This window comes from Ostrinia furnacalis, unplaced genomic scaffold (genome assembly GCF_004193835.3).
Source record: "Ostrinia furnacalis isolate ACB-3 unplaced genomic scaffold, ASM419383v2 OfSCF4654, whole genome shotgun sequence".
NCBI classification, from domain to species: Eukaryota; Metazoa; Arthropoda; class Insecta; order Lepidoptera; family Crambidae; genus Ostrinia; species Ostrinia furnacalis.
The window spans coordinates 72,947-185,683 of NW_021134893.1; the positions used below are offsets into that span (position 1 = coordinate 72,947).

The following is a 112,737-nucleotide window of genomic DNA, read 5'->3' on the forward strand; positions in this document are numbered from 1 at the left end:
CCACCTAAAATTAGCAAAGTGAGAGTTGGATCACTACATGCCCAGACATACATACCTACATGCCTATCAATAGATCATAATTAAAACAAGCAAATTAGGGTTGTGGGCATGGCCACAGTGCCCACAACGGTGGATCCGCGCCTGACGCACAGAGTTGAATGGAGCTCTGTATATTCGTATGTGTCACTCCGCCACTCAAGTATTCTCTAAGAATATGTTTTGGGACCCTGTGCGTCTAAGCGCACTGTGAGACCTCATAGTAATTGTGAATACGGGTGTTATTGGCTACCTCGGGTGTCACGAAGTATTTGACGCTGACTGCATGTACCTAGAAGCTGTGGTATGTAGGTAGACCCGTCTAGATGCTGGGGCGGTCGGACGTCCTTGGCTGGTGATATCCCTATCACCAGCCAAGGTTTATGCCAAGAAAATTTTCTGGATAATGTATAAGATTCGATAAGATACTTACACCTGTATTTAAAAACGATGCTTGCTTAAGTGAAGCCGCAAATCGAAGGCACAGCTCTGTGATTGGTTCGTGTGTGTCATTCCGCCACTCAAGTAATTGTTTATTCAATAGATTTTTGGGACCCAGTGGGTCCAAGTGCACTGTGAGACCTCATAGTAATTGTGAACACGGGTGTTATTGGCTACCTCGGGTGTCACGAAGTATTTGACGCTGACTGTACGTACCTACCTAGAGGCTGCGGTGTGTAGGTAGTTATGCATCCGTCAGCNAGGGTAGGTAATTAGGTATACTTAACATTGATGAAACAAACGCTGGCTGTAACAGCGTATTACACTTGAAAATTTCGACGGGTTCATCCAGTGTCTAAGTAGCTCAGTTGGAAGAGCAGTCGCCCGGCAAGCGGAAGGTCGTGGGTTCAATTCCCGCCTTAGGCAGTTCGATTTTTTCAAGTTATTTATAATTTTCAAATTAGTCTGTAAGTTACTTCAAACGAATATTATAAATGCGAAAGTAGCTCTGTCTGTCTGTCATATTTTTCTCGCCTTAACAGCTGTACCAATTTTGGTACAAAAATAAATGAGACCTAAGAGAAGGACATGGGCAATCTTTTGTCATTATTTAAACGGGTGAAAAAGATTATATATAGAGAAACTATTATCTTTAATTAGGTAGTGTTTTGATTGGAAAACTCAAGTGCGATGACTTTATACAGTGTGAGTCACGTTAAAGTGTACATATGAAAATAGATGAAACTAGACCTATTTTCAACCGACTTCCGTGGAAAATTGGGGATGAACTTTTTTATACGCAATATCTCCGCCGATTATAAACCAATTTGAACGATTATTTTTTTGTTGAATAGGTATTATCAAAAGGGTGGTTTCATGCGAATTTGAAGAAAATATTTCACCCCCAAGGGTGGAAAATTGGGGATGAACTTTTTTATACGCAATATCTCCGCCGATTATGAACCAATTTTTTTTGGTCTCAGTGTACTGCCTACCTTCAGTGGTAACATCAAGGTAATAATTAGTTAACTAAAAAGCAAGAAATAAGTAAAATTTTATAAAAAAAAATAAAACCGACTCCAAAAAACCTACACTAAAACGTAGAAAAATAATTACTAATTACCTACTTATTTATTAGGACGAATTATTAATATTTATGTAGATATACCATGATTAATACTTTTGGAGTCGGTGCAGGCAAACTTTACATGTTTCATAATCTTGGCACCGACTCCAGAAGTATCAATCATGGTATACCTACATAAATATTAATAATTCGTCCTAATAAATAAGTAGGTAATTAGTAATTATTTTTCTACGTTTTAGTGTAGGTTTTTTGGAGTCGGTTTTATTTTTTTTTTATAAAATTTTACTTATTTTTATCGACAAAAAAGAGGTCAAAAATTTTTTGAGATTTATTTTTATTTTTTTATAGATTTTTTTTTTCTTCCAATTACTTGTTGTAAAGAAAACGTAATAACTTTTAAACTAAGCGGTAGATCCTGATAAAATAAAAACAGTAATAATGCTAAATAACAGGCAATACTAAAAAAATACATAAAATACACAAAAAAGGAAAACAAATAATAAAAATAATAAAAAATGATACTTTTTGAAAAAAATCTGCTTAAAAATTCGTGTTTTTTTGGTTATTTGATAAATTTCTCAAAAAAATGCCCCTATAACCGGTAGTGTTTATTACTTTGTATTATTCTCTATCGATTACATTCGTAAAACCAAAAATCTCATGTCTCTATCCCTATCACAACGTTTGCAATGATCGTTTGAACTAAGCCTCTCCGGGCGCGCCATTCAACGCTTCGATAACAACAAAACTGAAAATGGCTCTAGATTTGTAATTTTGATAAAGACAAGTAAGATTTCAAATAAAAACAAAAGATTTCGAAGTAAAATAAGCATTTTAGTTAAAATTAAAATTGTCTCTACCTGTAGCGGAGAATAATGTTGTGGCAGGCCTTTGTTCAAACGATCATAGCAAATGTTGTGATAGGGATAGAGACATGCGATTTTTGGTTTTACAAAGATAATACGATAGAAAACAATAAAAAGTAATAAAAACTACCGGTTATACGGGCATTTTTTGGAGAAATTTATCAAATAACCAAAAAGACACGAATTTTTAAGCAGATTTTTTTTCAAAACGTATCATTTTTTATTATTTGTTGGCCTTTTTTGTGTATTTTATGTATTTTTTAGTATTGCCTGTTATTTAGCATTATTACTGTTTTTATTTTATGAGGATCTACCGCTTAGTTTAAAAGTTATTACGTTTTCTTTACAATAAGTAATTGGAAGAAAAAAAATTCTATAATTTTTTTTAAAAAAATCTCAAAAATTTTTTGACCTCTTTTTTGTCGATAAAAACAGGTCTAGTTTCATCTATTTTCATATGTACACTTTAACGTGACTCACACTGTATTACAAACCACAATGACGCAAATATATCCGGCTCACGCCATTCTCTGCGCACGAGACAGATGCGTTCATCCCACGCATTCGGAGTGCGCGACAATTGCCCCATTTTTCCTAATTGGTGTCATCTTGTATCCGGGAGATTTGCCCCGGTCTTCCATCACACATAGAACACAAGGCAATAATAAACCTGCAAGCGTTGTGATTTATTTGTGTCATTTTTCTGGTACCTTTCCTCTTAGATTTTGTAACTACTCGTACAAAAAAGACAAAATGTTCATAAAATAGGGACGTCACCGCTATTTTTTTTTATTGGCAGCACTTGAGGTCAGTCATGATCACTGTATGACTAATTGATGGATATCAAAATAAAATCGCGTTACTAACTGCGTAGATGCCCTTGTGTGCTTACAAAAATAAACACTTAAGTAATAATCGTTGATTACTCGGCTGAAGTGTTAAGCTGCCATTCCAATGATGGCTCCCATGTTCCTTACACATTAAAACGGCCTCGTTTTCTAACATTAATTTTGAGTGCGGGCCACTGACGTGCTATTAACAGCATAAGGCGCTGACTACACGACCCTGTTTGGGGATAATAGCGCCTAAATGAAATAAATAAATAATACATAATACCTACAAGTCTTCATATTACAGACCTAGCTTTGACCTAAAATATTTACGCTAACAAAACAAATTACAACTATACTAACTAATTAATATAATGAATGCGAAAGCTACAATAGACCTATTTGTTCACCTTTTCACGCCAAACCATTATTACACTCATTTAATAAACGTTGAAAGGTATAGAGGTAGGTAAATGAAACCTTGGAAAAGATTATAATCTTTGTTTGTTAAAGGTTCTACTTTGTACTGGATGTTACTTTGAAAATTCATTTGAACAGGGTGAGATAGGGGATGAAAGTTACTTTTAGGCAATGAAGCTTTTATAAGTTGACGATTATGCCAATTGTGTAAATCATTTTCAAACGCACGCGGTCTGTGACAAACCAAAACCGTAGTGGGGAAGCTACAGACAAAAAGTATTATCAATTTATCAGCTACACGAGCCGTGTGGCAGCCACCTAATGTTTACGGATCGGGGTAATGTAGCGTGTTTTTTTTTTGGGAGAAAAACGGACGAAGGTCGGCGCTGGCTGAAAAAGAACATTATAAAATTATCGGGTCACGTGGGTGCGATAACGGTATTAATGTGAATCGTTATGGATACTGATAAATGCGTAGTCCGACGTTATTGTGACCTGCCAGTAATATGATGACCAAGAAATATTTCATTTGTTATGAAGCTTAGGTATTACGTGCGGGGATTTCACACCACAAGAAAGGTTGCCTAAGTTATTGCAACTACATGCCTTGAGTTTCTATACACATTTTTCATATTTAACCACGACTTAGCAACATTTCTCACAATGATTGGGTAAAATCAATCATTTTTGTGATAGCCACATCATGTCACCTCGTGAACGATGATGATATCATGACTGAATGATTCATTTGGGAAAGAAACTCTAGTAAATTTAAAAGGAGGTAATAAAAAATATTAAGTTTCTTTCAACAACTGAGTAGTTTGAGTGTACAAACACAAGTAAATTATACATGTTTGATGCAGTGTGCAATCGAAAATTGTGAAATTCCAAGCATTTGCAAGCGGGAGTGCGGTGACATTCTTCGACAATTCTCACCTGAATAACCGCATACATTTCTGTCCAGCATCCAAATTATTTCCAACGTTCAATTCTGTCCCACTTCTTGTTATTTATGCTTGGATATTCAATTCCAGATAGTCGAGCGACATTCTGTGATGCAATAGGAAATATAATCGTACAGTAGAGACCAATGCGCGCGATATATTAGTTCAAGTAATTGTTAAAATACACAAACACACTATGGAAATTGAGTTACAACAAACACAAATGTCCTAACTTTCCGGTCTTCTTTACGGTATAGGTATAACTATCAGCAAATTGGGTATCGATTTCCTAGTATTTACTTTCCAAAGCAACAGGCTTTTCCCAAAAGTACTTTGGCGTTTATATCGGTAATTATGTTCTAAATAAAAATAGCTGAAGTCACTAGGGGAATAGAATCGTCTTTCAACGCGTCGCGGAACCTAACTTCTAATGGGTATATCAATACAAGATACATACAATAGGAAACCCCACACCTCTGTGAAAGGAACTGAGTAAGGTTTCTCTGAGGACTTTATAAAGAAAACGAATAAAGTGGGTCGATTAAATCCTCAATAATGCTACCATCAAATACTATAAAATACTTGATTTTGCCCGCGGTTTAGCTCATGTTAACTTTGATCTGTAACAAGACTTTATCGCGCACGTGTTTTTCTTTCAAAAACTATCAATTTTTTTTTCTCTATATCTCCAACTAACTTCTTCAAAATCTTGTCTAAATCGTCAATTCCCAATTTCGTAGTTGAAGCGTGGAAATTAACAGACAGTGTTACTTTTACCTTTACGATACAAAAACGGGTTCTCCTTTTTTCGAAGCCGCATAAAATATTCCAAAAAGCTAACTTTGAAAATATGTTTGAGAACCGCTGCGCTTTGTAATCGAAAGATGAGACGACTGAGTGGTCACGTAGCTCACGTACGAGACAGCCGCGGGACTTGCCGATGGCTGTCTTTCCCAGAACATAATTAATCCCAATTAATCTATCGATCAATTCAACGAACTTATGAAATTGTCTACAACTCTACACAATTTGACCCGAAGTTATTTATACTCTGGTACCTAGCTTAATAATTTACTAATATTGTTGTTGTTTCAATGTTATACCAATAAGCCGCCAGCTTAAAGTACTTCTAGATATTATTAAATATTAAATAATTATTTATTTCAATCACATTGGGATCATATTAATTTAGGTTAGCGACCTGAAAAAAGCTGATAGTTCATACACACAGCGGTTTAAAGGCTCATCTTCATTTTTAAAATTTTTCATAAACATAATTATTTTGAAAATATATTCATTTAGACCATGCGAAAGGTGCCGCAACAGATCGGAGTGGAAATTCTTATTGTTGGAAGTCAAGATCCACTTTGAGTGACAAAAATAAAACAATTTTGAATTTTTTTTTAGATATGCCATTATACCGCTATGTGTGACTTACGCCAGTGTACTCAAGAACATGCGACAAAGACTTATACGAGTATACTCAACGTAAGAACATACAGTAAAACTCCCACACCTTGCATCTCGTATACATTCGGGAGTTCCCCATTATCAGCACGTGCTTTATCGGAGGCATAAATCCGTTCACTACAGCGCATTAAGCTGATTTACACCCGGCGGTAGCTTGAATAGCACAGATCTCGCGATTACTATGACTAATGTATTCAGAATGGCGATAAGAGGCTGTACTGTGCAGGCGAGAGATTTTTGTTCATTGTTCATTGAAAGTATGATCATTTTGGGCTTATTCGTACTTCTTCTTAACACTTGCCAAATGTTTGTCTCGAAGCGCTGGTAGGGCAAAAAAAGGATGAGACACATACGCTCCTTAAGAGCATTTGACTATTTGTAAGTACTAATTTAATTAGTCTAAACAAATAAAGATAATATTGATTTTGATTTTTAGCATCAAAAACTTATAACTTTTCAGCGTAGATAAAATAAACCACACTCTAAACTAGAACTACAATTTGATTCGGAGACAATTTTGGAAAGCGATTAGTTCAAATAACAGCTTTGTTGATTTGTAGAAAATAGTTCGAATTCACGTTGAGTAAGAAATTAGGTAGGTACGGTGTTCTTTTTATACACCTACGTCATAATGATCGGCTGACGTTGCAGTTTTATGTATTTCGTCAGCACTGCAGCGGCCCACATCAATTTTATGTGTCCCGGACTATTCCAGAAAATAGACTGTTGACCAAATAACATGCGCTCTAGAATTTCTTTTTAGGGTTCCGTAGCCATATGTCAAGAAACGGAACCCTATTCTTACTATTTTAATAAATTGTTATCTTATTGTTACTCGAGTATTTAACTATCTATTTACTAGGTATATGTTTTATAATGAAAATTAATTATAAAGCCAACTCGGTCATACCAGGACTTTGAACCGAGGTTTCTGCTAACCGCCGCTGGCGATTTTCCAACTAAGGGGTAGGGACTTACCCCGTTACTGCGAAATTGGCTTCCAAGTGTGATTACTCGCACTCATTACACTTTTTCAGCAGAAACATCTGTCTCTGTCTGTTCTTTAATTTAATGGGTCATGAACCCTAATGTTTAGTAAAATATTACATTACCTAACTAACCTTCTGACAGATCCTTTGGGTGATAATAGTACTTAACCAGCTCTATAACTTATTTACGCGAACCCTAATTAAACTACGAAATTTAGGTCCATTTAAATCGAGCCTGGTTTATGAAATTATACTGGGACATGTAAAAGCTAAATACAGACCTAAATTCAGCATTACTTTAACGTATTCCACGCAGGTACGATGGGAATGATCCCGCCAATTCAAATGAGTATCGCTCGAAAAACGATTAACATTAGTTAATTGCTACGTGAGGACGCGTAAACACTGGCAGCGAGGATTTTGTCAACGTGTAATTGAAATATGGACGGTAGACTCACGCACATAGGTAGACTCAAACTCTATAAGCCTATAAACTCTATAATTTTGACAATAGCCGAACGGTAAAGGTGTCGGATTAGCCGACTTGAGATCCGCGAAACGCGATCCGAAACCCGCCGCCACTGGACTATGCAGTGAAACCACTCGTAACACAAGCATATTTAGCTTAGTACGAGAGGTTGACGGGACTAGAAATATGTAGGTATTCTATAGTTCACAAGCCCTTAAGTAAGAAAACCGCGCTCCTTAGGCTTCAACAGGCCTATTTACATAAGCTTACGTTTCATAGTCAGAAGATTTAGACCCAGTCTGCAAAATTAGGCATACAACATATTTTACGGTGTAGCTCACCTTAAGCCACATAATAAGCTAGATTATTAAGCCCCGAGTAAGACTAAAGCAAGTTTCCTTCTGTGTGATGTTGAGGCCCTTAAGTATTGTTAATTATGAAAAATCTAAAACGTTAAAATAACGGTATCGTTGTGGCCAATGAGATGCTGTCATAGTGACATTGACAATACGTCAATGTCACACGAGAATCAAACGTCAGAATAGCGGGACGCGCGGAGACGACTCCGCGCGCTTTTATGCTAAGTGATGAACTGTATCTAAAATAAGGCAATATACTGTGAAAGTTAAGTATCCAGTGTGTTATTTATGAGAATAGATCTACCGGCCTCTAATGGTATGTATTTAATATTTAAACTACCAAAGATGAACAAGCCTTTATTGTAGACCATTACACATTATCCCTACGCTTTAAGGAATCGAAACATCAATGAATGGGGTTACTGTAGTTACCGTAATTTTCATTGAACAACCTGTACGGGGCAAATTATCCGCCCCCGCGAACACGGCGCAATTTATTTGGCAATTTGTAAATTAAGATCACATGGGACTGTACACAGGTGTATCAGTTCAATTAGGATGATTTAAAATAATACTCGTAGCTTTCTTATGAGACAGCTATGGGCTGGAATTCGTTGCCTGCTGCTGTCTTTCCCGAAGACTATAATCTAGGCGTTTTTAAGACGAGAGTGAATAGGGACTTACAGGGCAGATATTATTATGTACAGTCACGGAATGAAAAGGTTCGTCAGTTTTCAAATTGATTCCTTCAACGAATCGCGAGCACATATTACCTTTTGAAACTATGTTACAGAATAATCTCGAGTTAGAGAAAATAATCTTTAACTGTTCGTCAGTAAAGTTCAAAATTATTCAGATCAAAGTTGTTTGATGATTTATCTTGTCAAGAAGATTGTTATGATTGATAAACTAAAACCTTCTTATTGATTCAACCTGCCATTATTATTTCTATTAAATAAAAAAAAACTATTGTCAATTGGTCAATGTCATCATTGCATTGCACTGATGAGATAGAAAAATAAACAAGCAAAACCTTATTCGTTAGCAAACGTCATATTTATTTAAATGTTAGCAGCACTGTTTCTTGCACTGCTATGTTGGCAGGTTTGACTCTTACAGTACCTAGTGCAAGCGAAAACCGACACTAAGGTGACGAACCTTTTCATTCCGCGACTGTACCATTGTACCATCCTAGACTGCATCCCACTTAACATCAGGTGCGATTATGGTCAAATATCTGCCTTGTTATGCATAAAAAACAATCTCTATATATAAAAATAAAAAAGTCTAGAATTGAGAAGGCCATCTATTGATACGTACTACCACAGATGGTACCAATACCGTATATCCAAAGTACTAAGTTCGCTAATCAAGAAGAAAAATAGTACTTATTGTGATAACAAAGTGGAAATCGATGTTAAAATATGTAAATGTCTCATAACTGATTTACCTACAATTACATGACATATTCTCAAGCAAATTCTGCAAATAGTATAAACAAATAGTACAAGCCAGTTGATTTGTAAACGGAACTAGCTTAACTCCGAGCTAACAAACTAGCTCAAATAGACATTGTACACGTAACAAACAGCCAAAGCAACCAGCTCGCTCACATTTGCTTATTACCCTTATTTTCATAAACCTAGTCTGTGGATTTTACGTTACATTCTTTCATAACAAAACTACTGTTGTAGAAACGTAAAAATGTAGAGTTATTTTACATTATTTGGATTCCAATTTACATGCTCATTTAAAATAAAATTATGCGAATTGTCTGAAAGATATAATTATATTACGAGTCTTTCCAATTTATTTGGAATACAATAAACCGACCTAAATATCTGCAGACTAACAGAAATTCAGTAATGTAGGTCTGATTTTTAAAATTAGTTTACAGTCGTGATTTTGTTTAGGCTCAAGTTTTTTGCTATCAAGTTCAGGGACAAATTGTATCCACCCATTGACATTAACAGCAAAAATCCTCGCCTCCTCCGCAAACTCAGAGGACAGAGGACCGGCGAAATTTGAATAATGAAAATGTTTACCTCCATTAAGACGAAATAAAGAAATACAAAATCCTCCAGCGAGCCGTCCGCGTCCGCGCGAAATCTTTTAGCGACGAACGTTTCACTGGATTCCTTATAAAAGCATCCTCTTAAAAATACACGTTCCGTCGAATATTTTGTCTAGTTTTCAAAAATAAATGTTGAATAAATTACGAGATAAAACTTTCCCATCAAAATGTATGCCTGAAAACTTTGCGGGTTCTGTTGAGGTATTTCTTAACAATGTAGCCGAACTGGCCGGTTTACACGGTAAAAAGCTATGAAGACTTGCCTTTTTTAATTAACCTTTTTTGAAAAAGTTCTAAAGTATCGTGAGTTAAGAAAGGATTAAGTATATATTTTACTTCATTTCTTTGCAGCTTATTTTAAACCAATAAGCTATCAATGCAAATCATTAGGTACACTACTTACTAAAGTTATTGACAGTGTATAACTAAGCACCTGTAACTAAAACACAATCAAATATCTAAACAACGAAATGAAATATTAATTAAAATCTTCATAACTGACAAAGGCAAATAATAAACTAATTTGTACACAACTTTGTCATCTTTGATCTCCTTTAGAGCAAAGTTTACGAGGTTTCCCGTTGTAAACTAACTGACAGCTCAATTTTACCCGACATTCGTACCGCAGGGTAAATATTTAACGAGTTGAACGGACGCATCGCATAATCCTGTTCGACGAAACATATATTATTCAGCATCATCCCTAAATCGGGAGGGGTATTCATAAAGCCATTACAAATTGATCGCCTTTGTTCTAATTCCCACTGCATCTGGAAAACGAAGATGAGAAAAATTGCGCGCGGTTTGAAATAGAGTAAAACGCGGTAAAACATGCAGAGATATAACTGAATAATACTCAGTAGGCACACGCCTAAACGAATAAAGGTCATAGCAGACTTATCAACTCGGAAAGGGATCAACACCGTATCGCCTTTCGCGTGCTGTCTACCACGAGGCGAGGCGTTTACGTTACGGTGCCGATAACTGTGCGTTGCAGTATGGAGTTTCATACAAATAATACCGACCGCCTCGAATTGATACGGTCACGATCCCTTTCCTGGTTGATAAGTGTGCTACGTCCTTAATGCGTCATAAATTCTCCACGCACGTTAAATTTCTCGGTATTAAGCGCGTAAACGCGAATTTAAAATAGTATTTTGTTCACGCACTGCCTTAAGCACTCAACGATCAAAGAACTACGAAGAATACCTCTAACTATGTAGGTAGTTTAGTTGTAGGTTATTTGGAAGTAAGTGGAGCGGATAACACTTAATACCTATCAAAATAGTTTATACGGTAGGGGGGACTAAAGCCTTTTACGTTTATCCTATTAATTTTCAGAGTAAAATTGCTTATATCTCATTTCCATTTACCATTAGATGAAATTGAGGTCAAAAACAAGCTTAATTTACAAGTGTAATGATTTATTAAAAGTAGAGACCGAGACGTTTATATGACCTGTTTATGATATCACGGTGTCTAGCCCTTTAGAAAGCCTCATCATCATCATCATTTCAGCCATAGGACGTCCACTGCTGAACATAAGCCTCCCCCAATGATTTCCATGTTGACCAGTTGGTAGCGTCCAGCGCCTTCCTGCTACTTTTATGATGCATTTAGCAAGCCTACTCTCTCTTATTAGATTCAAGTCGAGTCTGATATAAGAAAGTGGTTTGCGAATACAATCAAGATTTCAATAGCTTTTAGCGTTCTACTTACATACTTTTTCTTATTAAATAAATGGATACCAGAGTGCCCTTGGGAAAATCAACCGGGTTTCTGCTCCAGTTATTTAGTTAACTTAGTTAATCTTAAAATAGTGCTGTTGCAATGTTATGACAATAATAATGTTGCCTCTATGACAACTAAACATGAAATATTTACAGTATTTTTTAAACCAAAATATTGCATTCGGTGACAATCCTTAGGTATAACAATAAACTAATTGACTGATAATGTTGATATAGCTAAAAAGAAATAATGTAGGTATGTATCGTTGAAAAGTCTTGCAAGTTGTCAAGGAAGAACACTTGAAACATGTTTATTTTGGAGAAGAGTACTAGCGAAAACCAAGTTTCCAGCAACAATTTTAAAAGCACACAGACAAAATTAAATACGGAAAATGTGTGAGATAAAATCGCGCACATTTTGCAATCGAATAAGACACATACGAACGCCTCCAGCCCCAGCACAATGGGACTTGGATTAAACTTTTCCAGTTTTCCAATAATTGTACAACTCTGTAACTACATTCCACTATTTAATAAAGAAAAAGAGAAATTGTAGATATAGTGTTCAGTGTTCACGGTACAAAATAACTTTATCAAAGACAGAAACTTTGGTATTAGATAAATAAATAAAAGTTTATTCAGAAAGTGTTTAAGTTGAACCTTCCTTTCGTAACGTAAAATTTACAACTTTTAGATAACAATAGCCCAACTGTTATAATATTAAATATCTAAATGAATACATAATCTTACTGCCAAAGTAGGTACATATTATTAATGTCCTAATACAAAACCTGCATATATAAAAATATGAAATGGTAAAATGATTTTTGAAATCGACTAGTGTCTGAGGTTGTCTTCCAAAATTTCTTCCAAAGTATGTAGATTTGTATTATCCACCCTGATCCTAAGCCTAATTCATAAAACAGGATGACATGGTTACAGAAGCACCTGTGAAGTCCCATGCATCGGCTAACTAGTTTCCCCAAAGAAAGTAGGCTTTAATTAGACCTAAGCATAATTGGAATGAATAATTACAAGGTGCCTCGAATGAATATTTTAATTGCTTTCGTCCACTGTTTCTCAACTTCAGGACTTTACTACTTATTTAATTTACTGGTATAAAATATTGGAAGGACTAAATACCTGAAGCAAAATATTTTTAGTTAGATGCTCATGTTTTTTCTTTCGTATTAAAACATTTTGATTTCAAATAAAATCACGAGTAGAGTACCTAGATAGGTACAGGACAAAAATCTGACAAATAAAATTTTAATTTTAATTTGAAAGAATCTAAGTTCATCATTTAGAAACCCTTCCAAAAACAACTCGCTTTCTTTCAAATGCCCCAACAATGACTATTAAAATTTTTAATAAGATACCGGACGAAATTAAACAATTGCCTTATAATAATTTCAAAGCAACTATTAGAAAATGGCTTTTGGTGAATGCTTTTTACACTATTGACGAATTTATGAAGTATAACAAATGAGTGCACTGCTTGATAGGACACAGATTGACTGACTTTGAATTTATGTACCTATTATAGTATAAGTGACGACCATCTGGGATTTAATCATTGTATTCTGTTTTATTATAATTAATCTTGAATGCTGACATTAATTTATGAATGAAACAATTAATTGAAATGTAATTTAATTTAATGTAATTTATTAAAAACTGGTATTATCAATATTTGCATGCTATGACTTATGGCTGAACAGCCACTGACACTTCGAAACATGAAAATGTAAAAGACCCATTGTAACCCTGTTTTATGCAAATAAATAAATTTGAATTTGAATAAAAAAAATTGAATTTGAATAAATGCACATTGCACATTGTCATCATCTAGATATTATGTTCAGCAGTATCATTATTTCAGCCATAAGACGTCCACTGCTGAATATCCCCATGATTTCCATAATGACTCCATATTGGAAGCGGCCTGCATACAGCGCTTTCCTGCTACCTCGTTCGTCGGTCCACCTTGCGAGTGAATCTAACTTAGGTCTATTTAGGTAATTGTCTCTTCAAGAAAAGATTGGGAAACTCTGTACTACACGCTGTAAAAGTGGAGTTTCGCTACAAAGGTGAGAGGACGAAATAAAACGAGCTAGATGGGTGCTTAATTCGAATCGCCTCGGGTGGCATACTCGAGAATAAACGTGTGGGTTCCGTTGTAAATGATGCTTTAAAATTACACTTCATGATCTGTCGTGTGGGTTGAACAAATTGAGGCCACAAATCTGGTGGCAAACATGATAAGCCGCTTTAGGTGTCTGATGTCTCAATCGAACCTACAAGATTTTAAGTGCTCTCGCTTTATGAAGCACGGAATCATATTTCTTTACAGAGAAACAGGTTAATTCAGACCAGGGACCTCCATGATTCAAACCCTAATATTCCTAAACTGATTTAAACTCATAAAAACTCAATTATTTATGCAAGTAGGCTTTTAAAGCACGTTTACACGTCCAAGTATTAAACCCTACCACTGCTTCAGGACAATAAACGGGCCAGTGCTGAAAAGAAGCAGCGCAAGAAACTCAGTCACTACATAGATGAAGATTAAATAAATAAATAATGTATGTATTGCCTTCTAACCATTATACATAGGTAAGTATATAGGTATAGATTAGCCTGAAATTACGAGTTTATACGTGAGACTAACAATAACTAACTTTTCACTCAATTAATGAATACTTTATTACATCTAGGATTTTCTTCAGAATAAATAAAAGTTCTAGTCTTGGATTACACCTTGATCAGAAGTTCACGGCACAAATTAAAATTTAATGAGACATGAAGTCATGAAATATTAAAACTAAACCCAGACTGACAATAATCCAGCCACTTCTGAACTTCTCAAAGTATTGATTTATAAGTCTGTTACTAGAAACTTTGACTGTACTAAGAAAACAATTTCTCCTTTTTATTTAAATATGGTATACTTAGGCTGAGTTGCACCACATAACTTTAACGGTAACTATGACAATAATCGGTGCTTTTTGTATGGAGTTTGACAGATTTTTGACGTTTGTAAGATGGTGCAACCAGCCTTAATAATTTTGCCAATTTATAGTATGTTAGTCTAATTTCATATACGACTACGTGTATTAATTTTACAGTGAAATTCAATATCTCTTGTTATTGACGTCACAAGTTATTGAACGTCCTGGGCAGCCAGGATTGACTGACATGTCACTCTCATGTTGACGGCTTTGAACGGCGGCGTAGCAGCGCGAACGTTGGCTACGAATCTTAGCTAAAGTTTACGTAAAATATTAAATATCAGCATCAAAACTTTTTTTTAAAACCCCTTGGTTACAACAGTGCAATGTAACTTTTAAACATTAAAACCTGATGTTACTAAAACAGTTTTGACTTCACATTTGTACTTTAGTAAACCACATAGAAAAGCTCGCGGTTAATTGTATAAATTTTACGGTTTTCAGAACACACGCGATGGATCCCAAAAAGTAATTTGGATTTGATTACCTTTTCCCCTCTAAGTGTTTTATGTGTTTTTAAACAAAGAGACCCGTTAGTCTCTTTCAGAGAATAATATTGTGCATGAAAATTAATTAAAAATTCACTTTGTGTTTGTTTACTTTTCGCTTATGAAACATGAAAGAAATTCCACGTAAGTAGAATTAAAAAGATTTATAAAACATTTTTTAATTAACGTCTGGGGAATCTTTTATAATCAAATTATTTTTTTTATTTTTATATCGAATTAAGATTTACATACTTTTTTTAATAATGCAACATCTTTAAATCCTGGGCCCAGACCACCGATTTTAGTTGGCCGATAGTTAGGCCCGATTTCAATTTGTATGAAGAATCGGCCAATAGCAAATCGGTGTAATGTGCGCACTTTCATACATCTCCATACTGATTAACAGTCCGACCCAACTATCGGGCAACTAAAAAGGTCTGCGCAAAATGTTGACTCTTTTAAGACAAATGTCAAATCTGATCTCTATCTTTTGTGATAAAAAGATGATATTTATTAAATTTCAGAAAAAGTCACTGAACTTTCTTTTCTTCTTTTCAGCCAAATGACGTCCACTGCTGGATAAAGGCCTCCCCCAAGGTTTTCCACAATGAACGGTCCTGCGCTGCCCGCATCCAGGCTCTTCCCGCGACCTTTACCAGATCGTCGGTCCACCTAGAACTTTCTTTTACTGCCTACACAAAAATCCATTTGCCTACTGGGTATTAATACGTATAACAGATCCGATATTAAAGATTCCCTTGACAGATATTGAGGTCGCTCCAAATAGCTTTCCTATTTAATCCCAGGTGCTCCTTTGCTACAAATATCTAACATCAAGACGAAAATTAATGGTGTTGAAACGATCCTTCACATGGATATAGTTATGATGGTAATTAAAAGTTATAATTGCCAGCGGCGAACTTATTGCCTCACACAGCTAATATAACGGAGGAGCGGATATTTACCTCCGAGTTCCGAACTCCTACATCTCGAGGGAAACCTTGCGAGAATCCAATGGCAGTTTTTGTCCGAAGTAGTATAAAATATATGAGGCATTGTTCATACAATCCCGTAAATTCTTGAAGATTTCTTCAAGATGAATGAGGTTCTGTTAGAACTGTTTTTGAAATGCCTTACAAACCAACAACACGTGTTAAATCTAAAACTAAAAATACGGTAACTAATAAGGCCCCGATTGGCAGTGGACAGTTCTTAGGAGCTTTATAGACGTTTAACTGCCTGAAACTCTATAATTTCATAGTTTTGTATAAAGGCTTTGTTTGTGTTTTTTTAAGATGAGAAATAAAAATTTAATAAATAACAACTAGCACTGACTCTAGAACGCTAGGCATGATTGAGGTCAAAAGTCCCTCAGGCCAATTAGGCCTCCGTATCCTTGTAAGGGCCTGTCAGACACTCGCGGCAGGCCGTAAAGGTCCCCAGAGGCGACTATTTACCGTCGTTATGGTCACGAATGCTCGCTATCAACGGAAAAGATATCAGAGGAAACTACTAAAATATACTTTGACACAGTTTTCTAAATTAGCCAAGTATAAACATATTTTATATTAGCCCTCGCGGCCAAGAAATCGCTAAAACAGCCTAGTAAGACTAAGGCTGAATTCATCATCTTACCTTCTCAGTAACTATAACCATAACCGGTTATTTTTGTTTGGAGTTTTACAGGCTTTGACGTTTGATAAAGTAAGATTTCAGTTACTAATATATTAATTAATACATTATGGTAGATACTTACACTTAAATCTCGTCACGATATAAGCTTCAAATACGAGTATCTCAATATATGTATTTTAACCTATGTTAAAATATAAACACAGCTTATTCTTTTCCCTATTTAAGTATAGTCGTAGTTATGACAACTCAAATCACGTGCCATGCCGATAACTATGTTGATTAAAATTAATTTATGATACCTATACCGTCATTATTATTTAGGACATCCATATTTATAAGGCAATTAGGCTTAGGCGCGAAATATAATTTTATTGATAGTTAAGTAAAGAAATTTTAATATTTATAGGCCTCCAATTAAATCAATTTCATCTTTTGTCACGTACTTAGAAACAATTAATTAAGCGTTCGAGAGACGTGGAGCAATGTTGAATATTTAATTTTTCGGATGGTTTCGTTTATTTTTAAACAAATTGAAAAAAATTAACTGTCTAAAGTGGTAATCGAACCCAGGACGGTGGTGGGGACGGAAATCGTTTAACCAATCTCCACCTATGTCAATATACGTTGATAATGGTAGGTATTAGTAAAAACTTTTAATATGCTAGATTTCTATTGAAATTGTCCTATAGTGTTGTGCAATGTGCACGATAATTTTCAAATAACTATAATGCTTTATGAAAATACAAACTCGTATGTAATTTGTAAATAAGTAGGTACTTGTATTTTTTTATAATGGTACAACAATTAATCTATTATATTTCTGCCAACTACGAGTAATTATCAAAATTAATAACTAGATTGGTTACATTACTAATAATAACATTAGAGTTAATGAATTTCATATCAAATGTCATTTCAAAATGGTACTTTGACGGTTCCCTGGAAGTTTAAATGGTTGGTGGGGAGAGCAATAATCCGAATCCATTGTCGTTGGAAAGTCACCTTTAGAATAGGTACGTACCTACTTGTCCTTTTGGATTGTAATAAATTTTAATTGTTATTAAAAATAAAGCATTCAACATTAAAAGTTTATTGTAAAATTTATACGGATGTTTGTGCAATATTTATTTAACAAACTCTAGTTTCGAGCTAGGTAATTAATGTACCTAGAAGTAAAAACAATTATTCATAATCATAAAAGCCTAAAAGTGAACAACTTAAAACGACTTTATCAATTTATGATATTTTTAGCAAAGAAACGGCTATATTGAGCTTCTGAGGTTTCATAAAACAACGCAAGTAATCAAAAGTGTGTTATGTACTCGTAACTTTGTTGAAGAACTTATTAAATTACACATCCACACGTACAGACGAAAATAGAAACAAAACGAATGTACATATAATAACGAACAAACATCGACAGTGGTATGGTAAGTATTATTTCCGTTAAAATTATAACATTAAGCTCCAATCTACACCGCAAGGAATTAAATTTCGTTTCGGATTCCAAAATAGAGGTACCTCCCGTGACTACCCAATTTTCTTAGTAGAATATGCCTTTCGACCAAGCAGACGTACATAGAGATCCTAACTACTAATAGGAGTTTCGGCGGATAACATTTCCGATTAGAATAATTAGGACTTTGATAAGCAAAATCTCTTTAAAAAAACAGTTCTTTCGTTCGTTTGTTTCAGCCGAAAGGCGTCAACTGCTAGACAACGGCCTCCTCCAAGCATTTCTACAAAGACCGGTCCTGAAGAAAACAGCCATACAGATTATAACAAGAGAACCTTTTACTTGGGTCGCCGTCTCATTTCATCTTTCATTTCATTTCAAAGTCACAACTTTGAAAATCCAGTGCCTAATATTGCATGTCCTGAAGAAAAAATGAATCTTTCCATTAAATAAACACAGGCAAATAGCAGGCATTATGTAAAAGAAACCTATTCTTTTCATCATAAATACTTACGGAAAAACTAGAAAAACCTGTAGCCTATACTTACAAATAAGAACCTTGTTCCCGAAAAAAGGCTCGAGGGCAAATATCAACAATCATATCATTCTATCTACCTGCTCTCAATTTCTCGTAACATCGTACTTAATTCTGTTTATCCTGAAACAGAATCTATTAAGTTCCGAGATATTAATCGTTAAGAGCTCTTCGCGAATGTTTGAGGCTTATCAAAGGCGCCGGATTCGGACTCAATATTGATAAGGCTGGATATTTGCATTGCATTCTATTGAAATTTCCTATTAGGGATGAAGATTTTTTACGATTTTAATACTATCGAATAGCAAAATAGATCGAATGACGAATTACGTTCTCAGAAAGAATACCTTTCGTATAGTTTTTGATTTCCCACGAATAACCTAGCTAAAAAATAGTATTTATAATTTGAAATCGATTGATGTAAACATCAAAATTAACACCCAAATCGATTACATATTTAAACTTAACTTGTATTCGAAGTTATTACAATCCAAGTTTCTTGTTGTTGCATTAAATCAACTCGGTAATGGCATATCGATTGCAAATCTAGACTGCATCTTACTTAACACCAGGTGCGATTGCGGTCCAATACCTGCCTTGTCTAACATAAAAAAAAAGATTTGTATATTCAAAAAAAATCGAGTTTCTCAGCACATCCCTGCCTACGTTCCGATCCTTGTGATCATCGAGGAAATTGGAAGGAATAAATTCAGTAAAGTAGGATATGAACCGATCCCAACCCACTCCGGCACCGTCGCCGGGAGATTAGAATGTTTAATTAAGGTTTGGAAATGTCTTTTATGTCCAGGAATGAAGTTTGATCGCGAATAATGCGGCTGCAGGATTCCATTCTTTGAGAGTTCCAGATAAGACCCGAATTTTATTTGAAGATGATTTTGTACAGATCAATATCAAATTAAAATATCAATCTAAAAACTGTGTAATTTAACGTAGTTTAATAGGAACGTTTTAACGAAAATGTTAGAATCTATCAGTGTGCTTATCATGAGTTTACGTTAGGTGTGCTCGCTAGCGAGTACGTGAAAAAAATCTATTAAGATTTTATTTCTAGGGGCGCTGCACAATATGTCATAAATTTAATGTCATTTATTTATTGATTTACGCAGTCGCTACCGAGCACACCTAACGTAAACGGTAGCACACAGATTTGCCATTGACTACACAGTCGTACCAAAGCCACTTATTTATAGCCAATCCAAATTCGATTTGGCACTTAAACCAATGCTACTTGTGGGTGTTAATTAAGTAACTTACTACCTACTACTGCCAATCATCAAAAAACATTATAAAATGCTTAAAACTCTGACTACGTTTAACGACGAATACCTAGTACCCAATATATTTTTAACCTTGAAGATAGCTTTTATTGGCTTTAGTTACGAATTGAAACAATAACTCAAAGTGAAACTAGACAAAATGTTACATCAATATTGGAAGTTGGAACGTCCTTGACGAATGTCAACGTATCGGTCCCTGGGCTATTTATTTGACTAATGATTGATAGTCGACGCGTGACGGCGGTGAATGTACATATTGCCTTTTGTGAATAACATTTCACCCTTTCCTCAGTTGTTTAAGATCTAGGAGAATATTTGCTGAGCATCGAGTTCTTATTTCTACGTGCGTTCGTCGTCGTAGCTACGTTATTTTTTTCGTAGTATTGTTTCTACGTTCGTTGTTTGTCGTAGTAGCATGTGCTACGTATTTTTTTTCGTAGCATTGCTACAACGTGCGTAATCCGTAGTATGCTTCGTGTCAAGTTTTTCGTAGCATTTACGTCGTAACTTTGGGCCGCTTGATTCATGCATCATGTTTTAAAAATACTTCAAATAAATAAATACACTAGAGGACAAAGACTTTAAATGTCATTGCCACTACTCCACGGGAAACAGTAAATCCCATTGGGCATGTCAAAAAACTTTGCTAATGTCGTTTCGAGTCCCACGAGTGGCGAGTTTTCCTCGCGGCTATTCGATTAGTTAAGTTTGATTAGGAAACTATAGTTGAATAAACACAGGGAGGACGTTATTTATTATGTTGCGAAAATGCATGGAATTGAATTCTTTGTTATATAAAAACATATTTAGAAATTTTGTGACCATAAAAATAACGATTATTTGAGAACTAAAATGATGTTAAGGCCGGGTAACAGAGAAAATGGCGAAAATGAGGTTTTCATTTTTCATTTTTGAGGTACTAAACAGTAAAATAAAAGGCTAAGATTTTTTTTGGGCATAGTTGAGGATATTTTCTAGGGCTATTAACGGATGGAAACACGATTTGATGAAGTTGACTCGATAGAATAAATTCCCAAAGTTACCTCTATTCGTTTTCTAATTATGGTTTTATTTTTAAAATAAGCGATTTGAGATTGTGAATCTTTTACTAAATTAAAGTTCAGAAATAACTTGAGGGCTTTTAACGGATGAAATTTTTATATTGCGTCTTATTTAGTTACTATGTTAAAAAATGTGGAAAAAATCGCCCATGACGGCTTGGACAATCTCAATCAGTCGCGCGGTGGCGCTTACGGAGGACGGACGCGTGNTTACAGGTCGTTCTTACGCTACTTGGTACATAGGTAGAACACATACGGAGATACCGTACCACAAAATAATTAGGTAGTTTTAGTCATTGCATATTTATCTACTAATTAAAAAACAAACACAAATTAAATTACAATAATACGCATATTTTCATATGAACCGACGCGACGCGATATTTTAATACATCAGAATAATTTATAAAACTCCAAATTAAAAACCAAAAATAAATCTCTAAGCAATTTCACTTACCTGTCTTTGCATTGTTGTTGTTGGTGGTGCCCGAAGCCTGGCTGAAGAGAGAGGCGCCGGTGAGGCGAGCTCGACGCAAGATCCACCACATCTTCAACAAATCACCTTCCTTCTCCTCTTATAAACAGCAAAAACCACTGACACCCAAACCCGAAGGTGACAGACAAGCAAACAACTCAGTTATGCACTTGTCAAAGTTGAATACAAACTCTTTGCACGTAAACAAACACGCGGCGTTCAAAATTCAAAAAAGTTTAGAACATTCCTTTTTCAAACCCGTGTCACTTCAAATCGGCCACAGATTACAGAAAGAACAATACACTTCGAGTGACTGGAAACTTTTCAGACAAGAAAAGTAATTTCCGAAGTAGAAATCGCGCGAAAGTGGGACTGTAGGGGTGGAAACGTCCCCTCTAGACCGGCTCCTGAGCGATACTAGCCGGCGGCTCGTACAAACACCACATGCGCAGAGGGCAATGTGAACAGGTGTATTTGGGTGAGTGCGGGTTAATTGTTAACCCGTGCGATCAACTAAGAGCGGCAGACCACACAATTTTGTCTAAACGCTAACTTTGGGCGCAGTTGGAAATGTATTTTTGAACTTTACCGACTAAACGGAGCTTCCCTGAATTCTGTGAACGAATTTCTCGCGAATTCATATAACAATATTAGGCATTTATTATTTATGTATTCCGTTCTGACCCGTCTGGCCAGCGTGGGATTGTGCACGTGTGGGAAATACTCAATTTGCCTCTGGTAAGTTAGAGGGTCGTACTCCGATGGCGGCTAAATAACTTAATGATGATGATGACTCGGTGTTCGTACCAGTGAAGATAATATAAGATATTATCTAGAAGAATATTTTCACTTTATAGGTACAAGTACATACTACAAAATATTGTGTACTTAAAATTCTGAATTAGTAAAACTCTTGCGGGATCAAGCCCTAAGGGCAAAAAGAATTTAGATGCTGATATGTTTTCACGATTCGATAAAGTTCTTAAGAAAGGTTTATGTAAGCAATAACAAGACACTGTAACCTACGCGCGCGGATGAAAAGTGTTAATACAGTAATCCCATAAAAATACACAGAAATAGGCCCCTCTCCCACCCCAGGAGGAAAACAGCTTACTGTTTATAAAAAGAACAAGCAAAGTAAATATAAGGCCGGGTGACAAATGTTTACAATGCCTGTTTGTCGATGGGGATTACGGGTAATCCGCACGCCCGTGCTCTTCCAAAGCTATTTTGATAAGCGATGTATCCACTCTGGTTTGGAACTAGCCCGGAGTTAAATAATTGATCATTTAGGCTGAGTTGCACCACCAAACTTTGACCGTAACTGTAACTATAATGACGAGCCTTAGTGTTGAGTTCAGTGTTAGAAACTCAACTCAGCTAAAAACAAAGTCAATGTATTTTTTTTTTCAATCTTCGAAGTACATAATATCATATTACTTTTTATGGAGTTACACTTAGTTACAACGGTAAATTCAAACAGCTTCTGACCTACAGACACTTTAATCCTGTCCCAATAAAATTTAAATACCAAAAAGAACATAAATGAAATCACTGGTAACTCCAGCTAAAGGTTAAGTCTATTTTAATATTTTCAAATAGCAATGCCATTCAAGTTTATTAAAAAGTAAATTATCTTTTCGTTTAAAAGTTAATGTAAGTTTCTGCTGTCTCGGCATTTCACAAAGGGTTAAACCATTAGAACACGCTGGAAAATAAAATCTGTTTTGCTTTAGTTGGCATGACTCCCTAGAATATTTTCTCAGTAATATATTCTATCAATTTCATTGAAACTAAATTACGATTTACGACGATGTGAACAAAATGATTTAGTTCGATTGAAAACTCATGTTATGAGTTTGGAGTATCGAACGGAAATGCACCGTACTTAGTGTGACTGCGCGCTTAAAAAGAGTTTTTATGTTCCACATTTTGTATTAAACTCTACTAAATACAAGTTGACCGACGACCTCATAAAGGTAGCGGGAAGGCGCTGGACGCAGGCCGCCACCAACCGGCCATTGTGGAAATCATTGGGGGAGGCCTATGTTCAACAGTGGTCGTCCTGTGGCTGAAATGATGATGATGATTATGATGATGATGAAATACAAGTGCTTATTACCTCAAGGTTTGTCTTTTAATCTTTCTTACCTGTAACAAAACCAAAACAGAGATTAAGAAACAAGTTTTTCAAGTAACATTTCCTAGTAATTTCCCGTGCCCCTATTAATTTTCCGTCAATCTTCTACATTACGCTGCTCACCTAATTAATTCTATTAAGCAACAGTTTCGTTACCGAATTGGCTTTGAAGAACAAAAGCTTTATACTGCGTCTTATTTTCCCAACGTTTCCGCAAGTTTAAAGGTGAGCCGTGGGCTGTGTGTGCGAATTCCGCGAACCACAACATTCGCTCACAATTAATTAATCGACGAATATTTAACGAGGCAACGTACAATGCTCGGCGGGACTGTTATACGACTTAGGCTGCTTTCCCACCGTAGCTGCTATGAGAATTTTAGAGCATTAGTTGTTATTGTGTGACTGTGGTAAAAAAAACTTATCTTAAACTCGTAGCAAAATCATTTTCTCAATCCACTCAGTTAGCCAAGTTTAAGCATTCTATTTTTATTTAATTTTATTTTACTTTATTATGAAAACGAACAGCGCGAGAAGTAATATGCGAGGCTGTAATTTACAAAAGGCATTTATAATCCTTTTTCTCGTCACATTTATATCCATCGCATTTATCAAGTGTTTTTATAATCGGGCATCAAATAACGTCACTTCTACATAAATACCTACATGAAACGCGGGGCTTATTTTTACAAACTTGATGTAAAAAATCATATCTTATTTATCGTTCATCTAAAGTGTAAATGCGTCTTTACAAGGCTTTTATACCTCTTCTGATGGTTCAGTAACAAACGGCCTCTACCTGTCGTGTTCGTCACGGGCTTACGAAAACGTAGCAGATAGCTAAGGATTAAACCAGCTTTGAATGTAGGCTAGCTCTGCTTTGTAGATAACACAGTGCACCTACCATGAGTTTACGTTAGGTGTGCTCGCTAGCGAGTACGTCAAAAATCTCTATGAAGATTTTGTTTCTTGAAAGTAGCCGCTAGGGGCGCTGCACAATATGTCATACAATTAATGTCATTTTTTTACGTAGTCGCTAGCGAGCACACCTAACGTAAACTCATGGTAAGCACACTGATCACAGAAACTAAAGGGAGATGTGACAAGGGGGCGGGGCCGGTGTCGCAGCAATATGCCCAAAAACAGAACACATTGCCCGTGAAGCAACGATGACAGCAGCGACGTCATAATGTAAACAGTTTACATTGCTTGCGTAGTATAAAGATTATTCGAACGTTGAGTACTGATACCGCAGTGGATAATGAGCACATATTTTTATTTCTTTGTGTGTGTGAATTTCTAATGTGACACTGAGTTTCGAACTCCGCGCATTAGTTGGCATCTCTCTATATCTCTATGGTAGATAACGACAGCTCGTGAATAGACAATTTCAGTCTGCCGGCAAACACTCGGTGTAGTCTCTCTAAGAGTAGGCGCACACCGTTGATTTTTAGTTGGCCGATAGTTGTGCCCGATTTTAATTTGTATGAAGAATCGGCCAAATCGAATTGGCGTAGTGTGCGCACTCCCATACATGCCCATACTGATCAACTGCCCGACTAAACTGTCGGCCGACGAAAAATCAACGGTGTGCGCCTACTCTAATCGGTGGACTTTGTAGACACGATGGCTTTAACAAAACTTGATAGAAGCGCAGATTATGACTTTAATCTTACTGTATGCTGGTGCAATGGCTAAGTAACTGAAAACTTTCACTCAATACTTATATCACGGTTGATATAAATATGTATTTATTTTACTAGTAGTCTCGCCGATTTTTAATAGCAATTATTATGGAGAAAAATTTAATCTCTATCGTCATTTTTATGTTAGAAAAAACAAATCACCAAATAACAAGCATATACGAGCATTCTTTCTTGATGTAATATCTAAAAATATATCAATTTTGTATCACGTGGCATAGATTCTGTGACTGAAAGAACTATTCTGTCGCCTGTTCTTTGCATAACATCACGTGGTAGACAATAATCTATTTTACAAGTGACACGGCCAAAACTACGTTATTTGATGGCCGATTATGAAAACACTCGATAAATACTATTTATGTTTTTGATGAAAAAGATTTAATAAATACATATTGATATGATGATTAAATCGTTAAAACCTAACACTGATGTACAAATAATAAAAGTACCTACCTACCATTATCCATATTTTTTCAAATCTATACTTATTATAAATCTGTAGAGAGGTCAATTCTGTACATGAAATATATTTTCAAAATAACTATCAGGGGGTGATTAGTGATCGATACTGATGCCAAAAATGCAATCAGTACAATTTTTGTCTGTCTGTCTGTCTGTCTGTATGTTCCTTTAGAAACATAAACTACTCGACGGATTTTAACGAAACATGGTAGAATTATTTTTCATACTCCTGGGCAGGTTATAGTATACTTAAGAATTCCCACGGGAACGGGGAAAATCCTTTTGTATGAAAAATCTAAACCGCTTAAGTTAGACGCTTGTTAAGTTGGACATTGTCAGAAACCGCCTAAAAAACCGCCCAAAAACATTAACCCATCATAATTATTTTCTATTTTTTTTAATANGGGAACGGGAGTTAGCGGGAAAAAACATTTGTATGAAAAAATCTAAACCGCGTAAGATAGATGAAGGGTAAAACGGGATCCACGCGTACGAAGTCGCGGGCGGCCGCTAGTACTAAATATTTTTTCTCTTCATTGAAATGTAGGTACTCGTAAATGTTAATTACTCGTATTCTGTCTTAATCATAGAACAAGTTCTGAATTTAATTACTGTTTTTCTCTAATGGGACCCACTCGCAGCTGTTGTTGAGGCAACTTTAAAGTTCACGAAGTTTTTACGTTAATATTCAGCCGAAATAAACTTATTAAATTCGAGGATTCAGGAGTTAAGCCACGCTGTCTGGCTGGTATTATGTTTAACTAACTAATTAATATTTCAAGTCTACATTTTTACATAAAATAATAGTTTTTTGTAAAATTATCAAATGCTTAAAAGACTTATTTTGGTATTTAATTATAGAGATAATTTGTGTACCAAACTTATCAATAAGGAACCATGACAGAAATAGCTTAAAATCTTTTAATAGATTTGATATTCATAATGATTCTGCCAGTACCCTCCTCAACTGAAACGACATATCAAGATCGTAACAGTAATATCATTTATTTTTACGCAAGCAACAGAATATATTTACCAGATTGCTGTAAGCCGAGCGACTGACAACCCACACGCAGGTCAGAAAAATTACGTCTAACAAATAACATCCTAAAGCCGTTGGATGACACATAATTCAAACCGAATCAGTATACAGAGAAATTAATATGTTAGCTTCGTTCGTTCGTTTCATTGATTACAGCATTCGGAAGCTATTACCACAAACTGTTGTAGAATTGCCCATTCATAAATTTAAAGCACATATCAAAAGCACCTTAATGAAAAAGGGATACTATAAAGTTGATGATTATATAAAAGATAAAAATGTTTGGAATGTTTAACTACCTAGCTCGCATCAATACTTATAACTATAATTTGTATATTTTAAAGACTGTAAAACCTTGAAAAGGAGGCTGACTATAGTGACTGAGTTTCTTGCGCTGCTTCTTCTCAGCACTGGCCCATTTATTGTCCCGAAGCAGTGGTAGGGTTAATATTGAGACATGTAAAAGCGCTTTTTAAACGCCTATTTGCAAAAATAAATGAATTTTATGAATTTTTAATTTTTATTTTATTTGATTTTCTATTAGATCGTTTGCATAACACACACACACACATATTAAATTACAAAAATATTTTATGTGAAGCCAATTATACAGGCTAAGAGCATCCTCGTTGAGAATAAAAAAGCCACTTTTACCACATTTGCAAAGAACTGTTTCACAACTTTTGCATTACCTACTTTTATTACATTCAATTGAACCCAGTGGAAATCATTGGAGGAGGCCTATGTTCATCAGTGGACGTTCTGTGGCTGAAATTATGATGACGATAAACCCATTCGAAATGAAAATTCAGTTTAATAAAAATACATAATATTTCGTGCAGTTCCATAGTCGGACCCCGGCTAACAAACTTGCTCGGAAACTGATCGTGACGGGCAAGGAAGCGTGGCGGGCCCCGGCGGCGTCTCGCGTACATTTCGGGAGATTACTCGCAGCGGGGGCTGTACGTACCGTGGGTAGTAGACACATCACTCTACCGCATAATCGAATTACCTCAATGGATTTTGAGCAATATTTCTTCAGTATATTGATGTTTCTACATGCTACAGAAAATAGCAAGAAGATGAAAATAACTGGACTTAATTTAAACCTATGTTCAGTTAGCAATAGAAAATGTGTTCGAAGTTTATATACATATATTTTAACTAGCGGCCGCCCGCGACTTCGTACGCGTGGATCCCGGTTTACCCACTTAGGGATGGAGTTTGATAGAATCCTTTCTTAGCGGATGCCTACGTCATAACATCTACCTGCATGCCAAATTTCAGCCCGATCCGTCCAGTTATTTGGGCTGTGCGTTGATAGATCGCTATGTCAGTCACCTTTGAGTTTGTATATTTAGATGAAGACACCATAAATACATTATATGCCATAAAAAAGAAATTATTACCTGTAAATTAACGGTCTTTCCAGTTGCCGCTTCTGCAGTCGACTTAATGATGTTCACTTGCTTCCATTGTTAACTTTACACGCTTCTCTGTGGACAAAGAATTAAACAACTCACTAAGCTTCATATATAATGGCTGTATGAGCTAACAGTTTTAAGTGTAAAACATTTTCCCCACTTTCTAGTGTCTTTATAAGTTTATTTTATTTTCTCGGCGGTTAATACACTGGCTACGCGACGCGCTAATCACAGACATTTAGTTAAAAGTAATGTAGAGCTAAGTGCAGTCCATGCTCATGGACTTTAGCAATAATACTTGCGTTAATAGTCGTAAGATAAATGGTAACTTAAATAGAAAGACACGGGTCTTAACGCCACATTTATTAATGAGTTACATTATGTACTCACGGCTTGACGTTTCGGCTGCTATGCTTCAGCCGTCGTCACAAGCAGACTCCATGCACACAAGCAGATAAAATGGTAACTTAGCAAACACGTTGTAAAATTATTCGGGCAGATTTTAAAAGATTACTGAAGTTTATCGACGAATTTCCCTTATAAAATATTTTTGGGTTAACGTTTCATTTTGTTTAATGTGATGTCGACTGTATCAACTTTCACTATAAACCTTCAGTACTAATATCATTAAAACATATAGCCTAATTTGCGGTTAAAAGTATAAAACTTAGTTATTGCACCGTACTAGCTTTATTTCTAGAGAATATCACCACATAATACCAAAAATGTCACAGTAATATGGAGCTATAATATTATTTTGCAAATGAAAAACGAAAATGAAGCCCAGCAATAATAAAACGAGGTCAACAAAACATCTTATTATGTTTAACCTTTAAATTGAAAACAGTTTTCTCTGTGACCTTCGCCTCTTGTCACGTGTATCTGAAAAAAGCTTCAAGGACGAATTATTACAAACTAAACACAGGATGTCAGTGTTATATACAGGATGAAAAAATTGTTGGCATCCTTTTAAAATAAGACTCTACTCATGATAATTATATTAGTACACTACTTAGCGGCCGCCCGCGACTTCGTATACGTGGATCCCGTTTTACCCCCTTAGGGGTAGAGTTTCGTAAAATCCTTTCTTAGCGGATGCCTACGTCATAACATCTACCTGCATACCAAATTTCAGCCCGATCCGTCCAGTGTCCAGTTGATAGATCACTGTCAGTCAGTCAGTCACCTTTGAGTTGAATGAGAATGAGACAAGTCCAATGAGTTTAAATGGCAATAATTTTATTAAAACCTTGTACAGACAAAAGCACATCAAGCTTAACACTGTAGCATTTTATTTTGTTGTAATAGACGTTTATTTTGCAACAAAATGTTCAAAAAAAAGGAATCAGATTATTTGGGGAATGAGTAGTCTTATTTTTTAAAAAGGATGCCAAAGATTTCAATTTCACCCTGTATAATTGTAATAGATGTGACTTCATCAAATTAAACTTTACTAAGACAGTCGCCATTTCCAAGTAACTACCACATTAAGTAGATTGAAGCTCATCCAACAATGGGATGGTCTGATCAATCAGTTACGAAAGATACGTTTAATTTGTAAAAAGGTTGGCGAAGACAACTTTTCTTTTCAAAATCTATTTCATATAGTTTCAATACAAATGCCATTACAATATAAATAAATTGTAATTTTTTCATTCAATCAATCAATTGGTTGAAATGTTTGTTTTTAATCTATCGCTGGGAAAAGTACATAAAGTACCAACTTATAAGTAAGCAGATAGTATTGTATTGTGCGGAGATCCAACGTTGACCTTCTCTGTCGTAATAAGCTCGATACACGTGCCATCAGAAAGAGGTAAAAACCTTTAATAGTTACGTTAGTTAAAGTACGGACTTAAACGTAGAGTTCTAAGCTATCTAATTAAATCTTGTTATCACTCGAAACACAACTTGTTTAGAGCGTGTCTAATTTTGTCCCGTTCACTGAAATATGTCATCCTGGCGTTTCCAATTTCCAGCACTGGCATAAGCTCCAAGGCATAATTGGAGTTTCGGAAATGGGAAATCCAAATGTGTACACAATAGAGCTGGGCAAAGCAGGCTCGTTCTTTATTAGAATCTCACCAACACTAGTGTTGACTCGATTGGGTGCAAGACGTCCTGTAGGCCTAAGATGCGCGCCGCGATAAGCGGTTATCACGCCATTTTGTCGATTTTGCCCATACATTTTGACGTTGATAAAAGTTATCACGACGCGCAACTTAGGCCTACAGGAGTGTTGTGGAATAACGTATCTGTCTCCTACCTAATAAATTCACGTAACTGTCCTGGAATCTATTAAGATCTGATCATTTTATGTTTTACACTTGCTGCTAAAAGATAGCAAGGCTTAATTGAAGCAAAGGTGTTAAAATATTATAAAATTACTTAGTTCAGTTAGCAAGGAAAATATATATTTCCACGAAGCTTATTATCTTTCTTTTAAGCCTACTTTAATACATATTCACTGTGTATAGTCTGTTTATGATTTAACGGTACAATATCAGTTCGATACTGACAACAGCGCGTTTAAATAATAACCTGAATTTTATTTAGTTCAAGCACGTGTAACGTACATGACAACTTTTTACAGTATTTTTTTTTTCATCTCTGAAAGATACGAACCACCACTAGGTTTAAAAAACAATTAACAAAGCCTTAATCTCTAATTTACCGATATACGATAATCCATAATTACCGTGTACGACAAGGATCCATCAATACCCAAAAAGACATTTCATCGCCCAAATACATACAAACATGAAATAGAACGTAAGTCCTTCCCGTCGACAAGTACGGAACAATACATCAATCCTGTCAGGCTCCTGTCACTCCTAATGAAAGGCTATTTCGGCTTCAGCACAAGCTTCAAGGTTTCCCATAACTCAGCCTAAAGTTACTTTCTCCGAGGATCTCTCCAAAAACTATTTGAAATCAGATTAAAGAGAGGGTCTTAAATTAAGAGCCTTTCGTAGTAAAACTTTAATATCATTAAAAGGATTCCCTAGATTACAAGGGCCTAAATATAGCGTACTGCTTTAAATGTCTGTTTATAAATCTTAGGTAAGATAAGTAGGTACCTTCACACTAATATTTGAGAAACAACAACAACAAAGTATTTTTAGACTTAATTTTCCGTCATAGACATTGTACACAGACGATTATGGCATACTTATACGAAACTAAGTAGTTAGTCTAGCCCAGGGATTCTCAAATTGGGGTACGTGAACCCCTAGGGGTTCGCCAGATTTACGTAATGATGGCAGAATTAAGGTTGAAATATTGTCCAAAATGACTCACAAAATTGACTCCATTTGCAACAAGAAACAGGCACACACATCACATATTAAAAAGATATTTCTTTGGCACTTTATTTGATACCTTTAATTGAAATTAAGATCTTATTTTTCTTCAATAGTCAATTTCATTATTTCCTTTATTTTTTTCGTAAGTCCTCCCTTACATAGCTAGCTAAGGGGTTCGCTATCCCCTGGAAACTTTAACAAGGGGTCGTGGAGCCGAAAGTTTGAGAAACCCTGGTCTAGGCTAATAATAAACTTATTATAAGTATTTTTTAATATCAAGTAATTATGGATTCTGCGTAATTGTTTACTGTTTACTTAGTATAAGCATACCTATATAATAACCTTTAGTGAGATAGTTAGAATACTTCGAGCTAAACACTTTGATGTTTTTTGCTACAAATGTGTTAAGAAACCTGAAAGTTTTTCTTCTTGTGTAAGTAAAGCTTGTCTAATAAATTTGGCAATAACTAAAAATAAGGAGGGAAATCTTAAAGATAATAGAGAATGATAATATTTGTGACAAACGCTTCAGATTTTAAGACCTTTAAGGTACGTTAAACGCTTTAATTAAACTAATGATTAAAATCGAGGATAAATATTTCTTAGGCGTGATGACAAACAATTTGTGTTATGGTCCCGGGGAGACCATAGAAGCAATCTCGTTAAGTTCCCAAAATCTAACTAATATTATAAAGCTGAAGAGTTTGTTTGCTTGAACGCGCGAAGTAATCTCGGGAACTACTGGTGCGATTTGGAAAATTATTTTTGTGTTGGATAGCCCATTTATTGAGGAAGGCTTTAGGTTATATAACATCACTAGCTTTCCACCCGCGGCTTCGCCCGGAATGGAATTTGTCTGTCACAGAAAAACTTTATCGCGCGCGTCCCTGTTTCAAAAACCGGGATAAAAACTATCCTATGTCCTTTCCCGGGACTCAAACTATCTCTATACCAAATATCATCAAAATAGGTTCAGTGGTTTAAGCGTGAAAGCGAGACAGACACAGTTACTTTCGCATTTATAATATTAGTATAGATAGTATAGATTCTACAGCCAATAGCGGCGGAGCAGTAAAGAAATATCTTGCAAAAACGAGAAATATTATTCAAACTATTTTCACGCGTACTAAATCGCGGGCACAGCTAGTGTTTAAGCCGAGTTCTAAGAAAATATGGGCTCGTTTAAAATGTTAAGGTATGACTATTATCGTAACATAATATTAAGTTAGTATTCTGTAAAATAATAAGATTTACAGACAAAGGCAGTGAATTATTGATTTAATTGGTGTGACTTTACAACAAAAATGTGACTGTGCCTCTCTGTAAATTCTCAGTGTGTCGCCATGGCATATTTATGTATAAACTTGTGTCCCTATAAGATATACGCCCGTATTCAGAAACGATACTTGCTTAAATGAAACGCACAGCGTTGAATAGAGCTCTGTGATTGGTTATTGTGTCGCCCTGTGCGTCCACACGCACAGTCCTCTTATTAATGTTTGTAAATACGGGCGAATAAAAAACGCCACAACTCTCAAATAATTTGCTAAAACAGTATAATGGGAAACTGATTTTCATATCCAAATGTTAAAAAATACAACTCAAAGCCTATTATTATTGTTACTGTAATCAGATATCCTTCATATACATACCAAGTCAAAAGGCTGGTAACAGTTCGATTTCAAACGTTTCTCGTTGCCAAAGGGCGACCTTGAGGCACTCGAAAATGAGCCTTGTTTCAGGTGGGTAGGTACCTCTAATTACCCCGATTCCCTCAAAGTGTTAATTGAATAAGTGCCCTGAGGTAATTTAAAACGGACTAAACACAAGGTTAGCTAACGTTGCCTCGTACATCCACGATAAAACAATGTCGGTAAGAGGAAAAGGTACGTTCGTAAATTTGGAGAGTAGCGCCCCCGAGAGGGTATTTCGCTGGCCTATAGTGGGTACACTAATAAGCCGACGAGAATGATATTGATAGTTTGTTAGAGATATGCCGCTAGTAACAGAAACTAGGCGTGGGGAGACAAGATTTGTTTTCAAATATAGAACTCTGCAAATCTCTAGATAGAAGAACTAGCTAAAATGCTTTTGGAGTTGAAAACCGCAATATGCTACGTATTGAAAGTTTGTAATATTATAATGTATCAGCAATACTTTTGATTTAAAAATGAAACGAAAGATTTATTTTTCTCGTAATCTCGAATAGATAGAATCGATAAATCGTATCTACCCATCGACCCCAAATGAACGCACCTAAGCGTATTGCTTACAAAAGCTTGAATAAAATCACAAAACATTCGCCTGAAAAACGGATTCATTGCTTACACGATTCAACATTGAGAAACATTCTGATAATCAATTTATAAATAAAGTGGCTTATTACTGAAGGGCTTGTCTCGCTGACTTGGCCACACTGAAGCCGTCTGGCGGATGTCGAGTGGCTTGTTATGATCTGAAGCCTTCGTGAGATGCTGTTGATGTATCAGTCTCTCTCACTCACCACAATATGCTGGCAGCAAGAGGAAGAACAAACAGAGACGAATATACTGACATCGTATTACAAAGTAGGCCTCCTGAGTCGACAGAAAACTAAATCAATCCATGTTTATCTGATTTGCACAATAGATGTTTTATAATGCCAAAAAATCGGGTTTGTTTATATGAATTTTTCACTGACAGCCATTTTTGTTTCAGCCTTACAACGCAAAATTGTGACGCATTTAGATCCTTTAGAGAGCAACATTTTATTTTGTCTTCATTTTAATTTGGATAAAGAGAAAATGTTTAACATTAACTATTGTAGATGTTATTATATTTAAACTTTTTGCTTGACTAGATTAACATAAGGGTGAATGACCGAGAACATCTGCTTCATTCAAATGCCAAACAAAAATAAGAATTCTAAAAACGTAATTTCCATTTTCTCTAGCTTAACCATAATGGTTTGATGGATTAAGGAATACGGTGTCAGCTACAAATCTACAATATTAAAATATATTTTAGAATATTTATATAATGTACCTTTGCTTACTTGAAATTATTGACTTCACAAATAAAATAGTGAGACCACAGACCACATAATACACCAATTATGAAGAACTGAAGAATTAATTCTACGTTAATTATTTCTGACAAAAGAAAACCTAGTTGGAACATTTCCACAGCTCAAACCAAGAGAAATAAACTAAGTTCAAAGCACTGTATTAAAAGAAATCAGCAAAGAAAATAAATGTAATATTATTTTTCCCTTTTAAAAATTATAAAGGCGAAGTATTTTATTAATTTACCAACAGAGCTAGAGAGTTTGTAATTTGAAATGAATTAGTTATTTGCTTTGAATTTAATTTTGCTTCTGTCTATTAGTCCAGTCAATAAAGCATTATAGATGGAAAACTGTAGAACACAATTTCTGACTTCAGGACTTTATTTAGACTAGTTAGGAGGTGAACATAGCAAAAGTCCCCGCCCTTAGCCCTTGAGCCGGCGGGGAGAGGGGGGTTTAAAGGTGCCACTTTTCGGTTTTTCGCTTAATCCTCGGAAACTATGCGTCCTAGTGACATGACTACTTTGAACCAAAAAAAGCATATTCAATTTGCTACAGGTGAGATCGACAAGTTTTTCTATAAATTGTATAGTTTTCGCGGCATCTGCTCTAGAAGGTCTGTAATATTGGAAATTTTATTTTTGTCTTACATGTTCCCATCAGGAGAAAATCGACTAAATCAACATTTAGCAATCATTCTAGACATGCGGGAGCATGTTAAGCCTAGTTCCAGCGAGGGGACTACACCGTGTGTATATTTAGACGAATCACTTTGAGCCACTTTTGACTCCTCATCACTCAAAAACTACTGTGCATTAACACTTCAAATTTGGCTCATGTGTTGAGACTTGCAAGATATACATCAGTTTCAAATTTCATAAATATGCCTCAAACGGTTCTTTAGATATTGACGTCCAAAAATCTACATGTCTGACCTATAGACCAAATTCTAATAACTTCCAGATGACCTCGAAGGTTCAAATTTGGCATCCAGAAAGGTAGTTATGTCAATACAAAGGAACAAATAAAAAAACAGTAAATTTTAACATTTCACATGTGATAGATAGATTTTACTGCCCTAAATATCGATTTTTGAACGTCAATACCTAAATAACCGTTTGAGGTATATTTATGAAATTTGAAGCTGATGTATATCTTGCAAGTCTCAATACATGAGCCAAATTTGAAGTGTTAATGCACAGCAGTTTTTGAATGATGAGGAGTCAAAAGTGGCTCTAATTGGTTCGTCTAAATATACGCACGATGCAGTCCCCTCCCTGGAACTAGGCTTAACATGCTCCCGCATGTCTAAAATGTTTGCTCAATGTTGATTTAGTCGATTTTCTCCTGAAAGGAACATGTAAGACAACAATAAATTTTCAAATTTTACAGACCTTCTAGAGCAGATGCCGCAAAAACTATACAAGATATAGAAAAACTTGACGGTCTCACCTGTAGCAAATTGAATAAGCTTTTTTTGGTTCATAGTAGTCATGTCACTAGGACGCATAGTTTCCGAGGATTAAGCGAAAAACCGAAAAGTGGTACCTTTAAACCCCCCTCTCCCCGCCGGCTCAAGGGCTAAGGGCGGGGACTTTTGTTATGTTCACCACCTAACTAGGCTGAATAAAGTCCCGAGGTCAGAAATTGTGTTCCACGGATTTCTCTCTACACCGTCGTTAAGGCATTTATTGACTGGACTATATAGGGAATGCTAGGATATCGCTTAATTAGTTATTATACAGTGCTTACTTTATACTTTAATACTTGCTTTATTACTGATAATATTTTATAAAAGTAGTTACCAAAGTATTTTATATGTTTTTGCTGGTAATAAAACAATTCTGGCGTTAAGAGTCGGCGTAAAAAGGTGGAAATTCCTACCTTATAATTTGATGATATCAGATGTGAGGTACTTACTACAAAATTGCATCCGATTTTAAATTATATCATACCACAATCTCCTTTCAAATTAACACATCAATCTAGTGTTAAACTACCCCTTTAAAAGATAAGTTAAATATGGCCATAAAAAGGACAGCTGTTAAGAAATTAAAACGATAAAAAGATCGCCAAACGAACTGTCAACGGTGCCCTCAAGGCAGGAATTAGGATCACAAAACGCGGTCAAGTGTGAGACGCACCACAGGCCTGGTTCAGTCACTCACTTATGGAACTTCAAAGCTTCTCTCAACTCGGCAATCTAAAGGGATGCCCTTAGAAAGAAAAATGGCGGAGCGAGAGGTTTGTATTGGGAAATAATGAGGTTTACGCGTATTTGGGGCGTGTGAAAGTGGATTTTGATATTTACATTTTGAAATGCAGATGAATTCAAAGAGTTCAATACAATGAGACAATCCCTTAAGTAGTAATGATTTAATCCATGACGAAAAAAACTGCGTTTGGTCACAGAATGAGAGTGCTTACCAATACCGTGTAACTTCATTAGCCGAACAGTAATATGGGCCTTTTGTCTAAATTTTCCAAATAGAGCCTGCCACATACCTAAAGGACAATCATTTAATCGTTTTAGATAATTCATCATAACATAAGGCGTGCTGAGAGATATTATCCAACTGGCGAGACAAGTCTAAGGCAGTGGCAAAACTACAACCGACGTAACAGAAAATAAATAAATTATATAGTTACTGATTTTTGGCACTAACTAGATACATTTTCCACTCAAGAATTTTAAAGATTTCAATTGTATGCAAAAGTATGTTACATTTATGTAGAAATGCACCAGCTAAATCCAAAACAAAATCAAATAAAAACTCAATTTCAGGCTGTACCCGGCGAGATATAATGCCACGTTCACCGAGGATAGCAGATATTTCTGGAGCAATCTTAAAAGGGATGCGCTACGTTTTGGGATAGGGTTACCACTGACCTTTATCCTTTAGTTACTTCCCTCAAAGAGAACATGCCCATAAAATATATTATTTGAAGCGACCTATTTGTTTGTCGCTAGCGATTGTCCACGACTTTTTCCTCAGTGAAAAAAAAATCAATAATAAAATACATTTATTCAATTTTGACCACTGGTGGCACTTATGAACATCAAATACAGTAAAAAAGGTAGCCCTTAAGGGGCACTTTAAATGTCTCCTTATCTTTTGGGCCCTACCAGCGCTTAGAGACAAATACATATATGGCAAGTGCTGAGAAGAAGAAACGCCGGAACAAACTTGACTTTGCCAAACTTGATGTTCAAGGCTGACAAGCGGGTATGAATATCTGATTAAAAGCTTATAGGATTTTAAGTATCGATTGGGATATGACCATATAACTTATATTTTAAACGAGGAATTAAAAAGTGTTTTAGGGAAAAGTATTGTGGGCCATTTGCGTAGGCATAGTCTAAACGAGTTTAGTTAAATTCTGAGTATTATCTTATAAGCAAGACTCGTATTACTTTAACGTGTGACGTTTCTCATCCCATATGACTTTATTTAGACAGGGTTTTGCCGTCTTTATCCCAAATAAGTAGTAACTTTTGCAGTGTAGAGCCTCTATTTTTGGATCTGACACCCCTAAGTCAGCAAATTCGTGAGAATGCTTACTCGTACCCATAACATAGGACATAATCAGGGCCTCGTCCAAAGGGATTGAATGCTGCTTACATATCTCCAGCGTAATTGGATGAAATATTGGCTCTGGGGAAATATTATTGGATACATCATTGCTTTTTAACTATGTTCTTAAGTCAAAATGAGCTTATAGAAATTACTACAAAACAAAAAGTCATGCAACATTCATTAAGTTTTGAGGCGTTCATTTTTAAAGGCCACGATGGCTTGTTTCTTTTAAATACAAGCACAAAAACGTCTTTCTTCTCTAGTCAATTTAAGTTTGCAATATCCTTGAAAAACAGACACTACTCTATCTCAATAACCCAATTCAATTATTTTCTCCCGCATTCTACGTCCGGGTACAATGTTCTTTATTCTATACGGGGCTTCTATCTCTATACAAATTCTTAAATAAAAGTTCAAAACGTAAACATATGACCAATAAACAAGAGCAAGTAAACCCGCATCCAACTTCCGGGCGGCCAAGGCCGGGAACAAAAAGATCCCGGAAAATCGCAGGTCGGATCGCCGCCGGAACGGCAAGTTCTTTTTAACGCGAAGTGCAAACGCCACATAGATGCAACTTAATATTGTTGAACTAGCTTTTGCCCGCGGCTTCACCCGCGTGAAATTTAGTTTGTTACAGATCGTCATAAATTATAGCCTATATGTTATTCTAGGTTATAAGCAATAATACTGTAAAGTTTCATCAAAATCCGTTCATCAGTTTTTGCGTGAAAGAGTAACAAACAACTAGACATCCACACAAACTTTCGCAATTATAATATTAAGTAGGAGAATTGAATAATGAACTTGAAAAAGGATTAAAATTTTGAATTTCTGCTTAGCTAAACTATTGTACTGTATGCCTAGATGGATATAAAGAAGCAAAATGATTAGAGAATGTGCCATCGCCAAATACTTCTATAACTGATAGACTTATGCCTGATTTCACCATCAATCCCTAATTTTTAAGTGACCCATATGGTAACAAATAACAGAAATTTTGTTTACATAGGGGTCACTTAAAAATTAAGGATTGATGGTGAAAACGGACATTACTTCTCTTAATTTCTTCAGAGGAAAATATATGTAGCCAACTTCTTTCTACACTTGCTTTCTTGTCTGTGTTAGGTCCAAAGTCTGTGAAATCTCAATGTAGGTAATCTTTTTTGGGTCTAGAATAAATAAAGATGTTATTTTGTCCATCTAGCACTAACACAGTACAATTGTAAATATTCATCGTTAATTTTTCCCATGAAGTCGCATTTCTGTGGCATATTTACCTAACATAAACTTACATTATAGGTCTGGAGAAGATGTTTTTGCTAATAACCCGTGGGAGGGCCAGGTGTTTGCATTAAGAAAGTCCCTGAAAAAATCCACTTTTGTACTGTAGGGCCAACTCGGGAGAATAATTGAAACGCCGCTCTTCCTCCTTTAGGCCAGCTCAGGCCTGCTAATGTTGAGTGTTTAAGTATATTTTTTTCTGGGTAGCTATTGTTGCTGAATAAGTACGGCTTTACTTCTTGTAAGATATTTTAGCGAAGTAATACTTATAGTAGATTGGGAAAAAAAGCTTATCATTTCGTGTAGTTTTCGTACCGAAATTGTGATAGGGTGAAATTATGTAGAGAGAGAATAACTAACTTTTAAAAAAAATAAAACCGACTTCACATGCGTGAACACAAAAAAAAAACTAAAAATTAAAAATATTGCGTATAAAAAATTTCATCCCCAATTTTCCACCCTTGGGGGTGAAATATTTTCTTCAAATTCGCATGAAACCACCCTTTTGATAATACATATTCAACAAAAAAATAATCGTTCAAATTGATTTATAATCGGCGGAGATATTGCGTATAAAAAAGTTCATCCCCAATTTTCCACCCTTGGGGGTAGTTTTTTCTATTATTAAATTTAAATGGGACCACCCTTGAGGTATTACCTATACGCCGAAAAAAGATTTGTTCAAATCGGTTCATAATTGGCGGAGTTATCGCGTAACAAACATAGAAAAAAAACATACGGGTCGAATTGAGAACCTCCTCCTTTTTTGAAGTCTGTTGAAAACATTTATAATTTAGTCACCACAACATAATATAGAAATGAGTTTTACGCACGCTGCACGCATGAAGAATTCTACATTATGTAAAATATTTCTAACATCAACTAACTCTAAATCTTTTTTTAATTTATCGGTCATTTCCCGCATTGAGACTTTGAATATTGATGTGACAATACTGGCAATCCCAATTTCTAACTTATGCGACGTCAGACATGGCTCTATCAAACACCGTGACGTCATAAAGGGCTTTCTGAAATATTGAATCATATTTCAATATCTTTAATGAACACTACGTGACAGCATCAAGCTTATCGTGATCCCCAACCCTCGCAAATCAAATAACACTGAGCCCCGAGACAACAGCACGTCGACATGATCTCTGTTTTGCATATATACAGGGNAGCGATTACAGAAAATAATGGCCTATTAAGTACATGTTTTTTTGTGTTATTATGAAAGTTCAGAAAACTGCGCAGTTTTTAAAATTATTTTGGACCTATGGAAGTTCTTTTTTTTCAAACCTTTAAGTTGAAAATTTTAGAATGTTCCGCTAAAAGCATATTTTTTATGTTTCTAGCAAAAATTTTGTATCTTGCATCAAAGATAGGAAGATGATGATTTTTTTCAAACATCTGCAATTAATAGGGAATCTGTCAAAAAAAAGAAATCTGAGAAAAGTCAACCCAAAAAAAAGATAAAAAAATTTAAAGCCTACTAGGTCATAAAATTTGAAAAAATCACAAAATTAACGATAACTTCTAAACTACGAAAAATCGCAGAACATACATGGGGGTGAAATCGATAGGTCTAGTCCTCACCTATCACCTGCCTTCGGCTTGACACCTTACAAGAAACACCCTGTATAGCAGCAAGTAGATGGATTTAGTCGATTAGAAGGACCGAACTCTATAATTAGAAACACATTTAGATGATCACGGTTTAATGTTGAATTAAGAGCAAATTGAAAGCGTTTACTTTAGAGATGAAACACTTTTACTCGTAAATACAGCATTTTAAAATCTATACTAATACTCGTATTATAAATGCGATAGTTACTCTGTCTGCCTGTGTCGCTTTCACGCCTAAACCACTGAACCGTTTGGATGAAATTTGGAATATAGATAGTTTTGAGTCCCAGGAAAGGACATAGGATAGTTTTTATCCCGGTTTTTGAAACAAGGACGCGATAAAGTTTTTCTGTCCGCGGGTGGATAGCTACTATTAGAAAATAGAATCTAAGCTTAGAGACAATAAGCCTAGTGTTATAAACCAATGAGAATGTAATACCCTCATCCACATGTACCTAATAGCTAGTATATAATATCGTAAGGACGACGGCACAAAGTTGTAAAGTTTACCTAACATTTCGCGGAAAAATGTCTGTGCTAGAAATTGTACCAAAAATAGCATAGGTACAATCCGTACAATATTGCCTGAATAATCCTGGACCTCTTTTGACCTTTGAGTTTGACATATTAACATGTCCACTGAAGGTAGGTATCACAGAATTTTGCCTAGGCGCAGACTACCGATTTCTAGTCGGGCAATAGTTGGGCCCGTTTCTAATTTGTATGAAGAATCAATCGATGTAACGTAACTTCCATACACGCCCACTGATTAGCTGTCCGACTAAACTATCGGCCGACAAAAAATCGGTGGTCTGCGCCTAGGCTTAAATATAATGCTTCATAATACGTTTTTGTATTACATTTTTGCATCCATATTTTTATGAAATGGATTAAACAAGGCAAGAAAGCCTCGGAACTCGGCTCAAGATCGAATCCCTCCGCAGTCCCGCGAGCCCCGTAATGCAGCCGTCATTTCCCAAATTGAATTGCTAAATGTACTGACATTTCCGTAATGAAACCCAATATTATGAAACTCTTAATTAAAATTAATTGTGAAAGCTTGCTGCGTATTTTGTTGATTGATGAAATACAAACAGAATATTTAATAACAGAGTGATTGGCAAAAATTTTACTGTGAGTGCTAGGATAATGTCGTAGGTAGTATTTTTTTTCTTCCTAGAACTTTGGAGACTTTTATCTATGACACAGTACATGAACTTATTATCGTCAACTGAATCTTTAGCTAGCTGAATCATTAGGTATCCATAAGTTTACTTAAGCAGGAAGGGTCTGATAAATTCCATATTATGGAATTCCACATACCCTTATAGTCCTAAAATCTGAATACGTGCCTAATGTAAATTTAGAATTAAGTGCTACCCTACAAATTACAATAAATATGCGGTATTTGTCGAAGGCTCCGTTGCGAAAGCATTTAGGGCGTATTTTGCGGGCAGTGTATGGGAGCGGTTCTGGTTAATGAGCCGCGCGCGACGTGAGATAAGGGCGCCGGGGCGTTTGTGACGGATGACACAGCTGACGACAGAACAGCCACACCAAGAATAACCGTTCAACTCAACTCAAAGTAACCAAAATAGTAGCATTTTCCGCAGTAAAAAAGCCTCACTAACATCTACAATCCGTCCTATACAATGTGATCATTGAAGACTACTGAAACGCTTTCTGCTTTGTAGGTCTGAGCTTATTATGCAATTCATATTAATTATTTCACTCACATTGTAACATGAGTAGTATCAGTACGGTACTGACAGTACCTATCTACCTTCGCTTTCGCATAAAGTGAAGTTATACCACGACTGTTATCACTTCTTGACCTTCACTGGTTGGGTTTTTATTTGCGGTCAAGCAGTAGACGGTAAACGAGAGATTGGAATAGTCCTGTTATACTGTCTACCAAATGAAGGATTATCTCTATCTCCTAACATTTATAATTTTTCATGCATTAAACAATCATACAATATAAATGCTACTTTAATTAAAAGGACCTTAGTACTAAGTTACCTGCTTGCTATTTTTGAGCTATGTATAAATATACGACGCACCTTAAAGCTCTTACGCGAAAACTTGGCTTGGAGTCACGTTCCCAAATGTATTTTACATTAACTTTGTGTGCTAGACCCAAAGATACCTCGTATTGGAAATCAAACCACTTTCTTGTTAAATACAAGATGATTTGTTTAGTGAATTTGTTTTTCTACACTACAGAACTTCAAAACTAAGATTAATGGCCTGGTGGCTGACAAGTGGCATGGTAGAGCATCGAATAATGGATAATGAGCGTGATTTGTACTGACAACCAAGAATTTACCTCGGGTTACCCCGTCTTACCAGCTACCTCATGTCACATGCTCTATTTTAGTAGTTTCCCATATTATGAATAATCGTAGAAACATCAAAAACATCCTGAATAATTAAGACTTCTTGAAATCTGAATTTGATTTTACTACATACAGCCTATATACAGGTGAGAGAGACCCCTAAATCGCAGAAGGTTAAATATAATTGCCAATCAACTAGTCCTGACTCGAAGTTTGCTAACAATTAACTCGCTAATAAGAATTAAGCAGTAATCAGCGATTGCCTCGAACAAATGAAGGAGGCTTTATCTACGTCAACTCTAGCAAAGAGTCAGTGAGCCCAATGATATGGCCCAAGTGGAATGAAAGAATAGGGTATGCTGTTTTAGTAACTTTAAGCATCATCCTAAGATTTTAAACGTAGTATTTTGATGTCTGCGTAGAGTAGCCTCAAATTCTTCCTGATTTCTTCAATCTTTGTGGCATTTCCTTCAGCTGGAACAATTAGCCCAAGAACTCTCTTTTTTTATGCATGATAAGGCAGGTATTTGACCGCAATGCACCTGTGCCTCTAGCATGAACAACTTTCGTCTTCGAATCGTTTTCGTATTCGACAAAATTCGATACTCAACCTTCGAATTAAACGATAACGTGACAATGTTGACCGTCAAAATAAGTTTCGTGCAACCATTTCTCATACTAAGTTCACTTTACGACACGTTCACAAGGGCGCTGTTGATGTTTTCATACTTGTTAGAATAAATGGAACGCAACCATTTTATATTGTGTATGTTGGCAATACGGAAATCCGTTTAGTTTTTTCATGTTGACACTATTGTTACTGCCATTTTGAACTCTGTGATTTGTGTGCGCTCTAAACCGAATAGAAAGTTATATTCCTCAATATTTCTTTTACTCGTATTTACCACAAAAGCTACAATTCCTTCATGGTAGCAGAGCGTAGTTGTGGTAAATCTGGAAGAAATCAGAAAATCTTCAATCAGTCGGTGAAATTCCAATTGAAGTCCGAATTGAGGTTATGTACAACAACGTGTTTGCAGAAAAACGCTTGCTTGCTTGCTTATCTGGTAAAAACGCGTCAGGATGAGTGCAAATATGTTCAGTCTCGAAAAGCTGATCGGGCGAGAGAACTTTGCCACCTGGAAATTCAGCATGAAAACATATTTAGAGCACGAGGATTTGTGGTGCTGTGTGGAACCGCCTGATAACAAACCTGTTGATGCTGCCAAGGATGTCAAGGCGAAGGCCAAGCTAATTTTGCTACTGGATCCCCAGAATTATGTCCATGTTCAGGAATGCTCAACGGCAAAACAGGTGTGGGATAGCTTACAGAGAGCTTTTGATGACAATGGCCTTACAAGAAGAGTTGGTTTGCTTAAAGACTTGATAAACACCACTTTAGAATCGAGTAACAGTGTTGAAACCTATGTCAGTAAGATAATGACCACAGCGCACAAACTGCGGAACATAGGATTTGATGTAAACGATGAGTGGCTCGGAACCCTAATGTTGGCTGGACTGCCTGATGAATATAAGCCCATGATCATGGGGCTGGAGAGTTCTGGTATAGTAATCAGTGCTGACACGGTGAATAACAAGAAGCCTTCAAGAAATGAACAACAGCCACCAATCCAGAAAGATCCAGAGGGCATCCCGGCAACATTTTCACTGAACGTGCTAAAATAGTCGCCGTTCTCAGAGGGGAGGAATTACGTAGCCGTACCCTTAGAAGATCGCTGAGGTTGCAGCCGCGCGCTCTGTATGAAAATACCTAAGTGTCGATATTGCAATTTGGCGCTGTGACGCAAATCTATTTCCTTTCAATATTGTTTAATTTAATTTGTCATTCCATAATCCGACTTCGATTAGGTTTCATCTCTTAGAAAGTAATTTCATGTAATTTTTTATTTCTTTTAATTAAATATATTTTAAATTAATTGGTTTTTTTTCGATCCTCCGGCTGCAGTAAACGTATTTAACGTCCTTTGTTTTGTGTTTTCTTGGTCGTAGAGGTCGGTTTTTCTAACGACCATGTCAAGGAATAACAAGTAGTTAATAAAGCAAGATACAACCTTGCCCAAGGGCCCTTACGACAAATGGCTAATAAAATAGACAAAAGCGATATTTCATCCCGTAACATTTATTTTACCGCGACCGGAATACGATCCGAATGAGAATAACATTGTGCCTTATCTTCATATATGTTTCTATTCTTGTATAAGTAGGAATGCTTACTATTCGTGTGCTATCATTTCTGAGCTAAACAATAATTAAGAGCTTGTTGAGTGTTTATGTTATTATCATTCTTATATTCATTTTTTTTTTATATTTTATCTTGTTTAATGTAAGTATTTACTGTATATAAGGGCTACCTTTTCTTTTTATTGTTTGCTATATTTGACGTTCATAAATACTGAACTGAATAAATATTTTTGATTTTGATTTTGTATTTATTTGAAAAAGAGGCTGATAAAGGTGACTGAAATTCTTCAGCCATTTCTCGGCACCAGTTCATATTATGTTGTCCCTTTTAAGGAATTTCTGCCTATTAATAGTTTTTGTATAAGTACAAAGAGGTATATCATGGAAGATTCTCAGTAAAATAATTCCTAAAGTACCTAGTTTAAATCGTGTAATGAGGCACAAAGAAAGATTATGACCGTACGACGACACGCGCCCTTTCCAGACACGGGTTTGGGCACAATCGGGCTACCACGTGTAACGAATAATTCAGGAAAATACATATTTCATTCCGAAATCTATTTCCTATTGTCAAATATTGACCTAACAAGCCTTCAAGTTAGCAAAGAAAATAATACTTCATCAGCACTTGCCAAATGTTGGTCTCGAAGCGCTGGTAGGGTAAAAAGATTATGAGACATGTAGAGGCTCCTTAAGAGCAAAATGACGATTTGTAAGAACTATTTATTAGTCTAAACAAATAAAGAAATTTTGACTTTGACTTTGACTTTAATAAAAAAAGAAACGCCCGATCCTGATTTGTACACACGCGTAATTTTCATTGTTTTCAGTTGTAGGTATGTAAGTCGCTTTATGATTCTTTCAGTTGGTGAGTATATTGTACTTATGTATTTTTGAACGCTCAGCTACAAGTTTAAGGCTTGCACCACCTAATTTTGACCGTAACTATGACGATAACGGGCGTTTTTTGTATGGAGTTTGACAGATTTTTGACGTTTGTCACAAACTTAAAGTAAGATGGTGCAACCCAGCCTAAATGTCTTATCAAAACCATCGTCAATATTCAAATGATGCAACTTGGACCATGTAAACATCCATGGTTCATTTAATAACCCTCCTTTTGGCGCAAACGGGTAAAAAGTAGGTATTACCTGCGCGTATAAGCTCAACACTAAAGTTTGTGAAGTACATGTTGTACTAATATATTGGTTAAAGTACCAGTACCATACGCTCCTTTCATAAATCATTGAATGAAAAGTCTCGTAAGACGCGACAGTGTGGTTACCTCGCCTAAGTCACACGTTCGACGCAAAGTACGAGCCTATTCGCAGTTAAACAGCCGGTGAACTTTGAATTTACTGGATCGTTGAGACATTAATATCGCGTTACCCTAACTCACTAGACGATTGTTAGAAAGGTTAGCGATATGGAAAAATTATATAGATATAGCATATTACTTTTACGACTACTACAGAAAAACATTAAGTTTGTAACTTTAAATTAAGTTTCGTTTGTTTTAACAGAATGTCTGACTCGGTGAGGTTGTGCCACAGCTTATAAATACTCGTAATGGATTTGAATTACAAAATGTGAAAAGTTATAAATAGCGAACTGATAACATTGATAGCTATCAAGAAATGAAAAGGCCAAAGATTAGATTCTCGTGGACAGTGTAAACAAGGACTCCCACATAACAATTTGGATCAGTATAAATCAAACCCACGAACTTTGAACCCACAAATCAAAAGCCTGCCCCTCAACCTACACGCCTACGCCTTTCAAATGCATCAAGACCTTTCATAGGAACTGTAAATATTATACAACTACCGATTGCGGCCTAAGGTCGCACAAAGCGCGTCGCTAACTATTGTCTGTTCAATCTTTTGCGAAAAACTAGAGAGGGACTGTCGGCTGTTGTCACCCCCGAACGCTATGACCCGTGCCTTTTTGAAGCAATTGTTCAATAAATACCGATCGGTGAAACGGTCGGACTGGCCGACAAGTGAATCCGAGAAACGCGGGTTCTAATCCGCCGCCGCTCGCCTATTGTGGTGAGCCCACTCGTGACACAAGTATATTCAGCTTAGTACGAGGTGATAACGGGACTATTAGTAATTTGTGCAAGAACACATTACTAATATCTTTAAAAAAATACAAGACAGGCACGCTACAATAATCCTGGGGGGAGGCCTTTGTCCATCAGTGGACGTCTTTCGGCTGAAACGAACGAACAAGGCACGCTACAATAGATTATACTTATTAACGTAACAGTGAGCACCTACTTGCCAGACAAGCAAAACAACATAAAGAACACAGGAAACTTCTGCCAAGCTTCATATTTATGTCTACTATGAAGTGAAAGTGTGTAGGTAAGTTTACTGTGTGATCAAATGGTACAGAAAACTGAACAGCTGAACTTTATTACTCTAAATCATTTTTACTCGAAATTAAATCACTGGTCTATTTTACATAATTTAAGCGGTTAAGTATTCCCTTACCTGCAGTCTCTCTGGGCTGAGGCTACAATGGATTTATTATTAACCTAATCCTACTATAGCACTACATCACGTTAAGCCAAGCAAACTTCCAGGTTAAGAAGTTAAGCGCATAACTTCCAACTTGCTGCCGGTTACGCGGTTAGTGTTTCAGCTAGAATGTGTACTGAAATAGATAAGGTAGGTACATGATGAAGGTTATCATGCATGTTTATGGGTTTAAAATTAAAAACGGTTTACTTACAAAGACATTATGTAGGAAACTAGAAATACCTAAAACATCGATAGACATTAGGAAAATATGAATGATAAAAATATTTGTAACGGAACTGAAAGAATAAATAAGCACATAGCAAATAGAACAATTTTCACCACTGGGCCGTAGATAAACGGTTATTCAATTATTTAAAACTTTAATGCCAAATTTTGAACATAATGCGAACTTATAGTACAGATTAATTAATATTATTGTAGTGGTAAATACAAACTTGTCTAATTTCTATTTCTTATCTTTGCAATCTTCACATTACACATTCCTGCACACAAAGTTTCAGTGCACCTAGTTGAATAATGCACACTATATTCGCAGGGCTAATCCTCATAACCGGATCAAAACGTCTCACGGTGCTGAGATGTTATACGAAGCAGAACTTCACTCAACTTTGTGGTCGGTAGAACTTCACTCAACAACAAAGAACGGGATTCTTTGTTTACCTAATAAAGTTCCGGAGAAGATTGAAATTTAAATACATACAACAGCTCTACAGCTCGTAACGTCATGCCGGTACATATTACACGCTAATCCCGCAGTTAATGAAACCCGATACACCGTATTACTTTCACTTCATCTTCACAAAGACAGTTCAGCGCCTAAGTGGGAAGTTGCAAGAAGCGCTAATTACCAGAGTGGCCGCAACTTTGGCAACTTCGGCAACGCCTGTAAGATAAGTGTCCTGCTGAGTTTCAGACAACTGTCGCCGCGTAGACTTGAGAACTCAAATTAGATTAGCACTCCAGTATTTTGCGATACACACTTGTTTACAGGTTTAAAACCGTTGTAACTTTGAAACGATGTATGTGGAATAATGTGTCAAATATTTTACAATTTCAGGTAACTTACCTGCTTATTAATTGTTAAACAGCAACATATGAACATAATTATCATTCAATGTAACAACCAAGGTATTTCCACGCACATTTATTTGACAACATGTCAGGTAACTATATAATCATAGGTGAATGTTAATTAAACCTTTAGCCCAAACATACGAGTAAAACTAACAGTTTTGAGAATGATAAATGTACTGTGTACTAAGTTAATTCACACAATAAGTGAATAATTAATCATTTTAGCAGCCAAATAGCAACAACTCATGGCTGAGTGCAAAGTTTTAAGACATCCCTCAGATTCTGTAACGAGCACTCGTTGTGTCCTACACGAGTAGAGCTACCATCTATTGGGAAAAGTTCGGACAAAGTAGCTACAGAAATAAATAATTTGACAAACACACGAACGTGGTGGATTTGCGGGACCCTAACCCACCAGCCGCTTCATGCTGTTGACTCATCATCATTAGGACGTCCACTGCTGAACATACGAGTATAGGCATCCCCCAATGATCTTCATAATGACCGATTGCTAGCGGTCTGGATCCAGCACCATACCAGGCCTGGCTCACTCCGCGCGGTACATCCGATAATTACCTACAGCGAAGCGCCCCGCCGGCGGGTATTATATCAGTCGAGTGTCACGCGCACGCTCGTCAGGACGCTGGCGTGCGTTGTAGTATGATTATAATTCTATGATCGAAGTATTATTTAAAAATGGACATAAAGAGAAAGAAATATTGTGCGGCGTTCGGGTGTTTAAATTCGAAAAGTAATCTACCGGATTTATCTTTTTTTTTTCGCTTCCCAAAGATGCTGAAAGGTATGTTGGCCATGTAGGTAATCAATAATTCTTAGGATAGTATAGGAACCTAACCTACTATGAAGGTTTTCCATAATGAATGCATACTTACCTACATACGTACTTCATTACAAATAAGTAGATTAATTATTTTTTCACTAGACAGCAACCCTAACAGCGTAAGAAGAGTTCAAAGGCACGCGATAGAAAGAGACAAAACTTGTAGGTGAATAAGATTGTAGGTACGTAGTGCTGTGCGAGCTGAATTCCACTGTATCGCGTCGTAGCAAGACCCGCATTTATTTAAATCGTCTTGCGGAGTAATCCTTCTGTACCTGTACTATTACTTATTCTGTGACCATACTACTAATTGTATGCGGTCGTCGGTCCACCGTATGGGTTAATCACAAAATTAAGTATCTCCTAATAAACTAAGCAAAATCTTAGAACATAGTATAGGGGGATTTAGATATACTTAATAAGAAAGAATCTAATAGCTTAATGAACGTTAACTACCTGGCAACGCCTATTCTGTAATGTCTTAAATATCGTACTGCCTGAACAAGCTATTTGCAATATAAAGAAGATACTGAAAAAGATAATGTCCGAACATAATCTGAATAGATAGTGTTCACACTCACGAGTGTCTTCCTCAGTCGAGAGTTGCGGTTTGGGCGAGCCTGGAAGTTACTACACTAACCAGTCAGGGCCGGATCTACCTATGGGCTGATTGGGCTGCAGCCCAGGGCCCCGGGGTTACAAGGGGCCCCCAGATCCCGCTAAAAAGTAGACCATAATTTGAAGAAAAAAAAAATAGTTGTCTGTAAAGTCGGTTTACAACGTTGACAACGTCATAAGAAAATATTGATTAAAAACGTTTCATATATTTCTGTTCCAAAATCAAAAGTGACGGCCAACAAAAAAAAGTCCTTTTTATTGTTTGTAGTTACTCATGGTGCATTTTTTTGGGTATGCAGTGTATATGAACGACAATAAGTACATTGTGTTAACCAAAACATATTAAAAACGCCATGTATCGGCAAGATACTTCATTTGTTTTAGTAAATAGTTTAATCGTAAATGTTAAAAAGACATACTTTTAGAACTCAAATACTACGATGCACAGTGGTGCTACAGCTTTGGTGCCATAGTAACAAATGCTAAAGTGAACGTGTTCTATCAGAATACAGCACTTTTATTTTTTGGCCGGCACTTTTGATTTTGGACCAAAATGGATGATGTCCTTTTTGAGATATTTTTTTAATTTTTTGTCTTCCAATTACTTCTTGTAAAGAAAACGTAATAACTTTTAAACTAAGAGGTATATCCTGATAAAATAAAAACAGTAATAATGCTAAATAACAGGCGATACTAAAAAATACATAAAATACTCAGAAAATGGCAACAAATAATAAAAAAAATATTAAATATTTTGAGAAAAATCTGCATTTAAATTCGTGTTTTTTTTTGTTATTTGATAAATTTCTCCAAATAATGCCCCCATAACAGATTGTTTTTATTACTTTGTGTTATTCTTTATCGTATTACCTTTGTAAAACTAAAAATCGCATGTATCTATCCCTATCACAACGTTTGCAATGATCGTTTGAACTAAGCCTCTCCGGGCGCGCCATTCAACGCTTCGTTAACAACGAAACTGAAAGTGCCTCTAGATTTGTAATTTTGATAAAAACAAGTTACATTTCAAATAAAAACAAAAGATTTCGAAGTAAAATAAGCATTTTAGTTAAAATTAAAATTGTCTCTACCTGTAGCGGAGAATAATGTGGTGGCAGGCCTTTGTTCAAACGATCATTGCAAATGTTGTGATAGGGATAGAGACTTCCGATTTTTGGTTTTACAAAATTAATACGATAGAGAATAATACAAAGTGATAAAAACCACCTGTTAAGGGGGCATTTTTTGGAGATATTTACCAAAATAACATGAATTTAAAAGCAGATTTTTTTCAAAAAGTATAATTTTTTATTATTTGTTGGCATTTTCTGGGTATTTTATGTATTGTTTAGTATCGCCTGTTATTTAGCATTATTACTGTTTTTATTTTATCAGGATATACCTCTTAGTTTAAAAGTTATTACGTTTTCATTACAAGAAGTAATTGGCAGAAAAAAAAAAAAAAAATCGCAAAAAATTTTTGACCTCTTTTTTGTCATTATAGAAACAGTTTTTTGGCATGGCTATTAGTTGAGTACTAAGATAGGCCCCCAAGTAGTTTCAGCCCAGGGCCCCACAAATTCACGATCCGGCCCTGTAACCAGTATTGTGAACTTTAAGTGCTTGTCAAGAAACCAGCTGCAAGAACATAGTAAGAAAGATAAATAATAAAAAATACCTAATACGCCATACAACACTCAAATTGTGATACAAAAAAAACATTGTTTTCGGAAAAAATCAGGCTACCTAAGTAATTAAATTTTCATTTAAATGACCTGCTTTTCTACTAATTTTTCTCCTTATATCTTAATACTTCTTTCAGTGATCGTACCCTACGTGTAACATCTCAATCCCATTAAACCCATAGTTTTTATTTTATCCCTTGCCTCGGCCTTGAAACCCAGCGCATGTGTAACACATCCGGAGGGATAACGATTTTGTTATTTATTTTGTTTTAGTATGGGCTAAAATTAAAGGAAGTTTCTCGATGGTTCATCCTGCTACTACCATATTACCTTTTTGTGTTTTTAACATGAAGGTAGGTATACCTAATTAATTTTTTTGGGTCGATAAAGTGAATGTACCGACATAAAATTCTGCGAGTAACATATTTTAAAGTGTACCTACTTGTACATCTTATTTCTTTCAAGAATTTGAATATAGCCAAATTTCTTATCGAGAATTTAATTCAAAAACTTTTCTCCCAGTCATGTCCTATAAATAAACATAGTTTCATACATGACTTGTCACCAAATCTTGAAACGAGAAACACACTGAAGTGGAAAGGTACGGGCAAAGATAACTCGAAACATCACTATTTGATCTGAAGACTGTGGGTAACGACTAAAGCATAAAAATTAAAACTTCCAACTAGTGAGAAAACTCTTTGACTAATAGGAAAGCAACGAAATTGACGAAAAACTGTGCCAAATTAACTTATGACGTAGGTTTCGTTTAATCATCCTTTTTTTGTTGTGGCTTTTGTCATTATTTATTACTAAAGCCTGGTCCGTGAGCACGTAGAATTAGGATAGCGCGAGCGATAAGGATGGGTAGCTTGGGGTCATTGGACAAAATTCTACGTGCTCACGGACCAGGCTTTAGATGTCATACCTAGTTTATTACTATGAGATATTTTGTTCTCACTAAACAACGGTACCTAATCTTTACCGTTACGTGTGAGAAAAAACAAAAAGGAAAGAACTGTTGGCAGTTTAGACTTTTAATTCAGGGCTAAATCCACTTAGGTCTTTCAGAAAAAGGACCTCCTGAACTGTAACTTAACTTTTTTCCTCTTCTAGACTTGTTACATTCACAAATAATCCCAATATCTCTTCATGTCCATTCATTTGTTCAAAGGGACATTTTATTTCGGTTCTGTAAAAGGGGTCACCCATACATTCGAATACGCATTTTTCCACATATCTTAAAAAACGCGATGAACTATAACTATCCTAGACATCTTATCATTTGAAGAAGTTTTTATTTTACAAGGCCAAGGAGTACAGCGTGCCCAGATAAATATTTTGACAAGAAATGTCAGATTGTCCTGACGCTTCAGAACAAGAAGAGCCGACCTCAGATAATGGGATAAAGGGTTAAGAAATAGAAGACGTTTTTACAAATTAACTACATCATTAGGTACAAACCTGATTATCAGGGACATTTCCTAATCACGAAAGATTTCCTCTTTCAAACTAACTTTTGCCTTACCGGATCGGCTTATCTGCACCAAGCAGGAGCCTTTATTCCCGAGCTGTTCCCAAAGGTGACAGAATCGAATAATGATTAGCGAGCGTGTGAACTCGATTACGTCGCGTCTCGAACACGTTCGGGCTCGTCGGGTAATACAATTATAAAGTGTGCTTTAGCGTGTATGCCTGCGTAAGATGACGTATTCCACTTTGAGCACCCGCTGAAATAGCACCTGGCCTTTTCCACTTAGAGCACCTATCTATATAAAAATAAATTTAATTCCAATTTGATTTTCGTGGAATCAAATTTATTTTTACCTACCCAAAATATCGATAAGTGCTCTAAGTGGAATTAAATAGGCAAGGTGCTATTCGTGCAGGTGCTATTTGTCCGGGTGCTCAAAGCGGAATACGTCCCGAAGATTATGTCAGGTGTGTTTATAGCTATTTACTGCCTTAAGCTTTATGAGCAACAACGATAAGTGAAGCTTTGTGCTTTTAAAGCGAGAAGCTTGGCGGATTTCCTTTAGTTCCTTTACTCTGGGGACCACGTAAGTAGGACGCACTTAGTGCTAAGAGTTACTAAGCCTACGAACTAAAACTTCTTAGCATACCACATTGTTGTCACTTTGATTTACTAAACAATTTTCATCGCACTAGAAGTTTCAGCAAAATTCAACTAACTAGCTCGCCTTAAGTAGTTAGAGTAGAAAATATTCTATTGTTTTGTGTGGGAAAACAATAGAATATTTTCTACTCTAACTATACTAGAAATATTCTAATAACTAGAAAATATTCTTTAAAAATACAATTAAATTTACATTGACTAAAAATAATTTAACTGAACATCAAAAGGGAACAATAAATTAAGATTGACGTTAACGCAGCTCGCGTCTCGCCTCCGTCAAAGTTCAATTATACCGTTCCCCAAGGATTCAACATGATTCAACTCAAAGGATCAGGAAACGTCACTCATTGAGAAACAATTTAACTTTGCCATTCGGAACTTTCTTAAATAGGTGCTTTGTATTTGCCGCAAGTAGGTACCCGCGACCCGTATTATTATGACCACCGCTCGACTGTCATCTATTTCCATTAAAATTTTGAGCGTTCGAGCGGGGGTAGGTAGGTACTAGCATAATAAAAAGTTTCTTTTGTCCATAATAGCGTTGTTTTAAGCCACACTTCGAAACTTTACATTTACTTGAAACCAAGGATGTTATGGATATACCCGTAACCGTAACCGAAACTTTCGGATATCCGAAATAAAAAATATCTGAAACCGTAAACCGTAACCGATTCAAAAGTTTCGGATGTAGGTAGTTTAAATTGTTTTTTGTTTAGCATGTAAAGTCTCATTTACCTTTATAATGCCATCTAGTAGGTATCTTTTTTTTTACTTTTTATTCGATGATCGGCCATGAATGAACCGTGTGGGACAACTATTGCAAATTGCATTCTAAAGCACAGTTATCCGTAACCGTAACCGAAACTTTCGGATATCCGAAATAAAAAAATATCCATAACCGTAACCGAAACTGGTATAATATTATTCCTATATCCGTAACCGTATCCATAACTGAAACTACATATCCATAACATCCCTACTTGAAACTTTACGTTACGAGTAATTTAATTTTCGTCGTCAACACTATGTATTAATAGTTCTTCGATAAACAGTCTGACACAGACGTTGTGACATTAAAGAGAAATAATTATTGTTGATTCTAGGAAAATTTTCTTAAGATAAACTATTCGCTTGCCACTAAGTATTACCCAGTATACGAGTACTACAACACTACAAGATAAAAGCCAAGCTCTACAAGTCTAACTAGGTATAGGTAGGTACCTCAGATCATAGGTAGGTACCTAATGTAATGCAAGTGCACATCCAATGCTTGAAAGCAGCAGTGGGAGACGGCGTATGTGACTGCACCAGACAGTCTGCCAATAGAGAGAGTTCGAGGGAGATCGTGCGGAGAGTTGTATCCGCCTCTACAGCCGATGTGAACAACGCCTCAACGTGACCACGACCGCTCTGCCAAGAGCGTAACGAATAAGAAGAAGACATCCAAAGCACAAAGTAGTGACACACCCGAAGCTTTTAATCGTGCATTAAGATATTAGCAGCCTTCTGGCTGGCAAATTATGAAAACTTCAGCGAACTTTATTGTTAGCAATAATTAATAAGGTCTCGTGCAAGATTGTAAACAAAACATAAAAAAAAATATTTTCATTTTTGTAATCCACGTGTTCTCGATCCTTATCAATATTTTCGTCGTCTAACTTACTCATTGGTTTTGTTACAATAGCCTGGTAGGTCGAATCAGTCGCTTCTGTAATTTAAGTGCTTCACAGCATTTGGTTTCTTGTGGCCGACGAGTTGCGAAATCCGTGGGCGAACAGTTAGACTCACGTGTAGGTACTATCGGGGNCTATTATCATTTTTTTTACCTCAATGTGTCTGAAATCTGAATGTCACCTGATGGGTCAAAAATGTAAAGCAGCCCGAAGATGGAAGCGATCAAGCGAGCTTATAACATTATCTTTAGTAGGTACGTTATAGCTTACATGCCAAGGTTGTAGGAACGATTGTAAAAAATCGAATGTATCGAAATTGCACGGTAGGTGAGGGGTACAAAGGGAAGGGCATGCGGGCGACAGGACATACAGGCTGTATTGACTATACAAAAACCGACGAATGAGTCAAATAATTTTCATTTAACTATTAGCAAAAAAAGTAGGTAGGTAGCTTGTAAAAACTTACCAAGTGTTGTGTCTTATGGCGCCAAAGTGATACGCAGCGATAGTATACAGGTTTTACATTGGGTCACAATATCACTAACACAGTTCGCAACCATTGCATGTAGGTACAGTCGAGGAATGAAAAGGTTCGTCACCTTAGTGTCGGTTTTCGCTTGCACTAGGTACTGTAAGAGTCAAACCTGCCAACATAACAGTGCAAGAAACAGTGCTGCTAACATTTAAATAAATATGACGTTTGCTAACGAATAAGGTTTTGCTTGTTTATTTTTCTATCCCATCAGTGCAATGCAATGATGACATTGACCAATGACAATTTTTTTTTTCTTTAATAGAAATAATAATGGCAGGTTGAACCAACAAGAAGGTTTTACTTTATCAATCATAATAATCTTCTTGACAAGATAAATCGTCAAACAACTTTGATCTGAATAATTTTGGACTTTACTGACGAACAGTTAAAGATTATTTTCTCTAACTCGAGATTATTCTGTAACATAGTTTCAAAAGGTAATATGTGCTCGCGATTCGTTGAAGGAATCAATTTGAAAACTGACGAACCTTTTCATTCCGTGACTGTACATATTCGAAAGTTCATTTTCGCGACACGATAGCGGGAGGCAGCGCGGGCGCAGGGCGCGCGAGCGCATGCGACACGCGCTAACCGATCGATAGCTCCCGGGCAACTGGCGACGACGGCGAGTGGAGCGGGACGGGAGGGGCGGGAGCAGCGCGTGGCTCGCGTCACGTGACATGTCGAACTTTCAACTGTTTTAGGGTGTCCATTATTTATGTTTTTTTTTTAATTGTTTTGTAAATTGTAAAATTAAATCTAGTTTAAAAAAATGCATTTTTTCGTGATAAGCAAATAAATAAATAACAGTTTTCAGATCTCAAAATAAAGTGTTATTTTAAGAGTTGGTACAAACGAATTGCTGTAATTTTATTTTGTTAAAAAAATAAATAAAGCAACGACGATTTTATAACTTCAGTAGTCGTAGTAGAAGAGAGTTTTGAATAAGCCTAGTAGGTAACTTTTCATTTATCATTCATGCTCATTTCTTACAAAACAGTAGATAATCCTAAAACTCTGACTAGCTAGTTACCTACATTTGTAAGAACTTTAACTTAGTCCATCAATTAACTTTCTTGTCTAAGATCTAAAATACAGAAAGCTAGCTTAATTTCTCCTTTAGGCTACTCCAACAATTAGGCTTTTCCATTAGACTTCAATACAAAAATCTTAGCGACAGTAACTCTGTAGTTACTATTTGTTAGAATGAAAAGCACCTTGAGCTTGAGCTGCTTCGAATTAATACTTAAACAAAATCAAGTCTTCACTTCTTGGAAGTCTATCGCTTGGGGACGCTTGACCTTCAGTTAAAATGTCCTCTTCATAGTAATAGTAATATCCTAGGTCAATGTTATATCCCAAGTTTTAGAATTGTAACTGGCTTGAGAAACCCGCCGGTGATAACCAAAGACCGTCAGAAGTCAAGTGAGTACATAGGTACGTTCCAACTCAAAGGAATCCGTCCGCTTGAGTAAATTTGCAAAGTATACAGATGCTGTATGTGCATGACGCCATTTTACAGTCGAATTTGTTTTCATACGTCAGCACGCATCATTCAACAATGATATACGCCGTTTCATTCCACGCCATTAATCACTCGTCCCGCAAAATTAATATTACCGAGGACAATACGCCCGTGTCGTGTCAAACGGAACGCGTTATCACGCAATAAATAGCGTCTCAAAATGGCGTCCTGACAAGATGGCGGGTAACGGTGAAAAAGCATATTCTAAAGCTTTACTAAGTAAAATACATGAAGGAACATCCTGTATGAGGAAAGACCAGTGAAAAAGATTTAATATTGTGTAAAAAGTATTTGAATTTTTTGTAAGCCCAAGATCCAATTTAACTTTTTTTTAAATGATGCTAAGTTAATTTTGTATAAAATTTATTAGAACACTATAAAATCGTTAAATAATCACTACAAAACTCAATACAAAATTAAATATCATCGTATCATTTCGTAAAAATGCAGCGGGCAACTTATCTGTTGTGCCGTATTTTACATTGAAACAGTCTTTTGTTTGCCCTGTCACTTCGCCGCAGATGTCGAGCTGCCAGAGGTGTCATTAGGAGTAATAGATGCCTTGAGCCTCTCGTTTTCAGCGACGAGAGCCTTAACCCTTTGCTCGTATTTCTCCCTGAGTTCCTGAAACCAATTTGTGCCTTGTCATTTATGGGTGGCATGCGGAATTTGCCTTCAGTGACTTGTGTTTAACTTTGTAGTTATTTGCACGTCACAATGATTTCCTTAGAAGTTTGTGGAACTCATAGTGATGAAGCTATAACTTACAAATAAGGAGACCTTTACAGACAGAAACTCGTTACGCTGTTTTCGCGACTAACATAAAAAAGTCATCTCAAGATTTATGGTGCGAGGCAGTTATAGCTCATAGGTATACCTACTCATCATCATTCAGCCACAGGACGTCTAGACGTCTACTGCTGAACATAATATAGGTCTCTCCAAATAATTTTCAGATTGGCCGATGGGTAGCGGCACTAGCGGCCTGCACCCAGCACCTTCCTGCTACTTTTATGAAGTCGTCTGTCCACCTTGTGAGTAGAGACCATAACATCATCCATATAACAAAGTTCCTAACCTTGAATATGGCAAGCTGAGTCTCGTACTCCTTCTTGAGGTCACCGTTGATGTTGGAACTGGTCTGAGCGCGCTGCAGCACCAATCCAAAGCGCTCCTTCTCCGTCTTGAAGCGTGTTTCCATGACAGCCAGGCGGTCCTGGAAAATTTATAGTTGGTTGTAATAAATGCGAATAAAAAAGTACGATTTAAATTTTGTGTGATACAAAAAAAAATACAATACGGAAATTCTAGACAAAGGTCTCAACCTTAAGAGGTTAGAATTACTAACATTTAAACTATGCCGTTGATGTTGCATAATGTAGGTACCTACCACCTTAGATCCTACCACCTACCTACTACCTAATCACCAAATAGAAATTTGACTTACCTCCATAGCTTTGATTTCTGAATTCCTTATCTCAAGCAAATCTTTCGTGATTTGGTTGATGTCTTTCAGCGACTGCACTTGCGTCGTCAAAGCCTCAATCTGCAGCTCCTGGTTCTTCACCATCTTTGTTTTGTCAAAGATCATGCCACGGGCTTTGCTTAGCAGCTGCAAAAAAGAATAATGTATTCAATTTCAATCAAAACAGTGGTCAATAGAAGAACTCTTACAATTTTAAAGATGTCAAACACGTGACAAACCTCTTCATGTTGCTGTTTAATATTCTCAATCATCTCATGGTTTTTGCCACTGGGTTTTGACAATGCAGCCTGGAGTTCAGTCTCTAGATTTTTAACTCTTGCCTTCAAGAGATCAATCTCTTCTTCGCGAACCTAAAAGTAAAAAACTCATTTTAATTTTATTCTATAAACGGCAGCAACTAGCTTTCCTAAAATTTTTCGTCGACTAAGTTCACCTTCAACTCCAATTTCAATCCATCTTCAGTCGTTTCATTCTTGACTTTTTCTAATTCTTCGATCTTCTTTAAAAGTTCTAACTCTCTCTGTTGCCAGTTCTGAAATGTAAAATGCCATTTTTTTCGTATTAAGGTACTAAGAAGTTTTATTACAGTTGTATTTTTTTAAACGCCAGGGTCACTTACAGCGTCTTTGGTATCTGTGTTATTTTGTGCGACATCGTTCCCATTCTGGTCTACTGAAGGCTCTGCCGTTGGTTTGACTTCTGTTGGCTTAACTTCTGTTGGTTTCACTTCTTCTTGTTTAGCTTCTACAGGTTGTGTTGGTTCTGGCTCTGGTTCCTTCTTGGCTTCAATTTGTTCATTTACTTGTTGTGGTTCAACCTAGAATGAAGGTACATTAAGTTCAAAGGTTATATCCTAAAGTAGGTATCCTAAGTATGTACAGTCGCGGAATGAAAAGGTTCGTCACCTTAGTGTCGGTTTTCGCTTGCACTAGGTACTGTAAGAGTCAAACCTGCCAACATAACCGTGCAAGAAACAGTGCTGCTAACATATAAATATGACGTTTGCTAACAAATAAGGTTTTGCTTGTTTATTTTTCTATCCCATTAGTGCAATGTTACAAAATGTAGTTTTTTTTAAATAGATAATGGCAGGTTGAACCAACAAGGTTTTAGTTTGTCAATCATAATAATCTTCTTGACAAGTTAAATCGTCAAACAACATTGATCTGAATAATTTTGAACTTTACTGACGAACAGTTAAAGATTATTTTCTCTAACTCGAGATTATTCTGTAACATAGTTTCAAAAGGTAATACCTATGTGCTCGCGATTCGTTCAAGGAATCAATTTGAAAACTGACGAACCTTTTCATTCCGTGACTGTACATTACAACACAAACTTGTGTAATATAAAACCAGGGCTTATTTCATGGTTTTAACTTTATTAGTCAGAAATTACTATACCGAAGACAGTAATAAGACATGGGTCAGTTTCTCCAAAATCTGACCTAGTAACGTAAAATGTGATATGTAGTAAAGGCAATCTTTTCTCATTTGAATGTCACTAAAACATCAAAGAACATGACCCTCGTCGCATATTACAATCAAAGGGAAATAGATCGAAAATAAACATACTTCTTACTAGTACGATAGAGCGTAATGTCGACCTTCGGGAGCAGTGAAATGGAAAGCTAATACAGAAAGGACAGGGACAACTTTGCTATCTGAAATATAAGGCTAAATTATGATTTCATACCTACTATTTCAGTGGACGTCTTTTGGCTGAAACGAACGAACGAACGAACCTACTATTTACTATTTTATTTGGAAGAATATGTATTAATCTAAAGTAAAGTATACTATTTTCATAATTCTTTTCATAGTGCCTACTCTTTGGCCAATTTTTGCTTCTCATCAAACTAGACTCGGACAGACTTCTTGGACTATAGCAAAAACTGAAAAGCTAAAGATACATTTTACTTACAGCGGCAGGCTTGACGTCCTGCGCTTCAGAGCTGGCTGGCTTCGGGTCCTGAGTGGGGGTCGCTGGTGGAGCTGGAGCTCCTTCCCCGCCACCGGTCTCTTGTGTCTGGAGAGCGTCAGCCTGGAATCATTAAAGATTTATACTAAGTACTGACTGTACTTCTACGTCAAATATACTCAACATCAAATAAATCGCACCTTCCGCGACGCGAACTTTAAAGATTTTCTTCTGACACAATCATGGTGCCCCAACAATATTGGTGTTATTTGAAAGCCCAATAAATATCCTTAAAGAAAAACACATTTAATTTCTTAATAAATGATTAACATATACCATAAATGTGACTTGAAAAAAGACCTCACTTTGGGTTCACCTCTGGGATCAATTAGACCAAATTTTATGGTTATAAAACCAAATAATGATCACACGTGTCCTCTTTAACAGATGGATAGCGATTAATCCCAACTTAACAGTTTTATAGCCATAAAAGTTGGCTCAAGCGTAACTATCTATTTTTTGAAGAAGTGACTCTGGATCCTTCTAAAGAAACATTTTTGGGGTAAAAACCTTTCCTATAATGAAATGAAGTTTAGAACTAGGCTTTTGTATGGTACCAATATTGGTGTGAAGTGGATACGTTTGAAAGTGCTTGTCGCGGGTGGTGCGATTTATTTGCTGTCGAGTGTTTTTGACGCTTGACTTTACTACGAGTATAATTATACAGACGGACGTCTGAACAGATTCATCTGTTTAAGTTAAGTAGAGACAGCTCTACCGCTTTACAGTAATTAAAATTTAGTATAGTAATTAAAATCGCCTAATTGACTTCGGCGTACCTACAACATGAATATTGACATTTTACGCATCTACCCATGTGAAGCCTTTTGAGTGTTTTCATCCCACGTCCTAATAATCTTAACTGGTCCTAAATTCATTGGACATTAATTAATGTTTCAAAATATCGATAACCCATGTCAAAATCTGTAAAGTTGTTCTGACGTCGGCCTCTCAAAGGACACATCTCGTGTCCCCATGTCGCTTACAAAGGGTCACATGTCATAACATTAATTTATTAACAAAACACCAATATGCGTGGACCATTCTGTCTAATAATTCAGACCTGATATCACAACAACGTAAGAATTAAAATTATTTTGGACTACATGCATTTGCTAATCGTCATTAGATCTCATTCGATTTTCTTTCGAGAAAACCACGCGTTCTCCTAAATAATCAATTTAGAATATTCTCCTTGTTTTTCTTTCCCCTTATCCCGAGAATAATCACATGTTTATGAGCGGACTGGAGAGCAAAGCTGTCTTAACTCCTTCCTACATTCTAAACTCGCTTTAAATTTTAACTGCAAGGCTGCAAAGATATCTGCCGCGCGAGCAGAACGCTCGTAAAGCCGGGACATTATTCAAATAACCTATGAAACGTGCCGCCAAATCCCGGCGCAGCCAAGATCTTCCAGCATATTTTATAGATTTTTGATTTCGCAAACTAAATCACATCGAGGAAACTGCACTACTGTCAGCCATAAATGGCATTGCAATGTACAAAAAGCAAATGAAGAAATACGATATGATTAAGCACAAGACTAAATGCAACTTCCCTAGATAGGTACCCCAAAACTTTTTCAGACGGATACCTTACTAAAACAAATTATTATTATAGATTCCTACCTAGATATCAATGCAAAGTATGTAGGTATAGCTTGCCCTTCCGCCACTTCACTTACAATTACATTATATTCTCTCAACTAAACGAGTTTCCCTCATTAGACTATATGTTCATAACTCGGTGAATTAAGCGGTGAAAATCAACAGAATTCAGCAAAGTTTCCCGCGAATTTAACGGCAAACAATATGGCGTCACACGCGGCCGCGTGCCGGCGAATAATTTTATTGGTCAAACGAGTTAAGGCCCCAGGGAAATTTGAATAATTTAACGCCTGTATTATACTTACTAAAGTGGAATAGAATTTGGTTTGTTAGCGACAGCGAACGCCCAAAGGAAGTAGACTCAATTCAAAAACTCCTTGCTAATCTATCTAGCTAGAGTCTAATAGAGGTTTACAATACTTGGAATGATGAGTAGGTAGACATTTTTTCGTCCGTAAAATGCATTAAATTGCGTAATTAAGTAAGTACTCACATTATTAGTCTTTCAACTCTGACGATACGCGCTGAGGAACGGCGGAAAGGAAAATGTGGAAAAGCCATCGGTTGTGGTCTCTATGATTCGTCCGTGATAACAGACAAATCTTAGGCAACTAAAGTATACTCACTAAACACCAAAAAAATGATTCTTAACTACCCTCTGACCAAGCTTTATAAATTGACCTACATTTTTAAATACTTAAATAGGTACCTACCCGTATAAATAATAATTTGTCACCGCCAAATAATTATTTACTAGATCAAATCAACGAAGTTGTAAACATCTTACCATTTCTTTAAATAGAAACTAAATAAAATTCGTTTGAAAAACTTAAAGTGAACAAAACAACAATGATGACCAAGCACCTTACCCACAAACTGTGGCATTCGTCAAACCCTCGAACTCTCGTCCAAATCGATCTCATTACAAATCCCTCGGAATTGTCTAAATTCAAAAATCTATTAACTCCCTCATTTTCATCAATATCTCCCATTTCATTTCATGTTAGATCGTATTTTGCACGTGTGACGAGCGAGCCGATGACATTTCAAAAACGAAATCACAGAGAAAATAAAAAATGCTACTGAATACAAACTTTTTTCTAACAAAAAGGTTGTGGGGTCGGTGGGTAGGTAGGTACTCACCATGACAGATCCTCTTGGTTGCTCTTGGTAGTAAACTGGAGCACACTAAAGTAACACAGCAAGTAATCAAGCACTGGACAACACAAGGAACCACGCACAAGTTATACTCAAAACTTCGGTCTATTTCTGGAGTGCAGACGTGGAAGTAAAAATAGATTATTCGAGTGCGCGTCGGGAATCATTGCTTCCCGCCTGAATTTCAATCTTCATTGGAAAGTTCATTGTTTAAAAAGCTAATAGTCATGTCTTTTCTAAAATGTAAGTCATCTTAATATTTACAGGGCCTATTTTGCATACTGAATAAAATAAGCTGGCAGAATTTAAAATTAGTAGGACAAGGTCTTTTTTGCAAATAACATTCTAATTATCCTCTCATTGCATGCAGTAGGTAGCTAGCCTCAGACGAAAAATTAAAGGATACCAGTGCCGCTAAGAAAATGAGAGGGTACCAGTGCCGCGCCCTAACGTCTACCGCATCCCGTACAGTTTAGAGGTCGATCATATAAGGAATTTATTTATTAATAAAAAATAAAATTTTCACAAAATTTCGTTAGTAAAATATTAATAAACATTTTAAAATATTAAAGCCAATTAAATAATTTAGGTATTTCGTTAGATTAAATAATGCTAATTTCTCTAGCGCAAAAAAAAACAAATTGTCAAACTATGCAGCTGTTCCGCTGTCATTGTCACACTGACATTGACAAATTCCCCGATTTGTTTGTTGATGAACTTTAAATTTTCTGTTTTGTTGTAAATTATAAAAATTGCCTATTTATATTACCTACAATATTGGAAAGAGGTGAATTAACTCGTCAACTAATTGTGTTAATGTTACCACATAACCTAGCAGCTTATAACTATTACTTTCAGAAAAGCCATGACTTCAGAAAAGAACGCCCAGCTCGGCCAAGCGCGGGAAGCTTTCCAACTAATTCATCAGATCTCGCAGCTTCTGTGCACCGGACTGGATCCTGAGACGCTTACCATCTGCATACGCCTGTGCGAACTGGGCGTAGACCCCGAAGTGCTAGCTCATGTAATCAAGGAAATCAGAAAAATGGGCGACAATACTGTACAAAACAAACCGGTTAATTTACAACCTTAGTGAAAGCTCTATGCTTCAGTTTTAAGTATACTGTTTGCAGTACCTTCCAGTTTTCAGGTTTTTGGTACTAAGTAGGATTTTTTCTCATCATACAAGTTTATTATTTGCTCATCCAGAGGTCAAGCTTTTTATTAAGACTAGTCCTGAATTGCTATAATATGTATAGTTTTTTAAGAGCGTTGTAGCAAAAAGTCGGCGTTCGAATTTTAGGTTTTTATTGCTTGACGTCGCGTAGTGAGTGCGCAAACTGCATTTATCTGTACAATTTCAACGCTGCGTCGACTAAACGATCTTAATCCGTAGTTGTATCGTACCTAAGACAGTACATCATACATAATAATAAAGAAATAACGTATAATTTACCTATTTGATTTTTTCTCAGATCAGACTTTTAGCAAAATCAAGTTACGTAATTAATTTATTTTTTACACTAGTAAATCCCGCGACAAGTTTTTAATCTTTAAATTGAGTAAAGTAATAAGTTGATGGGTTTGAAAGAATTTATGTTTTATTTTATTTTTTTTACAGCATCAAAAGCTTGTTTATGAAAAATATTTACTATTTAAATTTTACTTTTGACTTTTTAGTTTTTATGATGCGTGATGGAAAAATTAAAATTTATTCTGATTTTGTGACGTTTCCGCACATAAATATGGATAGGTTAAATAAATAGAATGAAATGTATGAAAACCAGCGTGTCATTTTTTAAACGTTATCTATAATATCTGTGTCCATCAAAGAGCTCGTAACTAAACATCGTAAGCGCCATTCACATTATTATCTAAAAGTTAATAATAAATATTTAGTTTTTGTAAATCTAAACAAGTCAGGAAATCAAAGAGGTAAATACTGATAGCATTGTGATTTTATTAAAAAACAATACTTGTCAAAAAACCAAGTCTCACTACTCAGTTGTTCTACGGTAAAAAGTTGTGAGATCCATGTAATACCAAGTCCAGTCCAGGAAATCATTTACGTTTTACATAAATAATAATATTGACTTGNAATATGAAACATTAAAATGTAGAAAGTATTGATATGAAATTAATTGCCAAGACACCTTGCAAAGCAATTCAACCAACAGCAATAGAAATTTTAAAGACATACCATTTACCTATAATAAGTTTAATAATATTGAGTATGCATTAGTTTTTATCTGTGTAAATATAAATGTTTGGGTATTAAATAATAAAAAAATCTGTTAATATTTTATTATAAACATTTATTTTTTAAATTAGTTCTATTTTTATGCAATTATCAATTTTCATAAAATATTATGTGTTTGAATATAGACTAATGTGCAAAAAAGAACATGATGCCATCAAAGTGTAAGTCTCAGAAAATGGGATAAACAAATTCCAAAGACTAAGCACGTTCCGGCCACCACGCTCAGTGCACGTGCCACTCTTGACCTTATGGGAAACAAATAATCAGTCAAAAGTGACTCACACAGACAATATTGTATGAAAATTACATTATAATTTAATTAACAATAATAATAGTCAAGTTGCTTGGACCTTTGGATCAAATAGACAACAAAAATGTTGGTGACACTTTCGGAGCAAAATTATAAGCAATCAGCACAGAACTGAGAATATCACAGATGCAAATAACTCACTCAAACCCATATATGGTAAACAATGTCTAGTTACATAACAAATTATGAGATGGTTTGGCTATACAGTCTTAAGTATGGGCCTAACATTAACTACACAATTACATATTGATATTAACAATGTAAATATGATTACAATGAGTAATAATGATTTATTAATAGTTTCTCACATGTATCACATGAACAAAACAGAGGATATTGAATACATTCGTTCTTGAACGAATTGGTTAATCAACTTACTGAACTTGTTACTAAGTTGAGCAAAAAAACTTAAGACTGCATGAGTTTTGAACTTAGTTAATTAACTACTATTGAAAAGACTGCCCTTGTGGCTGTGTCTGTCCTAACACTGAAGGGTCTTCAAATATGGGCTGCTGGGGATGGAACTGCTCGGCGGTGAGTCTAGTGAACATGATACCGATGCCTTCGATCAGAGCGAGGAGGATACCTCCGACTAGAGCACTGCCTGCCATTGCTGGGACACCTGTAAGACAAATTGTCAAATGTCACTCTATTCCATGTCACTTTCTTCATTCTTGAACTGGATAAACTATATAAAATACAGCTATAGTTTTTGTCCACGAATGGACACACTTTTTTATAAATATGTATACTTGCTGAAAACTGCATTTTATTGATACGACAGAATTAGAATAGTTAGTTCGATTAACATCTTCGAGCCGGATCACTAGCTTATTTTTCAGCAGTTCTCAGTATATTGGTAAAAAGCGGTTGGTAAAAATTGGATGATGGTAAATACACGTTCGCAGTTTCGATTAACAGTTTTAGTTCATATCTTACTAATAGTGTTCAAAGTTCACTTGTAGGATGACCTTGTATGTTGAGTGTTGACAATCTTACAAGTAATTTACTGTTATTGGGGACTTCTTCACACTGGATTACCAAAAGATTAGGTTGCCATTTGCAAAAATTACCATTTCGTGCAGCAAGAATGCCTCCTGTCAGAGCTCCGCTCATGATGGAATTCCATGGGTCTTCCTTTTGTCGCAGGTACACTAGAGAACAGTCGATTGTGGAGAACATGCCTCCCCAAACTGCAAAATTACCAGCTACAATGGGGGATCTCTCTTTGATTGCTGCTAAACTGCCAAGCTGCAAAAATTAATGAGTTATGGTGAAAAAAATATTTAATATCAATAATTAGGGATGATGGAGGATTATTAGATCAGGTGGTTGGATGCATATTTACCTAAAGCTGAGGGGTTTGCTATTATGGAATGCTAATACTTTTTCAGATTTGGAACAGGTGACCTTTTGTTCATAAAGAGTTAAATGAAACATTGAATATACATAAATCTATACATTACCATTTTTCTATTGAATCCTATAGGCGCATTTCTAAATCCCTTTATTGAATGGAAAATACCACCTCCAATGGCACCCATGATAAACGCACCACCAGAGTCGTCAAGGATACGCCACGGGCAAGGTTCTCTTGTGTATTCATCCATGTTTTATCGATCTAATGTTTCTGTAAGGGCAAATTACTGCGAGTTAGGTAAGACTATAACCTCAAAGATACTACAAGCATGAAAACAAGGTGGATAACATGTTATTTATAATTTAATGTTATTGAAATTACCTGTTTATGGATTTAGTTTAATGGTATCCCGTGTTTTCAGTCTATTTTTTAATTCACACAACTATTGCACCATGTTCACTTCACCAACATTTTTAAGGAACGAAAGAACGAATGATGAAAGTGAAACAAGTAAATGAATGAATGAACTCACAGAAAACCATAGAGTCGGTCACATTCATCTGCTTTGTTTTGAGAATTGGGCACCGAAAAAAAAATTAAAAAAGTTATCACAGCTGTCGTCCGTCACTGTCAGTGTCAATAAATATTCGTCAAAAATTGTTTTCATTTTGTAATAATTTTCATTAAGCTTTGCTGAAATTCATAAAAATATAATAAGATGACTATTTATAACATGTATATATTTGATCGTTACGGTACACTTTTGTACTATGGAGAATGGAATAGAGTGAAAAATACGGAAATGTCCAGGGAGGAGGCAAGTTTCACCATCACTAAAACATAAATACATTACTACCCAAATCTCGTTCTATTAACATCATTTCACGTTATATTTCAGGAGGGCAAACTGATGTATGGTATGCTGTTCTCGATAAAGTCGTTTGTTGCCAAAATATCGCCATTGGACCCGAAAGAAGGATTTATGCATTACAAGACTTCAAAGTACACCTTAAACTGCTTGGAAACTCCATCTGGATTAAAGTTCGTCATGAACACCGATAACCAAGCTCAGGGAGTTAGAGAATTGCTGAAAAAGATTTATGCAGAGGTGTACGTCAAGTACGCCATCAGAAACCCACTATGTGTAATCGGAGAACCCATTACTAGTGAACTTTTTAAAAGTAAATTAGATGCATTTATTAAACAAACGCCTATTCATGCTGTACGAGCATCTTGATAGTAATATGTTGTATAATAGTGTTAACCATAAATAAGCCGCAATAGGCTAATGCTAATTTATTAGGTGACCATGTTGCACCTATCTGATGTTTTGATGTACATATTTTATTCTATAAGTTTTACGTGTTAGCTTTACTATAAAATTTGAATTATTGATGCTGAACTTACTTCTAAATGTGTATAGCTATAATAATATTGTAACTTTCAATGTTTGTTATTTAATAATATCAAATTATTTAAAGCAGTATCTTGTACTATTTCAAAATATTGTAATTGAGATGGAAAATATAAAATATATTATGTTTTAAGTGTATTTACAATTTGTTATTTACTACTACATTGACAAATCTTTAAAATACCTACAGCCAACATTGAATTACAATTTAGGAAACAGCAATCAATAGAAACCGGAAATAAAATGATAAATATTTTAAAAAATTTATCACGACGTGTTTGGCAAAGCCTGGGAACGGGTGGGCAATGCCCACCTTATGTCTTGCCTAGTGCCCACCAAAAATCAGTCGATATACTGACGTGTCCAACATCGATTTGCAGCTGGACTACTGTCTTGCTACTGTCCCCCTACTTTGTAAAGTAGCCTTGTAGCTCCTTGAATCATTAAAGTTACCAAGTTCTTTCGATATACACATTTCTTTTACTTTGAGAGCATTGAGTGTCGTTGTATAAACAACGTTACCGTTATTTTGAAACAGTTTTTTTTATCTGTGCATGTAAACACTCCTTGCCCCCTCCCCTTCTCGTTCCTGAAAACCAAAACAAAAAAAAGACCACAACAAAAAATTGGTTAGATTGTTTGTTTTGATCTATTTTAAACGAAAAAAACGCTTTATAAAGATTCAATTAATACTATTTGTGTGTGAAAATAATGGCTTCAGTTGTGAATCGTCAAATATCCAGTTATTGTGATGAGTGAAACAGACGACACCGATGTACTTTTGCTGATACCTCCAAATTTCTTCCTCGTAAACAGTTCTGGCTCGGAAGATTCGCTTCTGGAGTCGTCGAGGACCGTCGTACACAAACCGGTTTCTTGTACCGCACAGGTACTCGGCAAATTGGTCAATCAAGTGCATTCACTCGAGTCGAGGTTAGAAAGCTTGGAGTTTAATTCCACTACTGACACTGCGTCTACGGTAGGCCCACTCTCGAGAAATAAACGGTGGGACACAACAACAGACAGTCTCGACAGCCACAGCCTCGACAGCAAATACTATACATTCCCTCGCAGGCGCAAGAAAAGAAGCGTACGTAAAGAAAAGAAACGTGATCTATCACTCACCAGCTTAGAATCATCCAGTGCCCGCAGTAAAACTGTCCCTTTCCTCAAATTAAAAGACGATATCCACCTTTCATTAGCTAAGTATCGCGATATAAATGACGCAAGAAGTATGGATGGAGATTTGAGCAGTATAATATCAACACCTAGTAAGAAGAATGATAAACTGTTACTCCATGAAATCGACGAATTCCTGACTAAAGTAGAGTCATACGAAAGTCCTGAAACAAAATACAAAGATCAAGGAACAAGTTTAAGCCCAGAAAATGTTATAAAAGCAACTGGAGACTACATAACTCATAAATTGGACTCGAAAAGTTCAGAAGATGTCAGATTGCCCAGTGGGAGGATAGTGTCTAGTAACATTCTTGATAAGTATATTTATTTGGTAAAAAACCAGCCCACAACTTCAGCACAGACAGATAAAACTGTTCCTCATTCAATATTGCACAAAACTCCAGAAGATATGTCCAATGTTACTCGTCCTGATAACACTTTGAAGGAACCTTATGTTTCAAAGACTGAAACCAGATCTCCCAGTATAAGAAAGTTGAATTTCTCAGACAGTAAAGATGTGCAGCCTACTTCTACACCTAAGAGGGTGCAGCCAACCTCCACAAACCACTTGGATTCATTTCGTCCATCTTCAAACAAGATATACGACCGGGCTACTAAGGTGCTTGAGCAGTATAAGGCACACAGTCTCAGTCGGCCAGGGCAGAGTTCCGTGACAGACAACAGCTACTTGCTGTCACCAAAGAAAGATGAGTTTAAGATGCCTCAAATGAGACCTTATGGTATGGACCACAAGGAAAGTTTAAAGTATGCTGCATTGCAGAACAAACTGATAGACTCAATTGATACAGACTTGTTGAGCCTAAGTGATCTTTGGGGTGAAAAAGCTGAGGGCAGAGTGGACAGAGCAGATAGTTTGAAGCTGGAAGAAGAAAGGCTCAAAAGAGAGGTAAGGATGTTTAATGCAAGCTTCTGTGTTCATAATACACTAGATACAATGACATAAACTTTTATATAAATTGTTTGTATGTACTAAGGTAGCCTTAATAAATAAATAATCAGGAAATGCAATGAGAGAAGATTCCTGTAATATTATTCTCAAGTGTATGACTTGTACATGTTTTTTGTTACAAACTATTTACATGTTTTTTTTACAATTTATATCCTCAGCACTGTGAAGTAATGATACAGCAACTCCAAAAGAAGATCCTGGATCAGCAGGAAAAGTTGGCTGTAGCGTTGAAAGTTGACCGAGCGAAGGACAATGCTATCGCCAAACTACGCGATGCCTGGCACAAGATCACTGGCAGTCTAGACAAGGCGGAGGAGAGACATCGTTCCGCTTTGGAGAAGATGGTCAGAGAAGTTGAGAACTTTAAAATGGTAGCTGACGATGCCCAGAAGGTACATACTATTTTGCAACACAGCATATTTATCGAAGCTCTAAAATGCATGATTTACACATCATTCCTACTTTATCTGTAAGAAGTATAATAAACACAATCTTTTTTTCTAGAAAACAAATCACTTTGAGGCTGAACTATACAAAGCATTGGACCTGGCACACGACTACCAAGACAAATGCAAGCAGATGACACAAGAAAAGAAACTTCTAGAAGAGAATTTGGAGACAATGGCTGCCAGTCACAAGGAGATTGTCAGCCGTAAAGACAAGGAGATTGAACTGCTGAAAGAAAATTACGACACAGTGATGAAGCTAAACAAGCAGTCTACAGATTGTGTTAAGAATTTAGAGGACACTTTGGAAAGGGTAAATATCATTTATTTATTTACATACATACATCCTAATAAGTCCATAATGATATGGACCCAAGTCTGATTATGAAATCAGACCGCGTTCTGGAATGGAGGCCGCGTGCCGGAAAACGCAGCGTGGGACGTCCACCTATAAGGTGGACCGACAACATCGTAAAGGTAGCAGAGAAGCACTGGACGCAGGCCGCTACCAATCGATCAACGTGGAAAGCATTGGGGGAGGCCTATGTTCAGCAGTGGACGTCCTATGGCTAAAATGATGATGATGATAATGAGACCAATCTTATGTGAATATGCCTTTGTGTATGACTGTTTCCTTTTTTTGTAGGAAAAGACTGAACACGAATTGACCAAGAGCAAAGTAAACGACCTAGGCCGTCGAATACAGTCGTTCAATGAAGAGTCTTCCTTAGTGATGCAAGAGAGAGACCTGCTGAAAGAGAAGTTGAACGAGGAGCGAGCGAGAGCGAACATACTGGAGCGACAGCTGTGCGAGAAACAGAACCAAAGCAGTGAGCTGTTGAAGAAATGTGTAAGTAATTTTACAAGTTTTATAAATCGCCAGGAAGGGTCTGTTTTGATATCCTTCTCCTGATCAATCTCATCTATAGTCTGGTCCGTGAGCACGTAGAATTTTGTCCAATGACCCCAAGCTACCCATCCTTATCGCTCGCGCGTAATTATATTGCTGTAGCGACTGTGGGACGGGCGCCCGCAATGAGTGTGCGAGCGCGACAGCAACATAATTACGCGCGAGCGATAAGGATGGGTAGCCTGGGGTCATTGGACACAATTCTACGTGCTCCCGGACTTTTTAAGCGATAATAGTACAACGGTATCTGTGTAGGACTAGCCGACTCGAGACCCGACAAACGTTGGTTCGAAGCCCGTCACGTAAACTACACAAGCATACAATAATTTTTCTATTGATTTTAATTAAAACATTGAAAATAAATTTCAGGACACCCTAGACAATGAAGTGAAAATGCTCCGCAAGCATCTAGAGCTACAAAAGAACGAGCTAAAGCTGCACTATCAGAAGCAGCTAGAAGACGCTGTGTTAGGCAAACTGCAGGAGTTCCAGCTGCAATTGGAAGGCGCTGAGAGAGATCTCGAGCAAGCTGCCAGGGAGAAGGAGGCGAGCATTGTGGACGGCTTCAACAAGCAGATCACCAGGATTGAGGAGCAGTGAGTATTTTAATAAAAGAGAACGGGAATCTCATCTGATACAATAGCGATGGCGAAGCTCATCCCGCGAATTTTAGACGCAGCTGGAAAATGAAAGGGGACGTTTGTTCCGGCGTTTCTTCTCAGCACTTGCCATATGTTTGTCTCGAAGCGCTGGTAGGGCCCAAAAGATAAGGAGACATGTAAAGTGCCCCATAAGGGCTACCTTTTCTTTTTTTATTATTTTCTATTGACGTTCATAAGTGCCACTTGTGGTCTAAACTGAATAAATATTACTTTATTTATACAGATCTGTACAAGCACTAAAACACATCATCATACACAACTGTTTTATTTTTTGCTTCAGGCATAAACTTGAAGTACATGTTTTGGAAGAAAAGCAGAGGGAAGAAATAAATCTTTATAGACTACAACTCGCGCAGGCTAGCGAGAAAATAGGACTTCTAGAGGTGAGTTGTCTTATCACTTAAAATTTAGATACATGACTGTTCTTTTAGACAAATGTCAACTCTTGAGGTTATGGACTTATACTAAAAGAATAAGTAAAATGAGAGCGCGGACACGTGCGACGGTTTCACACATGCGCGGTGGGGGTGTTTTACCGTGTAGGTCCTTATGGTGTAACTAAAGTTCGGTCACCGAGCAGATAGAATTTCGTCCAATGACCCCAAGCTACCCATCCTTATCACTCGCGCGTAAGTATATTGCTGTCGCGACTGTACGACGGGCGCCTGCAGTGAGTGTGCGTGCGCGACAGCAACATAACGAAGCGATAAGGATGGGTAGCTTGGGGTCATTGGACGAAATTCTACCTCCTCGGCGGCCGGACTTTACCTTAAATTGACCGGTCTTCCCAGAGCAAGTTAGAGACGTACCGGCGCCGGCGCGGTCAGATCGCGGCTCAGCTGCACGGCGTGATGGAGGCTCAGTGGCGGCAGGCGCTGCTCGTGCTGACCGGACAGAACCACCACGCTTCGGAGCTCGAGCTCGCGCGCCCGGACAGCGGTGAGTAGCTGACCTACTTGCGAGTGAGAGAGAGTGACATATTATAGTATTGCTGTGTTATAGCAGTGCCTCTTGCCCTTCGAGTATCCACGGAAGACCAGCGTCGTGGTGTCCCTTACGACACCTCGACATGATGCTGAGTGGATACCGTTTCGGTGACACGCACATTACCTACTCTAGTTTTACTTTTTTGTGTCGCTGAATAAAATATTTCATTTTCATTTTAGAAAGAAAGAAAGATACATTTATTACTATTTTACGAGGGCGGCACTGAAAATTTCGGGAATCAAGGAAGTGAAACAACATTACTATTTAAAAATGTATTTATTGCTTTTTAAAGCATTCTCCGCGAAATTTGACACATTTTTCCATACACGAAACCAATCATTGAAGCAACCATTCCATTCGGAAGTTTGGGTCTCCAAAATGGCCGTTTTGTAGGCGTCCACAGCTTCTTCAGGTGATGAAAATCTCTGACCACTCAATTAATTTATTCTTTACTAGCTGACCCGGCGAACTTCGTACCGCCTTAGCGTAGAGATTTTCTTAATATTTTTTTCCGTAAGAACCATCCTTGGACTTCCACAAACATTTAAAAAAAAGAATTATCGAAATCGGTTCAGCCGTTCACACGTGATGCCGTGACAACGCGAAACGGGTTTCATTTTTATATATATAGATTTTAGGGAAAGTATAGAAATCATTAGGGCTTAGGTCGGGGCTGTACGGCGGATGGTCTAATAATTCTATGTTTTCTTGCTCTAAAAACTCTTTTGTTCTGTGCGCGGTGTGAGAACTCGCATTGTCGTGATGGAGGATGATGCGGCGGTTGCAGTTCTCTTTACGGAGTTCAGAAACGACTTGTGGCAAACAAATGCTAGCATACCATTCTGCATAACCGTTCTTTGTCCCCCAAGAGGAATAGTCGCAACATGGCCGGTTTTGGAGACAAACGTGGCCACCATTTTTTTTTGCAACACTCCGTGAACGAACAATTTTTGTTGGCTTTAACGCATTTTCGAACACCCAAACTCGTGACTGGTTTTTTGTTTCGGGTTCGTACGCATATATCCAGGATTCGTCACCTGATACGATGTTGTATACAGCATTTGAGGATCCTGCGTGTAATCTTCCGAGAGTTCTGACGCACCAAGTAACGCGAGCCGCTTTTTGCTCTTCACAGAGCGAATGCGGTATAACAACTTTTTTACACCTAATTGTTCATGCAAGATTATTTGTATTTGACTCATGCCAATGTCTAAAAGTGGCTGAATTTCGCGGTATGTCACATGTCGGTCTTCTTCAATCAGCTTACGCACAGCATCAACGTTTTCTTGGGTGACTGCAGTTTTTGGACGACCTTGACGGGGACCATCACTGAGCTTGACACGTCCACGTTGAAATTCAGCAAACCAGCGATAAATTGTGGTTTTGGATGGGGCTTCATTACCAAATGCAGAAATCATCCGGTCAACACACTGTTTTTGTGTTAAACCACTCCGAAAGTCATAATAAATCATCGCTCTTGAATTTTCTCGAGTCAATTCCATTTTCTCAACGACTAAACAAGTTTCACAAGACCTTGTGATAAGACCGAGAATCTTTTTTTAAATAAATAAATGGTATTCTATGCTTAAAACCAAGGAGTTTGCAATTAAAAATATTTTAATATGATAGGAACAGGAAATATTCCATTCCCGATACTTTTAGTGCAGCCCTCGTACATACGCGTATGGTTCTGGCAGAGTAGGGCCACTCCAAGAGTATCCTTTCCGTGGATGTCGTAAGAGGCGCCTAAAATCCTGAAGGAGCCTTCCCAACCCGCCTGAACAGTGCTGCGTCAAATCTCGTGGAGTGGACCATTGAGTGCGGTTTTGACTTGGTCAGTCCAGCGCATGGGCGACCTGCCGCGCTCTTGTGCCCTCAACCTTCTCCTGCTAAAATCTGGTCGCCGAGCACGTAGAATTTTGTCCAATGACCCCAAGCTACCTATCCTTATCGCTCGCGCGTAATTATATTGCTGTCGCGACTGTGCGATGGGCGGCAGCAGTGAGTGTGCGAGCGCGACAGCAACATAATTACGCGCGAGCGATAAGGATGGGTGGCTTGGGGTTATTGGACGAAATTTTACGTGCTCGGCGACCGGACTATATCTGTCATCATCATCATCATTTCAGCCATAGGACGTCCACTGCTGAACATAGGCCTCCCCCAATGCTTTCCACGTTGATCTATTGGTAGCGGTCTGCGTCCAGCGCTTCCCCGCTACCTTTACGATGTCGTCGGTCCACCTTGTAGGTGGACGTCCCACGCTACGTTTTCCGGTACGCGGCCTCCATTCCAGAACCTTGCTGCCCCATCGGCCGTCAGTTCTGCGTACTATGTGCCCTGCCCATTGCCACTTCAGCTTGCTAATCCGTCGGGCTATGTCAGCGACTTTAGTTCGTTTACGGATTTCCTCATTTCTGATTCGATCTCGCAAAGAAACACCAAGCATATTTCTGTATTATCCAGTAATAACAGCTCCTTTAACATAGTCGGCCGTTTGGTGTAGTGGTTCGAAACGGACTACTATTCCGGAGGTAGCGGGTTCGATTCCCGCACAGTACAAACATTTGTGTGCATGAACATATTTGTTTGTACTGGACTGGGTGTTTTCTATGTATAATAAGTATGTATTTACAAAAAAAAAGTATTTAAGTATGTTTATATCCGTTGTCTAGTACCCATAACTAGTACCCAAACTAAGCAAAGCTTGTACAGCTTTGCTTAGTTTGGGACTAGAAGCGCAGTGTAAAATGTCTAAGGATATTTATTTATTTATTTAACCCTTCTAGTGTCGTGCGCAGCGGCGCAAGACTACGCGCCGCCCAAGCTGCCGCCGCCGGCGCCGCCAGCCGCGCGTGCCGCCCGCCCAGAGAGATGCTTCAACTTTGAAGGGCTGAGCGATAATGAACTGCAGCAGTATGTTAAACTGGTAACTTGATTTTTTTTGTTTTTTACTATGACATTTCTTTTTAGGGTTCCGTACTTCAGAAGGAAAAGACGGACGAAACACTTATGAGATCACTTTGTTTTTTCTGAAACAAGTTTTAGTTGGCATACCTAGCCTAAAAATTTTGCTTTTAGTCGTTCGTCGATGGGAAAGGGACATTTTAACTACACTGGTCATCACAAAAATCGACCCTCCCGCGACAAGCACTTTCAAACGTATGCATCCCCACTTCCCACTAATATTGGCACCATTTAAAAGCCTAGTTCTAAACCTTTTTTCTTTAAAGGAAAGGTTTTTACCCCAAAAAATGTGTCAGTAGAAGAATCCAGAGTCACTTCTTCAACAAATAGGTAATTACGCTTGAGCCAACTTTTATGGCTATAAAACTGTTAAGTCGGAATTAATCGCTATCAATCTGTTAAAGAGGGCATGTGAGATAATTATTTGGTTTTATAACCATAAAAATTGGTCTAATTGATCCCAGAGGTGAATCCAAAGTGAGGTCTTTTTTCAAGTCACATTTATTGTTTATGTTAATCGTTTAAATCGTTTATTAAGAAATTAAATGTGTTTTACTTTAAGGATATTTATTGGGCTTTCAAATAACACCAATATTGTTGGGGCACCATGATTGTGTCAGTAGAAACGAGTTTTCCTGTAAAACGTAGGTGGGCCGATTTTTGTGATGACCAGTATATTTTACCTGGTGGTAGGCTGTACCATCCTGAAAGATATAAGAGAGATGGTACAGCCCGCAAGCAAATACATAAATATTTCTTTCACTACATTTGCGGAGACATCACCAAGTCAATGCTGTTTGCTCGCCGCGTGACCGCTAAACCTCACACTAACATACTTAGCAAATTGTATCCAATATTGTGCTCGACTCAACCACGGTAATATTATCATACAGTATTGTAACTTCATATAAACGGACGAAACGCGAGAATTCCTTCGAAATTCAAATCTCGGTATGCGCTCGACATGCAAAAGTCGGGGGTGTCGCGAATGTGTCACTGCAATAAACGGACGATGTGTTGTTTTTAAACAGTAAGCGCTCTTTTTTTATAAAAATAATTATAAGTACCTATTTATACAGGGTGTTAGGTAAAATGGGTTTATAAGCCGACACTAGCCCATGTCAACATATGCATATAAATAGTATGGTGAAGTCAGTGATATCATCATATTTTTTTTTTAATTTCCATACAAAATAAAATTTATAAAATCAGATTTGTTATAAAATTCAAATTAATAAAATGATGATATCAATTTTCTGACTTCACCATACCATTTATATGCACATGTTAACATGGGCTAGTGTCGGCTTATAAACCCATTTACCTAACACCCTGTATAATAATCAAGCATTTTGTACGCCTCAGTCGAGACGCATACATTTTGCGGTCGGTTTATAAGATTTGTTACTAAATCATATATCATTACAAATATATTTTTCAAATGAAATCTACTAATCACAAAACAACATGCATTTTTATCCTATTTCATTCACGAAGTATTTTGTTTTTCAAAATAAAATTAAAAATTACAATCACAAAATTAGATAGAAATTATTAGTAGGCAGATGTAATGAAAATAGGGTCTGCAGGTGGGCAGCCCTATCGCATGTTGTCATACCGTGACGTACCGCGCGGCTGTTGACATTTATTTGAAAAATATGGCCGAGTTGGAATACTGTATAGATAGTATTACCGTGGCTCAACTAAAGTACGGCCAACGAGAAGCGATACAAAAGGTCGATTTGACTTTCGAATTGACAATCTATTCTGTCTCTTCCCATCTTGTGTATTTGTCGTAATGTCTCGTTCTCCCGCCAAAATATGTCAAAGTCAAACCCTTAGGCTGGGTTGCACCATCTTACTTTAACTTTGACAAACGTCAAAAATCTGTCAAATTCCATACAAAAAGCACCGGTTATCGTCATAGTTACCGTTAAAGATAGGTGGTGCAACCCACCCCTAATATTACAAATGACAATGACATTGGGTTTGTTTTCATTTGGTATCGCTTCTCGTTGGCCGTACTTTATACATACTAGCCCATAGTCAGACTTTTCACTGTCTCACTGCTATTCATCTTTGTCGCAGCTTCTAACCAAGCCTCCGAACCTGGACGGCAGCGGCGACTGCGGTCGCGACAACGAAGAACCAACCAGCGACCGGCCGGACCGCGCTGAGCGCAAGGACCGGCCTAAAAGGAGCCTCGGCAACAAACCACCATGGAAGGCATAGTCTAGAAGGCCTAGCAACGCCCCAGAAGGCCTAGCCACGACCTGGATGGCCTAGCCACGCCCCAGAAGGCCTAGCTACGCCCTAGAAGGCCTAGCCACGCCCTAAAAGGCTTCTCAGCTGATCTGGTTAGATAATATTCGATTTTTATTAATTTTTAAGAAAGAAAATTAATGTAAACTTGAATTATTACCCGTACATTGTTTGCCTGTGCTTCCTTTCTTCTAAGAATGTTACGAGATGAAGGCGGCATACAACTGTGTACTTTCTAATCTACCCTCAAAAATAATACAAGTGCTTATTGTATCTTCTGCCCATTCCATATGAATGCTTGTTCGGCATAAAATCGGGAATCTCCTTTCTCCACCATTTCAAAATGTATATTTGAATTGCATACTTCTGAAAAAGAATTATACAATTTATTTAAGTAGACTGATTTTAAACCCCACATTTTTTGTACATTTATACTAATTCAAACGTTTGATAATAATGACAACCCACCTGAACTTGATTATTACATAATAATATGTTTTTGTAGTACAAAATAGATTTTAACACACAACCCGTACGAATACTCTATTTAATTGTTATGATAACTCGTGAAGGTGCTCGTTTGCCTTTTGATCGTGACGTATGTAGTATGTATTTACAAATGTTTAATATTAATTATATTGTATTGTTGTGTATGAACTAGACATTCCCATAGATCGCACTCCCTATTTTGATGTTAATTTAATAAATAATGTGGTTTAAAATTTGGTGTCATTTCATTTATGTTCGTTCCAAAAAAATTACACCCTTCCGTCTCCTGTAAAGTACATTATGTGTATTAGGTAGGTAGTATAAAATGATAATTGTCAAATATAACGATTTATTGATAGATGTAAATGCGAGTTAAAAATATACATAAATCTTTATATGATAGTACAATGGCATCGCGATTTCTATACAACACTAAATAATAAATTTACACTTACTACGTAATAACTGTAATCACAATATGGTTTTTATTAATAAGGCAAGAACTTATTGAAAATTGTTGTGAAATAAAGAAAATAGAACACAGCCCAAGAAAGAGACAGACTATTACACATATTCGCGTGATAAATAATATTCATAACAAAGTGCAAAATCAGAATAGGTAATCAAATAATCTATAATTAACAACACTATAGGTAAATTCTCACAATTAGTGACTCTAATAAATAATTAAATCTAGTTAATTTAATTTTGATATAATTTGATATCTGTTATATTTATTTGACTTCGAAAATATACAAATCCAATACATTGCAATATAAATTGATAATAACGCTGTAATAATAATTTATTTTCAACCAATATAATCTCAATCGCATCACATACGTCACGCACTGGTAGGTCACAACTCACAACGATTATTTAAAAATATTTTTCTGCGTATCCTATGGAAATGATAATAACAATTTTACGTTATCTTTTTCAATGGTGACGCCACGGTTGACGCCAATATCTAAGTTTATTGTTCAAGTCTTGCCGCAATCCTAGATATATTTATTATTATTGCATTGGCTCATTCACATAGCATTCAAAACCAGTAGGGATAATTCCACACTACTGTTTTCACCATTGGTCATTTCAGGGAAATATTACCTGAGCTCTGAACCATACACTTCAAATCTGAAGAAAAAAGTGATCACTGTCGCAGAAATTAATTAAGCTTGAAACTTGACTGTAATTTATAAGAAACTGCTGGCGGTAGCGCACCAGATGACTACGCGACGTAATCAGATGATTCGCAATCCCTTTAACTCTAGCTATTGAAGTATTCGATCGACTAATAGATTCGATTATCGAATGGAACATTGTCTAGAGCCTCATCTTTCAGTCATCGCTCTATACCACTAGAGGGCTTCCAACACTGCATTTGGTAGAGCTAGAAGGCGTTTATGGCTGCTTTACTCCGGGTAGCGAATGCTTAACCATGGCCTTAAACCATCAGCCCACACTAAAACCTGCCTTATTGACTCGTGACAACTCCAATGTCAGCTCGATTACTTTCCCTACGCTAAAGCGGAGGCTGGCAAAGAGCTGTGTTTGGGCTTTGCTTTGTGAACAAAAACCTTGATACAACCGTTGAAGTCCGCGCTCACAAGCACGTGACCTGTTTGCGAAGACGCCACCATACCGCCTTCCACTGCCTTCTGAAAAATATAAATTATCATCAACATTACATAAATAAACTGGGTTCATGACTGCAGACATGCAGTGTCTATGTAATAGGGATAAATAGGGATATTTCCTGGGTGAAAAATAAATAGTTTAGTCTGTCAGTTGACTTATCCAAAAGTACCTTGTAAAACATACTTGTTTGTTTGACAAATAAAAATATACTTGTCCAATATTTTTGGTATACTAGCCTATTCTCGGTCGCAGGTTTGTCAAGTTATGAACTGAAAGGGGTATCAGAGACAATATGGAAATAGACAGACCCGTTTTTTAACGAAAACCTAGGATAGTCTGGGCAACAAATGAATCCATAAAACCTTTTCTAGGAATTGTTTCCGATTTGATTAATTTTCATGTTTAATAATTCTACTGGCCTAATTATTTTCTCAACAAGCCAAAGAACTTACCACTTCATCTTTCTCCTCCGCCTCCTTATTCGCGAGTTTGGCCTCTTCCTCTCTCTCCGTTATCATACGTATCATATAATCCGGATTAGGCGCGAACACAGCACATGTCACCACCGCGTTGTGTGCTTTAATACCCTCCCAGAAGTCGTTCCTATCCCTTCTCACCGATGTAAACTTCGAATAATCATGATACGTCTTCCAAATGTAAATACACTGATTCTCCGAACCACTCACTATGTATTTGCCATCGTGGGAGAACGATGCTTTGATTTGGCTCGAAATGTTGACATAGCCTTTGTATTTGCACGAGAGATTTAAGTCTCGGAGATCGTATAGTCGTATTCTACTGTCGTTGGATGTGACGAGGATTTTATCATCGTTGGGCATTGGTTCGATGCCGCTAATCTTGCGACCGGTCGAGTTTTTGCCTCGCGTGGACCGCACGTCGATTTGCGTGTGGTATTTTAGTTGGTCCGTAGTGTAGAATATGCAGCGGCCGTCGTAGGTGCCGACAACAGCGAATTTGCCGTTTTGGCAGAAGTTCGCGGCGGTTATCAGCTTCGTTTTGCCGTCGACTTCGTTCCAGACTGCAACCTGAGGGTAGATGGGAGAATTTCAGGTCAATAAAAAGTCACAACGGGTAATTGTCACAAATCATTATGAGAGCAAGAATGAATTAAATTAATAAAATTTTATACGAAAACCACAACATTCTCTATCGAAGTTTCGCATGTATTTAGAGGGTATTTATTTACGTGATGTTTTTATCAACTTCTTAATCCACAACCTTGGGAATTCATGGCGGTGAAGTTCATGTCTTCAACGCAAGTTTTTTTAAATGCATAACAAGGCAGGTATTTGACCACAATCGCACCTGATGTTAAGTGGGATGCAGTCTAGGATAGATTAAAATCAATACATGCTGACAATCGCACAAAGGATATTCCAGTATTTATCTTCATTGATTTTCCTGTCTACTCCTTATCAGTGTCTGTCAATCAAGTTCTGAAACAAGTCCAGCTTGGCTAGGATGCCACCACGATAAAATTTTATCAAGCCATTTTATCGGTTTTAGACGATAAGATTTTATCGAAGCGGGCATCCTACTAGTCGTTTTTGCCCAACCCTTACCTTCTTATCAGGAATGTTCCACAGCCTCAGCTTGCCATCCAGGCTGCCGGACAGGAAGTATCGGTCGTCCCTCGGGTGGAACACGATGGCGGTCACGAAGTCGATGTGCTGGAAGCAGCACAGGCACTCTCCGCGCGAGATGTGCCACAGGCGAACCGTCTTGTCCATGGAACTCGATAGGATGAAGTAGTTCTAGAAGTGGAATACAGATTGGTTAAAAGTAAGGCTCGTTTTCTGGAACGACGATCAAAACTGCCAACAATAAATCTATTCAGGCGATTGCGCTGAACAAGAGCTAAGGAGAAATTAGTAAATCTGTCAGAATTTGTCAAAGTCAAAAGTCATAGTTCTTACAAGACTTTACTTTGAGTTCATCTAAGTGATTTACATGCTGTAAGTCATATCATCAAAGAAGGGAATTACATTCTGCAACCTGCCGATCGATTATAGTCTTTATCGGAACAGATTATTTCCTGTCTTATCCAAAAGAAGCAGGGTGTCTTCAAATCGGAAACACACGTGTCAAATACAGAGACGGTACTTTTTTTATCTACGACGAGGAAGCTCTTGGCCTGTATCTCACCTGATGGTAAGTGATGTTCAGGCCGAAGATGGAAGCGAGTTTCACCCGGAATCCTCAACTACGGAGGAACTGGCTATCTTACCTCTTACTGCCGGAACACAACAATGCTGTTAACATTGTTGTAATGGCGACAGACTTAGGTAAAAAAAAGCCTTTAAATGTCTCGTATTCATCACTTCAGCTGTCACTCCTATTCAGTAGGATTCTACGTAGGGGAAGATTCTACGTCTGTGTGTGTACGTGAGTCAGTAGGATTCTACGTAGAAATGAGGAGATCCGCAGGAGAACCAAGGTGACCGACATAGCTCGCAGAATTGCTAAAATCAAGTGGCAGTGGGCGGGGCACATAGCTCGCAGAGACGATGGCCGTTGGGGCAGAAAAGTTCTCGAGTGGCGACCACGGGCTGGAAGACGTGCATTGTGGAAAACCTTGGAGGAGGCCTTTGTCCAGCAGTGGACGTCATTTGGCTGAAACGAACGAACGAACTACGTAGGGGTTCATATACACTAGCAAGCCTACCTTGGACCAGGACACATCCAGTAGGTCGGACGTATGTCCCGAATACACTTATAATGGCAGCGGGCAGAAGGGCGCGGCGGCGGCGCTAACGACACTAGTGACTCTTGCGACGGTGTTTGAGGAACCTGTGGATGCTAGATACATGAGCCGGTGTACCAGCGAGCCTACCTTGGACCAGGACACATCCAGTAAGTCCGACGTGTGTCCCGAGTAGACACAGAAGGGCAGCGGGCAGAAGTAGCGACTCCTGCGACGGTGTCTGAGGGAGTTGTGGCGTGATGCGACAACCGGTGTACCAGTGAGCCTACCTTGGACCAGGAAACATCCAGCAGGTCAGAGGTGTGTCCCGAGTAGACACAGAATGGCAGCGGGCAGAAGGGCACGGCGCTAGTGATTCCTGCGACGGTGTCTCAGTGGATGCGAGATACATGAGCCGGTGTACCAGCGAGCCTACCTTGGACCAGGATACATCCAGTAAGTCAGACGTGTGCCCCGAGTAAACACAGAAGGGCAGCGGGCAGAAGTAGCGACTCCTGCGACGGTGTCTGAGGAAGCTGTGGCGTGATGCGTGAGCCGGTGAACCAGTGAGCCTACCTTGGACCAGGACACATCCAGTAAGTCAGACGTGTGTCCCGAATACACACAGAAGGGCAGCGGGCAGAAGGGCGCGGCGGGCCCGGGCGCGTCGGCTCGCGGCGGCGGCGCCAGCGACGCTAGTGATTCCTGCGACGGCGTGGGAGATGACTTCTGCTCCGCGTTGTATTTGGTGCGCATGTCCTGGATGATGGAATTGGAATAACATTAAATTCAAAGCAAATAAATATTGTTTAAATTGGTTACATATTGCTGGCTACTGTATTTGTGCTCACTACTTGGCACCAATGGTGTGCTTACACGTTGACAAGATCTTAAGACAAGATCCAAGACACTAACGCCAAACTGGTGAATGCAAATAGGAAAGTGCTCCTACTACTTCAACGATCACCATTTGGCACCACCAGCGAGTGACAAAACCTTACTCAACAGTGACACGAGTTGCTTGATTTAATCTTATCTGCAGGAACACGACTATCTCTAATATATCAGAGGCAATTCTCCACTGTAACACAGCCCTAAATTTTCCACAGGCAAATGTAAGATTTGAACTACACTCCCCACGCTGTCCTGGTTTCATTTAGTTGAGGAGACCTGAAAGTGGCACTTTTTCATCGAATCGAAAATCAAATCCGTTCACAGAGCGATGTAACTCCATCCAAAAAAACACCAGAGGTAAGGCCTTTCGACATTACAACTGTCACATTTTGCCACTTGTCTAGGGGGGCTGTTTGAAATAAAAATGTAAAAGCTGCGCACGTGACTTAGGCGGAACAGTGGCGAAAAAGCACAAGTTCATCGCCATCGTCAAAAGAAGAAATGAAATAGTTTATTCAGTACATATACACTGGTCATCACAAAAATCGACCCTCCCGCGACCAGCACTTTCAAACGTATGCATTCCCACTTCCCACAAGTGTTGGCACCATTTGAAAGCCTAGTTCTAAAGTTAATTTCATTAAAGGAAAGGTTTTTACCCCAAAAATGTGTCTTTAAAAGGATCCAGTCACTTCTTCAAAAAATAGGTAGTTAGGTTGAGCCAACTTTTATGGTTTTAATACTGTTAAGTTGGGATTAATCGCTATCCATCTGTTAAAAAGGACACGTGAGATCATTATTTGGTTTTATAACCATAAAAATTGGTCTAATTGATCCTAGAGGTGAGCCCAAAGTTAGGTCTATTTTCAAGTCACATTGATTGTATATCGCGTTTATGTTAATCGTTTATTAAGAAATTAAATGTGTTTTTCTTTAAGGATATTTATTGGGCTTTCAAACAACACCAATATTGTTGGGGCACCATGATTGTGTCAGTAGAGTCGAGTTTTCCTGTAAAACGTAGGTGGGCCGATTTTTGTGATGACCAGTATAGGTGCTCTTTCCAGGGCAATCATAATGTCTTGTTTATTGATCGTACCTGGAACATGTGGTGCGCGTCGCGTGTGACCCACACTCGCAGCAGGCGGTCTTGACCAGCCGTGGCCAGCAGCCGTCCGCACACGCTGAACTTGCAGCACCAGACGGCACCAGAATGTGCTGATCCCATCTCCTACAAGCATAGATAACACTTTTGTTAAGAAAAACTTAGCTGCGTCTTACCCCGCCGCCTTGGTTTTTTCCCCTCGCGACTCGGCCTAGTAAAACTCAATACTGTATCATCCGAGCATTTCTATAAGTGTTTACAAAACTTCTAACGACTATTGTATTGTAACTGTGTGCATTCAGTTCCTCCGTGCTTGGTGGTCCGGGTGAAGCTCGCTTCCATCTTCGGCGTGATCATCACTATTACCATCAGGTGAGATACAGGCCAAGAGCTTCCTCGTTGTGGATAAAAAAAAATAAAAAATATGTTCAAGTTCAAGCAAGACTTTTTCAACCTTTTTTTTTAAGATTTTCGATTAGGTACATAGGCAAAAGAACAACATTAACACATTGGACAGCACGCGGTTCACCAGTGAGCTTCGAACAATAAAAATTTTGAAGAAGACTCAAAAATGGCAACACAATGGTGCCTGAATGATGGACTAGAAAGAAATTATGCAATTAGCTTTAACTGAGGAAGGGTTTTACTAATTTCACTAACCTGTACATGTCTGACGCAGCCATCGAAGTCATACGGCCCCTTGTGCGAGTTGGAGGCCTTCAGCTTGATGTTATGCTCGCCTCTGACGTCATCCGCTATATCGGCCACGTCTTCTTTGTGCCTCGCGTGGGACACTTCTTGCGCTAGCGACTTGGCCGCGTCGACCGTTTTCTTGACTGTGCTCCCGAAGAAACGTTTTAACCTGGATGTGGTGGAAAAGATAATAGAGTGGCAGCCATTTTGACGTTCGCGTCAGTAAATGAAATAAAAACTATTATTTTTATTTTTGGTGAAATGATACAGTTATCTTTTACGTTTAATAGTGTGAAAAACAAAAGCTTTGCATGGATTAGAAAATTGCTAAAAGAAACCAAGCTGAAGACTGTTTCAGGCCTGAGATATGAAAAGAAAAAGATCTAAATAAAACACTTTTATCTGCATCAAACTAAACGAAGCTCAAAACTAGATTCAAAGTCAAGCATAGATTAAAGACCAATCGCAGGCTTGAATCTAGATTCATACTCAAGTCATTGCATAAAACGGGTTATGTGTGCGAATGTGGACACAAATCAAAACATTTTGGCTATATTTCATTTTATATCTTGTAAAGCATTTTTTAATTTAGGATATTTACACCTTTTTTCATTTATTTTCATATTTTATGTTAACTATGACACTCGTTCTAATCAAATCAAACTCATCGTTAGTAGTATAAAACATTTTACTTTTAAAAGTACTTCCGATAATTTAGAATTCATATAGCAAAAACACACTTGTTCACACAATCCCTGAAGCCAATTCTAATTTGTTAGTTGCAATCTCGTTTCACCTGAAGTTCACGTCGTTCGTAATTTTCTTATTTATGTTGTCTTGGGAGTGACTTTTTACTAAAGCTCTCATTGGGCTCCTAAATAACGAGAAAACTAATATGAATCACCTCTTAGTACAATAGGTACCTGTTTATGAAAATAACTGACATTCTATAGTCCGGTCGCCGAGCACGTAGAATTTCGTCCAATGACCCCAAGCTACCCATCCTTATCGCTCGCGCGTAATTATATTGCTGTCGCGACTGTGCGACGGGCGGCCGCAGTGAGTGTGCGAGCTCGGCGACCGGGCTTTAGTCGACTTTACGAAAATGGCGACTCAAGCTTTGCGACTTCTGACAATCTTTAATGTGGCCACGCCCCCTAAAATTAAATGTTTAAAATTAACCCCCTTCACTTGTTTTGGCGACATGATCGTGTCTACCCGTTTGTTTTTGTTCAGAGTTGCCTAAACGACATCGTGGTGAAAAATCTTTAGGCTGCCAAAACGGGACGTGGGATCATTGAGCCCTTATCGATAAGAAAGTAAACACAAGTCGGTAAAATCGTCATCATTTTGAACCTTAAACCCTGGATTCAAAGGCGATTGAAATGTGATGAGAAACATCCTGCCTGAGGGTAGTGGGTAGTCCTGAAATCGACAGTATTTTGAACCTTGACACCCGGGCTTAAAGTTTAAAGTTAATTAAAACATGATCTTGAGGGCAGTGTAGTACTCACTTGTCGGTCTTGCGTTTGAGAGCGGCTGCCCGTTCGGCGGGCGGCTTTCTTTCTAACGCGTCGTCGCCGCCGCCCGTTGCCACTGATTCTGATTCTTCGTCCGTCTCTCTAGATGGAGAAAACATACAATTATAAGTAAAAGTCTTTAGCTTAGCGCTGCAATTATTGAATTTGGTCAAGTCAAGTAAAGGTTAAAATTCATAAAAAGCACTTTTACACGTCCCAGTATTAACCCTACCACTTTTTCGGGACAATAAATGGGCCAGTGGGCCTTGTCGGAAAATTGAAGGGATATGTTAAAAACAAAAGGGGATGTGATACCTCTAGGTGATAAGAGTAGGTATCAAAATAACTTTGTGTATGAGCCGATTTTGTATTTTTCTCTTCTCGTTTTTTTTTTCATTTTACGTCATAAATGGAATATCCTTTTTAATCACAACACCTAAACCAGACATTATTTTGCGCAAGCGACCATTATTTCCATTTACCCGCTGAACACAAAAGCATAACACACGGTAAAGAAATATTTCCACATTCCATTAAAAATAAATTAGTTTGTATTCAAAGAGTTGAATATGAAAAAAATACAGTAAAATATGCTTTAGAGTAGTTTTAGCGACCCGACAATCACAACAATCTGATTAAACTTCACAGTTAAATATTCCTCCTTACACAAAAATATTGGTCATAATAAGCCCCTAAAGACGCTACACACAGTTAATATAACTGATTAAACCTAGTGGCCACACTGAGGAGGGACACGGCGCGGTCGACGGACGGAGTCTGGCGCCACAACATGTATGTAGACGCCAAGTTCCACCGCCAGAAGCTTTTCCGCTTCACTGTTTCGTCTGGGCTGCAATGTTTGCAATGCAATGACCCCATGTAAGATATGTATACTTCTGCTGCTGTCTACTTTCTAGTATTTTTAAAAAATAAGGAAATGGTGGATGTTCAATACCAATGCACAAATTCATCCATAGGACTTTTTCTGTCACTATTTCACGCTTCACCCATTGAACTGATTAAAAGATGGAATATATTATATAGACATATTTTGACACCCAGGGAAAACATAGGCTAGTTTATATCACGGGTTTTAGAAGAGGCTGATACGTGAGCGATAATAATAATTATCTTTCTGTAATTGACCAAAACTGATGTGGGAAAAAGTTATTACTAATATTCTCGTATACCCCTCATGATAATTTTGTGAGTTCACCACAACAATAGTCCAGCGGCGTCAGGTTTGAACCAGCGTTTTTCGGATCTCGAGTCAACCAATCAGACACCGACATCGTTGGGCTATTGTTGACTTATTTATGCCCGTTTTCACCTTTAGCACAAAATATAACAGAAGACAAACTCCATACTAAACGCGCTCGAGCCACGCACACATAGACACCGCTCTAGCAAGACTGTCTTGGACGAATGCGAGCGCGACGTGGCGNAGTGGATATTTGTTATTGTCTTTCTTGCATAGTATTAAGAGTAACATTTTTCTATCTTATCGAAATAAACGCAACACTTGACAAGACAACCCTAGCGCGACGGCCGAGCGTGCGAGCGAGAGAGGTATGCAAAGCGAGGTACATACATGAGTTTACCTTCTGTTATATTTTGTGCCTTTAGTCCCTAATTTTTAAGTGACCCCTATGGCAACACATAACAGGAATTTTGTTCACATAGGGGTCACTTAAAAAATAGTGATTGATGGTAAAAGCGTCATTAGTCTCCGTCTCTCCGTTGTCTTTCTTTCTGCCTGTCAATAGAATGTATGCTATGTATGTTGTTACCGTGTGTTGTCGTCGCTGGGCCTTGCGATGTATTCGGAGGTGAGGCGCATGATGTGCAGGCTCAGTGGGTTGATGCACTGCGGCAGCTTGTGTTCAGCCACGCTCAGCGGGACTCGCTCGCCTGTGCAACCAATTATGAGTCGTAAATATACTAAAGTCTGGTCGCAGAGCACGTAGAATTTTGTCCAATGACCCCAAGCTACCCATCCTTATCGCTCGCGCGTAATTATATCGCTGTCGCGACTGTGTGACGGGCAGCAGCAGTGAGTGTGCGAGCGCAACAGCAATATAATTACGCGCGAGCGATAAGGATGGGTAGCTTGGGGTCATTGGACAAAATTCTACGTGCTCAGGGACCGGATTACAGCTGAAAGTTTAGGTTTCAATGTGCAGGCTTAGAGGGTTGATGCACTGCGGCAGCTTGTGCTCCGCCACGCTTAGGGGGACTCGCTCGCCTGTGCAATAAGATTTGATTCTTAATTGTACTTCCTTAAAGGTTAGATTTCATTCGAAGCCAAAATAGATTCTGGCTACTCACGAGATTCTGAGGTTGGAAATAGAGCTAGGGTTTGTTTGAAATATGCATGTCGTCACTACGTCCAGATTCATTATTTAAAGTATTTTCCTACATGGCGTTTTTTGCACTGACGTTGCAAAAGAACGCAGGTCGATGTATTCTTTTTATTTTTTGCCAACGCAAATGTTGAGCGGCTGCCGATACTGCCGAAGTAACAGCCGTGTGGTTGCGTTTATTTGAAAAAACATTGCGTTGGAGTCGTGGTGACATTGAGCCAGCGCCGTGTAGCGTGGGCTCTGGCAAGACGACGCGACGCCCAAAAGACGCTAGCGTGTCCTTTATTCAATAAATGTAATCTGTTTGCAAATCGCAACTAATAATAAACTAATAAATGAAGAAAGTGAATTTTTTATAGTGCCCTCATTTCCAGAATCATTCACCCAGATGAATTGATTCGACTAAAGCAGTCGCCTTGGTTCACCTAGTAATTAATTCACTCAGGTTTTCGCATCTGTCACCCTGATATGGGTCAACAAAGTGGAATAATTCCTTACCAGTGTCCCCTCAATTGATGTTTATTGTCCGTGGTGTATATCTTTTCTTAAAGGTTACTAAAACTTTCTTTGTCACCTGTCATCCGCTTTGCAATGGAAAGAAGTCGAACCTTAACTTCGAGCTCCTCCTATGTTGTTTTGATTAACTTCACAGTTTACCTTTCCCCCAGGACAAACTTAATCTTCACTGGTTGGATTTTTATTGGCGGTCAAGCTGTAGATCCTGGCTACACAGGAGTTGCAGCGGTGGGAACGAGAGGTGGGAATAGTCCCGTTACCAGTGTCGAGGTTGAGCACGGTGACCTGCTCGAGGATCTCGATGTCGGTGAGACGCTGGCCCGAGGTGGTCCGCGTGCGTAACGCCAGCCCTAGTTGCTGCTCGTCGCCGGCCGAGCGTCTGCGAGCGGCCGTCAGCGATTCCGAGTTGCTTCTTCTTGCAAGATAAGGGAACATAATAAATAATAATAAATACACTTTATTGCACACCAAAGATAAGAACAGAAAGAAAAGGAACACACAAGGTACAACTAGGCGGTCTTATCGCTATGAAGCGATCTCTTCTAGACAACCTATGGTGACAGTTACTTAAAAAAAATATGAAGGAGAAGGCGGTGTCGACACTAAAGAAATAAATGAAAACAAAAGGCATAAAATTTAAACCAAAATAATACATACAAATAATACACAAAATATATTAATATACAGGGTGTTAGGTAAATGGGTATATGAGCCGACACTAGCCCATGTTAACATGGTCATATAAATGGTATGGTGAAGTCAGAAAATTTATATCTTCATTTTAATTATTTTATTTTTCATACAAATCTGATTTAATAAAATTTATTTTGTATGAAAATTTAAAAAAATAAAATAATGATATCAAATTTCTGACTTCACCATACCATTTATATGCCCATGTTAACATAGGCTATGTCGGCTCATATACCCATTTACCTAACACCCTGTATACATAATTATATAAAATATAATATATACCTACATACATAAAATATAATATATACCTACATACACGAACATGTTAGGCGGGTTTTAGAATCGCGCTGATCGCTCGCTGATCGTCACCGCTGACAGATCAATACATGTAATTGAAGGGAACGTTCCTGAGTGACGCTGATCGCTCGGCGCCGACGCTTCATACTTTCGGCTGTCAGCGTTGACGGTCAGCGTGCGTCAGCGTGACTCTAAAACCAGCCTTAAGCTGTGTCCATACCGAGCGCACGCGCTCGCGAGCCAAGCTCACTCAAGAGCGTCGAGCGACTTGAGTGAACAGAATGAAAAGTTTGGCTCGCGAGCCCATGCGTTCGGTGTGCACACAGCTATTTACATATTCTAGTGGTTCGGGATTTTAGGGCGTGTATCGACATTGCAAAGCTGCTCGCAAAGCTGCATACTTGCGGTGCATCTAACGAACAAACTCGCAATCAGCCTTTAGTTAGAGCAACCTCGCAATGCTGATATAGACCGACCAGGAACATAAAAAGTAAAAACCCTCGCCATGTTGCGGAAAACTAATGGTACTAATTTCTTTTAATGGCAACAGTAACTGAAAACTTCATTGACATGTGTCAACCGTTTGGTGTAGTGGTTCGAAACGGACTACTATTCCGGAGGTAGCGGGTTCGATTCCCGCACAGTACAAACATTTGTGTGCATGAACATATTTGTTTGTATTGGACTGGGTGTTTTCTATGTATAGTACCCATAGTACAAGCTTTGCTTAGTTTGGGACTAGAAGCGCAGTGTAAAATGTCTAAGAATATTTATTTATTATTTATTTATTTATTTATTTATGTCACCTTGCATGTCAGTCTATTGCTGTCAAAGTGTAAACAAACTTTATTTTAAATGTGCGCAATTGATTTTGTGAATTAAATTGCTAAAATCTTTTTATAGTCGTGAAAGAAAAGTGGTTCACAATGTGTTAAAGTATTTGTCGAAGAGAAATTATGTATAATTATAATACTAAGGGTTCGGACAATATTTTCATTGAATAATGTTTCCGACAAAGGTTGTCAAATTGACTGACATGTTTATCGTATAGTACAGTCCACTATGAAAATTAGCTGTGGTTTGTTTCAACTACCTATTTTAAAGTTTTTTGTCACTTTCTAAGTGTTGAATTTTATGGAATTGGGAAAGAAGTACCGAGTTTGAAGAGTTCATGAGCAGACATTGCAGTTGAATATTCAAGTTCTGAATTTGATTATTGATGAATAATAAAATAAATCCTACCAGCTCGATTGATGGTTTCATTTAATTTATTTAAACTAGGTTACCTATAATAATATTTTTTCGTTAACTTATGAAAATATGAAATTAGCCCGTAATCCTGAATCCTGATACATAAAGTTAGCCTATTAATTTAACACCAAGTACGACTGTACTCAGTGTTGCACTATCAAATGCAATTGACGCGTCTCTATGCCAGGGTTTTTATGTTCCTGGTCAGGCTATACACGCTTTTAAGAACCGCGTACCCAGCTGGTTACCGATCATAGCCACCGGCGACATGTCGCGGAAAATGTGCCACCGATGCATCCCTGTCATCCCGGTCACCGGGGTAGCATTTACAACGGACTCTAATTCGCGAAAGGACACCACGAGTTTCCAATTTCATACAAAACAGGTCATTTTGTAAATCATCAACAGCTTGTCACCAACCACCAGTGGCAAGTCGGTGGCCCATTTTTGTGTTTGAGTAGGCGCACACCGTTGATTTTTAGTTGGCCGATAGTTGTGCCCGATTTTAAATTGGGTATTTGACACCATTCGCCAATAATTCTAAACCACAACTTTTTTAAAAAGACACTTCTTTCTGGTCTTAAAAACTTAATTAATTTTTAATTACCTGTAAATTACGATTTTTGGTTGCATTATAATTGTAAAAAGTAGTTTCATTGAGTTGATAAAATTGTGACGTCACATGCTAGTATCGCCGTACAAAATCTATGGGAGAGTGTCGTTTTGACAGTTTTAAAAAGTACGTCAATTGATTGGTGGTGTCAAATACCCTATTGTATGAAGAATCGGCCAAATCCAATCGGCGTAGTGTGCGCACTCCCATACATGCCCATACTGATCAACTGCCCGACTAAACTATCGGCCGACGAAAAATGAACGGTGTGCGCCTACTCTTAGTGTCAGATATAATGAAAGTTGATACGACTCAATTATAATTAACGAAAGACAATTTACAGCAAAATTAAGATTAAAAGAAGCTACTTGTGATAAAAATCCAAATCCACAGTGCTGATGCATACCTGGTAGAATGTCCAAGGCTTGCATGCCCAGAGGCGTTGGAGGCGCGGCCCTCACTATGCGTCCGCGCACCACCGCGGGACAGCCCTGCGCTCGCACTTTCGCCTGCTATAAAATAGTACTTTAAACATCTGTTTATTTATTTATTTATTGGGCTATCAACATGAGATACAGTATTAAAAATTATAATAAAAATTAAACCAAAGGTCTCTAGCTAACTCCTCCCACACAAACGATAACCACAATATTATTAAAATGTAAGCAATGCGTGAATTGAAGCTAGAAGTCCTTAAACTTAACTTTATCTTAAACACTGATATGTGAATTTGTTATGTAAATCAGTGACGAATGAGGGAGTGTGTAACATTAAGATTTGCAGGGTACAATCGTCGATGCATCATCTCGTGAACTTCAAAGTTTCTATTTCTGAATGAAATCTCCTTGGAAAAAGGGATACATCCCGCAGTGGAGTGCAATGGACTGTGCGGATTAACTTAGGGCAACGTCCTAAAGTCAAAACAATAAATAGCACAATATTTTATGACGTGAAAAAGGTATTACGTATTCACATACAATAATACACTGAGAAATACATAGTGGTAAATCAAAACAAGTTTATCTATCCCACCTACCTTTAACAGCCTCCTTGATGTCCAAAGTAGAGTCGGGCGCGTTCGTTTTATGTCTGCCCGATGCGTTCGTGCTACTTCGGGAGGACTCGCTCGCGCGTTCACTCGAGCGCGACTCGTGTATACTTGTTGAAGATCTGTCGCTGGCTGAAAGCGAGAAGATTTGTTGATTTGATTTGTAATCTGTCTCAAATGCTGTCTGTACAATACAGACAGCATTTGAGACAGATTACAATTTTTTGTGGTAAAATCCAGCATATTATACGTGAAGTTCTCGAGTGGCGACCACGAGCCGGAAGACGTAGTGTGGGCAGGCCTCCCACTAGGTGAACCGACGATCTGGTGAAGGTGGTGCCTGGATGCGTGCGGCGCAGGACCGGTCTTTGTGGAAAACCTGCAGTGGACGTCTTTCGGTTGAAACGAATGATACGTGATTGAATCCGAAATAAGATCCTTAATAAGGAGATCTGCAGGATATAGCCCGCGGAATAGCCAAACTTAAGTGGCAGTGGGCGGGACACATAGCTCGTAGAGCTAATGGCGGAAAAGTACTCGAGTGGTCACCACGGATCTGAAAATGTCCAAGGCTCCATTTATGATCTGGTGAATTTCGCGGGAAGAACCTGGATGCGGGCAGCGTAGGTAGGACCAGTCATTATGAATATCTTTCGAGGAGTCCTTTGTACAGGGCGACGTCTTTTAGCTGGAATAATGATGATGTGATAGTACATACCGTACTTAGTGTGCGAGAGTTCAAGCGAGTCCTGGAACTCGCGCGTGAGCGACTCGATGGTGCTGGCCGGGCTCGGCAGCGCCATGGACTGACTCGCGCTCGGCGGCGGCGCCTGCGGCCCGAAAATAAATCAATCAATCAAATAAAAATTATCTTTATTTGTTTAGACTAATTAAATTAGTACTTGCAAATCGTCAAATGCTCTTAAGGAGCCTATACATGTCTCATTCTTCTTTTGTCCTACCAGCGCTTCGAGACAAACATTTGGCAAGTGCTGAAAAGAAGCGCCGCAACAAACTCAGTCACCACTGTCTGCCGGTTTAATAGGTACGTTAACACAAGGTATTGAAGTCACGCACGAGTGAATGAACATCGTCAAACATCTGAATGTACGAAGATTTTAGTAATTTATACCACGTCGGGTTACTTGGATTACTAGTGTATAAATTAATTCCTACTAATTTACAGTATAATTACGAATGACAAAGGTGACTTACGCCCGTATTCACAAACATTACTATGAGGACTCACAGTGCGCGTGGACGCACAGGGTGACACACGAACCAATCACAGAGCTCTATTCAACGCTGTGCGTTCAATTTGCTGCTTCACTTAAGCAAGTATCGTTTGTGAATACGGGCGTGACCGTTTCTTCCGCCACTTCTTCTCAGCACTAGCCCATGTTGTCCCGAAGTGGTGGTAGGGCAAGCTATATTTGGGACGTGTCCTAGAAAGGGCCTATGTACTGAATAAACTATTTGAATTTGAATGATAAGATGACAACTGTTTACTACCTACATCAGTAAGGCGCGTTGCGCGCGCGATTACGCGTGCATTTGCTAGGGGCGGCTGTGATTTTTTTAATAAAAAAACTATGGTAATACAAGTAGAAGTTAGGTATCCAGCAGTTGTTTATGATTAATTTTAACGAAAAAAAACCGACCTTGCCCTACATAAGCAACTAGAACCCTATTTCATTTTACTAATATACTTATGTACCTGGAATTACGCAAATAAAGAAATTTGATTTGATTTGATTTCAGGATTACAGTTCACGAATACAATTACAAAATTACTTACAGGCATATTCACTAATCCTCAATGTTCACACATGACACAAAATTAACTCGATAAAACAATAATTATCACACATCTTATTCCAAATACTTGTACACATCTAATATAAATTAAAGTTACTGATCGATTTAGACGACTTATGGCCCAGCGTTTACGACTAAAGTATCACACACACGTGACTAAAATAAACATTATTAAGCAGGCTGATTCACCGATGAGTAATGGCCGCAGTTTTCCTCGGCTGCACCTATCAGCGACCTTAAGCATTTGCCGGTAGTTTCCTTAACTTAATGGCTTTTGTACTAAATTGTTTTAGTTGCGTAATGAGTGTTCATTCACATTAGTTTTAAGTTTTTTGGTGGTTTCATCTTACTTACGTAGTAGCAGTTTTGAAAATTTTGTCTGAGAGATTTTGTGTCTAGAAACGACCACTAGAACACAATGTTTTTTTTTAAATATATTTTTTTAATAATAGAAAAAGTGACAATTTAACTTTCTCCCGGGACAAACTTGACCTTCACTTGTTGGGTTTTTATTGACGGTCAATCTGTAGATCCTGGCTACACATAGTAGCAGCGGTGAGTTCCGTCCGACACAATAAATCTTTGCTTGTGTCATTTGCCTACTCTCGTTTAGCGACCTATAGCATGATTTTTCCACAAAGGGAAAGTTCTTTGCCTGAATGGAAAGTGATGATCGTATACAGGGTGGAATTTTGTAATGCCACCTGGAGGGAAAGTACTCTTAATACTGTAGATAGAAAATTTTACTGAAAGAAAACATTCCTTTATTTTTGAAAAGAAAGAGAACTGCATTCAAAGATTTCTACAATGTAAAATTCTCTACCATGTCATACAATTTCCTGTTACATAATTAAAATAATTTAAGATTTCATGGTTATCCTTTAATTTGATTTATCAAGTTTGTTAGAGAGATTTCATCCTTATACTTAACCCTAACGATCGATGCAATAAAAATACAGGGTGTAATTTTTAACAGATTTCAGTTGGTTCGAATCCCGGCTGTAGCAAGCAAATTTTTGGAAATCTTTGAATGCAGTTATATTTCTTTTCAAAAATAAAGGAATGTTTCCTTTGAGAAAAAATGTCTATCTATAACATTAAAAGTACTTTCCCTCCAAGTGGCATTACCTACAAAATTCCACCCTGTATATTCATAAAAGCGAAAGGCACTGATTGACTGACTCACTCACTCATCACGAAATCTCAGAAACTACAAGTGCTAGGAGTCTCAAATTTTGCATGGGGGTTCCTTATAAAACGTAGGTGCTCAATAAGACGGGATTTTGCAAAATTCAACCCTTAAAGGGGTAAACCGGGAGCCACGCGTAAGAAGTCGCGGGCGGCCGCTAGTACACTATAAATACTACAATGTAGTCTATAGTCTGGTCCGTGAGCACGTAGAATTTTGTCCAATGACCCCAAGCTACTCATCCTTATCGCTCGCGCGTAATTATGTTGCTATCGCGCTCGCACACTCACTGCGGGCGCCAGTCGCACAGTCGCGACAGCAATATAATGAATGAGGGCTATCGTTTTAGCGCTCACCAGTTAGCGCCACTGTAGAGTAAGGTCCTGTCACTTGCTAGTAGCGAAGACAGTGGCACCAACTGGTGAGCGCTAAAGTGGTAGGAGGACTATCGCATTTGCACTCATCAAGACGGCGCCACTGTAGAGTAAGGTCCTGTCAATCGCCAGGGGTGCCAACTGTTAAGTGTAAAAACGATAGCCCCCATTACGCGCGAGCGATAAGGATGGGTAGCTTGGGGTCATTGGACGAAATTCTACGTGCTCACGGACCGGGCTTTAGTACACTTACTTCAACTAGTAACGATTCTAGCTGCGGTTTGTCGCCGCCCGCCACAGGTCGCCGCGGCACGTAGCGGTAGTCATCCGTGTCTGTGGTACACACGCTGAGGTTGTCCCCGTCTGTGGTCGATAGGGATTGCGAGCCGTGGAGCTTGTCTGGAACAAGATAAATAAATAAAATAAACAAATAAATATCCTTGGACATTATTACACTGCGCTTATAGTCCCAAACTAAGCAAAGCTTGTACTATGTGTACTAGACAACGGATATTAACATACTTAAATACTTTTTTTTTATAAATATATACTTATTATACATAGAAAACACCCAGTCCAATACAAACAAATATGTTCATGCACACAAATGTTTGTACTGTGCGGGAATCGAACCCGCTACCTCCGGAATAGTAGTAAGATAATACCAGCTTTAACTCTAGTTTCTAAGAATGAGGTCTACTGCATTTGGGCTCACTAGTTGGCGCCACTGACGATTGACAGGGCCTTAGTCGAAATAGAGATGATGACTGGGTAATGAAATCGAAATTCTATTTACTCCGTCAGATAGATAATAAAAAAAATTTGGACACATATTTTTGATTTTTTTTCATAATCGTATAATTACAGTATTATATTGAGTTGAAATGTCGCGTGACGTCACTTTTGAGTAAAAAATTACTCAAGCGTGACGTAACGCGCCATTTTAACTCGATGTAGCACTGTTATTATTTAATGAAAGAAAATAAAAAATATGAGTCTAATATTTTCTAATTAGAAAAAGAGCAACTAAGAAACGCGGAGAAATTCTAAAGGCAACCGCCGATAATAATGTACCGTGTGAAATGAAAAACTACTAGATTAGTGGGAGTCTAGATTGGAAATCCTTGGGGGTTGCCTTTGTCCATCAGAGGACAGCTTTTGGTAGAGAGGAGGGAAGGAAGAAAAAATTGATCATTGATGTAACGTCAACTGCTATCATTTGCTTTTTCCCCACGCTAAAAAGGACCATAAAATGTCAATGATTTGGTAAGTTTATGTGCTTTTGGTGGTACCACAGAATAATAATAAGTACTACGTACAGAAGTTTTACTTCGCGAAGGTATTTAAAAAAATGTATGCTCAATGTCATTAACAATATGGTGTAATTTAGCCTGTCTCAAGAGTCAAGCACCAATTTGTTGACAAATGTCAGTGATCGGCACTGCGCCGAAGCTATAGGGCTGACTTCGGTAAAATGATGTGCCAAGCTGCGGAAAATGGCGGAGGAAATACATGATTTAGCATGAATTATCATGAATAATATTAACTACTTATTTACCTCTCAGTGTCTTGAGGCAACTTAAAAAAGTACATACTGTGTTTTTATTATTATATAGGCAGTTAAATACTGCACAGTATTTAGTACACCATTTTCCTTATTTTCTTCCATCATACACAAGAATACGCGTGCGTGAGTCAATGTTCGCTCGTATGTGAGGCCTTGTCGAATAGTATCCTGTAGGTGGGCCATCGTGCGTGTTTTGTTTTCGATGTAAACTCGCGGAGATGAACAGGCCTGGTGGTACAAACATACTTCTCTTTTTCTTCCTGGGTGGCGCAACAGGCCCGGCGACACTAGCAGGCCGCGCGGCACCTGAGACTGCCACGATGGCGGCAGAGGAACTGCGGTTCTGCTTCAAACTGTTCGCCTTCGTGCTAGCTATCACGTCGGGCTCTGCCATCGCTAGTACTGGAAACGAAAGAGTTATCATGTACATAGACAATCACAAAATACACATTTTAGCTTATGCCACAGTTAGAGTAGGCGCACACCGTTGATTTTTAGTTGGCCGATAGTTGTGCCCGATTTTAAATTGTATGAAGAATCGGCCAAATCGAATCGGCGTAGTGTGCGCACTCCCATACTGATAAACTGCCCGACGAAAAATCAACGGTGTGCGCCTACTCTTAATAAAATTGGTTTTAGCCGTGTAGCAAGATGTACTGATGAGTATGTAGGTCTAGATCAGTGTTCCGCAAAGGGTGTACCGCGGCATATTGGTATACCGTGGTCATTAGATGGGGTGCCTCAGAAAAAAAATATCTTATAAACTTTTTTTAGTAAGTAAGGTTAAGACTAATAAGGGTACACCATAACACCACACATGAAAAAATTGTATTTTCATGTGTGGTGTACCATCAAAAAACATTGTTTTACTAGATACACTTTGGACACAAAACGTTTGCGGAACACTAGTCTAGAGTAGGGGTCGACAACCTGCGCGTATTTTTGAATGGAAAATTATAGCTTTTCAGTTCCTTATTTCAATATCAAACTCTCAGAAATCAAAAATCTTCACAACTGATTCCAGTCCATCTCAAAAGGTTGCCGACTCCATTCTAGGTTAATTGGCAAAGCCTTCGATACGGTAGAAACATCATCACGCGTGTAGCAATGTGTTATGCGAGCAGTGTTAAATGAGATATATCGACTGTTTCACAAATATCCCTCTAATACAATGACACATCAAAATAAATATCGAAATAATTTATAACGTTGAAAGCTATTTTTGAGCTCCAAATGCTACCTAATTAATGAGTTGTAAAAATGAAAATAAATAGCAAAGGAAAATAATAATTATCTTTGAGTCTAGATTTTTCCTGACAATTACTATTTTAGTCACACGATAATAAATAATACAATGACATTTTTGAATTGATAAAATGTGAGTATAATTCGTGATTAAATGATTGCCTTGTTCACATCAGTACTTACTTTTGTAAAATAACTTAAAAGTGGCTATAGTCTGGTCCGTGAGCACGTAGAATTTTGTCCAATGACCCCAAGCTACCCATCCTTATCGCTCGCGCGTAATTATGTTGCTATCCCGCTCGCACACTCCCTGCGGGTGCCAGTCGCACAGTCGCGACAGCAGCGCGAGCTATAAGGATGGGTAGCTTGGGGTCATTGGACAAAATTCTACGTGCTCACGGACCGGGCTTTAACAATAGTGTATTTCACTGCTTCTTCTGCACACTGGTTCACGATATTGATCACCAGAAGAAGTGGCAGAATTGTAGTCAAAAGGTTTTGTTGGATTGTGTATAAAACTGATTAAAAGCCAAATTACTAGAATAAATGAATTTTATGAACAATTACGACAACATTTCACATATAAAAGCTTCGACGATAAAACTAGCCGTACAAATAAACAAAATTTGACTTTCGATACATACTACCTTCCCAGTCGGCCCAAGTGAGATTCACAGAGGTAATGGCAACTGTATAAATAAAACATACAACCCTTATTACACAAAAACAATGCCCTAAAAAGTTAAAAGAAATCATAGGCCGACTACTAGTCAATTTAAGTTTTTACTGAAGATTAAAATTGACATTAAGTAAGGCTATGCGCGCGCACGGATGACTTCGCACGTTTTTGTCACCGTGACAGTATATCTTTCTCTTTTACACTTTTATAAAGAGAAAAAGAGAGACTTATTGTCGCGGTGACAAACGTCACCCGTGCGCGCGCTTTAAGGGAAGTTAGATAAAAGTTATCTGGCAAAGTATATCCATTTACTTTTATTATTTACCTACCTAAATCACATTTATTATCAAGTCATAACATTCATTTAGAATCCACACACACAACTACGAGTATACTAACTATCCATACGTCTATTTCTAATCAACATAAAAGTTAACTAAACCATTAAAATGACTGTTAATCCATAGCGAATAGTTTAAACTGAGATATGATCTCGTTTGCGACATTGACAGAATCACAAAAGGGCACTCAAGGCCTCATATTGGTAGTAGCACGCCGTTTGAATGTATAATTTGATACGCTCACATAAATACTGTTTTGTTCTGTCAGATATTGTCATTTGGAAACGCGTGACGATACGTTGTGTTATCATTCGCACATTCCGTAGATTTTATGTTTCCTGTACACAGGGTGGCCAAATTTTGTGAAAAAATGTATTACTATTTTAAAAAACCAAGGCAATTTTTAACGATATTTATAATTACAAAATATTGAGGAGTATTTTCATGCAAAAGCTTTATTAACGAGACGAGACAAAAGGTTACGATTAAAGGATACTGATAATAGTACATTCGATCGCAAAGAAAAAGGATCAGTTAGAAAATCTGCAATATCTTCAAAAGTGCCTTATGAAATAATGACTATACAGGGTGTTAGGTAAATGGGTATATGAGCCGAAACTAGCCCATGTTAACATGGTCATATAAATGGTATGGTGAAGTCAGAAAATTGATATCATCATTTTAATTTTTTTAATTTTCATACAAAATTAATTTTATGAAATCCGATTTGTATGAAAAATAAAATAATTAAAATGAAGATATCAATTTTCTGACTTCACCATACCATTTATATGACCATGTTAACATGGGCTAGTGTCGGCTCATATACCCATTTACCTAACACCCTGTATTTTTTCAAGTTGTTTATTTTTCTATATATATAAAAATGAAACCCGTTTCGCGTTGTCACGGCATCACGTGTGAACGGCTGAACCGATTTCGATAATTCTTTTTTTTAAATGTTTGTGGAAGTCCAAGGATGGTTCTTACGGAAAAAAATATTAAGAAAATCTCTACGCTAAGGCGGTACGAAGTTCGCCGGGTCAGCTAGTAATAAAATAAAAATGCGTAGTTTTACCAGTATGTTTTGTTTCATAAAGCTAGGTCATAGCAAAGATAATAGAAGATTTTCTTACCGATCCTTTATCTTTGCGGTTCAGACTCCAGTAGTCTAGTGTATTTACAAGTAATAAAAATCAAAGTACCCTACCGTTTTGATTTCTGTTGTCGGATGCGAGAGGGTCGTCAGATGTGGAGGGCTCGCGCGACGACACCGAAGGAGCAGGCGCCGCGTCTCTTATATTTGCTGCAAATAATAGTGGGTATATTATTATTTATTATGTATATCATAAGTGCGAAATGATGCCAAAAATAGATTAGATATCTCATTTTTGTCGTGTAGTAACTTATATGGATTGAAGCTATTTATAGGCCGTGTAAAACGGTAATTTGTTTTTCCTCCGCGAAAACTGCGAGAATCTCGTATCGTGTAAAATTTACTAGACGGACTAGACGGGCGCATCCCAATGCGCGACGTGATAAAATCTTATCGATGAAAGTATGGGTTTATCGTGTAAAATCGATAAAATGGCGTGATAAACACTTATCGCGGCGCGTATCCTAGGCCTACTCGCTTCCTTTGGGAATTATGGGGATAATAGATAATACCTTGTTATTAGTTACAGATCTTTAAAATTTGATTTCTACATTCTTTAAAAATTATAATCAGAAGGATGCAAGTAAATTAAACTTACGATGAGATTCCGACGCTCCGCTGAGAATTCTTCCTATCCTTCCAAGTGACGTCATGCTTTGCAGGCTCATCGTGTCGTGGGCCACAATCCTAGAAAAAAAATAGATTCAGTTTCCTCCGACTGCTCGACTGTTTATTGTTATGATCAAGTAGCGAGAATAACTCGCTAATACCATATTTGACAGTTGGTGCTACGATAAACTATAGTGAAGACAATCATGGCAGCCAGATGATGTGCCAAAATTAAAACATGTTTTATTTGTGTGGATCACTTGTATTGTCGTCAAATCTTGCTCTCACTGTTTTTTTGTTGGCCAGCTGGCAGAACGAAGACCTCTTCTAGGCTCATATATTTGAATAAGAAGCACAATTAAATACTGGTATGTCATCGACGGGACAGGTGGAATAGGGATGTTTCCTGGGTAAAAAAAGCAAGAGTTTTAATTAGTCCGTCAGTTAGCTTATCAAAAACTACTCGACGCGTATTTTTCACGTTTTAAAACTAATGAAAATGTAAAGAGATAAAGCGTGCCAAAGTTCTAAAGAAAAGGCCTGTGACGTCAGTGAGTGCGTAAAAGTGCAGCACTTTGTGACGTCGCGCGGAACTTCAACGCACTATAACTTTGCAATTATTTGTTTGTGTTATGAATATTAAGTTTTGTAAGGTATTCACATAAAAGTAATGTGACACAATATATTGTTTAAAGTGGGTATCCACATTTCTGTTTGTCCAGTGCTCTCGCCAGTCGAATAATAAACGCAGTATAGAACGCACGACGGGTCTTTTATTTATCAGTGGCGAACGAGGACGGTAAAAAAATATGGCGGTTAAGTTCGGTGAATTTAACATGGACACAGGAAACTGGACTTCATATTGTGAACGATTAGAAATGCATTTTGTGGCGAATGGCATCGCGGCGGGAAATAGATTGCCGACATTAATATCTATTATTGGTGAATCGGCATACGAATTGATGGTGAATTTATGTAGTCCGAGAAAACCGTTCGAAATGAAATATGATGACGTAGTGAAGCTTATGTCGGAACATTTGCAGCCAAAGACATCTATACTGGCTGCGAGATATGTGTTTAGGCAGCGATTTCAACATAACGGTGAGACAATCACTCAATACGTGGCTGAGTTGAAACGATTGTCACGGTCGTGCGACTTCAAGGACAGACTAGACGAAAACCTAAGGGACCAGTTCGTGTGTGGGCTACGTAATGATACTATACGACAGAGACTTTTCGCAGAAGAAAATTTGGATTGGGCAAATGCAAATAAATTAGCCAATATTATCGAGTCAGCGGCCCGGGATGCATCGGTAGTGGATACGGCGGAGGTAACTACCTACAACAGCGCGGGAGACCGCTATACAGCGACGTCAGCAGCGCGGGGACGGCGTTCCAGCATCGCCGGCTCGAATGAAACAGAGGACGTACATCGGCTTTTTAGTGAGATGGACCGTATGAAAGTGACGGGGTGCTTCGCCTGTGGCGTCGGAGGACATTACTGGAACGAATGCCGCTATCGTACTTTTGAGTGCAGTCGGTGCAGAAAAATAGGCCATCTGAGAAGGGTATGTCCACTTGGAANTATCTTTAAATAAGGGTGGAGATGTTATGAATATTAAGTTTTGTAAGGTATTCACATAAAAGTAATGTGACACAATATATTGTTTAAAGTGGGTATCCACATTTCTGTTTGTCCAGTGCTCTCGCCAGTCGAATAATAAACGCAGTATAGAACGCACGACGGGTCTTTTATTTATCAGTTTGATTAACAATTAAAAATATACGTGTCCAATATTTTTTTTATATTAAAATTAACGGACAAAAAAATTTTTTTAGGAAACTAGCCTATTGATGTGGCTTACTTGAAGGGGTGCTCCAGTGTGAAGGTGTGGTGGTCATCGGCAGCGTCGGGCGCCTCGTCCTCCTCCTCCGCCTGCATGCAGCGCCGAAGCTCCTGGAACCTCCGCCGGCCCTGCACCACCTGCCGACCGCAACAGATTTACGCCCATTCACAAACGATACTATAAGGTTTCACAGGGCGCGTGGACGCACATAAAAAACTCATTTATTTCTGTAAATAGGCTTAAAAAAAGCACTTTTACACGTCCCAGTATTAACCCTGCCACTGTTTCAGGACAATAAATGGGCCAGTGCTGAGAAGAAGCAGCGCAAGAAACTAAGTCACTATTGTCAGCCTCTTTTTCAAAGGTTTACAGGCTTTAAAATGTATAAAGTTATAAATATTGGTGACACATCATGAACCAATCACAGAGCTCTTATTCAGCGCTGTGCGTTCGATTTGCTGCTTAAGCAAGCATCGTTTGTGAATACGGGCATGAGACACTTCCAACTGAGCTGAGACCTGCACTGAACTAGGAGTTCAAACTTCTAATCAAAAGGGGAAATGACATCGGGATTATTCCCACCTCTCGTTTCCACCGCTGCAACTCCTGTGTAGCCAGGATCTACAGCTTGGCCGTCAATATTATAAACCCAATCAGTGTAGGTCAATGTCGAAGGGAGATGATAATAATATGTGTGCATAGGTTTATTGAGATACTTTTTATAAGCTTAGGCCCGGTTTTCGCCAAGGCGGAGCGAAGCGAAGAAATGTTTTGAATAACCATCGGACACGAGCATTCGAGCAGTATGTACCTATATTACATTGAGAATTAAGATGCTTTTTAAGAGCTGGTAAAACGCTGTTCTGTTATAGAGTTTGTATGGAAATGCCCACGTTCGAAGTCACCCACCAGTAAGTTCTCTTATTCATAGTCAACTGACCAAATGATTTTGTGCCTTGGAATTATTGGTCCCAGATCCTTTACACTTGTGTACGAGAGCTTCACATGTTATAGATCCAAACACAAAAGTTACGCGCCATTGTAGCACAACCACTTACTAAAATACTATAGCACTCTTCATTGTACATATTTTATCGGCAAATACATACGTGTATTCGCCAAATAACACCGACATTCGATTAAAACAAAACTGTGTCAATCGCCGAATCACAGTAACAGAAACACTTTCACTGCAATTACATAATTGTTTGCTTAAATGAACTTTAAAATAAGACTCAAATTGTAGCAGCCTTCAGCGATCCTTGGGGTCCAGCTGTCCAATACCGACTACTGATAATAAACGTAAACACTAACAAAAGGTAGCTAAGTTACAACAGAGTTGCAAAGAGTAGGGTCACTCAGTCGCGGGTCGCTATGTAACGCGGAATGCAATGGGACTAGTGAGAGGCAAGCGCGGAACACGACATGCATCCTTTCTGAACGAAGCCTACTGAAATAAGGTGATAACGGTTATGAGAAAGTGCACAGAGTAGTTAAAGATACAGAGAGTTGGCTCAAAAAGCTGGCCTAACAAGATAAACCAACAATCATTAAAATATATGCGAAAAATATATCAAATCTTGATTTTACGATTTTTATACTAGAGTAAGTAAGACTACTGAATGTACCTGCATTATGCACACAGACTGCCACATAACATAATAATATGCACATGAATAATCTAACCAGTTGAATCAACTTTTTTATTGACTTCATTTCTATTTTTCCAGTGAAGCAGAAAATAGTGTGCTCACTGGAGCATATAGGGCAATAAGTGGCCACACCTCTACTAATACAAGCCCTTCTATTGTGCCCTAGTTATTATTATTTATGTATTTCATTAGGCATTAGAAGGATTAAGCATATCCCACTATGCCTGGCTGGTGTTCATATTACTATAACAAAATTATTCTATTAGTTAGAAAGTTCCAACTCTATGATCTGAGGTTCCAACAGTATACTATCACAAATTATAACATGCAAAGTATGTGTTAGCTCCATAATTTTTTATATGTTTACCATACTGTTAAATAATAATGCTACAGCAAATTCAGCTATTCTTCTTACAAGCCTTTTTTGAAGATTGTAATTGTATAAAACTACTTAATGGATCTCTTGTTTACAATTTAACAAACTAATATCTGTAATTTGTCTTATAATTAGTTTCAATTGAGTTCTAATCAAAAATAATATTTATTTTATACATTCTTCAAGTGGTGCATGACCAGCAAATAAATATGATACGAAATTCACTTTCACTTGTGTTTTTTATTTATTATATTTTATTATATCATGTTGCAATGCTGAGTTATAAAATCATTTTTTTTAAATCAATTTATTATACTCTGAAGTGAATACAATTGGAACAAAAATACAATATTTTTTTTCTTTCATTTCCTGCAATTATAAATACTTCACTTATCGATTAATGAGTTGAAAAGAAAATTATTTTTAGAAATTAAAATTTATATGAATCAAACTTGTTTTTTAATTACTGCACAAATCAACTAACTTAAATATTTCATTTATTTATTCATTATCAACAAACAGCCTGTAAATAACATAATATCTAGTAGTTTCCATAAGTAGTAAGAGATATTAGAAACTAGAATTGGATTGCCTTTCAACTTAAGCTACAATTAAACATAATTACTTTTTTAAAAATACTCACACTCTTAACTGTAGTTCTGTCATCTTCAGGCGGTGTGACTTCGGTGGTCAACAAACTGCCACTAGTCTGTGGACCTGAGTCGGAAGTCTTGGTGCCCAAGCCCTTGTCCACTTTGACATCTGTTTTGTCTTTATTAGCTAGGTCTGACTCTGTCACACTCACACTCTTGCATAGTGATGCTCTTCTGTAAACAAGAGTATAATTCAATTAAAACCATAAAAAATTAAGAATATTTTAGTCGGTATGCGCCGTTGTCAGTTTCAAAACTTTTATTTTCATTTGGATATTGATTAGGCCAAAATTGTAGTATACATTGTAGTCATGTTTATCAAAAAAATGAGTCACAAATGACTTTCATTTGTTTACAATAAATGTATTAGGTCAGCCGATTAATGTTTGTGATTTTTCCAGAATAAAATGAAGTTGGTACTTAATGTGTGTTATTACTACTAACATTCAGAGGCACAACATGCAATGCATATTATGTTCAGGTTTAGGTACACCAGTACTCCCATGCAACCATGACATCAAGGCCTCAGTAGGCAAATCAATCAGCCCATAAAAAACGCTAATTGTCTGGCATGGCTGCTGACGAATGTTAATGTCTACGGCTACCTGTCGCGACCGCCAAGGACGAACGTAATTCACGCATCGAACATTCCAAAACCATGTTTACAAGAACTTTTGTTTCATTGATTTTAAACCACTAAACTCACTATAACAATTGAGTTACACTTAAATTCCTACCTCCAACAAGTGGAGTATAACCTAGGAGAAATTTAGTGAAGATAAGGAAGGAAATAAGGCGTAAAAGTAAACATTTAATTACTTACTTTGAACCCTTAATGGGAGTGAATTCTTCGGCATCGTAAAACTCCTCTGAATCGCTACTGTCGCCCATTGTGTGTCAATAAACGTATAGCAATAAAACTAAATTAAATCGTTTGCAAAAAAATCACATTATTAAGCATCACAGATGTTTATTTTAGCAAAAGAAGAAAGTTGATTCCAACTTGAACGACCATTCAGTTGACATTTCATCAGCTGTGACAGATTAAACTTTTAAATTTCATGCTAGGCAATGAAAGTGGAGATTATACAACAAATCTGAATAACGAAGTAACGTTATATTATCTAATTGAATGAATACAAATGCCGGTATTAATATAGAAAACATTCTTATTAAAAGCTTTTAATTTTAAATAAAACAAATTACATAATTATTTAGGCAGCCACCATGTCGCAAATGTGTTATCCTTATCTAAGTTACGCGCATCTTAGGCACGAATAAATTTGTGATCGCTTCACTGCATCTACGTAGTCAAAATGATATAAATTATACCTTTACGTACTTACATCTTGGCATCAGTCATTTATTATGATTGATTATATTCTCCTTTTCGAATGTATGTAGCAATGATTCATTGAAACATGTTTGCTCGCGGGATTTCAATTGCAACAAAACCAAACGAAGCCAGAAGCTTTGTAAGTAGTTAGGTAGGAAACATTTATTCAATTTAAAATTGCAAATCGTCGCACCACTGGGTTTCTTCCAGTGAACACTTGACAGAAACAATCAAGTCATTTTCTTGCCCAATCCCAACTTTTGGACCATGACGAACCAATTTCTTGATCATCTAAGCCAGATTTGCGGGTCGTGGGTTCAACAGTCAAGCCTTCCAAAAAACCGCAAAAGTACAGCGTTGATTCCATACTCAGATCATAGAAATGATCTGAAATTCCATATCACTCACCCTCATTTGTGAGTCATCGTCATTCACACGTCATCAATTCGATTAGGGCCCATTCTATTACTGTAGTGTGTAGTAATAGGGAAATCCATCAACTTTTAAATACTTAGGTAGGTAAATATGCCCATGCGAGATAATGTGTAAACGCATTTTTAGATAGGTATTATCTACTTCAATGTTTATAAATCGTAATGCTCTTCAATCCTCAAATCGTTAAACAATAATGTTAAGTAAGTGCCTACATAAGTAAAATAAGAATGCCTACATTTAGGTCGGTAGGTTGGTCGATACTACAAGGTTTATTAAGTATAGATCCAAAATAGGTAGACGATAGGTAAATTTCACAATAGGCTACTACCTACTAGCTACTTACTTAGGTACAGTTGGATAAAGCACCTTCAGTAGGTAGCTTGATATCCACAGTCCTTCAAACAAGCTCAGAGTAAGTAAGGAACGAGTACCTACAGTAAGAGAGTTAGATATTACAAATAGGCCGAAATAACAATGAAAAAATCAAATAGCAGAACGGACGAACATGTTTCTTCATAGTGCACGAACACGATGTCAAAAGCCTTGCTCTACACAAAATCGGAAGTTCTTTGAAAGAAAGAAAGAAACAGGTTGTCGAAGCATAGAAACAATATGATCAATCTCATGGTTAAAATGAGATCTCTAAGGCCTAAGGACATTTTTACACTACAGTTAAAGTTAATTTTCATAGATTTATGAATCTACACTAAAACCGATTCTAGTATATCATGGCGGGCATTCTAGACCGGTTGGTTATTTCATCAGCCTCACATTTAAATTCTTCTTTTTGTGTCGACAGCAAACCTACACAGTGTCAGCACAAAACTCAGCCACAAGCCACAAGAGTGGCGTTGTCAGCAGCATTCATCAAATCTTCCTGAGTGCAGTTGCTCGGATTCAAAATTATATTGCTTATTCGACAATACTCGTACTTAAACCAACCAGCTGTTTTGTTTGCAAAGTGGAGGTCACACATCCCTGAACACTACAGGGAACTGGCCTGTTGCTGGTGTTCCTTGTCCGTCACGGGCGGCTGACGGCCGACCGGTCGTCCTCCGACACCCGACACTGGCAGGCATTGACCACGGGAAGGACGGAGTCTGGAGGCCAGGTTAGGTGACCGTGGTTGCTCCAGAAACTTCAATAATTAAGTGATATATTTTTTTAAAGTCCCGTTAGCCCCTCTTACTAAGCTAAATATGCTTGTATC

The 112,737-nt window shown here is 37.5% G+C and overlaps 6 protein-coding genes across 11 annotated transcripts; 3 read left to right on the forward strand and 3 right to left on the reverse strand.

Moving 5' to 3' along the window:
• Positions 1–58,868: 58,868 nt before the first annotated feature.
• On the reverse strand, positions 58,869–64,696 carry LOC114359744 (epidermal growth factor receptor substrate 15 homolog). The gene is made up of 8 exons (XM_028314236.1): positions 64,679–64,696; positions 61,872–61,991; positions 60,568–60,765; positions 60,382–60,480; positions 60,167–60,298; positions 59,910–60,074; positions 59,541–59,678; positions 58,869–59,086 (listed from the first exon to the last, which is right to left on the reverse strand). Exons 1-8 carry the CDS (start codon positions 64,679–64,681, stop codon positions 58,970–58,972), a joined length of 972 nt encoding a protein of 323 aa, XP_028170037.1. The 5' UTR covers positions 64,682–64,696; the 3' UTR covers positions 58,869–58,969.
• Positions 64,697–65,381: 685 nt separating this feature from the next.
• LOC114359743 (mitotic-spindle organizing protein 1-like) lies at positions 65,382–65,921 on the forward strand. Its single transcript, NM_001422013.1, has 2 exons — positions 65,382–65,480; positions 65,552–65,921. Exon 2 carries the CDS (start codon positions 65,559–65,561, stop codon positions 65,784–65,786), a length of 228 nt encoding a protein of 75 aa, NP_001408942.1. The 5' UTR covers positions 65,382–65,480; positions 65,552–65,558; the 3' UTR covers positions 65,787–65,921.
• Positions 65,922–67,072: 1,151 nt separating this feature from the next.
• LOC114359741 (mitochondrial import inner membrane translocase subunit Tim17-B) lies at positions 67,073–69,117 on the reverse strand. 2 transcript variants are annotated; one of them, XR_003656445.1, is made up of 5 exons: positions 69,005–69,117; positions 68,730–68,893; positions 68,337–68,514; positions 67,470–67,885; positions 67,073–67,426 (listed from the first exon to the last, which is right to left on the reverse strand). XR_003656445.1 is itself a non-coding variant. In XM_028314233.1 (4 exons), exons 2-4 carry the CDS (start codon positions 68,871–68,873, stop codon positions 67,710–67,712), a joined length of 498 nt encoding a protein of 165 aa, XP_028170034.1. In that variant the 5' UTR covers positions 68,874–68,893; positions 69,005–69,117; the 3' UTR covers positions 67,073–67,709. The 2 variants fall into 2 exon arrangements, 1 of the variants encoding a protein (XP_028170034.1); XM_028314233.1 differs by having other exon boundaries at positions 67,073–67,885.
• Positions 69,118–69,144: 27 nt separating this feature from the next.
• Bet5 (blocked early in transport 5) lies at positions 69,145–70,033 on the forward strand. Its single transcript, XM_028314234.1, has 2 exons — positions 69,145–69,440; positions 69,522–70,033. The coding sequence occupies exons 1-2, from the start codon at positions 69,342–69,344 to the stop codon at positions 69,858–69,860; spliced, it is 438 nt and encodes a 145-aa protein (XP_028170035.1). The 5' UTR covers positions 69,145–69,341; the 3' UTR covers positions 69,861–70,033.
• A 576-nt stretch (positions 70,034–70,609) lies between these two features.
• On the forward strand, positions 70,610–81,144 carry Cnb (centriole duplication and spindle assembly protein centrobin). The gene is made up of 9 exons (XM_028314230.1): positions 70,610–72,123; positions 72,345–72,578; positions 72,691–72,945; positions 73,279–73,482; positions 73,912–74,138; positions 74,485–74,587; positions 74,996–75,143; positions 77,981–78,120; positions 80,247–81,144. Exons 1-9 carry the CDS (start codon positions 70,789–70,791, stop codon positions 80,388–80,390), a joined length of 2,790 nt encoding a protein of 929 aa, XP_028170031.1. The 5' UTR covers positions 70,610–70,788; the 3' UTR covers positions 80,391–81,144.
• A 498-nt stretch (positions 81,145–81,642) lies between these two features.
• On the reverse strand, positions 81,643–110,779 carry LOC114359738 (WD repeat-containing protein 44). 5 transcript variants are annotated; one of them, XM_028314227.1, is made up of 20 exons: positions 110,580–110,779; positions 109,747–109,930; positions 107,094–107,212; positions 105,218–105,306; positions 104,674–104,769; positions 101,445–101,600; positions 99,885–100,030; positions 96,969–97,080; positions 96,239–96,382; positions 95,609–95,711; positions 92,606–92,760; positions 91,257–91,377; positions 90,197–90,316; positions 89,461–89,568; positions 87,914–88,115; positions 87,248–87,379; positions 85,831–86,013; positions 84,134–84,325; positions 83,003–83,596; positions 81,643–82,570 (listed from the first exon to the last, which is right to left on the reverse strand). In XM_028314227.1, exons 1-20 carry the CDS (start codon positions 110,645–110,647, stop codon positions 82,430–82,432), a joined length of 3,165 nt encoding a protein of 1,054 aa, XP_028170028.1. In that variant the 5' UTR covers positions 110,648–110,779; the 3' UTR covers positions 81,643–82,429. The 5 variants fall into 5 exon arrangements, with proteins under 5 accessions (XP_028170028.1, XP_028170027.1, XP_028170026.1 ...); XM_028314226.1 differs by having other exon boundaries at positions 92,606–92,757; positions 95,609–95,714; XM_028314225.1 differs by having other exon boundaries at positions 95,609–95,714.
• Between the last annotated feature and the right edge of the window lie 1,958 nt (positions 110,780–112,737).

Coding starts and splice junctions, on each gene's coding strand:
- LOC114359744 (XM_028314236.1), bottom strand. Junction 60,299..60,381: donor GATTGAAATTGGAGTTGAAG/GTGAACTTAGTC, acceptor TTTTACTTTTAG/GTTCGCGAAGAAGAGATTGA. Junction 59,087..59,540: donor CTCAGCTTGCCATATTCAAG/GTTAGGAACTTT, acceptor AATTGGTTTCAG/GAACTCAGGGAGAAATACGA.
- LOC114359738 (XM_028314225.1), bottom strand. CDS start 110,647: ATGGGCGACAGTAGCGATTCAGAGGAGTTTTACGATGCCGAAGAATTC. Junction 89,569..90,196: donor CTCCTCAGTGTGGCCACTAG/GTTTAATCAGTT, acceptor TTCTCCATCTAG/AGAGACGGACGAAGAATCAG. Junction 88,116..89,460: donor CTCAAACGCAAGACCGACAA/GTGAGTACTACA, acceptor CACCACATCCAG/GTTAAAACGTTTCTTCGGGA.
- LOC114359741 (XM_028314233.1), bottom strand. CDS start 68,873: ATGGATGAATACACAAGAGAACCTTGCCCGTGGCGTATCCTTGACGAC. Junction 68,515..68,729: donor TAGGATTCAATAGAAAAATG/GTAATGTATAGA, acceptor TAATTTTTGCAG/CTTGGCAGTTTAGCAGCAAT. Junction 67,886..68,336: donor CATTCTTGCTGCACGAAATG/GTAATTTTTGCA, acceptor TTTGTCTTACAG/GTGTCCCAGCAATGGCAGGC.
- Bet5 (XM_028314234.1), top strand. CDS start 69,342: ATGACTATTTATAACATGTATATATTTGATCGTTACGGTACACTTTTG. Junction 69,441..69,521: donor CGGAAATGTCCAGGGAGGAG/GCAAGTTTCACC, acceptor GTTATATTTCAG/GAGGGCAAACTGATGTATGG.
- LOC114359743 (NM_001422013.1), top strand. CDS start 65,559: ATGACTTCAGAAAAGAACGCCCAGCTCGGCCAAGCGCGGGAAGCTTTC.
- Cnb (XM_028314230.1), top strand. CDS start 70,789: ATGAGTGAAACAGACGACACCGATGTACTTTTGCTGATACCTCCAAAT. Junction 72,946..73,278: donor TAGAGGACACTTTGGAAAGG/GTAAATATCATT, acceptor CTTTTTTTGTAG/GAAAAGACTGAACACGAATT. Junction 78,121..80,246: donor TGCAGCAGTATGTTAAACTG/GTAACTTGATTT, acceptor TCTTTGTCGCAG/CTTCTAACCAAGCCTCCGAA.